The sequence below is a fragment of the Chlamydotis macqueenii genome, chromosome 1, assembly GCF_036417535.1.
Source record: "Chlamydotis macqueenii isolate bChlMac1 chromosome 1, bChlMac1.mat, whole genome shotgun sequence".
Taxonomy (NCBI): Eukaryota; Metazoa; Chordata; class Aves; order Otidiformes; family Otididae; genus Chlamydotis; species Chlamydotis macqueenii.
In genome coordinates, this window is record NC_141556.1 from 32360601 (window position 1) to 32504779 (window position 144179).

Below are 144179 nucleotides of genomic sequence, written 5' to 3' on the forward strand. Positions count from 1 at the left end.
CTGTTATGTCTGTTACCTGTTATAATTACCTTTCTTCAAGTGGTCAGAAAGCCCGTGGCTTTAGCATTTACTGTCTTAATTGGTGGGTGTCACTATTAATTCAAGTAACAAATTTCTGCCCTTTATCTAAACCTTGGAAGATGTTTATTATAAATTAAAATAGCTCCTGCTATATAAGTTCAAGGCTTTATAGTTCAACTACTTTATAGTTTTTTGTGACCTCACCTTCTGGAACCACCCACCATCTCTCTTCCTTTACACGCAGGCAAACCTCAGAAACTAGTTTTGGGAAAGGAGGGGACCAATAATAAAAAAAAATCCACATCCACAGGACTTGCATATTTGTTGTACTGATATATTCCAGGCTTGTGTGGTTTTTACATTTATATAGTTTACATTTTGCTTGACCCATAAATAACACTTGCAAGATTAAGAGGGCCATAGTTTAGAGAGTATTTACATAGCCCCACCATGCATACAGAGCTTTCAATACCTAGTAGACAAAATTAAGCTGTTTCGCACTAAACATTTTTCAATATTTTTCAACTTAAAACCCCTGACTAAAATACAAGCAATATTTCATCCATAATGCTGCTGTTAAACCCCTAACAAATCTAGCTTGATATTGTAACAAACTTCTTCAAATTCAGGGATATAAAAATATTCAGCTTTTAAAATTTTAACTGTACAATATGTACATTAATATTTGCACTGTTAAATTATGAATACATTTAAGCCTATGAAATACTACATTATAAATATCAATGGGTTTTGATTTAAAACTGCAACTAATACATTTTAAAACCTGGATAATGCATTTGAAAAGACACAATTCTGGAGCCTAATCCGTTAAGCCCTTACGAAAGTATTTGTTACGTAAGTGGATTCATTGACTTAAATGGGGTTACATGCCCGAGCAAAGGACGCCAGCAGTTGTACCTCTTTCTTTCACTGCTGGGGGGGTGGGGGTGCCCAGCCTAAAAAACCACCACCACTCATTGAAAACCACCACTGATTGGCAGCAAAGTCTAATTCCAGCAACTGAATTACTGTCTTCCTTTAAACAGGCACAAAAAGACACCCTTACAGAGGGATGGAATTCTTAAAAAAAACGTGAAGGGAAAACCATGGAAGTTAAATGCATAAACCGTTTACCGCTGCTTTAGGATGTATCAAGGCCTCAAGCATTTCTGTTCTGATTTTGGCTACTTAAGAGTGGACTCTTTGGAAAAGGAGCATTTTCCCAAATAAAAAAAAATTCCAGTTTTTGCAGGGAAACTTGAAAGAGGAAGAGTGAGCTTTATCAATGAAGAAAGGGCGCAGTACAGAGCCTTCTTTTTCTTGGCGGCAAGAGGAACAAGTCAAAGGTCACCCTGTGGGGATACAGCGACAGCACAGGACTGAGATTTTATTTATTGATCTTTGCTGAATCTCCCCTCTCAGATAACTCAACGTAGGTGAACAGCGAGCATAAAATATAATGTCAAAAAGTTTTATCAAGAACTGCAGTAACAGTATTTTGACAGCTGAAACATAACATGTAAACCTAGCAATATCTGAGCAGATCATCATTTGGCACGGTGACGTTTCTGAACGTTACTCGTACAACGTAACTCTGGCAGGGTTATCATTTACACTGGCAAAGCATTAGGAACCTCAGCAACTTGCCTAAGTACAATTGTTAATATAAAAAGATGTGGTTCGAACTGTAGCTACAGAGTTGACCAGTCCTCCCAACTGTTAAAACAAATTAAGAAATGATGCAATTTTTTCCTTTGTGTCCCCTCTTCTTCTTTGATTTGGTTGTCCTTTGTCCAAACTGAGAACTAGATAATGCAGTAGTTGGACTAGAAAGGTCATCTGTATAGTACGGGTATCTCAGTGATCGTGGCTGTGGAATTGGCTGTCCCAGAAAATATCCTTCCTCTTCAGAATCGGATGACGAGGATGAAGTTGAACACCAGGAGTCATCTTCCTCACCATACAATCCAAAAAATTTATCAACCATCTGATTCCTCAGTGCATAATCAGACCTGGTATGGGCATATTGTCCATACAGCTCCGCATTTTGAATATATGCCCGAATCTCACGTGAGCTTCTATTCTGAATAAATTTTTCATGATCCTGAGGGGAGTAATATCGAAATCTCTCTCTTGGAGAGCATCTTCTTTCTGTGGCCAAGTTAAGTGCATTATCTGAACGAGACTTCCTACTTCTTCTGCGATGATGAGAAGGCCGATTTCCACGCTCTTCAAAATGGTAAACACGCCTACGAGTCCTTTCACTCATTGGAGGTTGACGTATTTCAACATTCTCATAACTTCCATTATCAATAACATCATCTGAAAACTTCACTTGTTGTGGTCTAGACTGGGATTTAGATCTTCTCAGTACAGGCACATGCACTGGCTTTTCCTCCGGCAAGACCTTTTCCTGACACAACTCTGAGCTCAGGCTCTTCAAGGACTCTGTGCTCCGGTGGAGCATTGAAGAATTCAGAGTTCCCATGTTGCTCATTTTCTCACAGTCCTCTGCCTCCAGTTCTTGGAAAGTTTGCAAAGAGTAGAGAGACGTCCGTGGCTTGCCTTCCCCATCCATTGAAGCCCCTGTGGTGGTAACGGAGAAAGGAGGAAAAGGAAAATGAGAGCACTATCAAAGAAATAGTCTAACAAAATATCAAACATTTCTTTTGCGTAAAGCAGACCTTATTAGTGGTTTCTGGAACTACTACCAAAAGGACTAGCATCATAGAAGAATAAGCTTTGTTTTGACTTAAAATATTTAAATATTAGCTCTGACTGCCAAAGAATTAGCTAGCATTAGGACATCAAGAGCGCAAGAAGTTTAATGAGTTTAAAAATTTAAAACAGCTCTAACACACATACAGCTAAGCCCCTAAGAAAAAAAAAATACTTAAAATTATTCTACAGTAGGTGTTTGCCGTTTTTACGGCTAAAATATTTCATGTTTCCGGTATTGCTAAATTCAATAGTCCAGCTGCTGATACAGAAAAGCCAGGCTTATTGCCTCACAAAGAAGGATCCTTACCCTCCAAAAATCATCAGCAGTGAGCTGGTCTGGTTTAGCCCACGTTTGTGTCCAGTGACACTTCATTCCCACAACAAGAGCGTCATCTGCCCTGGGATGTTCCCAGGTGCAATAAGTCTGGTTTCTCCTCCTCCCGTGCCCCCTGAACCAAGCTCCTTTTCTCAGTTCCTGTGTTACTGCTTGGGTAATGCAGCATGTGGTTGGGCCAGAGCTACAATAATTCAGGTCACAGAAGGACAGGAATGGAGAAGAGGATAGGACAACTTTTAAAATGGGTCTTTCATACTTAACGCTCAGGTTTAGGTTTTTTGTAGGGAAATAGGAAAGGAAGGTTAACACTCACAGACACTTGCCTATCTGACTTCTATCCCTTTGGCTAATTTGAATCACATTTACAAGGAGGTTCACAAAAGTGGATTATCAGTTTCTCTTTAATCAATGGAGAACAATAATCTCATAAACCTCATTTCCTAAGGCTAAGAACTTTACCATCCTTTCAGATTTTCTACGTATTTTAACAAGCAAATCAGGAAATTACCTGAAGTGTTTTGCAGATTATCTTTAATATTATATGAGTCTATAATGCAACTTCTTGTACTTAAGGTATGGGAAGAAAAAAAAAAAAAAAATCTTCATTTGCTTGAAGTACATAGTTCAAGACCATTCTTATTCTGTTTAGCATTATGGATTTTTATTTTTTGTTAGAAGCAAAGGAAAGAGAATTCAAAAGGAAAGGAGAAGAATTTAAATAGAATATAAGTAGCAAAAATGTATCTCATGGAAGAATTGTGTGCTTGATAAGAGCTACTGCCTACTTTGTAGAATCATAGAATAGTTTGGGTTGGAAGGGACCTTTAAAGTTATCTAGACCAACTCCCTTGCAAGGAGCAGGGACATCTCCCAACCACATCAGGTTGCTCAGAGCCCCATCCAACCTGGCCTTGAATGTTCCCAGGGATGGCGCATCCACCATCTCTCTGGGCAACCCGTTCCAGTGTTCCGCCACCCTCGTTGTAAATTTTTTTTTCCTAATGTCTAATCTGAATCTACTTCCCTCTATTTACATGCATCTCTTGCTACTAAAGCTTTTTAGAAATCACAGATATGAAAAATCTTAGTTCAGAGTAGTCTAACATGAATACTTTGGTTGGCCTCTCCATCAAAACCATTCATTTTCTCCCCCATTACCTGTTATGTTAGACAAAGCCAAAGAATCCATTGAGTCTCGAACGCTTTGTTCTTGCTGTTTCAGGTCAGACAAACATTCAAGTGAACCTCCATACCACAGTGCTTGGTCATGTTTGTACCCTGATGCGCCATGTTCCATGTCTAGCTCCTGGATTTTCCTGCTGCTGGCGGGGCCTGGGTGGCTGCCGTATGCAGAGTCACCCAAGCCATCTTGTGACTGGGCCCAGTACATGTCTGATTGATACTTCTTACTCGCTAGGCTTGGATTATTTTTTTTCAAGTCCAACTTGCTCTTGACCATGCTATCAGAAATCCAGTGTTCGCTTGCTCTAATGTCTACTTCAGCGGGCTGCTGGAAGAGGCTTTTATCACCAAACTTCAGAAGAAGTTGAGTCATGTAGTCTTCATGTTCAGCCCATTCTTCAGGGTCTTCAGGCATTTCTTGCTCTGCTCTTCCTTTCCAGAAGTCTTCGTTAACAAAGCTTGCCTCCTCCCTTGAAAGGCTTAAATCATCCAGCTTACGAGAAAGAGTATCATCAGCATTGCCTGAAAGGCCAGGAAATTTGTAATTTAGGGCCGGCGACAGGAGGAGAGACTGGCGGCACTGGTCGGCTGACCGGCTGCTCTTTCCCATGCGGACACTCCTCCTGGAATCTCTGGATCGAGCAGACTGAAACGCAGAATCAGAAGAGTCGGAGGCATGAACGTCCTCTCCCAAGCTGCAGGTTTTTGAACAGTAAATCTGCCCTTGCTTTGGAAGGAAAGGGCAGCCAAGCAAAGAAGTCTTGCACTGAGCGCAAGAAAAGCAAGTCTCTGTGGCATGCCAGTGCTGTCCGTCATAGGTCATCTGAGCATGGTCAACACCTAGAACGGGAGAAAAAGCAATGCTTTGGGTTTCTTTAAAAAATCACTTGCACATTCCACACTTCTGGAATGTGCAACTATGCCATAACTGGGCTTTCCCTTGATTTTAAGTTTAATGCTTAAAAAAGACATACTTACCGATGTGCTCCCCACAGGTCTCACAGTATTCTGCGTAAAGAGATTCAAAACAGTTACAGCAGAATGGTCGCCCATCCTTCATGATGTATCTCTGTCCACCCAGGATCGTTTCACACTCGAGGCAACAAAAGTGCTTCATGTGCCAGTGGCGACCCTCAGCTTCTGTACACTCATCAGCAAAAATGATCTTGTCAGAGATAAAAAGTAAACTTTTAGTTAAAGCAGCCAAAATTTCACCTTGGGACTCAGAGCAAGCAAAACATCCTATTTATGCAGTTCACACACTAATTTTTATTTAGCTGCCTTCTGAAGACAAAGATAGAAACAACGATCTCCCTGTACTCTTTACAGTAAAAAAATTAAATGGGAACATAAGAACTTAACCATTAGAGAAGCCGCTATCAGGATGGTATTTTGGAATATCTGTACTGATCCTTTTTCTAATTCAATCTGTAAGATTCAATTCTAAATAGGGACATGTATGTGCTTTCTAAATACCACCACGTCACTTGTAATACTATCAATATGACAAGAAATGAAACACCTCTCAGCTTTCAAACACATCCATGCACCAGAGTCCTTACTTCTTAAACATCATAAGTTAGTAATTGCCCAAGCAGTGCAGTTTGTTAACCAAACAACAACAGGAGTGTAGATTGGCTGTAAAATGTGAATTATTTACCTCATCACAGGCTGAACATCGAGGTTTGAGAAGTTCAGCGTGGTGTCTGCCGCAGTGAATCTTTCCATCTTGGTAGAAGTAGATAAGATCAACGAGCAGCTCGTTACACGTGAAGCACACAAAACACGAGGGATGCCAGCACACACCAGGCCCAGCTCTTGAGGCAAAAACTGCAACTTCCCCGCCATTTACTTTTGTACCACACTAGAAACAAGCAGAAAGTGAACACATTTCCCATCTCAAACTACCAGCTTCTGGCATTTAAACTGAGTCAAAACACCAACTCAATGTGCAGCTTTTATTCCAAAGTTCTGACAACAAGGGAAAAAATACTCTCAATTTTGGTCTAGACAAACTCTGTGCATCACCAAAACTTTTATGAATGGTTTGTTTTATATATAGTAACATTTTTAAACATATGCCTGTTTTTAATGTCTCGTCACTTTAGTATGAGTCAGTAATGGGTTTTTTTGAGCAGAACATATATCAAAGATTCCGTTCATTCCTAGTATCAGAGGTGGTGTTTTGCTTAAGTAAGCACCACCTTCTTTCTATTTACATGCAGTTCCAATTTTATTTTTTTTTAATGTTCAGACATAGACAGAGATAAGCTTACAGGTAATATTGAGATACTCTAGTTTTACATTATTCAGCCTGCTAGTTGGCTTATGGCACCAGTAGTACTCACCTGCTCACAAACTGCATGCATCACTGCTCTTGAGAGTAGTTTAATAGTGCCTCGGCCGAGTGCCTCCTTTTTGCGCTGAGAACTGAACATCTGCAGTTCCTTCTTTTCTTCTTCACTTAAAGACTGGCAGTATCTCACCTTCCAGTGAAAACACAGAACTTATTTTAGATAACTGAGCTTTTAAAGTAACAGATTAATAAGTGAGTGCATATATGCAAGAAATTCATCAGGCATGCTGGCAACTGCCATTAAACTTTTCCAACTTGTCTTCTCTATCATCTTAATATTTAGCTAATGTGGCAGAATACAAAAGTAGTACAGAGAGAGATTTTTGCGTTACAGGTAAAAAACTCACCATAGTAAACTAAAAAGTTGTCTACGCATGAAATAAGATTTTTAAAAGCTAACCAAAAATAATGGAATGAACCTACATCAGCCATAGCGTTGTCCTTTAGAATTATGGTTAAGTGCCCAGAACGAAGTATTGCAGTATACACAAGATCTTAAGTATTGACACCCCCGCCCCCTTTCCTTACAAAGAGCTTGTTTGTTATTTCCCCTTCTACTCCAAATTACACTGCATATCTGAGATGCAAACCTTTTACTATCACAAAGCATCCTTTTTTTGTGTGCTACAATGCAATTCCAGGAATTCGTAGGTTCCTGGTAATTGGTGGGTGGCTGCAAACACTATAAAACCAAATTGTGTTAAGTTTATTGCAGTGACACCAGCCTCCCTAACAAGCGAAGGCAGTGTCCTCCCAGACAGCTCTTATCTGCACGCAAGGCAACCGGACAGCTAAACAATGGCCTCAGTGTACACACCGTGCTGCTTTATAGGTCAGATGCCACCGCAGGCCACGGTTTAGGCTTGTAATAAATACACAGGTAGGTAATTCTCCACGTAAAAGCTGCCAGGGAGACCTAAGCCCTGACACTGCATCCTAAATTCTGTATTTACCTCATTATCGTGGGGTGGCAGCTGATAGAGAAGCTGCTTAATTCGGTGTTTCTCTCCAGGGCTGTTAACATAAGGGACCTTCTCCTCTGGCAAGCAGGCGAAATACAGCTGGATCTGACCAGGAGAAACACAGAGTTCAGATCGAGCGAAACGCATCACCCAAGCGCCGCAAGCGTCCTTCAGCTAACTGTTTTATCTCCGGTCTCGTTTATGAAGGAAGAACGGTTTTACGCTACGTTAGATCTGTGACAGGGTTTGTGCTGAAAATACGAGACCCTGATGAACCAGCTCAGCAAACCTGAATTGTCTCTGATAAAACTAGCACCCAGCTGCTGAATTGCTTTTCTGGAATGCAATTTGCAGTGACAATTAGAGGGGTATCATAAATTATGCACATTTAATGTTCTCATTATTCCCACCCCCTTCAGGGCTGGTCAACAACCTCGTGGAAATTCCAAGTTTCCCTCTGCAATTTACCACACAAGGCATGAAGCTTTCCAGAAAACAGCCACTATATAAACAAATTTAATTTGCTCTCTGCATTTTACACATTGTTGAGACAAAAGCTGTTTTGTAGTCTCCTGCTGATCAGGTTCACCCAAAGCATCAGCTTTCATTGCTTCCATGTGGGCTTTGGTAAGAAGGTGGAAACATCCTTCCCTTGGGAGGAGGCTGGATCCAGCCACATTTCAATCGGATGCAAATTAACTACGAAATTTTCACAGGCTGCATGTTTTTGATAAAGAAATCAGTATTAGGTGTACACATCTATCAATCTTCACTCTTTTTTTTTTTTCAGAAGAAAATTATGACAGGAAAGCTGTAATGAACACTATGACAAAGCCCAATGGCAAAAAATATTTTTGTGGAACAGCTACAGATTTATTGTTTTTCCTATGCAGTTTCCAGCTTGTCACAAGGCCTGGGGCTGTAAATAAGAGCCGACTATTGGCAAAAATATTACTTGCCATCCAGATTTAAATAATGCTCAGGTCAACAGCTTATTACTGTGCAAGACAGATGAAGAAGAAGCAGTAATCAGTCACTTAACTCAGGAAGCAATCACAATTGTATGGAAGCGGTTGAACAAAACTTGATTTGGTCTTCATTTAACCAAAATTTAAACATGGGAAGTCTACTGTGAGCCCACTTACTACTGACTGTATTTCAAGAAGCTGTAGGAAAAGATAACAACATCCAGTACAAAGTGAAGATTTAAAGATACTTTATGCCCTGTTCTCAAGTTTATTGCACCGTTCTCAAAATAAGTAATTCTCCTCAGAAAAAAAAAATCTTCAGTGAGTTTGAGCGAGCTGGATTATGAGGACATTTTATGACTTTTAATTGTTCCGGCAGAACGTTAGCTTGCTGTCGGCCTTAAGGTCCGATTCATCAGGATTCCTATATATGCTGAAGTGATAAAAAGAGTTTCCCTAAAAATAGCTTATTACTTGCCATTCCTGCTGACTTCTTACTTTTCCCATGATTAAGAAAATCTCCGCACAGCAAAAAGGAGACATCTTCTGCACCTTTCTAACTACGGACTGCATTGCCAGCTGAAGGAGGGTTGCTCTGCCTCCATTAACAAACGTTACAAAGCCACTCCACCCATTTAACACCCAGGGGTATTACTGAGCACACAGCTTCAGCACAGTCACAATAACATCAAGTAAATGAATATTCAGAGAGGTTCATTTTGATCTCAACTTGCTCATCAGTAATTTCACTTTTTTCATTACCGTGATGTTAAAAAAGATAACGAAGAAAGGGGAGAGGGGAAGGAGCAGCCCAACCAACCCCATGAGTGTCAGCTCCAGAGACTGTACAAGAGAAATCCTGGCACGAACAAATGGCAGGCATACAACTATTTAAACACGCGTGAAATACATTACTACCTGTCACTGTGACAGCACACTTTCGTTTATGTGCGGTGTAGTAACATACCTGTTCTGGGTGTCAAATGCCTGATTATTTGAAGAGTTGTACAAGTACAGTGAAGCACTGGCCAAGCAGCACAATGCCAGTATGAGCTTTGTAGAAAACAAAGCCACAATGAGCTTTAATTTAACCTAATAACTTATTTCAAAGAGAAAGCAAATTTCTATGCTGCTTTTAGACTCGACAATATACACCTCTGTGGCACACATTTATTGAAAAATCTTGACTGGGAACTTTTTTTTTTAACATAAAGCTCCGCAGTGGTGAGGATTTTAAGCTCCCTAAACACAGCCTCATTGAAACAGGAAACGAAACAAGAAGTGAAGAGTTTTAGATGAATTTAAGTTTTATATATTATAAGAATTTAATTAGACTTGCAGAGGCAGGGTATCACTCCCTTAGACAGTCCCTACAAGGCTTATTTTAAAAATGCAGAAGCAGAGTTGGTACCTGCTCTGGTCTGAGGCCTGGGGGGACCCAGGCATATTCTTCCAAGGCGCAGCCGGAGTCATCGTCAGACGTTGAGCTTCGCTGACACCCGAAGATGAGGTTGTTAGCTTTGGGCTCCATCTCCAATGGCATAAGTGTGAAGCGTTAAATATTTCAGCTGCAGTTCATCAAGCAATTGATCTGGAAGAAGAGATTAACAGAGCTGTAATAAATCCGAACATGCAACAACTAATTATCACTGTAAATGATCTTACAACAGTTTGGTATTCCTTGTGTTGCCCAGAACAATAAATGATTGAAGCATCATTACAACTTGCCAGAAGCAATTCAAAAGTGCTTAAAAGAGTTATAAAAAATACTCAACAAAAAGAAAACTAGACACACACTAGCACATTTGGCAACAACAGCATTTCAATATTAACACTTGTCATCTTTTACTCTTCTGCCTCTTTCACATCACAGGTTTTATGTAGGTATACCTAGGAAAGACTCATGGAACAGATACGAACAAAAGGAACGACACGAGCTCTTCCTGAAGTCATTACTACCACCAATCTAGTAACACCAAAAACATTACAACCGCTGGTCAAAAACTACAGAAATTGGTGGGCACAGACGGTTGTGCAGGTAGCGTCCTGTTTTTCACGAGGCACAGAGCAGCGAGCATCTGCTGGATCCCTCCGAGAACTCTCTTAGCTATATCGGAGAGGAAGGGCGTTGGTCCAGTTAAATATCTGAAATCCACTTATGCCAGATTAGGCTCTGTAAAATACATCATGATTGTTCTGTTAATTTAAAACCCTACAGGGAGATGCTTCTGTTGATTCATGAAGCCTGCAAAGCTTAGTATCAGTGGGATCATTTTGAGTCACAACTGGCTCTTGCCAACATCCATAGCATTCTTCAGTAAAAAGCTTGTGAAAATAAATATCTTACATTAATTCTAGCAGAACTTAGGAAATTCAGACCAGGAATTTCAGTGAAATATATCCCCTCTGCTTTTGGTAATCTGGATCTGACCACTGGGGTTAGAAACCAGCTTGCTTTTACAGTACACTACACACAAGCTGTGCCCTCCCCGTTTTAAGCAATTCTTTCACCTATTCATCTAAGCACAGATGCAATTTTGTCAGTGCTAGATCTGAGCTGTCAAAAAAATGTTCACCTCCTTGACATATAACCTTGCTGGTGGGTCTAAAGGGGAGAGCAACAGAAACACTTCTGGCAGGTCCCACATGACATTTCCGGTGTCATCACCACCATATTAGAGAAAATAAGTTGCTGCTCGATCCCAGGTGGAAGAAAGATTTAAGACCATGTACTCAAGTATTCGGCTAGTTACTCAACAGGAGTTTCTCCTCCTTCACACGTGAGGCACTGGATAGTGCCAGGCTCTGTTGATTCAGTACGTAAACCCAAACCTCCCTAAAAAGCAGCCAAAGCTACAAACTTGGAGAAATGACGATATTCAGTATTACACAGTCTATCTACCTCTGTTTTCAATACATCTATACATTCCCACACCCAATAAAAAGAGATGGGATTACCTAACTCTTCCACTGGGCTAGTGCTCAAAAAAAATTAACTTGTTTGTTAACTGTACTCAAAAACGTCTGGTTCAAAAACACACATGCTGTTTTTGGTGCACTGCTAAGATGTTGCATATCTGCACTGTAATAGAAGATTCATTTAATATTTGACGGGACAAGCAAACTTGTCAGCCTTTGAGAACAGGCTGTTCCTAACAAAGCTTGTCAGCTGTCAGGCAAGTTTCTGAAATCTTACTCTAGCTGAACAACTGAAGGTTAGCAAAACAGCTTCCAAGCTTAGCATCACCATATTACAATCTCTGTCAAGGAAGGTGAGTAAAACCAAACTCAATCCCAAAAGCTCAATCCTATATATTTAAAATAAAAAGACAGACATCCTGGTACGTACTACATCTCCTGAATCAGTTTCCTTCAGAAACAAATTCTAAGACAAGTGATACAAAAGCATTTCCCCTCTCCACATACTAGTTGGAATTAAGTCCAGCATCAAGTATGTTTTTGTTATTGCTTGTATAAAACTGGGGTGTGAAGAAGGAGGGACAGAGGAATTTCTTAATGTGATGCCATTAAGAAATCACTCTAGCAAAAAAAGACAACAGTGCTCACTGTTGCAAACGGATGGGGATGCTCAGGTTGGCAGCTTGTGTCCTGCAGTATCTATACCCAAATAATTCTTAAGTATAAAATCACTATGAGTATCACTGAGAAGCCCAAGCCCTTCCAAGATGATCTTAGCAGCAGATTAACTGTTTTACGACTTCCCTTCAGAAAGAGGCAGGTATCTGGTTTACAATAACGTGCCACTCGCTGATGCTGGTATTTCCTACCCTTATGGCATTGCATCACGAGAACTTGTGTTGGCTAGATTGTCACTTTTCAAGAACTGCCTCCTGCTCAATAACCCAGGAATAAAAAGGAGTCAGGAGATGAAACATGTTTGCCAACATTTCATTAGGCAGCCCGACCTCAACCGCACCACAACAAGCAGATCTGAAATGTAATTTAGGCAAAGAGACACTGTCGTTTGGCTCTGCCAGACCCTGGGCCGCTCACACAGCACCCAACACTCACAAGCGCGTCAGGTAATTGAGTAATTGCTTCATATTTGATCGCTCAAAAATCTCTCTTCGCAAGATTAACTACTCTGACTTACTTTCTCCTCTTGAAAGACAAGGAAACAAAATAAAATCTGAATGCATGAAGACTTGTTAACTTTTTTGAGGATTTTTGAACGCTAAGGCTACACGCTACTTCTGCGTGGCAAAAAGCAGCGCTGGGTAACGTTGGGATTTCAAGTATAGCAGAGGTACGTAAGTGCAGGAGCGTTGCCTAATTCCAAAGGGAGACAAGGCATTGGTACAAGAGAGACCACACTGCTTTTCCACGGAGACTGATCCTGCCTTGGTCATCTTTGACTCGTCATTTGAGACAGCACGCACTCCAGCTTCAACAAGAGAAAATCCCAGACCCACAGGCCCGTTCTCCCGGTGATACAGGGCAGGTAAAGAATAAAGGAAAAATACACCTCACCTCCAACTGTTAAATGCAACTTAAGAGTCAGGGTCCTCCTCCCCAGATAATGCGATTGGAAATGTTTAAAGTGAGGTTCATAAATCTCAGTGAACCGAGATTACTCAAAGGACAGCATTCCCTTTGAAAGAAAAATGCTACCACAGAGCTAACGTTAAGCCAGCTATAAAACAACTGACAGTGCACCACATATTGATATGGCCATGTCACAAATATTGTGGCATTGCTGAGAGCGAGGTCTCTGAAACAGCCCAGCGTAACAGCAGGCTATCTGCAGAACTATTTTAGCAATTGCTTGTTTAGGAGTTCGCCTTCCTCTCCTGCTCAAGTGTAATTTGGTTTGCATTTTAAAACTACAGGGTTCTTCCTCCCCGCCCCCCAACTGCACCATCCTTCAAAGTGATCTGTTTAAAATGATCACATCCTAAGGAGGATTCAAATGAATATAAACAACAGCTGAGAAAATAAATGCTTTCCAAAGGATGAGTAGAAAGGTGGTCTTTCTACTCCTGCCATGACATCTACAAAACACAGCAAGGATGGTTTTTTTTTGCTTTCTTAAAGTCTGTGGAACATTTTGAGGTTTCGGCTCTGTTCAAATACTACCTCTCAAAAAAGTTTTCATAGCCTACGAGGAGGTATTTCACTGGCAGCTTAACAACTATGAATAACATAATTGAATTGAACAGATAAATTTGATTTAAAAAGAAAAGCAATGAAGACTTTTTTTTTTCCACTGAGGTATTAAAACAACCATATTATGACAAAGTTCTTAGAAGTGAAGACAAACTACACTCTTAATTACAACCCCATTGGTACACAAAATCCTAGGATACCAAATTTAAAGCAAAGCTCTTGCTGAACCCCCATATGAAGGTGATCCCTGTGCTAGGATTTCCAGCTCACTGATTATGTTCACCCCTGACCAGATAGAAGAGGTCATGATTTGTGAGTGCAGTTAGACAAACATCTCCTTGTCCATCCCCTGCTGTTTTACTCTGTCCTGCAGGGCAAATTGTTTAACAACTTTTTTGTTAGAAGGCTTGTTAACAAGGCTATAGGGGATACAAGATGCATATCACATGCATCCATTCACAATGAAGGCTCAACGAGTTAAGATTAGCATGGCCAGCCCATTCACCTGCTTATTTAATCCCCCGTGCATAACTACATTACAAGAGGAAGGGTGTAATACAGCAGCAATGAACCACTGTAAAACAACTATTAAGAATTGAAAGACTACTTCCAATACGTATTAGACAAATGACCGGAGTCCCATTCCCTAGCTACTGTACAAATAACGTATTTACAGGCAGCTCTGTACTTGGGAAGCCTGGGTGTAGAGTTGATAAGCAGAACTGGTATCAGCACCAGCACACAGCGACTGTCTTCAGCCGTGGGGTTCATTGCGTAACCGGACTGTCCAGAGCGCTGGGGGAAGGAATGAAGCCGCTACATTTGTTCATTCAACAGATCTTTAGATGGACCCTACAAATAAGACAATAACTTTTTTGCCTTTTCTTAGCCAGTGTAGAAGAACTGACAGAAGAGTTAACCGCTGTCCTGCTCTACCATCCTAGTGCAAAGTTCCCTTTTCCAACTGGGAGCCGGAGGATCCTTCTCAGGGCATTTTCTTTTGACGAGCCATACTGCAAAGACAGGCTGCCTGCACGAACAAAAGGAGGAAGGACGGTGACAAAGCATCGCCCCACGCCAGCACACCTGGTTTGGATGCCTGGTGCCGTGTAGGGCCGATAGAAACTCAAGCACAGGCTGCAGCGAGGCAAGAGCCGAGCCTCCGGCTGAGGAAGCGGGACTCTCACGGACGCTTCCCCTCTGTCTCTCTCCTTAAGAGGGTGTATAGATTTAGAAAGAATGAAATCTTGCCTTTTACAGTCTCCCATTGATTTTTAAAATTCTATTTTAAACTGCAGCCAGACTTTACTCCAATGTACACATATACTCAGGTTTCACCCCGTCACCTGTTGGCTCCCGAACAACACCCTTCTTTGTTAGGGCTCACAGCCCTCATTTGAGACAAGTTTTCCAGAGAAAACACTTCGAGAAAGTGGTCAATAAGTCACAACGCCGGAGTGGCAAAACCAAAATCCCTCGCCCAGCTCTGACAGAGGAACCAAAATCCCATCGGTCCGACAGAGGACCAGCTCGGATCATGCCCCCCGCAGCGGGCAGAGCTCTCTGCAGCGTCCCCCGTCCTGCCCAGGTTTCCAGGCCGTTTCGGTAGGTCAGGGTCGCCCCCGGGTGTCCCTCCCCACCCCGGCTCGGGGGCCTGCTCCAGTCTCCCACCCAGGGGACGAGCCGGGGAGGGGAGAAACACGGACACAAGCGACGGCAAATCGGCCCCTCCGCAGCAGAACACTGGCAGGGAGCCGGAGGAGACGCGATGCCCGCCGCAGACCCGACCCCGCGCCCCCTCGCTGCGATAAACCCAGCCCCTTTCCCCTCTGCCCCCCGGGGCTGTAAAGCCCAGCAGACGGTGCTCACCTCGGCTCGGCTCGGCCCGGCTCGGCTCCCCTCCCCTGCCCAGGCTGGTCCGGAGCAGCGGCCAGCGCCCGGCACGGCCCCGCCGAGGAACGGGGCGGGCGTGAGGGGAGGGGTGGGGGGGGCGGAGGGTGCTCCTCCTTGCCGGGCTCCCGCCTGCTGGGAGCGCTCCCTGCGCCCTCCCTCCTCCTCCTCCCCCGGGACTGCAACCCCGGAGCAGCCTCCCGAGTGCCCCTCCCCAAACTCATCCCGGACCGGCACCGGCAGCGCCTCCCCTCCGCCGTCCCCCTGGGAGGGGGGTGTCCCCGGCTCCCCCCGCCGTGCGCCCCTCACCGCTCCTCCGTCGCAGGGATTCCTCCCAGCGGCGATTTTCCCTTCAAGGTGCTGCCCACGGCGGGGGAGGGAGGCAGAGAAGGGGCGGGGGGGGATGGAGGTGGGGAAGCCGCTCCTGCCACCCCACAGCCCCGAGGCAGGGAGGGTCGCCTGCCCACCCCGGGGGGCGGGGAGGAACCCAGGCGTTTGCAGCAGCAACAAATTTCAGCGCTCAGGACACGAGGGACATGTGGTTTAGCGACAGCGCTTTTGTTGGTGTTGAAGCCCGAAATATATTGTCCCACCCCACCCTATCACCCCCCCCGCCGCGGTCCGGCCGCCGAGGGGCAGGGAGAAACTGAGGAGCCGGATAAGGATCGGAAAGCATTTGTTCTAGGTAGCTGTGTATAAATAAAAATAACAAAAATCGATCCGAGCTGAGGACCGGAGCCAGCAGATGCCCATCGCCGCCTCCCTTGGCACACACACCTCAAGCCAGAGAGAGGCATCCCAGCTTTTGCACAAAAAAAGTAACACCCGGGTTACTGGGACGTTTCCTACGGACAAACAACTTGCCAGCCCTCTCTTTTACCGCCCCCCTTCCCCCCCAGCGTGGGCCCAAAAAGGCCCGAAAGGCGAGTGGTTTGCCCTCAGAGGCCGGCGGGAGGCTGCCCCCCGGCACCGCGGATGTGACTCCCCCCAACCCGGCGCTCGGATTTCCCCTTTCCTCTCCCCTCCCGCTCCTTGGGAAGTCGTTACCGAAGGGAACTCATTCGCGCTGCATCTCGGGGTCAAAGCGGCAACCCCCCCTTTCCCTTCCCCCTCGAGGGGCAGCGGGTGGCAGCGACCCGGCCCCCCCGGCCACCCCCCCGGACCAGCGAGGTCCCGGGGCCGCCCTTGTCTGCCGGTGCGGGACGGCGACGGGGCACTTGGCAGATACTTATCGCTTTTCCCCGAGGAACCGAATTTGCATGAATTTAAATTCACTTTTCTAAATTCGAGTGACTTTGCCCGCAGGGTGCTAAGGGGAGCCGCCCCTGACGGGCAAAGGCGCTCCGAGAAGCATCCCTGTCCACAATCCCTGTCCCCATCCCCATCACCAGACAGAAAGGCCGGCTGCTGGATCAAGACCAGGGCCGGGCTATCTCATCTCAAGTCGCAAAGCCTCTCCTGGGTTAACGACGTCAAAACCAGCCCATCGACAGCAGCCCATCCCCATCCCAAACCGGCGGGGCCATGAGAGGTGTCCACAGACCTTACAGTAACGCTTGTAATCGTAGGTGGACGAACGAGGTCCTGCACTGATCCAGCGCCATGAAATCAAAGCTGCGCTCTGTGGCTCCTGCAGTGGAAAAAAACCTGCTGAAACTCCAGCAAATTAAGCAGCTCCAATCCCTCCACACCCCATTTCACTTCCATAAGCAGTTTCACTGGTTGTACTACCTTCATTCGAGAGTTGTTAAGTTGTTTGGAGGTCAAAGTTGGGGTATCACTTGGATGAAGTAGAGATTTTGTCAGAGCGTTTGTCAGTGCTGGCTTTCCAAGACCCAGACGGTTTCTGTTCTGTTCGTTGGACTGAGCAGACCCCATCTGGTGGCCAGCTGAACATCTGCCAACTCCATTCATCATTAATCAAAAATGGAAATGTCAGGAATAATGTTTATTCTTCCCCACTACACGATTGAATTAAATACCAACAATTTGCATACATTGTCTACTCCTTTTCCAGGGGTGCCTGACCTTTTCTTAGTAGCTCCCCGCAGCGAGGGCTCACCGCGTCTGCACAGCACATTGCAAAAAGGCGAATCTCATTTGGGGACTTGCGCAACACAACCAACTCGATGGCTGCTGATAAGTTTGCAAAGTTTTCTGACCAAAACCAAAACCTTCCTCACTGAAGGCAAAGAAGAGATGTTCACTCACTTTCCTGGGCAAACTGTCCCTGATCTTGCTAACATTCTCCCTGACACCCAAGTGTTTCAGGGTGTACAGAGGTAGTTGGCTGCACTGCTCTTTTTTTTTTTCCCCGGATTTTTTCTGGCTCAAGCACAGAAACTACTATATTGTTCCGGGCAGTGCACTTAAAGATTATTAGGCCAAAAATAACCATTGCGATCTTCTAGCCCACACTCATGTGGTCATAAGATTTTCCTGAAATTACTGTCTGCATGAACAAAACATACGATTTTGATTTAAAAGTACCAGCAATGAAAACCTCACTACAACTCCTGTTAAATCCACTACAGTCCTTGTTAAATTGTTTCAAGTAGTCAATTATTTTAAACTACGGTTTGGGGGGGTTCTTTAAAATCTCGGATTGCTGTGTTTTGGTGCTCAAACGCTGGATCGTACCATACCCCTGACCGTTAGGCTAAAGGGCCAGCTATCGTAACTCCCCCTCGGCATCTGCAAATTGTGAAAGTCACTCCTTAACGATCTCTTTTGATTCAGGCTGCTTCCACAAGAACAAATGTGTTCTTATGACTTTTTTTTTTTAATTTTTACACAACAAATACGACAGTATGCATACTTGTTATCTGAAGCACAAACTATGCTACACAAGTTGCTTGGGGGAAAAAAAAAAAAAAAGCTAAAAAAAGAGGCACAAACCAACTTGCCCTCTAAGGCATGTTACAAATTCTTGACTGCGGCTGGGTAGAGGTGATCCTTCAAACAACCGGATGCTTCAAGGGACTTGTAATGGATATGGAACCTTTCGCCCTGAGGTATTAGCACAAGTTTAGTCTAGGTAACAACCTTCTTGTGCTACTGACCAGGTCAGGGGTGTCCTCTGGCCTGTAAGAAATTCCCTAAGCCTTATCAGTGTGGTTTCCCAGTTTGCAATTATCCACATCAGGGGACATCCCCGCAGATAACACTGTAATTGCTACCTTTGTTGGCAGTCACAGAGAGAGACCAAGGAGCAGAGAAGGAATTAACCTCTTGTGTTTTAGAGGTGGCTTCTCCGGGTAGGACACCCACCTCTCTAGCCCAATTAGTTCTGTGGATAAACAGGAGTTCACACTCTACATCATCATCCTTTAATGATCACTCCAAGAGTTTTAATTAACCATCATCTCACCTGTTCATTTAAAATAAAAAGTCAAGAGTCAGCTATGAAAGGTGCAAGTATGCAGTAAGGTGAATGGAAGCTAGAAAAACAACAACAACAAAAAAATCTATGAGTCATAATTCTTTCAGAGAAGTCAATGAGAAAACTATTCAAAATAAACCAGGTTTCGTGTTTTGAAACAAAACAAAGCAAGAAAGGTTTTGCACTTTCTGACAGCACAGGAGGAATCCACGGAGCAGGAATTACAACAGCTTCCCAAGGGTTTATGCACAAATCAAAGCCTGCCTATTGCAGGCGGGTATGTCCCTCAGGAATTTTAGGGACGGCGACTTGACCATGTATGGTCCTGCCTGCAGGCTACAGCGCAGGGAGCTCTAGGATGTGTTTATAGCACCAAGGTCCTTTCCACCTTCAGTGGTCTCAGGTCTATCCCCTGAGGGAGCGAAGAGGCCAGAGTAAGGGATGTGGTTTCACCACGTCAGAGCAGATCTACTGGAAAACCCAACCCAGTGAAAAAATGCGGGTTTAGTTCCCTGGACCTGCCAGTCTTAGCACAAGGAAAAAACCAGGACCAACACCTATGAGGTCAGACTGTTGTGGATCTGCAGGCTCAGTTGTCAGCTTTGCTCCCTCTCTCTTCTGGGCAAACTGGGAGTTGTGGGCCTTGCAAATGCAAGGGCAAGAGGGTGTTGCTCAGTCAATGCATAAACGGCCTGACCTCCAAGACCACTTCACATAACGCTCAAATACAAGTGAAATTTAACTATGTTCACCTTGGTGCATTCTGAAACCCCTGTGGACATCCACCTGCATCTCTAGATACTTGAACATCTTGTCAAACCTCCTCTCACATGTTAAGAACATCAGAGTGGAAGTACGCCTTCATAGGTGGGAACACTCTCCACAATTTTACCACTACACGTGATCACCAGGAGACACATCTGACGCCCTAGAAGCAAATCTGAAGCCTTGAAGCACCCTAATGGATACCCAGAGCAAGGCCACCCCTCTTTGTGCCGCTCCGCACCATAGGTGAAACCTTGTGCTCTCCCTGTTCAACACCGCTTCCTCCTGCTCACCCAAATGCAGGAAATTTGGCACCAACTAAATCACCACGGATCACCACGTGCTGCTGGAAGTACAGGCTACAAGAGGCTGATCAGGGCTGTTACTGGTGTAAGCTCTTGACTGTGTTGCTGACTGGTGTCTTCCTGTATTTTCTTCTTTGAGGTTACAAATAAAGGGCATTGGAGGCAGCACCGTGTGAGTCCTGAAGCCTCGTGTCTGAACCTTTTCTAAGTTTCAAACAGCATTTAAAAATACAGAGAAAATCAGCTCTGTAGGAGACAGGGAGGTAAAAGACAAGATATGATATGCAACCAAGAGAGGGAGCCACAAGGATTAAAAGGAAGCATGCATATGAAATGCAAAAAGTAAAAAAATAAGGAAAAGATGACAATGCCCCAAACAACTTTAGAAAGTAAGTGAAAACATTCAATGGAAATACTAACATCAGATAACAAATCAGGAGATAGTAAGTGTCACTTCACAAATAAATAAAATGAAAAAAGACCCTGCTCATTTGTATTTTCACCCACCAAACAATGGCTCAGGGAGCTGCTGAGGCACGCAGCAACTAGACATTAAGGTGGGAAACAGCACCTGAACAGCTTGCTACAGAGAGCTGCACCAGCTACCGCTGGCCCGAGGACTGGCCAGCATCAGCTGCTGCGTGTTGGGAATGCATGTCTAAGAGAGGTTTATTTTATTTCCTCTTCATAATGCTCTCAGAGTTGAAGACCAATACACCTTTTAAAACCACGATCCTACTTTGCTTCAGCAGCGAAGAATTAAAGTTTCATTAAAATGCCCTTCCTTGTTGGATCGGGCTAGGACTTGCTCCTGAACCAACAGGTCTGTTGCCATATCTGGAAACTCTTAACCCCACAGGCTTTTCTGAAGACAGTAATCTCGATTTTATCGTAATTGGCTCCGCGCAGCTCGCAGTCGCGTAGGGCAGGGGTAACCGCCCGGGTGCCCACAATAGCGCTGCAAACACCGGCTGACGGGTGCGAGCGGGGCTCTCCTACCCACACCGGCACCCTCGGTTAATTAGCGCCCCGTTTCCCAGGCTGCACAAGGCGCAACAAAAGCGCCTTGCAACAACATGCGCCTGCAATGCTTTGCCGATAGCAGAGGCTGACGCAGGGTGGAATCGCTGCCTGGGCTTTTAATAACACCCTAGTGCAAACACCATTATGCAACGGGGAAGATGTTGCAGAGCCAGTGCTAATGCGCTGTTTGCTTATCGAGGGACTTTTCAGCCCAGTTTTGTGCCAAAGCCTGTGTGGATGATGAATGATGTCACTCCTGTCTGTGTCAAGCTTTGTTCTCAGGCCTTGCCTCCGAAGAACTCCTCACAATTTATCTAAATTGGTTTGGAAATTGATTTAGATTAAAAAGGAAATGGTGCAAACTTTGTGTGACTCGTCCACTATGACACACAGACACACACAGAGACACACAAAGGGAGAGTCACCCCAGGAGCAGGGCATCCACATAAAGAAACAACTATTTAAACTAATGTTTGAACAAATACTTAAACTAATATATGAACACCGATTTCAAATCCTTCATGGATACAGTTTTGTTGCATGAGTAGCATCTACACTCATTCCGTCCTGTCGCTGGTGATGATTTTCAACAGCCTGAACTTAGGAAAAAAAACAGGTGACTGAGTTTCACTGAAGACAAAGTTTGACATGAAGGACTACAACTACTGTTGCAACATTATATCCAGATAAGACAAAACCCAGTTTTAAGTCAAAGATTAGATTTGCAAAGGTTTGTGGTAACTTCCACTTGCTTAAAATCAGCAGGGGGAGGGAAATCTAGCAGTTACTGGAACAGGTAACCAGCAGATGTTGCCATTTCCTATAAGCCATACCCGCAGCACACTACAAATACAGGGGAGTGAACAATGTTTAGATTAACTATTTTTATTTAACTATTATTTTACCAAATTAATCTCTCAGGCCATCCTCAAGGCAGATAGTGATGCAAGGAGGATGTAAAAAATGTCAGCTGGATAACAAGATGCATTACAACTTTATTAGCTTTCTTTAGGACAGCAGTTGCAAGAGAGAGACTACCAGATTGATGAGCTGTCAAGACTGAAGGCCACGAAACTCTACCAAAAGGCATCGCCAAAAAAAGATAAGTGTTTCAGTGTTTTACATAGAAAGATCAACAGCTAAATAATTATCCCAAGTAAGGCTGGGAACAGTCCTCTCACTTCTTGCTCAGCAAGAACAAAAAACTCCGACTCAAAGCTGCCAGGCTTCTACCCCAACAGAGGTTCATTGCGCTTCCCTATCTGTCCAGTTCATGCCCTCTGCCACTACCGTTACTGGAGCTTTCTTGATTTTTATACAGTTTATTTTTCTTCATGCTTAAGAAGGCTTGTCATGGGCTAGGCAGGATCCAAACAGCATCCTGACTCCAGATAATAAGGCATAGTTTTACAGTGAGTTTCCATGCTTTAAGTTGTTTCTGTCTTAAAACAGAAATGATACTCAAATCTTCTCCTTCCCCTTCTTATTCTCCCCAACCCTGAAGAAAAAAAAAAAAAGAAGAAAAAAAAGAGAGGAATAAGAGAAAGTCCTCCATCCAACTGAAGTTCCTTCTGTGAGAGCCATGAAGTTTCCCCCCTCACTCCCATGTCTTTCTTGAACATATGCCAAATCTTCATAATCTGGTACCTTGCTAAAAAAAATGTCCACTCTCTTGTTGCCCAATGGAAGTGCTGTAATGCAACCCACTACCCCAAAATGGACACCAAACTAGGCTCCATTTACATGCCTGGCCAAGTAAAAATCAATGTGTAGAGGGCTTTGCCCTTAGTACAAACTTCACCTTGCTAATATTAATCTGTGTATGACCAAGTAAGATGCAGGGTAAACACGCAGGGTTTGTGCTTGCTGTCTCTTTGCCTAGGAAGGTTATGATTCAGTTCATTTTCTGGGAGACCCAACCAGGCTTTCCACTTAACAGAATGAGAAATACTGATTTCAGAAGTTATAGCCTTTTTTTTTTTTTTTTTTTTTTTTTCTTCCCTCCAGTATGATTAGTTTTTCTCTGCTGGTTTAGCTCCCAGAACTGGTTTACTGTAGGATGAGCTGAGCACAATTGTCAGCGTTAGGGAGGGGGCAGGAGGAAAGCCCAGAAGGACGGTCCCACTCCTGGTCAGTAGGTAGCTTTGTAACTACACCGATACAGCAAAACCACATCAAAAGGCAGCTAGGGAAGATGGCTTCACCAGCACTTCTCTCGGTTGCCTGCCAAGCCCTTGGAATTATGGACACACATGTATGAATTGAGGAGCAAGGTTAGTCAAGAAGTGCTAGATCAGTAAAAAAGCCCAGACCTAGTAGAGTCACAGTCTAAAGGCATTTGAAAGAGTCAAATTTCTCCTCCAAGTATTCCCTTCACCACAGAGCTAGATGCTTAGGATGAAGTGGCTGAAGACATAAAAGTCCTCCTTTCCTTCTCTTCATCTTCACTGCACTTAAAGTTCAAGGCCAAGTGGACAGCCAGTGACTGTTCAACATGTGAGTTATGCCTGGTTCTCAGTAGGATAATGGTGAGGATCTCAGTTAAACAAATATTAAAATAGAAATCAAGTTAATTATGTTCCTCAGCTAGCAGTAATTACCCTTTCCACATCAGCTGGCAAGATATTTAATTGTAACTGTAAGAAAGAAAAATCAGTTAAAGTCCCCTAAAGATCAAGCTTCACCTCATTACCCATGTGACGTTACTATAGACAAGTCTGGAGCCTCCAGTACATATGTATGTCCTTAACTGTATTTAGGAAATGTTTGCAGACTGTTAAGAACATCTAAGCATATTTTCAGAGTAAAAGATTTTAGATTAGTCATAATAATGCAAATCCTTACGTCTGAAGCACACAGTACAAATTAAGATTGTTTTAGGAACACTCAACTGGTACCCTTGACACAAGTGACCTTTGTACAAGCATCCATCTATGCTTAAGTCCTTACGGTACCGACAGCTGCTGAAACAGCAACTGCCTGACAATACCTGACACCTGATATTCAGCTGGCAGCCTCTGAGCTTTAAGCTGCACCCACCTGGGCTTGCCAGCATGCCCCAGCTTTTCTCACCAGCTTGCTCAGGGGGATGGACTCCTTTGGATGCGTAGCCTTGAAGTAATAATGCCTAGTTTTGAAATGGCACCACGATTTAGTGGAAGTGAACAAGTGCTAATGCAATCTATGGCCATAGACAATGCACGCTTCTAGAATACACAATACCTTCTCCTCTTATTTTTAAGAACATATTTACTCCCAGTCACTATGGAGTGAAACATTTCACCGTTGCTATGAGTTCCAGCATCAGAGGTTGAGGGAATCTGCTCAAGTGTCAGGCCACTTTCACAAAGGTAGTTCAAGATTAGCTTCTGCAATTCTGCAGTTTCTAAGGAAAAAGTTCAATCATTTTCAGGATGAGACAGCAGAAAAACACGCAACCTTTCCACTACATAAACCTTTTAAACAGGTTTTGAAGGCAAATATTTGAGATAGCAATGTGAACCCAAGGCAAAACCCTGAATTTTGACAAATCAGGTTTTGTTAAGTAAAACCTGTGAATATCAGAGCTGCTTGATATGACTTCAGGTATGTCTGAGAGGTGATTTGTCAAGACATGGCATTTTTACAGGTCTGAGAAATGGCAATCGTTACATACAGAGTCCATAAAAAGTCCTGAGAATATTCATGCATGTTTAATGTTAATTTAAGTTTTTGACGATTTAGTACCTTTAAACTCACATATTTTCCTGACTTGCTTTCTTGTCTACAACAATTATTGCTGAGACAAGACTAACTCTCAGACAATTAGTATGCAGAGGAAAGATGAGGATAAATGTTTCGCAACAGTCACATACACATGACTCTCCAGCTTGATGTAATCTTTGGATTTTTGTGATACACACACATCCCTCCCTTCTCAGTCATCATCTACTTTCTCCTCAGTGGTACTCCTTCATGATTTTCCTCCCCTGATACACAGAAGTAATGAGTCAGTGATAATTATATGGTTTTAGTCAATGCAAACTATTGACAGCTGGCTTGGACTTTACTTCCAACATCGTAACAAGAACTCCAGTCTTCTGAAGGTACTCTGAACCTTGCACTGGGCAAGTTTTAAAGCAAGAAACACCTTTTCCAGCAAAGAGCAGGGTGGGGATTTGGGCAAGAATTGCTTTTTAGGTTTGAATAATTGGCTTTCATCAGCAGACATCCCCCACACACCTCCAGACTGGTGGAAGCTCCATTCACAGAAAGAGGACCTTAACAGATTACTAATGGGCACATTAAAAACAACAACAAAAAAAAGGGGGTAAAAGGTTTAAAAAGATAATCCAGTTAAATTAGCTACAGTTTCATTAAGACAACTTTGGTTACAGAATGGAGAATCCTGACCCCATTTTGAGCACTGACACTGCTTTCTCAACCAACTTGGCGCTATTATGCAGTTGGATTAGAAAGTCCTTCCTCAATCAATTTTTGGCGTGCTGATGAGATAATATCTACAATGTGGCAAGACTTAGTTACCATACAAAGGTCCAGAGAGGTGCCTGCTCAGTGGGAGTGAAACTAGCTCTCGCAGAGTTTTATGTAGCTAGTTTGCACCACATTAAACTACAGAAAAAAAGAACACTCATACCAACCGTGTCGAGACCACAGAGCCTCAAGTGTCACTCAGCTTCCTCTTGTAAATTAGATTAGGGCTGGATTTACCTCTTCACTACACATCACGCCAGAAAGACTACTGGTAGAGAAATCTGCACAGGCAAAACCAACTTGTAGTGTAGGATGGGAAGCAGGCACCTGGCACTGTCTGAAGTACCCAAGTAGATGATGACTTGTTAAAACTGCAGCTAGATCAACTCCTGCTTGATACCATCAGACTACGCCACTGTAACTGATTGATTCTTCAAGATGAGAATGATCAAATGGAATCAGCCGTGCCACTGGGATGACACACCTGCGAGAGGGACAGCAGACTTCACAAATGAGGAAGAATACCAGAGGAAACCGAAGAGGGAGGCCAGTACTCTATGGCCTAGATGCTAAAATAAGACCTTCATACGTGATTATGATCTTATTACTCACCTGCCACAACTGCAATGGACAGGTTGCCTCCTCTGGATTTCTCCTATCTACAGCAGACAGAGGAGCTAATGTAAAAAGGTAAAATTGAATCAATACAGTGATCCTCCCAGCAATGGATAATCAATAAGAGATGTGTTAGCACACAGTGGAAATGACTGAGGTGAGTTTACGAGATGCAATTATCCCTAGCTCTTCCCCATTAAGCCTTGTAATTCTCTCAATGAGATTTTAAGAGCATACATACTCAACTTCTGTGTGAAGTTAATGACTTCACGAGAGAAATAGGGGAACAAACCATTCATATTTTGTACTATCAACAAATAAATGCTGGAGAGCAAGTTTTTTGATGCAGCTATTACCTCTAATTACACCTATCTCTATGAATAAATGAAAACTAGTTTGCATTTTTTCCCTGATCATTAGCCTCATTTACATAAGCGTTATGAGGCCAGTTCTTTATCCATTAGCGTGAATTAAGCGATACCCTGCTGGGCACAGGACTGTTCAGACATGCTGACTGCAGAGCAGCTGCTCTCCTCCTTTGGTATTGAATGTTGATTAGCATCATAGCACATGCCACACCGCAGGGCATATCGTGTGTCACGCCACGGTGTACAACACTGAATGAGAACCCAAAGAAAATCCCACCATTCAGGAAGCCAATCTCTGCTCTGAACAGCAAGGCAATAATTAAGCACATGGTCTGTCTTGGGAAAGACTGAATCCCTCAAGCAGCAAGCATTTGGTTTTTGGGACAATGCTGACTACCTGAGGCAGAGCTGTATGTTTTCTTCATTATTCTAAGCAGTAGTGAGTGTACCCACTGCCAAATACTCAAATCTAGTCACATTTTCCAGCAAGACACTCATACATTCCCCTTTGAATTCTGATCTATGAGACAGAACTAAGCTTCTGTATCATCAGATCTATACAGAACATGAGAGACATGGCAGCTGTGAAAATAGAGCACACAATACAAACTCAACTCCTCGAATGTGGATCAAGGTTTTCCTGTGACTACTAACAGATCTCCAGCAGAATCTTTACATTCTTTGTCAGCTTTCCTCATCTGAGGAAACCTTGTCTTGCAAAGATTCATTACTTATTTGAACAATACTTTGACAATACTGTAAACCAGTGCATCACTGTATTATCAACATTTCACTACTTCAACACTATTAAAAAGAGGCAAATCAAAGCTTTTCAAAACAGTGGAGGAATTAATAGCACACTGTTCAAATTTATAAAGAAACTCCAGTTATTTTACAATAAAATGTGTTTTGTGATAAGGGGTAACGAAGCAAGAAAGCTGAAAGCATTGCTGTCTCAACTCATCGACAAAGCAGCATCCACGAAATATTGACAACTAGCTTAGTTTCTTCTGAATGACTGGAACTTGATTTGAAAAGGTTTCAGCATGCACATCTCTTCTCTAGAAGACCAACGCAGCAACAGAATCCACTTTTCCAGCTAAATAACATGTTTTGTTCTGCATGGCGCTCTCTTACTCCTAGGCACTGATGGAAGCAAGACAGGAGAATCCTTCGAGGGAAGAGTGGGCCAAGTGTGGTCACTGGAGTTGATCTAATTACCTTCATAGTTGTACAGCTGTTTCAAAAAGCAGAGCTAAAACCCTCATACGAGAGGCATTAGAAGAAATTAGACATCATTAACCAGAAGAATGATGACGTAGCATATAACAACCAGCTGCTTTTTCTGTGCTGTTCACAATACAGTCGTATGTAGGAGAACATCATAGCTTTAACAACAAAAGGTCAAAAAAATGTAAAACTACAGCTCAGTCCATGGAAACAGCTAAGAAGTGATATATAAGGGATAAGTTACCTCTCTATTTTAAAAGATAAAGGAAAAAAAAAAAATCACAAAACATCTCCAAATGGCATGCTCTTTTCTTTTTCTCCTCCCATAACTCCAGGGCACAAAGACGTTTTTCAGATTTGGTGGAGAGAAACCACTTCAGAGGCTGGGCTTTGTATTAAAAGGGGTCTTGCCTTTTAACCTGAGAGGAGATGTAGGGTATGCCAGAGATCTTTGTAAACTAGATTCCTGGTTTTGATGGCATCAGTTTCCCCTCCCCATGACCCCAGCAGGACTCTTCTAGAATGCTTCAGTAAAAAGTTAGAGGTGATGCTACCTCTGCAACAGTACTGTAAGGGAGCAGTGCCCAACTGTTCTTCTGGACAGACCACTGAACTCAGTTGAGCCTCAAGAAAGGGCTACCCATCATAGCACCTCCTCATCCTGGCTCCTCTTTTTACAGCCTAGATTAGCTTCTCACATAGTTTGTATGCGTAATAATCTGAGTGCATTGTTATCTTGTAGGTGCAGAATGGTGTTCTGGGGACTCCTGACCCACTGTCCCCTTGGAGAGAGGCAGTCACCAGAAAGGAAGCCCCCAGGAGCAGACTGGATGGACAGCTGTAGCGTGCAAGCCACACTGAGAACTTTGTTGAGGACAGTGTTGAGAGCCTTCAACCCCCAACCCAGGGGGCACTGGAAAGCACTCACATTGGGGCATCAGGAACAGCGTGGACAGCAGGAGTAGGGAAGTGATTGTGCCCCTGTACTCAGCGCCGGTGAGGCCGCGCCTCAAATACCTTGTGCAGTTTTGGGCCACTCAGGACAGGAAGGATGGTGAGTTGCTGGAGCGTGTCCAGAGAAGGGCAACAAAGCTGGTGAGGGGTCTAGAGCACAAGTCTTATAAGAAGCAACTGAGGGAACTGGGGTTGTTTAGTCTGGAGAAGCGGAGGCTGAAGGGAGACCTCAATGCTCTCTACACCTACCTGAAAGGAGGTTATATGGAGGGGGGTGTTGGTCTCTTCTCCCAAATAGCTTGTCATAGGATGAGAGGAAATGGCCTCAAGTTGCAGCAGGGGAAGTTAGGCTGGATATTAGGAAACACTTCTTTACTGAGTGGTCAGGCACTGGAAGAGGCTGCCCAGGGAAGTGGTGGAGTCACCATCTCTGGAGGTGTTCAAAGAATGTGTAGATGTGGCACTCCAGGACATGGTTTAGTAGGCATGGTGGTGTTAGTTTGACAGTTGGACTTGCTTATCTTGGAGGTCTCTTCCAACCTTAAGATACTATGATTCTACACATTGGGAGGACCAGCAAGATGCGAGCCATGAGCCTTCGGCACAGCTGCAGCCTGTCAGGGCCAAATACAGCCAGCCACGAGACCCCTGGAGTACCTTAGCCCTCCTTTAATGGGAAGGACACGCCAGCGTTTCTGCACTGGTAAATAAAACAGGGCCAGGGCACAAGCCTGCAGTCACTTACACCATCTGACCAGTGGGACGCTCCATGGTGTGGTTTTGAGTAACTGCACACAACGTGTGGGATACAGGAAAGGCCACAGACTGTTCCTACTAGGTGGGCCAGAAAAGAGTTGGATTTGGGTTTCTCCACAGTCCTTGAGCTCTAGCTCAAAGATGCTTTGAACTGCTCAGCCCACGCTTTCATGTAGTACCTTAATGCATGCCACACACACTCTCAGCTCCCTGATGAGTATTTCAGAGATGCTGAATGGAAAAAAAAAAAAAGGCAATTCACCAAAGAGCAACGCCTCTACGAAGGGTGTCTGTGTAGTGTGGTGCACAGTGCAGTGCAGCTATGGACAAGGGCTGCACGATACGGATTTGGGCAGTCTGGCATCTGGTCTCAGAGTCAGAGGACCAGTTACTGCTAAATGAAGCACTGCCCACACAGACAGGGCAGTGATTGTGTGTTGGGTTTCTGAGAAGCCTTCCATTAACTTTAATAAATGTATTTAAAACGTGGAATAGCAGAATAACTGCTGCCTTCCCTTAATTTTTAGGCCTACATAAGTTTCCTTACAACACAAAATTTTGTAACTATGATTTACTCCAACCTGCATGCTGGAAGTAATTATAAAATTCAATACAAAACATCTATGTTATAAAATACCTTTAAAAACTCTTCCAACATTTGAAAACTTTTTGATAGAATCCAATTTTTAATAAAAATAGCTTTTAGTTATACACATTTGAGAAGCAAGAAAGACCATTGCTACAATACTGAAAAGAAAAAAAAGTAGATTTAAAACTACTTGTTGGAGTTAGGATGATTTTTTTAAATGCGTCTTACACTTATAAATGAATGCTAGTTTAGAGTAAATGCAAAGAAGCAAAGAGACTTTCAATGTCATTCAGACAGACATTAATTTCAGAGGATACTGCTGTTTTCAATCATGTTTAACAGTGTTAATTTTTTCTCATTATCAGCAAAACAAAATAAGTACATGCTGAGGATTAGGAAACAGCTTTGTTTATCTTCAAAATCATGTGCTTACCAGAACTAAAGCATGTATTTACCATATGTCAGCCGCTGTCCCTTTTTAAATTACAAATTCATTAATACAGCACAGCGCTGCTGTATTGTTAGCAAGGAATAAAGCACATTTTAAAGAGCAAAACAACTTGGAGAGAAAGGTCTTCCACTGCAGCAGTGTCTTAGGGAGACCAAAGGGGAAACCTGACACGAAGGAATGCCAGCCTGAACTTGATTAATTTGTACTCAGAGCAACGTGTCCCGTCCCCCCACAACAGCAGCAGCTTCCCACATCGCTTCGCAACACCCTCCCTTACAGCTTCCTTTTGTTCTATGCAGGCTTGTCCCCCAGACGGATCTGTTCAGATTGATATATTTAATAAAGCCCTATCTTTTATTATTGTCTCAAACTTCAAAACTCAGACCATCTGTATTCGATGCGTAGCCTGCCAGAGATGGTTGCTTTGCCAAACAGATTGCATGGGCTGAATCTGCAACGTCCCAGTTCTGAACACGTGAAGCCGACTCAGATGCCCCCATGGACGACAGTGGCCTTTCCACAGGATCCCCTGCGGCTTCCTGGGGTGGTCAAACTGGAGATATCAATAGTTCACTACAGGCTCACAATGAGGCTCAAAATCAGGTCAAGTCTGAATTTGTTTCCTTCTCCTTGCTTTTTTGGTACTGGGATTTGAGACAAGAAGTCTAATGGCTCAGTTTTATGGCTTAGAAAGAAAAGCCTTGGAAAGCTTGATCCCTGCCTTAAATGAAAGCAGATTCTCAGTGGTGCAGAAGAAACCTAGTGCTTAACAATATCTGCAAGCAAAACATTGTTATGTTGTTGAGACAAATGCAATCATTTTAGAGAACTTTATCTATGAGGTTTAATGTATTTATTTCTATAGCAAATTGAAAAAAAGTTCTTTAAATATATTTCTTTAAAAAAAAAAAGTAGTGAAAAAAACTTCATATCTGTCCGATAAAGATGCTAAGATTATCCTCACAACTCCTCTCCTTTCCCTTGGGAGTTAGGGTGCTCAACAAGTTTGTCTCCTAAATCAACATATGTTTGTTATTTAAGTTATATTGTCATTGCTTCCCTTCTGTTCTCCTGAGAGCGCATGGCATGGCTATTCCTTCAAGCCTGGAAGCTGCATCTTTATAGCGTGAATATTACATTACCCACACGCCTACCAGAACTAGAGAGAAAACACTTCTGTTGCATAGAAAGACTGACAACTCTAAACATGCTACAATAAAAAGCAAGACCTGATAAAAATTCCATTACTTGCTTATCTGGAGGGATTCTTCCCAGTTCAAAGGGTCAATTTCCCAGCAGGGCACCAGCTCTTATCAGCTAGCTCTGCTGAGCCTTTCAATTGCAAAGAGAAGTGTTGCCTCGGACTGGCATGACAATGGCACTATTAAACCGGCACTTCAAAGATATAGATGTTGTAAATGCTTTGATTTTGCCAAGTTCCCTATGCCATCACTATCCAACAGACTTTTTCATGCAGAGGTCAGTGTCTTCACCAGGCCGATGAAAAGCAGGTAATAAAATAAGTCGTGTGAAATGCGAATCCATTACAGGCCTTTACTCCCAAAGCAGGTCTCCGCGTTTTCCTACGTAGAGAAAAGCCTGTACCTGACCAAGAGAGAAACGGGGCTACTACAGGATAAGGTTCAACTAATCTGCTGGAACGGGGAGCCAGGGCCAGTAGGACTTGCTTATATTCCACAAACCTGCAACCCTCCTTCCCACAGGAGAAAACACACGGACAGTAGTATTACTGAGGGGAACTTGCAGGAGTGGACGTTTGGAAGAGCAGATCTATTGATCAGCGGCTTGTCTGACACACTGGCCTGGATTCATTCTAAGCTGGCTGCGTAGGCAGGAGAGCCGGTACTCCCTCGGATGATTAAAGAGAGATGGGGTTTGTTCGTTATCTTGATATGTGGAACAGGGGTGAGGAGACTGGGCACAGTCAGCACGGACTGACTGGTCACTCTCCAGTTATCACAGCATCATGTGATACAGATCACACAGGTTAAGGAGCATATGTGCTCATCCAATATCTGCCAGCTTGCATCAGCACTGGATACACGTACCTTTATCTAGATTTTTGACAACCAACCTCAGACCTTTCCCAGCATTTGATCTGCAACCTTTCCTTGCACATAAACCACATGTTTTATGGAAAAATCTCCTGCCCTGAGAGCAAGAAGTTTGCACGTCGTTCATCTTTTAAAATTCCTTTTCACTTAGCTCTCTCGCCACTTTCTTTGGAGCAACATCCCAGAGTTCCAGCCTTTTTTTTTTTTTCGGGCCAACCATCTGCTTGGATGGAGCAGCATCCTTTGGAAACAGCTCTGCAATCTCTTTCGAACTGCAGTGCGGTTCCCTCGACCTGTTAGCTTGTAATCCCTGGGACACGGATAACAAGTTGTGCCAGGAAAGATTGCAACAGCAAGAAGCTTCATTTTCACATGAATGAGGACGTGACAGGAAGCTTTTCAACCCAAAACATTTCCTGTCTGATCAACAGGCCACAGTTTACACATAGGAGTAAACATGTGATCCACAGCAAACCAAGGCCATCTACTCTAAAACATGTCTGTTGAAAGCACAAACAGACTACGATTAAATTAAGTTTTGATTCTAGAAAGCAGTTTAAACTCAGATAGGGGTTAGATTCAATCTTCCCTGAAGGAATTACCCTTTTTCTAGTTACTTTAGTTACTTGCAGAAGGGAAAAGGAAGCTTTCACTTGGACATTTATTGCTAGGTTTATGCAAGCATGGTTAAGAGCAGCATGGGATGCATTGTTATACTATCACACCTCAGCAAGTTACACCACTCCAGCAGAGTCCCACATGCTTTCCACCTGCCCCAGCAGTAAGAGCAGTTTCTGCCAATGCATGGCACCTTGCAGAGGCTGCGGCTCCCCTGGCTTAGCCAACAGGCAGCAACACAAGGATTCCCCAGTGCGTGCCCGTCACACAAGGCATGTTGTAGTTTTAATAAAATTGACCAAGGCAAAATAAACCCCTAATCTCCACTGTTGACAGGCTGATGGGGATATAACACGCAAGTTGTAAACAGTTTTGGCTTAGGGCTTTATTCCATCTCGGCTAAGGTACATTTGTATACCCTCTCCCTTCCATGCCCCCGGCAGCAAAGAAGGAGAGCTTGTGGCTGTGACTTGCACACACAAGTAGTCTTTCTTCCTCTCTTTTGTCCTCTCCCTCCCACCTCCCTTCTACTGCATTATCTTTCAATTAGTCACAGCAGTACAGCAAAACACACAGCTCTCTGATCTCTTAGATGTTCTTTTATCTACAAACATTAGTACCTGCCTTCTCTCTAGGAAGAACAATCTTTCCATGAAAGAACATGCTTTTCAGAGAAGAAGAATAAAGACAACAAAATTGGAGGAATTAGGTAGGAGATGTTTTAAATATTTATGCTGGCAATCCATAATAAAAACTCTGGTCTTGTTTCCACCAAATATATTCAGAAAGGACTTGTGCGTAAGCCTACCAGGTGAGTACTGGTATGTTTACACAGCAAGCATGTACACCAGCAGTCCCTCTTCTAGAGCTGTGCAGTTTCTCTTGCCCTCAGCATCTGAATGTCAGAGGCAGCCTGTAGAGGCAGGCTTTTGTGCCTCCGTAAACATGTTGTTTTCGGTGTACACTCTTTGAAACAGAAAGCATTTCAATACCAAGCCATGTACCTTGGCCCCATCAGCCTCCCACTACAGCAAGCTCTAAACCTGTGCCCAAGGAAGGGTTTATTACTCCAGAGGCTGCCAGGGACGATCCAGCCACCTCCCTCCATTAGCAATTAGATGCAACATATTGATTTCTCCCTTTAGGAGAAATTCTAAACCAGTATTACTGAAAAATACTCTCTTCCAGTTGGAGAGGGTCGAGAGGAAGGCCACAAAGATAACCAGAGGGCTGGAGCACCTCTTCTATGAGGACAGGCTGAGAGAGTTGGGGTTGTTCAGCCTGGAGAAGAGGAGGCTCTGGGGAGACCTTATAGCGGCCTTCCAGGAAAAATGGGGAGAAACTCTTTAGCAGGGCCTGTTGTGATAGGAGAAGGAGAAAGGGTTTTAAACTAGAGGGAGGTAGATTCAGCTAAGACATTAGGGAAATTTTTTTTTATGATGAGGGTAGTGGAACACTGGAACAGGTTGCCCAGAGAGGTGGTGGATGTCCCATCCTTGGAAACATTCAAGGCCAGGCTGGATGGGGCTCTGAGCAACCTGATCTGGCTGGAGATGCCCCTGCCTTGCAGGGGCGTTGGACTAGAAGGCCTTTGAAGGTCCCTTCCAACCCAAACCAATCTATGATTCTATGAAAAATGATCCATGATCCTCAGGTATCTAACAATGGTTAGTAAGCTTTACAGGAAGAAAAAAGGTAGTGTTAAGACTTCAAGTTTATTAAGTACTACATGTGCTCCAGAGCCATGAGTTGCCACCTATATTGTGCATGTCTGTTTAAAACAAGTCATTTACAGGGCATTTAATCACCATGCCATTGTGCACTGGTTTTGGCAAGTTTTATAGTAGAAAACTATGGGACAGTAGGCTAAGATGCATATGTAATTTTTAACTCATGGAGAACAGTTAATTGAATGCCACTCTTCCAACGCACACATAAGCAGGGACCTGACTGACAAAACAGCTCTATCATGAAAAGTTTAGTTAAGATCTCATCAGTTAATATCTAGATGGCTCTCCTTGACAACACTGCTTTAACAGCAGTGCAACCTGTCATTTTGTAATTTCTCTTCAGGAGAAAGAAACAAAACACTGAAATAAGATTTTGCAATGTTCAACTTATCCTGAAACATCTCTTTACTGGATCAAGGTACGTATTGGATCAAGATAAGTATTTATTAAAAATACTACATGCTTAACTTTATAGTGTAATATATAAGCAAGCCAAGATAGCCCTGGGAACTGAACAAAGTAAGATTTGGTATGTAAAGGTTTATCAGAAACTGATGTTTTCAAAAACAGTTTCTACTGATCTAGCAGAGCAGATCTTTTCACTAATCTTAATTACTCCATCATCACCCATTTGGGTTCTCATGTTCCTCATCACCTTCTAAGCACATTTCCCTAAGAAAAGTCTTGCTGGGAAGTTTATTTCATGGTGTCTGTAAGAAAGTTTTACATCCTCCTTTGCAGTTTAAGGTTCACAGTTGCCCACTTCTTTCCTGGGAGAGTGCTTCAAAGTGGAAGACCAGGCTAGTTCATCCAAAAATCTGGAGGGTTCAGAACTTAGATATGACTCCAGAGTCAGTAAAGAGAATAAGGCACTAAGCAACATACCCTTTGCCATATGGCTGCTGGGCCCCGTGCCAGTCAGAGCTCAAGAACCAGTACTTGAAATGGTAAGATACAGAGAGTCACAGCTGTCTCAGACTGGATCTCTGAGCACATGTATCTGCAAAGACGTGTGTGCCTACACCAAGAAACAAATCAGAAACAGAGATTCATGAGGTAGTGGAGACTCAGGCTCATAAATCCACATGATGCAGTGCAGCTGGATATTCAGCTTGCGCCAGCAATGATATAGCTGCATTTACATAGTCTTGTGCTGCTGAACTTGGATGTCTTTATCGCATTTCCCCCACAGCTTCTGCTTCCAAGGGAGCGCAGCCAATCTGGGAACACTGGGAACACACATCTGGGGTCTAGAAATGCTTCAAGTCAAAGCTGACAGGATGAATCACCATCTTCCTGCCAGCTAAAGGATGGAAGAGATTTAACAACCAACCTTCTTCCCCACTCCCATCCCCCATCCTAACAAGCAGCTGTGATACCCAGGAGCAGAAGAGGGCATCCAGGTGAACAGGAGAGCTAACGCAGACAGTCTGGATGTGGAAACAGATGCTCATCGAAGAAAAAAAAAAAAAAAAAAGACACCAAAGAGAAAAGAAAATTTTAGACATGCAAAGCTGTCTAAGGGTAAATTTCAAATAGGACTTCAGTCCCTGACAAAAATCAGAGTAAGCTCAGAAAGGATTGTTGATTTCAGTTAAACCTTTGAGTATTGCAGAGGCTCTGACAGCTTCAGATGCAAACAGCACCAATCTACCAAACAGCTCAGAAATCAAGCTTTATTTTAATGATGTCCAATGGGATAAATAAGCAGCACAGTCAGCACCAGCAGTGCTGGGAAAAAGCCAACACCCAAGGCAGCAGATTGAGCCGGGAGTCAGAAATTGGGAGGTAAGCTTCTCAAGGAGGCCCATAGCCCTAGGCCAAAACACAAGGCACTGCTGCACAGAGCAGGGAAGAGAAGGGAAGGGAAAGACAACAGAAGACAACTTCCATTAAGCCACGTAAATCACTGGAACTACTTACAAGGAGTGAAGAGAGGTCTGCCCATGCACTGGAGGCTGTTTGAGACTGCTTCCCTTTCCCTCTTCTTTCATATTAAAGAGTTAATACTGAAGCAATACAACCACATTTTATTTTACCCACTTGAAGTGTTTTGCTTTTGCACACAGAGGACAGGAGGCAGAGAAACACCACCATGCTGTTCTCCTATTTGTGCTCCCCATGCCCCGCTGTGCTGGTTTGGAGGACTCTGGTTCCTCAGGCTCCAGGAGACCCCAGGGCAGGGCAGCGGCACAGCAAGAGCGGGCTCAATAACAGCATCTGCACGTACAGAAGCTGCCTTTGCAGTGGAGACACGGCTAGGGCAGAGCCACCTTCCCCCAAAAGGCAGAGCTTTCAGAATAGCAAGCTGGAAAGCTGTGGTACATTGTGGTTAGAGAGGATAGGCTGCTCCATGGAGAACATACTCTGCTTTACACGCAGCCTAGCACCTCCTGCTCACTTCTCTGCCCAGGAATTAGGGATGCCCAACACTACCCCAGGGTTTTGCATCAAATTTCTTTCTGCTTAAGACCTAATGGGGTTTCAGCTGTAGACTGTTTTGTGGTGGCAACAGTATCCCTGGAAGCCTGCCTGGCAAAAGGACCTGCCCCATCATCAGGCTTACTATTCAAAGTCACACATACAGGCCTTACGATTTCTCTCCCCAAGGCCATCTCAGTTTTTACAACTTCACTGCAATACTGATCCAGACGCATTCCCTCTCATTTGAAAAGATGTAAAATGAAGTAATCTCAGCACTTTGGTTACTGTTCTCAGGACAGGACTCCGGAGTGCAGGGAGGGAAAGATCCTGAGCCAGGACAACAGGGAAGCAGAGCACACAGACTGTGAGCTACAGTAAAAACCCACTGGGCTGCACGCTCTCGCTATACACATATACAAGATACACACTACATGTGTGTATATGTATGTATACACACACACAGAGACAGTGCTATATGCCAGCAAGATGATCCCAGAGCACTTAAGGACATAACAGTAGACAGGCAGAGACAAGTAAGTAATAATACAATTTAAAAGAGCAAGCTGACAGCTAAAAGATGCAAAGCAGTTTATTCTAAGCAGTACTTCCATCTATTTTATGGTGGAATAATTCATTCTGTATTCAGTAAAATTTGTTTCCAGAGTAATTCATGCAAATGGGCTTCAGATAACTTTCTTAATTATTTGTGTGGGTACAAGATGAGTTTGACCTGAAATAAGTTAACTTGAAATCCCTGCCAAGCTTAATAAGCCTTAAATTGTTGTGTTTTATTTTTTCTTTATTTTATTCTATAGCTAGAGCCGGAATAGCTACACCTATAGCTTCTGTAAAGCCATGGCTGCTTTTCTTAAAGCACAAACCTAGCAGCCAGGTGACACTGGTCTTCCAGCTGCCTGATTTGCTGTACTGTGAAGCTCTGAACCAGACAAGGACTACTGAAGGAGAAGCAAATCCTCTTCCACTTGGACTGAGAACCATCCACAGAACTAACATTTCATAAAGCTTCACCAACAAAGGAAAAAGGTTAACCTCTCATTGCCAGCCCTGAAACAGGCTTATACCGAGTGTGCAGATTCAAGCACACTCTGGCAAGCGGTATGAAGATCTGTTTTGTTTCCACCACAACTCTTCCAGTCATTGGAAAGCCTGAATGCAAGCACGTATCTGTAACCACATTTCGCTTCACCAGGGCAAACAAATCGTGGGTATTTCTTTCCCCAGCAAGAAAGATTTCTGGAGCTCATCTTTGGAGCTTTGTCTGTGCTGCATTGCCAGTGCATAGCATTAAGCACATACGAATTAAATTGTCGAGCAAGACTACCTCCCCAACCTCTCCCAAAAACCCCTCAAGAAATTCTGCATCTCAAACCACATCCTTATTAAAAAAATTAATAAGTAAATAGTCAGAAGGGTGTGTGCAAGCCACTAAACCAAAATTCCTAAACTCTAATCCTTTCCAACAATAAAACTTTGTTTCTGCCAAACCACTTGGTCCATCTGTTTCACTTTCTTTACTGTAAAAAGGAGAACATGGCTTCCTCCACAAAAGCAATCTGTAGACTCGACATTTACAGTATCCTTTTCTGAGTGAGCTTTTCTTATTTTCAAATAATTTTAAACACTAAAGCTTCAGGTCTTGTCTAACGAGAAGCTCAGGTGATTGTACAAGCATTAGTTCTTGTGCCATTGTCATAAACACAGGATTATCTGCTTTTTGTTGTTGAGAAAACAGCTGGAAAAAAAATTAGGTTTTGACCTGGATTTTCTTGAGGGTTGAGGGATGGAGAAGAGACCATCTTCCCACATAAAATGCCACTGCTCTCTTAAAAACTCTTAATTCTGAAGAGCCAGAAAAGCAGTTCAGCCAAGCTGCTTCCACTCTGCAGCATTTCATTTGAAAGTTCAGCCTCTTTCCTGAGGATCCAGAACTTGGAGGAGTATAAGTATGCACGTACTTTAATGTTCGCTCATCATGAAGAAAAACTTAATGTATTAAAAGGAGAATTTACTTTTAGTCACTAAAGAACTAATTAATACCTTTTAATACTTTAGTGATATAAATTTTGAAGAAATTCCATTTCTCGTCCTGTACCTTGGTAAACCTTCAAAAACACATGCAGTGGAGAACGTGACCACCAGTCCGAGATCTAGGTAACTAATCCAACACCCTTTGTACCTAGGACAAGAAACAATTATTTAAAAGAATATAAACCACTTAAATGTAACCATTTTTAGGGCTCCTACTTTGAGGCAAGAAGCAAAAGTGGCTTGAGAGCAACTTCAAAAATGTCTTCTGCAGGCTACCTTTAGAGGAAATGTTCCTGTGGGTAGATATATGTAAATAAGAGGTTCCTGCTCCTCAGGGTTTCATATGGAAACATTTACCAAGTTACACCAGCATAAATGGCTGTAAAATCTCAGAACAAACCTTCTCCTTCAACATTAGATACTTCACCTCAGATTTTATTTGTAATTAAAAAGTTCCACAGGAAATAATAACCATAGCCTTAATTAGGTAATTAAACCTGTTCTCAAAGACTTATGTAATGTGAAAGAACAATCATGCAGATGGAAAAGTTTAAACCTGCTAATTATATGCATGCACAAGTTACAAGAAAAAGTTTCTTTCTTAAATTTCTTATTTTAACTCTGTCAAAATTACATGTTCAATAACCAGCTCTTGTGCATCTCAAGTGAAGAGTGTACTAATGCAAACCTTCTATGTCACACTAAAAGCCACACATTAATTCTCAAAGAGTTAGAAGACTCAGTAGTAAATCAGAGACTCACAAAAAGCTTAAGTCTCCTTTCTAGATCATCTTGTGCTCAGATTTGCCAGGAGTTCAGAATAACATATTCACATTACTGTAGATGTTTCTTCCCCACGTGTCTCTCCCATCCTTCTCTGAGTGGTAATAAGGATGTGTCAGTTGCTCATGAGGCAGCTGTTAAACTGTCCTACTGTAGAGCTATAAGAAGTACAAGGATTAAAGAGGGTGGGGAAAAAGTACAGTTATTTTACTTAGGGGCTAAGTGTTTGTACAGTTGCAAATGAGCTCTGAAAATTTAAGACAAGGATTTGCCCTGTACTGAGCAGCCTTACAGGTATTAAGGGGATTTTAAAATGGGTGCTTTTTATTCTCTTTCGCAACTTGTTGCTCAAAATACATACAGCCCAAGTTGGGATCTGCATCTCAGAACTCACTTTCCTATGATCAGAGTATGGTTTCACAAACATCTGAAAAAAGATAATTGCAGTTATATCTATTTGGATAAGAATGCACTTCCCTAAAGCACTTAGATTAGTTTACACCAGTGCCTCAAGTAAACAGCTAGCGGTATTTTGCAGCAAGTCAGCCAGTTCTCAAAAGCTTTTTAGTCTTGACTTGCCTCACAGAACTTGGACCACTAAAGGAAGAAAACATTGGTTTTCCACACAGCTACATCTACTATTAGATCTTCATACGTTGTCATATTGCAAAACATTTATAGAAGATGGTTCAGCCGTAGTGATTTTAAAAGAGGTCAGAAATACTTGAGTGTTATTATACAAATATTTAGGTATCAAGCCACAAAGCGGGGGGAGTGGGCAGGAAAGCATCCAAACAAGTCAGTCTTGTGCACCCAAAAGGTACTCAGCTCCATGAAACCCCTGGGTAAAAAACAAACAAAAAGAACCCCCCTAAATTCACACATCTCCCAAACAAAACAAAACTAACCATACTGAAAACTTCATGAAGTCCAGCTTTTCAGAAGCTGGGACAATAATAATGCCCAACTTATTCATATTTACTAGCCAGCATTTCCCAGAAGTGTTGACTAATTTGAGGCATTTACCTCAAGATCACATAGGCATCTTCGTATCAAGAAAAATGCAAATCATCTTGACTATAAAGAAAGCAGGAAATAAAGAGAAACAAAAAAAATCAAGCAAATTCCAGAAGTCCTAAATTGAGTTATAACCCCAGAGAACAGATGCTACCCCTCACACTGCCATATTTATTGCAACTTTTAAATGCTTATATTTTGCTTTTCTCTTTTCAGTAGAAATTTTCCTGAGTTTAAACATATAGGTTTTAATTTATGAATTGAAGGCTGATCCCTCAGCATTAAACACTGATGAAAAGTTCACCAAATACTAAGAACTAAGAGGGAAAAAAAAAGTATCAGCCATTTTAAGACAATCTTACAGCAATACTTTTAAATACATCACATGGCATTTTTGTGCCTGGAACTTAAGAATCCTGACACAGACTTTACTTGGAAGTCTTAGGGGCTAGAAATTGCAGTTTCCTCCTTTTTTTCAGTAATGCTTGTTTATATAAAGTCTTCGCAAGATTTGTTATCAGTAAAGAGTACAACTAGACAGAAATTTTCTATTTAAAGAGACCCATATTTGGTGAATATATAGATTTATCAATGTGGGTCTAAATTAAGCAAGTCATCTGCAATGCAACAGAGAAGCCAACATAAGAACAGTAAGAAGTTTTATACTAGCCAATTACCTGGTTTTAATTTGATTTTAGAAAAAAGTAACAGTTAAAAACCTACTGCCCATCAGAAAAACACTATGCTTTTCTTTGACCGGAAAAGCTAAGACTGTAGACAAGATACTCAGTAGTTACTTCACCTGACTGAATCAGCAAGGTTTCACTTGTGCACGTTTAGATGACACAAGAGTATGGTAGCGTAAGAATTGTGATAATCAGCATATGTATTAATACTTCAAATTACAATTCATGGTCAGCTTGTATTTGTTCTTTCAGCTGAGTTCTTTAACTAGAAAAATCTACATATGCCTAACGTGAGTCCTTCATGTCATAGTGCATTCTGTGCAGTATGTAAGACTCCTGCCATGTGCCCTTCTCACTTTTTGAAGCATGGTAGACAGTGGTCAACAGCTGCTCTTTGAAGACAGGTCTTCCCAAATATTTGTCTTGCCTCATTAATTTAGTAAAATAGTCTGTGTTTATTCCTGCCTCTTGGGTTCCCCAGTCTAGTACTGGACCACTAAGCACCACAGGAGTGGATCAGAAGCTTTCCTTTCTCTCTTCTTGTGAGCAGCATGGACTGAAATATTGGTGGCTTAACAGTGCGAGGCCACTGAGCACGTACCTTTGTTCTTTTATTTTAAGGTCAGTGGAAGCAGCTACTCGGTTTAACAACACTTGTAGAGAAATAAGAGAACCATGTCTCATAGCAGCTTATGCTTCAACCTGAAAGCTGTGTTTCCAGCGGCAAGATGACCCCACAAGTGCTTACCTGGCTTGTAGCCAGGTTCCAGTTACCATAAGGCCTTCATCTTGGCCTTCCATAAACACATCTCCAGTTGGAGGCAAGCATGTCCATATGCATCCATTTTCCACTCTGGGTCTGTGCAAAATTCCTTCCATTCAAGCTTTTCCCTACAAGTATCCCGAAATTCACGAAACAGATGCATGAAAATACCAGTTTTAAACACACTTCTCCCAGGGAACACCAATTATCTCTGATTCCTGAAGTGTTGATATCCTTTGGACATGGCTAGACAGAGCCATCTTCTGGCTAGTGAATAAAAAGAACTTTTGTAAATACACACCTTAATGTCTGTGAACAAGGTATTCATCCATTGCAAGAGAAATCCTTTGTGCAGATTCAAGGGTTAGTTTCAAAGGAGAGTCTTTGTATCTGCATGCTACAGCTCTTCAAAACAATCAGTTAGTAACTACAGAAATGCTGGACAACAACCCATCCTGTTTGCTACTAGCTTTTTGGAGAGTATGGACATTAAATTAACAGCATTAAATTAACAGGGTTGGGGAAAAAAAACCCAAACCCTAAACCTTTCCTGCTGGCTTTAGAAACACCAACACAGCAGTAGGACTTTGTCCATTTGTCCTTAACAGAAGTCCCAGAAGAACATCCAGGATCCAAGAGACAAACTGCATGCAAATCTTATCAGTAGTATGAGGCATCTCACTCCCCAACCCTGTCTGATTTCCTTAGGCAAAACACAGGGGTAATTAAACTCAGTTATCTCAACTTTTCATGATCAATCTATAAAAACAAGTAACAGCTATGTTTTGGAGATCTTGTTCAGTCTTTATGACTAAGTTAACACGGTGAGTTTAACGCTATTTAAGTTTCTAAATATCTAATCTTGTGCATTTGCTTTAAGAATAATAATAGAAACAACAGTATCCCTAGACAGCCTTCAATATTATATTCACTAGGCTTCAAAACTGTAACTATAGCTTCTTAGACAGAAGTCAATGTTAGAACACTTCTAAAAACACTTCTCTGCACAAGGCACCTACAACTCATATGCAAGAGTCATTTTCCTATTTCTACCAACCCAGAAGATGTGAGTGCACCAAACAAGCCGCCTTCTTTGAACTGAGCATATCTTTAGATTCCTTGTTAAACCAATGATCAGGACAGCTAACAGATGTGAGAGGTTACAAATAAATAAGTGGATTTTGTTCCATTAACAGTTTATGTTAGTTTCCCTTCCTCCTAAAAAAAAAAAATCTGTCGTAGTTCAGCCCTGATCAGGACCAGACTATGCAGTCTCTCTCTCACTCCCCCGACCCTCTGAGAGAATATGGGGAGATAATATAAGAAAAAAATGGCTCGAGGTTTGAGATAAGGACGGGGAGAAATCCTTAAAGTTACCGTTAAGGGCAAAACAGACTCGACTTGAGGAAAAATATTCATTTATTACTAAAACTAGCAGGAGAATGAGACAGAGAATGAGATAACCTCTCCCCACCCCTCCTTCTTCCCAAGCTTAACATTATCTCTACTACCTTCCCCACCCTGAGTGGCACGGGGGGGGAAGAGGGAATGGGGGTTGCAGTCGGTTCATCACAGGTTGTTTTACGCCGCTGCTTCATGGCTGGGGGAAGAACTCCTCACATTCCTCCCCTGCTCCATCGTGGGGTCCCTCCCACGGGCCACAGTCCTTCGTGAAACTGCTCCGGCGTGGGTCATCTCTTCCACAGGGTGCAGTCCCTCCAGAACAGCTGCCCCAGCGGGCCCTCCACAGGCCACAGCCGCCTTCAGGCCTCCACCTCCTCCAGTGTGGGGTCCTTCATGGGCTCCAGGTGGATCTCTGGCTCCTCTGTGGACCTCCATGGGCTGCAGGGGGACAACCTGCTCCACCATGGTCATCACCACAGGCTGCAGGGGAATCTTGGCCAGGAGCCGCATTACTCCTTCCCCTCCTTCTTCACTGACCTTGGCATCTGCAGCTTTCCTCTCACAAGAAAAGTTCTTCACAATAGGCCGGCAGACACCTCTCAGAATCTCTTCACATCATCCAGCTCATCTCCTCTCCATTTCTTGCAGCCAGGACGGGCCGAGTGGGGCCCAGTCGGCTGCCCGGCGAGAGGTCAGAGGGTGAGGCCTGCAACGCCCACAAGGCTCGCGCCTCCCCCTCTCTGCCCCCCACTCAGCTTCTTCACATCTTCTCTCTCTCTTTTTTTTTTCTTCTTCTTCTTGTTTTCCCCTTCTTAAATGTGTTATCGCAGAGGCGTTATCACAGAACATTCTGCTACCAATTGGCTCAGCCTTGGCCAGCAGCGGGTCCACCCTAGGCCTGGCCAAGTCCACTGAACAAAGGGGAGCGACTTGTAGCAGTTTCCTACAGAAGCTACCACCTTAGGCCCCCCCTCACTAACAAAACCACAACAGCATCACTTCTGAATGGTTGCAAACATTGACTCACTTGTAAACATAAACATTACAAACACTACACACACATTAGGGCTGGCAGGGAAAGATGCCACAATCACTAGGCTGAAGCCTAGTGGTATCATGAAATATAGTGGAATAAAGAACTTGACATGGCAGTGAGCAATCTGTCATCAGTATCTTCTCCAGATTGTGAGCACAAGCAGTAACCAACCACAGCCCTTTGAATCAGACTGTATTTTATATTGCACTATGTAAGTCCTCACCTCAGAGAGACCAGAGGCTTTAAGATCCTAATTTTAACTACAGCTGAGCAACTCTCCTTCTGTTCCCTTCTTAGAGGCAGATGTGGCTCAGAAATCTCTTACAACACACTCTTCAGCCACCACCATGGTGATACACTGTCCATATTATCACTGTCAAAATATTTGTGGTTTTGACCCTTGAATTGAAAATTCAGCTTTCCGTGTGAAATCTTCATGGGTTGACCCTGATACATAAGCTCTTTCAACAAAGGAAACTGTCACCTTGTATCTGAAGAAGTGTCAAAACATAAGGTTTCAAAAATCTTGGTTTTCCTGTGTACCACCATTTGTACGATGGCAGGAGTAGGCACAACTGTTAGCAACCGGAGTGGCTTGTGACCCTGCACCAGCCTGCGTGCCATTTCAAAGTGGATCACGTACACCAGGATTTGGGGATCTCAGGCTAAAGCAGTGCATGACCGAGGCTGACAACGTGAAACAGAGTGCTTTGGTCCTGTGCTAAAGCTGCCGTCCCCTCCTACGTGGGTGTATGAACAACAGCTAGATCATTGGAAGCATTTCATGTAGGCAGTCTGGCAAGTCACAGATGTCACTTTTAAGTAACACAGACATTATTCATAGCCAGTCACTGCATGCTATCTACAGATAACTGACTGCATTCAGACCACATTGGAAACAAGGTTGGCTAAAAAAAAAGTAAAGAGCTAGACAATCTGTTCTCTCAGACCTCCAGCCATTCCTGCACACAGAAAGCGGGAAAGACTTCAACAGCCGGGACCCACACTTTAGCACAATAGCTGCTCAAAGCCAAGAATACAGCAAGATAATGCATTACTAGTCAAGCGCTGCAGAAACCTCAGCAACTGGAGTTTGAGTCTGCTTTTTACTGCAGCTGAAGAATCTGACAACTTTATTTTCCACTCCTTGCCTGTTCTGTATTTGTGTAATCATTTTTTTAAACATCCAGACTTTCTACATACAGAAGAAGAGATCATGTAACAGTTCAAGTGTCCATGTGAAGATGCATGGCTCATTTTGCATTTTTTAATTGCATGAATAAATCCAGTGCTTTTCTTTTTTTTTCCCTTATATTTACAAGAGTACACATGAAAATTTAAACCCAGTAAGAACAGCACAGATCACTGGCAGGGTTTCTACATCAGCCCATCACCACTTACCTAGAAGTATCACTTCAAGTGAACTGATTTCTACACATATTATATTCTTGGTTTCTTTGCTAAAGCATGTTGTGGCCTACTTATTATACAGATGTAATCAGGATCTTCCTTCCCTAAGAGCAGGATATAATGAAGGAACAATTTTTGGCAAGTACTTCATAGCCACAACTTGCCTAGATCAAGTTTTATCTCTGTTTAGTTCAAAAATTTAAGAAATTTGCTCTCACTAGTTTTTGAGACTCACAATAATGCACTGCAGTCTGCTCTCTGAAGTACCAGAGTAATATTTTATAAATGTAGTTGTGTTCACAGCATTTAAAAAAAAACGTTGAACTTATTCTACACATTTTTGATAACTTAGCTATTAGATCACAAAGCTGAACTACTAACAAGAAGTTTTATGCAGGTATCTATAAAAATATAAATTCGTGTCAGAGTACCATCTTTTAAATAACAATCAATTAACTTTCATACCGTGTAATGCTTCCCTTCCTCGAGGAACCCAACTCTGTCCATAGTAAAACCCAGTACTGAGTAAACCTGAATGAGGAAGCAACACACAATTTGGCACTGCACTTCTCTGCAAGTCCTCAGATGTGGGACCTCTGAAATCCCCATTAAGAGCATAGTAGTGGACACATAGTATGAATGCATTATTTTTTTTTTGTTTAAGCCTTCTCATTTTCTACTTTTGTACACCTGACGTATATGAGCAGCTGTTTATAAGCACCAGACCTGAGTTTGCATTTGTGGGTACAATACAGATCAAGCAAGCAAACTGAGGGCAGAACACACAGCAAATATCAGGAGATGTTTACAAAAGCATATGGCACAATCACACTGAAGAGAAATTAATTTTAGCATTCAAAATCTAGCAAGTTTCAGCAATTTTTAGAGGTTGATTATTACTGTAAAGCATTCCTAAATCTCTTGCCGCTGTCTTTTTCAATCCTTATGTGTATTAAGAACAACTGAGACACACAAAGCCAAACTCTCTTCCTTTGGAAAATGTAAACTCAAACAAACTTTCCAAGCACTTAAAAAAACCCAAACCAAACAAACAAAAAAACCCAATCAAAAACCCACAAACCAAAATAAGTTATAGTGCCTTAGACAAAGACTCAGAAGACTGGATGGCAAACTAAGAACCAAACACACCACTGACTACATACAAAAAATTTTTTTTTTAAATTGGAACCAATTCCATCCCACTGTCTATCACATGTTAAAGAGAGGCATTAGAGACAAAAGTTCTCAGATTTTATCTACAGGAAAAACATTTTTTAAAAAAGGCTGTCATGTAGGAGACTTCAGCTTTAGTAATTACTTCCCTCATCCTAGACCCAAAACATCTGAGGACACGCCTTTTTTTTTTTCCCAGGGCATGTACTCTTTACTTACCATTTGGGTCTAGACCCACCTTTATCCACGGTTTAGACTGAAATCTCCCCTGAAGTGGCTGGGACCTACCAAAGCTACACTCCCCCTCCTCTGCTGGGGATGGACAGTAAGTTTTGGCAGAGACCAGAGGTGATGGCTGTGCTAATGCAGACAAGGCAGGCAAAGGGCTCCAACCCCTAATAATCTTTGCACTTTATCAAGAGCAATAACCACAGGTGGCTGTGTCCCCAACTATTTCAGCACATGTCAACATCTCTAAGGACCATTTCACTATTCAGAAAGGGTTATGAGAGTGTGCAAAGTAAAAAGAGCAGAAAGAGAAGTGGGGTGTGTACCCTTGAAGAAGACAAAGTAAGATGCACAAGAACTGGATAACTGCAGACTTTTAAGACATAACTTAAACCCACTTATGTTTGGGATGCTGCAGGGACTCTGTGCTGACCACACAGCCTCCTTATGCCAGCACTGGCACTCAGCTGACTGCATGGTAGGACTGTTCAGGAAAGTAACTGGCAGAAAGCTAACTCTGCCAAAAGAGAAAAAAAGAGTGAAATTTCCTGTTGATTTGATTCTTTAAACTAGTTCACCATGAGGTCAGACAAGCAGTAATGCCACTGCAATGGGAAAGACAGGCCACAGCAGCATTTATCTAAATACTGCTCTAAGCCAGTGGAACCAGGCCCTCTACAAGCACTTTTCTCTCTGCTGTTACTCAAGAGCCACTTAGACAATTATGCAGCCAGCTACTCCAGCAACCAGGCATCCAAGAAAGAAGGAAGCCATACAAACAGGTCAACGTACTCTTTGTAACTGAGCATGATGCAGTACTGCATCCTCAAGGAGTAACTATACCCACAGGGGAAGTAAAGTTGGATTCTTCTATTATTCCCATTCTTCCAGTGGGAACACATGATTCACCAAAGACATTGTAGTTTATGAAGATACAATCTGTAGAGACACTGGCTTATTTACTCAGAGATCTACAGCTGCACACTGTAGAAGTCCAAATGTTGCATTGATGCAGAGTGCTCTGAAGGGTAGATGAAATGACCTCCTGAGATTGTTTCCAACCAGAATGATCCTACAAAAGCGCCTGTACTTTCTCCTGTGGGAGAGCTTTCACACAGGATTTCTATTGGGTGTGATCCGAAACAAATAAGTGTGAATGATAAAATAAGTTTAAGGGCCCAAAAATCAGTTTTTCAATGATCCACAGGTATGAAGAGAGATGTTTTATAATTGTGATCAAATTCCCCCATGCAGCATGGCAGCTGCTTCAGTCTGGTGAGAACATGAAGTGCTACAGAACTGTTGTCCCCTTTTAAAATTAATTTTTAACATTTTGAGCATGAAGTCCATTGTATTTGCTTTTTAAAGGAAACTATAAGTGGTACAGATGTACAAGCACTGCTCATACTTCAGTGAGTTACAGAAGCTTTGTTTCCTGATTAGTACAATGCCCTTATGAAGTTATCCTTTGAAGTGTACAACTCCCACTCAGGTCACAGCTATACTGCCATTTCATTTCCAACTGTACTGGGTCACTATAAGCTTATTTCCATTCAAATGAAAGGAGGAACTGTTTGAAAAGTAGATAAGGTAATTGCTTTCCCTTCTCTGTCTCTCCAGATTCTCAATTAGTTGATCTTTACCTCTTGCATCTTTACGGATGTATGTTAAACCACTGTGTTCCCATGAGTACTATTTTCCTTCCGTAATCGCCACTGCACTCAAGTCTGAGTGAGAGAAAAGTAAACCCAAGTCTAGATCAAGTTAACCAACAGTAGGAAAGAACATATGCAATACTTCAGATGGAAATTAGACTAGTTATGTAATAAGTTTAATTTTCTAAATGTCTTCCTGACAGGCTCTACTGATTAAAAGAAAAAAAGAAAAAAAAAAAAAGAACTAGGGGGAAAAAAAAAAGGCACACTCACGCTTGAAATTCTTCAAGTATTTAATAGATGCTTTTTTTTTTAAAGTACAGATGGAAAGATGTACTTTTAATGGAATAAATGCAGTCTTATTTAAATCTGTCAAAATAATCAATACTTGTCAGATGTCACTATTTCAATAATTTAGAGCATTCCACAGCAACAGCACAGTAACATTTTATGGAACAAGCCAAAAGCAAGCAAGATGAACAGATGCAGCTTAAATATAATCTACAAATTGAAACAAAGCCACCCTGTCCTTGTCTTTCAATGCATTTTGTCTTGTTTCAAGAAACATCTTTGACATTTAGTACAAGCTTCAAAGGGGAAGAGCTGTCTACCCTTTAAATAGACTTTTAAAGATTGAAGCAGCACAGAAATGAGAATAATTGTATTTACATCACCAGGCTTTCCTTGAGTTAACAATCATGCCAAACCTTAGCTTGCTCTGGTCGCAGCAGAAGCATTGAACTATGGAATATCAACTGCAGACTCTTGCCAGTATTGTCAATTTTTCGTATCCCTGTACTACTCTTTACACATGGCTGTACAGACATTGTCCACTCAGAGGTGGAAGAAGTGTTACCTAATCAATATAAGCTTCCTAAAATTTAGACAAGACAACTTAAGAACAGAAATCCCACAAGACCGCAGTCTCTCGTCCCCTGAATGCGCGTCACGCGGCCAGACATGATTAGAATGTGATAAGAAAAGAATTTTAAAAACACTAAAGATCACGTACAGGAAGCAGCTTCAGGGTTATGCTTTATCAATCCAATCTACTTTTAGCATTGTAATTAATAAGAAATGGTCAGTCAGACAAAACATCCAGCTAGTACTTACACTGAGACTTATGTATTCTAAGTTCCAATAAAGATATCTGGACTTTTAAAGGCAAAGTGTATTTGTTAAGGAACCTTAGTCTCCCATTAACATTATAATAAAAACTGTTCAAAATGGAAGGGTCATTTTCATTCCTCCGTTGTTGTGAAGGTCTCAGCCTATTTGTTAGTCATCCTCATACCAGGAATATGATTTCTAGCAATTTGCTATTCACTCTCTTCTAGTGTCAAATATTTGCAGCTTTGATTCTTGAAGCAATTTTCTTGAGCAGGTTGCTTAAGACCAAGAAGATGACCACAGGCATTACACCCTTTATCATTACCTACTAAATCCTGAAGCGCCCCAACTGCTGCCTATGTTCAAAGGACCAGCACCTCAGATGCTACAATGTTGTTTTTATTACTTACGCACATTTTTAAAAGTTGGTTTGTTTTTTTTTTTTAAGTTATCATTCAGGCATATTTGAAGCTGTGCATCATCTGATGAAAATCAAATCCTAACGGAATAATATTGAAAAATGTTGGGCTTATTTTCCTGTTTAAAAGAGAACTTCTCTATGGCAATTTTGATGCCCCATGATAGCGCAATAAAACTAGCACCAGGGCTGAGCAATGCTTCATTCAAAGAAAGCTGTCACTTCAGAGACCTCCCATTTTCTAGAAGCACATACAAGTTGACTGTTTTTACTTTTTGGTTGCAGAGGGGTGGGTGGTTGGTTTGTTTTTACTGAGTTACTTTTGCTCTTGGCTAGTAAGTACTTCCCAGACTGAACTAATTTGTGTTTATGTATCACAGTAGTAAGTCCTGCAATTCGGAACTGTACTTTTGAGAGTTTCTCATTACACGTTGAGTTTCAATCCATTTTAACACCTTATAAGATCCTCAGAATCACAGGCCTGACTCCCTGTCACCCAATGGCCAAGTTAAGTACTAGGCAACGTGCATTTCATAGTAGCTCTTGCTTCCATTTCCCTATGTTGTGCTTTTGCCCACTCAAGAGACAACTAGCAACATGAAATCCAGAACAGGAAGACAACAGCAGTAAAAGAAACCTTAAAGGCGTCCTAGGAATCACTTCATTTTTTTTGCCAGTATAAGAGTGGAACAGCATGTTCCCATCACCAGCTTTCTACCGTAACAAATCAACATGCAGGTGTGAACAACTGATTATATGAGGACTGTAGAGACCTACAATTAAAATGTGACATTTTTGTGCAATTATAGCTTCTTCTCAGGACACAGGAGACAGTAACATCACAGAGAAAGTGTCATATTTAGATCCTGAATATAAATTGCATACATGAGCAAACAACTGGGAGGAAAAGACAGAAGAAAAAGGCAGGAGGACAGGAAGATTCCTCGAGGAGGTTAAACTGCTGCCACACACGAATACCCTGTTAAACACTGACCAAGGATTTGTATGCCATGTGGGAGAATGTTAATTGTTTACAGGTACTCAGGGCTGGAGGACTTGGATGAATACCAGGAAGCAGTGCTGAGAAAGTCCATTGTACAATTAATAAGAGAGGAATCGCTGAAGGAGGCACTTTCATTTAAGCCCATCCTGCTAGTTCCTAACCTAATTATTTACCACTGAGAGTTTCCTTTCCCAAGATTGAATTCAAGGAACAAAAAAACACCCCTAAAATAATGTTTTATTTTTCTTGTGGGAAGAAGCATACAAAAGGAGACAGGTCTTGTTTGGTGTAGCACTAATCAGTACTTGTAGAAGATTAAAAAAAAAAAAGCCTTCTGGTCTGTTTGAGACTGGCTTCAATGCCTGCCATGCAGGTGATTCATTATTAGCACCTCTGTCTCACAGCCCCATCAAAAAGTCTATAAGCTAGTAACAGTTTTCACGTTAACAAAATAATGCTCACAAGGACTTAAAAACTCTCAAACTATAAGCCTAAAACTCTGAGAAAATCACTATTTTATTTTTAAACAATATTTTAGTTAAGTTGGCCAGATGTTTGAGTTCTGTAGTGCCAGCAATCCCTCTCCATTTATTTTATGCAGAAGATTTTCTGAATCTATTTTGCACAAGTGTAATTCTGCTGCAGTTGGACTAGTTTAATCCAGGTGGAGGAGTTCACCCTGCACGCAGCTCAGGGTTCAGCACTCAACAGCTTTGATCCACAAATCTTCTGGCCACAGGCTGTATAAGACTGTCATCCTTTCTCTTGTTGGCCAGGTGAGTTGCATCTCTCCCATATTTGATGGTGATCCTGCATCCGTGGAAAGAGATGGACACTGCCACTGGAAGGCACAACCCACCTGAAGTCTCAGGGACCTCCTGAGGTGTCCCTTCTCTTCCCAAGGCCATTAGAGGCAATCTGTGGCAGCTGCAGCCTGCATCCCAAGTAGGATTACTCTGCAAGCCTGAATTTAGCACCTGCCCATCCTTCCTTCAACAGGAGGACCAACAGTTACTGACCCCAAACAGCCTCCTCATGATTACCTAATGTTAACAGTATGTGCACAGAGACACATGAATTCTTAAGTCAATAAAGTGTCCTTCTCCTGTGGTCTCAGGCAGGCCTATCTTACTCCCATACCTGCAGGACAGGCTCACTTCAGTGCAAAAGCTTCCCAGGAATGAGTACGATAAGGAAGCGTTTTTTTGGCTATTCAGCAGAGCCCATTTCTTCCTCCCTCTGCTGTCTCCCAAGCCTGGTTAAACTAGTTTGGGCAGCTTACCAAGGGCCTAGAGAGAGACATCAAAGTGCTTGCTTTCCTTCTGTTGTCTCCTGTGTTTGTGGAGCAGCTGTTGTCAGGCTCCTGTCTCCATCCGAGCACTCTGACAGCCAGCAAACCCCTTAAAACCTCACAGAGCCACCACCACCCCAACAGCCAGCACATGTCCTCATCCGGCCAGAGGGTCTTCTGGGGAATGAACTCCTGGTGAGGAAAAGCTCGGAGTGCCACAGCCTGCCAGGCTCCTGACATACCCCTCTGGTCAGCTGGGGCAACCTGAGGCCGAGGGCTCTGCCTCACTTCACATTCTCTGTTCTCTACCCACAAAGTCATGTCCACCTTCTCCCAACAGGATAAATGGAGCCTGATGTCACCTCAAAAGATGTATATCTATATATATATCTTTAGGTTTATGGGCAGAGACCTTCAAGCTTGTTCCCTTTTCCTTTGGGTTTCAGTATAATTTTGGACAGTGGCAAATTAGCAGAGTCAGCAAGCAGAGGAAGGGAAAAAAATAGTCTGTTCTCTGCATTGGCAGGTTGCTGTCTGTCCTTCAAATCCATTTATTTCACTCATTTCAAGCAGAATTACAATAATTTGAGGGAAATTAAAAAGCAGACCTTATATTTTGCTCTCAGTGCCACAGCAAACCAGCCTTTTAAACAAGTCCTAAACTTCAGGCTTACAATACAGTCAGGTCAGAGCGCCTGGAGCACCGCAAAGCGCGCCTAAACAGGCACAGGAGAGCTCGTTTCCTCGCAGCCAGCAATCGCTTCCAACACCTCCTCCTGCGAGACCGCAGGGGCGGCTTTCCACAGCGCCCGCCGACACCGGGCCGATCCGCGGCCCTGCGGCCTCCGGGCAGGGCCCCGCCGGCGGCGGCAGCCGGGCTCACCGCCAGCGTACGGGCGCCATCTAGCGGGGCCTTCGCGCGCCGCTCCCGCCGGTTTCTCCCTCCGGTGCCCCGGAGCGGTACCGTGGGCCGCCCCTCCCCGCCCGGCCCCAGGCTGAGGGCACGGGGGAAGGGAGCTCCCGTTTCATCGCCCTTCCCTTCAGCCGCCATCACGAGTCACGCCTCTCCCAGGCGAGGAGAGCGGAGCACCGGGCGGTTTTCCACCAGCACTGTCGGGCCTCTGCTGGAAACCCATAGCTGCCATGAGCTTTATGCGCCCCACCAGTCAACTGCCGTCTTGGAGTCTGTACGTGGCATTCACCCAGCCTGACAGGGCTGCTAAACCCCTGTTGCAATGTTTCAGTATTTAAATGAAAATATCATAAAATAGTTTGGAAGAGACCTTTAAAGGTCATGTAGTCTAACCCCAATGCAAGGAGCAGGGACATCTCTGACCAGATCAGGTTGCTCGGAGCCCCGTTCAACCTGGCCTGGAATGTTTCCAGGGATGGAGCATCCACCACGTCTCCGGGCAACATGATTCAGTGTTCCACCACCCTCGGCGTAAAAAAAATTCCTTATATCAAGTCGAATCTACCTCCTTCTATTTTAAAACCATTACTCCTCATCCTATCACAACAGACCCTGGTAAAGAGCTGCTCCTCATCTTCCCTATAGGCTCCCTTTAAAGTACTGAAGACTGCTATAAGGTCTCCCTAGATTGTTATTAATTTTCCACATTTGTCAGCTATACAGTTTCAAGGTGACTATTCCCAAGCATTCTGCAGACAGCCAGCACAACCCTAATATCTGAAATCCACCCACACCTTCCCAGGTACGGTCTGCCCTCCATGCTGGTAACGCATCTTCCAGTGCTGGCCCAACAGCTACAGAAGCACTTCTGTTCTGGAGATGCAGATCTCAGGCTTTCTTACAGAAGTGTGCTTGGTGTGCACCCATTGTGTTACAGCTGCAGCACACACGTAGAAGTCTGTGTGTCTTCTGAGATGTCTCTCAAGGGTCAAATTCATACCTGTACCAAGCTGTGTGCATATTCTAGAAATATAGAAATCATTATTTTGCAGTATGCTCTTCTGATATTTGTTTTATTCCATGAAGTCTTGCACAACAAACTAATTTGTAGATGAGAGTTGGAAATGTTTCAAGGGAAAGAAAATTGAGGCTTCCAGAATGCTGTTAGACATAAATGTTACAAAATTGTCTTTAAATAGCAATTTTTGAAAGATATGAGTAAATATATCTTTTCTATATACCCTTCCACACAGTGTTCCAACTTTTAATCATTTTTACCTTCCTTAAACAGAACAAAGTCAGATAAAAAAACTTAGAGCCTGTTGGCATTATTTAAAAAGTTCCTTTACTTCCCCCCCCCCCACACATGTGAGTGACTTTTGTCCTGAATACATGCATATTCTTAACGAGTTTTAAACACTTTGTACACCATCACATGGACCTGTAACTGAGAAGAAGGTTTACTCAACAGGTGCCATACACTCCTGATCCCATACATTTTTGCTTACTGCCACAGAAGACACAAGCACTATGCATTTATCAGAGGCCTCGTCAGAAAGCATCTGTGTGAGAAAGCTAGCTTTTAAAGATGCCTCAAATAGGCACATAGTGACTTATTCAGTAGTCATAGTTTTTGGAGTACCTACATATAAATCAAGACACAAGCAAATGGGTCTGGAACTATTTACTAGAAGGACTGCTTCCTAAAATTTACTTTGGGTTTGTTGCTACTTCCAAAACAGATCCATGTCTTGCAGAAGTGTTGCACCATCAGCTCTGTATTTTGTGGTGACAACTCCTCAACACTACCTATAAACAAGTTTAAGGCCTGGATCTCTACATACATCTCCATTTCCTGAGGTCAAGTCTTATGTCACCAGTTTCCCAACAGGCAGAAAATTACTTAAGTCTCCTCATACTCATCAACCTTATTACAAGATACTGTCTTTGACTAGTTGTTGAACACTACAACTAATGAAGAGCCAGAAGGATGCTCCTCTACTCCCATATCTTTTGCAACGGAAGCTGCTTTGTCCATGAAACTCATAGGGTGCTTTATATTGCTTGGCAAAGATTTCAGTCTGTCTTCAAGCTTGCTGTAGATATCAATTTGCATTAAAGACTGATTTTCCCAGAGAGTCTCATACTCTAGCCACAGCACCCTTTTGTTTCTCTTGTACCCAAAGATGACTTTTGCACATTGGACTTTATGCTTAGAAAGTACTCCAAAAGTAGTTTCTCTTCTAGCCATGCATTGCAGCCTCCACAAGAACAGCTCTCAGAAGAGCTTAAGAGTATTCCAAAACTAGTATGATTTGAGATTTGAGTCTCAAAAGCCATCGGATCAAAAATGAATAAAACCTGCCACCGGGAAGATTGCCTGTACATCTCTGCATTCAGAAGGCTCTCAGTTCCCTACTCCACAACAAGAATTGCTCTACCAGAACAAAACTGAGAGGCATCCAGATCTTACGTAAAAGTATATTTGATTGACATGTATATATATCCCTAACACCCACCCTTCTCTGCCCCCACCGCTCCTCACATCAGCTATGGGCAAGCACTACCGCACATGATCACAGCAGTTCACAGCAGCAGTGAACATCACACCTCAGCTTAGTCTCCATCATCGTGCTACCTTACTGTCTGACAACTATACAAAAAAAACCCCCCACAGTTAAAGCTACAATCAATTAACAATAAATCAAATATCTAAATCGCTTTGATTTTTCCCTGTGCTAAGTAACTGGAAATTTAGCAGGGACCAGGGAGAACTTGCTATTGGAACTACTGTAATCAAGAGGTCAGAAGCTGCTTGTGCATCACCTCGGAGGCTGGGAAGCCTCCTGAAGATGGAGGTCTGCAACACTACAACCCTGTGCAGCACAGCAAGCTTCTGCTGCATCTTCTGTCCCTGAAACTTCACTGATACATACAGCCACCACACTTTTGCCTCAGTCTTCATGAGCAAGTGCTCTAACCACATCAATCAAGCCATAGAAGGTGAAAGCAGGGACTGGGAGAATGAAAAACTGCCCACTGTAGCAGAAGAGCAGGTTTGAGACCATCTAAGGAACCTGAAGGTGCAAAAGTCCATGGGGCCTGCAGAGATGCATCTGCAGGTGCGGAGGGAAGTGGTAGATTAACTTTCTAAGCCACTATCCATCATATTTGAGAAGTCATGGCAGTCCAGTGAAGTTCCCACTGACTGGAAAAAAGAGAAACATAACCTTCAGTTTTAATAAGGAAAATAAGGAAGACCCAGGGAACTACAGGCTGGTCTTACCTCTGAGCCTGGCAAGATCATGGAGCAGATCCTTCTGGAAACTATGCTAAGGCACACAGAAAATAAGGAAGTAATTGATGACACCCAATGTGGCTTCACTAAGGGCAAATCATGCCTGACCAATCTGGTGGCCTTCTACAATGGCATTACAGCATCGGTAGATAAGAGCAACTGACATCATCTACCTGGACTTGTACAAAGCATTTGACACTGTCCCACAAGACATCCTTCTCTCTAAACTGGAGAGGCATGGACTTGACAGATGGACTACTGAGTGTATAAGGAATTGGCTGGATGTCCATACCCAGAGAGTTGTGGTCAATGGCTCAATGTCCAAGTAGAGACCAGTAATGAGTGGCGTTCCTCAGGGGTTGGTATTGAGCCCGGCCCTGTTCAACACCTTTATCGATGACACGGACAGCAGGATAGAGCGCACCCTCAGCAAGTTAGCCGACAACACCAAGTTATGTGGTGTGGCTGACATGCTGGAGGGGAGGGACGCCATCCAGAGGGAGCTTGACAGGCTGGAGAGGTGGGCCTGTGCCAACCTCCTGAAATTCAACCAGGCCAAGTGCAAGGTTCTGCACATGGGTCGGGGCAATCCCAAGCCCAAATACAGGCTGGGTGGAAAATGGATTGAGACCAGCCCTGGGGAGAAGGACTTGGGAGTGCTGATGAGAAGCTCAACATAAGCTAGCAATGTGCACTTGCAGCCCAAAAAGCCAACCACATCCTGGGCTGCATCAAAAGAAGTGTGGCCAGCAAGTCCAGGGAGGTGATTCTCCCCCTCTGCTCTACCCTGGTGAGACCCCACCTGGAGTTCTGCATCCAGCACTGGAGCCCCCAACATAAAAAGGACATGGACCAGTTGGAGAGGGTCCAGAGGAGGGCCACGAAGATAAGAGGGCTGAAGCACCTCTCCTATGAGGACAGGCTGAGAGAGTTGGGGCTGTTCAGCCTGGAGAAGGCTCTGGGGAGACCTTATTGCAGCCTTCCAGTACCTAAAAGGGCCTACAAGAGAGCTGGAGAGGGACTTTTGACAAGGGTACGTAGTGTTAAGACAAGGAGTAATGGCTTAAAAATGAAAGTAGATTTAGATTTAAGGAAGAAATTCTCTACTGCAAGGGTGATGAGGCACTGGAACGGGTTTCCCAGAAGAGTTGTGGATGTCCCATCCCTGGAAGTGTTCAAGGCAAGATTGGATGAGGCTTTGAGCAACCTGGTCTTAGTGGAAGGTGTCCCTGCCCGTGGCAAGGGAGTTGGAACTAGATGAGCTTTAAGGTCCCTTCCAACCCAAACCATTCTGTGATTCTATACTAATGAAGCAATCTCCTGACTTTTTGGGAGGTGGGGGATTAAAGTTGAAGGGGAAAGCTCAAGAGGCTAAACACCACAGCATTTTCACTCTCACCATAATCAAGTTGGAGATAAAATTTAACTGATAAACTACATCTACCACATTCTTAAAGTTTAAAGAGATTCTCTTACGGACACCTGCGATTTGCTACTCAAGCAGAAAACAAAAATTCAAATAAGCCAACAGACCTACTTAAAGTTAGAATATATTGCAAGAGTCAACCATTTCATGTTATTTTTTAAACTCTAAAAAGAGGCAGTCAAAGCAATGTTTCAGTTAGGTAGAGAATGCCGCATTAATTTAAAAAACTAAATAGTGGTGAAGTTGGAGTCTGTTGCACTGGTTAATGAATGAGGTGACTGTTTTCAAAGATATCCACACATGCACAGATCATAGCTAGCATGAACCGTTTTTACAGCACTGCTGTATAATCTCATTCAGTTATTTGACTACTGATGGTAATTAAGGACCATAATCCATTGCAAAAAAAATAAACAAATGTGAGCAATCACCAAAACTTAGGCAATGGCAGAAATTGTGTGCGGATGGTCCAGGTTTATTGCGAAGTACTTAACGGTTCAGACAAAATTTGAAGTTAAAGTTCTTGAGTATGTACAAAACATAAGAATGGAGTCAAACACTTTATAAACACAGGGAAAACAACAATAACCGAGAAAGTTTTAAGTAGAATTAGTACCTTGAACCTGGACAACAAGGAAGAAGATTCACAGATGAGAACTAGTAAAGCAATAGAAAACCACCAAGAAAGTGTAAGTTGTATGGATAGAGCCCATCCAGCCTTCTTTCTGTCGGGACTTGCACAGGAATACAGCTACACCCCAGACTTTTTGCAGGATCTGACTCTAGTCAGGTAAGTACTTTACCATGCACATTGCTTATTAACTACTAAAATGAATGTAGTAGTACCAAGGTATTAAATCACAGAAATGTGCATCTTGATTAGGGGTACAGGCTGTAACATATTATATATGAAAATGAAACATTATGTACGAAAAGAAACAAGCACAGCAACTGGTATCTAGAAACCAAAGTCACAGTGGCACATTGAACAATTTTAGGTTAACCAGGCTCACTTAAAAATAGAAACCAGAGGCTGGGCTCTTCTCTCACCCCATTTTACATGTCTTTACTTCCATTGATTTCAAGTGGAGTTCTTCACAATTTATGCCATTGTGAGAGGTGAATCAAGCCTTGTGTGTTTGAAAGGAAACTGCAGACATGTTTCCCACCAGAGTGCAGGGGGAGATTTTAAAAAAACACAAGTATATGAACTGTGAAACCGATAGAGTACACAGGCAAAGGCAGGCAAAGAGGCTCTAGCTGGGGGTGGTGGTGGGGAACTTGCAGCTTATCCAGGGTGGCATGGCTTGTTTTTTATTTTTATTTATTTATTTTTAAGACTTGATATTGGCATTAAGAAGTTATGTGTCCAGCCATTAAACTGTCTTTAAAAGAAAATTTTAGAAATAAATATTGCATTTTCTTTCTGACCAACATTTATCTTTTCCTACAGTAATTCTACAAAAAGGAGCAGGCCATTTTCTTTGCCTAGGACACAGACATTCCATTCCCAGAAACTAGGACGTGGGGAGAGGTCTGAACTATTTCCATCACTAGAAACAGTGCCTAACCATCACTCATACCCAAACTCAAACAGATGATCTTCCAAAACCCTTCAGGATCATCTTGACAACTAATATTACAGTAGTTAGAAAGAGTGACACTTGCGACTGGAACTCAAGTCAGACAAAGTATTAGATGATTTATAGCTGACAAAAGCACTTCATGGTTTGGACCTATGGCACAACAGAAGCTACAGCCTTGTGATCTTTTTTTTTTTGTTTAGCAGCACGTGGAGTAGGAAGCTCCTCTTTCACCACCCCAGTGAGCAACTTTGTGCACTAACACAATCCTTGTACCAGTCTGTACTGATTTGGGAAGCTCACTTAAAACAAAAAAGCAAGAAAACCCCCAAATGTTTTCAGACCATCTCTACATCCCTCTCAAGCTGTGTCAGCACAACGAAGCAACAGTGCAAGGGAAATAGCTTGAGTATTTTATAGAGGGAATACAGACTTATTTCAGTGTTTTATCAGGCTTCTGCACCATTGTAATGCACGATTGAAGTCATTCATACTCATTCAGAGTCCAACACTGACAGAATATTACCGTAACTGCCTGTTTGGAAGTGCTTCTCTCCCACCTTCACTTGTGTTCACAACCAGTGTCACAGCTCACATACTGGTTTTTAACTCTCCCCCTGCACTCCAGCAGGAAGATGTGTTGGCAGCTTTCTTTCAAGAACAAGTCTAGATTCTCCTCTCACAATTGCCTTAGATATTAGCTGGTTTAATACTCAGAGCAGGAAGAAGGTAAATGCACAGAATTGCACGAAGGAGGATGACTTCTACCTATGGAAAAAGTGTTGCATAATTCAAGATATACCTGCTGATTTTCAGGAGACCTGTTCTTTCAGAGCATTAGTCTCCTTCCAGAGGCCATGAGAAAGTGGAAAGACACCCAAGAACAAACACATATGCCCTTGAATATCCACCTTAGAGTGTTGCAGAGTTAGTATTTAGATGTTAAACACTGACTTACACATCAAAGAAAAAAAGCCTTGAATGAACAGGAGTCTAGTATTACCTCAGTTCCTAAAATAAGGCTACCAAGTATACCTTTGTGCTACTATACCACAGTCAAAGAGTCCTCACCATATCAGTACTTCTCTATAACATTAGCCCCAAGCTAATAAGACATCAATTAATAGGTCAAAAAGGTTTATAAACAGCTACAGTACAATATGAGACACATAGGGAAACATTAGAACTTGACCTACCAAAATTACAACCTAAAAGGTGGCAGATTCAGAACTGGACAATAGAGCTGAGTGTCATGGGAGATTTTCCAAAGAAATCTGAAAAACAATAAACCTGCAGCAATGAAACATATGCCTGCTTGTCACTGTAGTCACTTCAGTTCAATCAAATAGCTGCATTGCTCAGGTTCAATATATTGAGGGCTACTCTGAAACCATAAGAGCTGTTCTTGCATGAAATCAAGAGTTTTATGTAACTGGAAAATCACACACTGAGAAGGAAACGGGCTATTAACCTGCACCACTGAACTATAGCTTCACACCACCTGAAATACCCTGCAAAGATTGTCTGCATGAAAGGTCAGGGAGTAAAGCCTGATGTTCACTGAATTCACAAATAGCCAAATCAACCATTCAGCTCACTAACCTACTCGTCAGCATCCTCCCCGGCAAGATCTTCCATTGCTATTTGGAAGCTCATACTTGAGCACAACAGCACCGCATAGGGCTCCCTCTTTCCATGTGGATACTCTCTCCAACCTCACCCAAGTACATGGCTCCCTTCCCCAGGGCCTACTAAGGGGAGTACAGTGCCGTGCAGAAGTGGACCTGTGCTCTGGGAAAGAGCTGCTGTAACATAACCGCTTGCTTTTTTTAGGTAGCTCACATTCCTCCTGAGTAGTAGTGGTACCTCCTTAGTAGATACCTGCTGAAATCTAAACCCATGGTGAGCTGCTGAGAGGACAGAACAAAGCTGCCTCCTGGGTAACAACATCCTTACCAGGCTGGAAGTTACGTACTGTTCCGGTTCCTTGGCACATATGAGAGCCTGGTCCGCTTTCTATGTGTTTGGCAGTACTCTAAGACATTTGTTGGCTATTGGCCTGCCAAGCTGTTTAGGCTTTTGAGTTCCTTTGCACTCGCTTTATATTATTAATTTTGTTAAATGTAAACATATCTGCTGTGTATCTTATTCCAATATTCCATATGCACAGAACAAACTCATTCCAGTCCTAGGATGAATGGGAACTCAATATTTATCACACAAATCCACCGTGCTTTGCAAACAAGACAAAAAAAAAAAAAAAAACAAACAACAGAGTCTCACAACGAAGTTATCCATATGATCTTTCTGATGAGCAAAGCATGAGAAAACAGTTCAAAGCCCTCTGCAAGCCATATGTATACTTTCACAAAAGACATCTGCAATTCACCAGTGAGGTTCTAGACCTAGCATAATTCATTTAGCAGTCTGTACACAGACATGCAAATACACTAGGTTCAGACATTTCTTCAATGCCTTCAGAGAATTCATTTTAAAGTATATAAATATCCACACTTTGAATAGTCATGTCAGCATGTGAAGCTTTTATTTTTTCTACAAAAATATTTCAGCCTCCTTGCAGGAATCAGTAAATATATATATTAGTCCTAAAGTATACACACCAACACATGCAATTTCTTTCCATAAACACTTTTGAACTTCTGAGTAATTAACTGCAACACTTGATTACAAAAAGAGATCTTTAAAAAAATATCTTCACTAATCACGCACTAATTTTGAACATACTTGAAAACAAGTCAGCTTTTACTGCAGTTAGACAAGCCAATCCACGCTTGAAAGCGCAAGGCGGCTTTCAATTTGCGCCATGGTTATTGCGCGTTTGTGTTGCTACAGAAACAGGCCGTGGGTGAGGGCAGTGTCCCACCAGCCCATGCGCTCGACGGGTTGAACAGGAGTGCTGGGCGCCTCGGTGGAGCTTCTTGCTGAGCTAGCACCATCTCCATCACAGGAGCACTGCGTTAATGAAGAGATTAGGGGAGGGCAAAATGGGTAAAACTGAGCAATCACAGCGCTTGTATCGGAGGTGGTTTACATCGCTCCAGTGAGCAGCATGGGAATGCAGAAGAGATGTGTGCTTTTAGGAGCGGTATAGCAGTATCTGCCTAGGTACATTTAAAGATTCAATTGCACAATTCTTAACATGCAAGTTTTTCATTTCAGTCTTTTTAAGACTGGTGAGACAAGATGCAGCTTTCCTACAGAACAACAGGATGCACGAGTCCTACCACGCAGTGTCAAGCTTAGGTTGCTATATTCGTAACTGCATCTATGTTCTTATTTTCTTTTTAAAACACTCAAACATCTTCAGAAATGAAGATGTTTGGACAATGAAGACTCCCTTTAAGAAAATTTAAGAGACTAACATCAGCCTGCTTAAAAAAAAATCTGCAGGTTTTATTATAAGCGTCATGACATTGACATGCAGCTTTTTAATCCTGCTGGTTGCAATTTTATAAATCAGTGATCAAATCCACCGAGAAGTCAGTTTTTGTACACACCACATTAACACAAGCATTAGACATGGATTTGGCACATTGCCGTCAGAGAAACCTGGAATCGTGTAATATTAAGATTGGGGCTACTTGATGCAAGATTAGAAGGCAACAAGCTCAGAAAGGTGGTTATAAAAACATCACAGAAAACAAAATTTATTTTAAATAAAAGGAAAGAAATCATATTTCAATATTTGGATGGCAGTTGGAAATCCTTTTTTGGCGTGCAGCTGCTCCACGAAGCCAATATTGTGTGTAACTGGAAACATTTCAAAAAAACAGAATTGTTACTAAAGTCAAAGACTGTAATTGCAAGCTGTGGGATCTACGCTTAAATAAAAGAGGGGCAACTGAATAAAACTGTTATAGATATAAACCTACAAGCACACTCCATAACACTTTTATCACTTTACTGCCAACTTGTTAGAACTAGTGAGCAAGGGAGTAAGGGGCGGCATGGAAGAGAAGGAAAATGAAGGGGAGAAGCACATAAGGCAGAACAGCAAGAGCTATTGAGTGCTATAAATCAATGTTTCTAACACAAACTGTAGACAGGAGTACATGACTTTGGTACAGAACAACTGAAATAACACAGTTCCAGCTTTTGTTGATGTGTAATCCACTGGAAATGAAAGGCTTGCCTGAAAGACTGTCTACCCCAGGTTTACTGGCTAGCAAAACACTCTGAGCTTGATAGGTTCAAAATGATCTTGAAGAGCAACTCACCAATCCTATGGTTATATTTAAGAACTTTTACGGAGTTAGCCTTCCAGGCAGAACTCCAAGAAAAGGTAAACTAGCAAAAAAATCTGTCATTTACAGATATTTTACAAAACACTAAAAGTGTTTGTATTGGCTCATACCTCTTGTATCTGAGCACTTCACTCATTTCGTACATTTAAGAAACTTCCTTGCACAAGAACATGCTTGAGAAGTATGGTCAGCTTGTGCTGAGAAGTCATTTGCTCATTTATTTTTGCCAAAAACCCCCATATAATCTATTTAGTGCACAATATAAACAAGGAAAATACAAAGAGGAGGAGTTTTAGCAGACCACTTGTGAAGTTTTCTTCAATAACTGGAAATAACCTTCAACAATGAACCAGCAGGCAAAGAGCTGTAAAAAGTGTGTAATTTTGGCAAATTGTAAAAAGTGTGTAATTTTGGCAAATTGTGATCTGATAGTCTATCTGGGAATTTCTGCCAGAAATGCCACGACTTCAGTGTGCTAGTACATGGAAAACATGTTTCTTCCCATCATTCTTCAGCCATAAGATGGGAGGGGGAAAGATGAGCGATAGCTGTGCTGTATCCTTCCAAGCTGGTTCTTCCCATTATACAACTCCTAATCCAAACAATTTAAGCACACAAGTAAAAGCTACTCATTTTTTGTAAACATTTCCAGGAGCAAGACCTAAGCATGCATGACTTACACCAAGCATACACTAATGACTAGAGCTAACCTCAAGTTTACCTCTGTTTAAACAGCATAAGCAGAAAACAGTGCTGGTCAAACTGAAGCTTAAGGGAGTAAGCTGAATATTGATATAAGCCACTTGGTCATTATGCACCCATCTCATAATCAAGTATTTTTAATGCAATATTGTATCATACAACAATTTTCCCAGAAACACAAATGATGCCCTGCAATTATTAAAAAAAAGTTATATTTCAGAGCATGTTTTTGTACCCCAACAGCAGGGATCTCTTTACTTTAGGATAAGGTAGTGGTAGGAAACAGAAACAAAATCCCGCTTGTTTGTTTGTTTTAAATGGACTTCACCACTGCACATACAATTAACTCTGGAATGCACACGACATCGCATCCAAGCAAACAGAAGCTTTAAATGTAAGAGCAGCTCTCAGTCTGCTCTGTTAGGAGCTGCATACAGCAGCCATTGACAATATATTACGCAAGATCCATATTACAAAGGGAAAGGAATTTTAGGCAAGGATACAAAGCATTAGAAAGGGTCAAAGCAATCTGCAAAGACATCATATGAACCAAATCCATTTAAATTACTCCGTAAAATGCAGACGTTCATTAGCATAGAAAAGTTTCACAGGAAAACAATGACAAAGTAAAAGCCATCTGATTTTCATATGCTACTTAATTGAATATGCCAAATGCATTTAATCTCTTATTATAACCATAGGGGGAGACAGACCAAACTCTTGAAGTTTGAAAAGCCAAGTCATTAGTGTGCCAAGTCATTCTTCAGATCTCCTCCTTATAAACAAACTTACATTCCCAACTTATTATACATGTAAGTAAAACCTGGCTCCCCCTCCCACCCCCTCCATTTCTCCTTCTTTGGAAGACACTTGCTATCTCCTATTCCTGTATTCGAAACATCTTCTTAAATGTTACAAATAACTCGTTTGCTAGGATGAAAAAAAAAAAAAGCAGAGAAACCGTTTTGCCAAAAGCCCGAGTTAAACGTCCTGGTGACCCTAAGATGTAGAATAAGCTAGTTGAAAATGAGATTAATAACATTCTTGCACATATGCATGAAAATCCACACATAATTTGTAGTCTTTCACTTTTAAGTTCAGATGACATTTCTAGCCATTTCTTGCCTTTCCAAACAAGAAAAGGATTCTGATGTTTACGTAAGGTTCTTCTTGCTTCATAAATCTTAAATTGAAACAGATTTTTTTTTTTAAACAACTACCTTCTTCAGAGTTATCATACTACAGGATATTAGGAAAAACCAGACTCTCCTGTTGCTTTTACCCACATCTGACTCCAATCTTAATCGTTTAGCTATTAACCCCGTAAGGTCCCCACACACACACCCTGCCCAGTCGATGTTAAAATTTTTTTATATGACTGATCTGGGCTTACTCATTACAAAGCCTTTTGTTATACAGAAAGAGAGCGGCTCCACGGACCTTGATTTACTGGACACAATTAACTGTGTTGTTGGCAGAACTGCACCAGCGCAGCTCATCCGGGGCTCCGCGCTGAGAAATGAAAGAATCTGTCACTGCAGTCACAGTAAGCACTCTCCTCTCCTCTCCGTTCCCTCTCCAAGCCCACTCTGACCTGCTGACATTTTGGGATGAAAACGTGGCCACTGGGAGATACCTGTGCTGTAGGGGAGTAATATAAATAACAATAATTTCTCTTAGGATTAGTAATAACTAGATCTGAAGGAGGGAAAGCGTATCCTGCTAGGGAATCTCAGTAGTCACTCAGTTTGCCACGCAAAACATGCGGTTTAAAGACCTCAGTTACCAGCTAAACGACAAAACCAGTGCACTTCGCCGGCGGTAACGCTAGCCGTTTATTTTTGCCACCTTTTTAGGTTTTAGCATGTAGGGAATACGCATTGTTAACCTTTAAATCCTCTGTATAAACATTTCTCAGGGAGCTTGTAAAACATCCCCTGCTGCGTCTCCCTTCTCCCCAGCTGACGGCGGGTGCTGTATTTTGCTTTCCCCCGCCACCCCGCCGGGGCACGGTGACAGATTCCCCTCCGAGGCCGCCCCGGGGCCGGGACCACAGCGAAGGCGCCCTGAACTGGGCCCAGCCGGATGAGAAATGGTGACTGCCGGGGTCTGAAATCCACCCCCCTCCATCCCCCTGGGTGGGAGTAAATATTCCGGGAGAAGGGGCGCAGGGAGTGTCCGTCGCCCTGCCAGAGCTCTCCTTCGTTTGAGGAAAGGAAGGGGAGAAGGCGGGGGCTGCCTGGAAGGGGCCACTTGTCACCTTGCTGACAGGCAACAGCCGAGCGTCCGCATCCGGACCCTCGCTCGGACCGGTGGCCCCAGCCCGCCGAGCCTCCCGCACCACTCCCCTCACTCCGGGTCCCGACAGCCGCCGCCGGGCTCCGCGGGACCCCCTCCCCGTTCTCCCGAGCCCGTCCAACAACTCCGCGCACTCCAGCGACGCAGACGAACGCCGGCTCTGGGTTCGGGCGGCTCCTTACGGGCACCCCCCTCCCCGCCCCGGCGATGCAGAGCGGGGCGCCGCGGGAAGGGCTCCGCCGCCAACGGCGCGGTCCCGACGGCGGACGGCGCCCCACCAAACCCTCCGGGCGTCTTGCCGCGGGCTGCCACCCGCACCCACCGGCCTTTCCCCCGCGGGGGCAGCCGCCACTTACCCTCCCCGCAGCGCGGCAGAACCACGGCGACGTATTCCCGGGAGGGGGCAGGCGGGCACCCGGCTCTGCCCCGTGCAGTCAGCGCCGGCGGGAGACGCGCATTCCCGGTCCGCGGAGGGAGGGGAGGGAGCGACTGCCCGCCCGGAGCCTCCTCTACCGCCGGCAGCCTCCGCCGCCCCGCCGCGAGTGGCCGAGCCCCGCGCCCGCTCCCCGCCCTAATGGGGCTCCACCGCCCCGCGCCCGGGACGGCGACATGCGCGTTCCGCCGCGCCCATTGGCTGCTGCCTGCCGCGTCCGCCAATCGCCGTCGGGCCGGGCCGGCCGGCGGCTCGGAAAACTCGGCGGGGCGGGGCGGAGGCGACGGGGCGGGGCGTGAGGGGCGGGGCCCGGGAAGCCCCCGCCCATCTGTCTGCACGGCCCCGCCCATTCGTCTGCCCGCTGGCGGTGACGGGGCGGGAGGAGTGCTGCCCTTTGAAGCTCACAGGGGCAACACTTGTGGAAACTCCTTTTCCCCCCCCAATTTCAGAAGGCCGGGGAGCAGGCAGGGAGCGAGCAGGCTCCCCCTCTCCGTTTCCCCAGGTCGAACTGAGCCCTGAGGCCAATTGCTGCCCTCCTCGCTCCTGCCGCTGAGAGGGAAAGTTAATTAAAAAATTTTCCCGCTACTCTGTGCAGAGATGGGTGACGGAGCCCACTCCGGCAGTATTTGCAGCCCACGGTGTCATCGGTGGGCTCCGCGTACCACCGATTGCTCCCGGGCACTGCTGGAGGGAGCGGTGCCATCGCCCTCCTTGGCCATCAGCCGTCGGCCCAGGACCTCAGCCCTCGCCCTCGGCCTCCTGCGTGTGTGGAGCTGGCAGCCGCCAGATTTAGAAAAGCTCCCTGGGAGGCTTGGCAGGGGTGAGCACTCCCTAAAGCAAAGCAGCCCTGGTGTTACCCTCACCAAGATGGCGAAACGGGTGCGGCAGGCAGTAAAGGGACACTGAGTAGCCCAGAGTACGTTTAAATCCCTTCCCTTATGTTGCTGTTGGCACCTTCGGCATCTGTTTAAGTCACTGGAGTTCGCAGCCCTTGCCTGGGTTGCTCGCACCTCACATCCTTTAGGCAACGTGAATTGAGCTCCTGGTTGTTTAGTGGTCTCATGGTGTTTAAATCCTCCAAAAATCGAGGAGAAGGATGAGTAAAAATGAAGATGTTTATCTTAATGTTGTATTTTTTCGTATAGTTGCAAACTGCAGGGTGAGTTAATTTTTCCACAGTGGCTTCTAAGTGATCGCAACCTCTCCCTGCTTGGTGAAACAGATGTGTTTGGAACTGTGAAAGCTTAATAGAAAACTGAAGTTTGGTCTGTTGTCTGGCAGCATCTCTCTTGATTCTCTAAAGAAGGAATTGAGGTTAGGAAATGGCAATTTTCCCTTCATTATTTGAAGCACATTTGGTTTTCCTGTGTTAGCAGAGTAAGTTTGTTATCTGGAATTCAATCTGATCAAAATGATGTTTCTGTATTGAAAAAAAAAGAAGTTACTGGGGCTAAACCACGACAGTAACACTCACAGGGAGCAACTTCAGACTACAACCCTAGGCTACAACTTTATTACAGGCAAGAGTGTTAAAGCTGCTTATCACCTTGAAAGTTTCAGCTGCAATCCTAACCCTGGGTGCTCAGCTCTCTGTTTCCTTGCAGCCTGGATGTAGTATCACCATCATATTGCTGAACATTTCCTCTTAAATCTTAACCAGGTCTGAAAATAAACATTTTCAGATTGCATCTGCATGGAAGCTTTCGTAGAGAAAGCAAAGACACTTGTAGAGACAGGTGAAACCTGTCTCCATCAAAAAAAAGTCTCCATCACTTTTTCCATCAGAATTAATTTGGATGTCTCCTATAATTTAAGAAAAAAAACGAGGAAGGATGAAGTAGAGACCTGAAAAAATGAATACATTCTAAAGGGAATACAAAGAAAAGAGTCGCAAAGATGGCAAAAAGTCTGCTTGTAGAGATCTGCTGCTAAAGAGCTGTTTGTCCCTTGTCCTGTGTTCTTCCCTGCCACCTAGTCAAGCATTTCTGTAGCACTTATCACTAAGATCTAAATACATTTAGACGGTGCTGGCAGCACTGCATGATTTCCCTCATTTACTTCTTCCCACTTGAGGTTCCAAAGGCATAGGAAATAAGATTGCTTGGCTTTTAAATAACCTTGTCAAAGGTGTTTACAGTCATATATTAGCAGATCTGAATCTGGAATGAAAGAATTTATGGCCAATGCACTCTTTTAAGTTGTATATCTGTTTATCTGATCCTCACTTTACAAATGTCTCTAATTAAGCTATAAACTTGGTTTCTACTTAACCATATGGGTAAGCCTGGGAAGTTTTCTATAGTAATGTAATTTACCCGTTCTACAGCCATGTCTGCAATGCAAATCCAGCATAACTGCTTTAATAACGTTACGGCCTGCTCTGTTTTTCACAACATGGACAGAAATCAAGCATGTCCAAGTTACCAACTGTAGTCTTGATGAAGGAGTGCAGAGTTTTGTGTTTGGACCTATGGGACTTTGTGTCAGGGAGAAAATGCGCCCATAACCCTGCAAACAGTAGGAAACAAGATTAAAAAAATGCAAGTACTAGGGAAGGGGCTATAATATTCTCCATATTTGTTTTCACATTTGGCTCCCTTGTGATTTTGTTGCATTCTACCCTCAGGTACTGTTTGCAATTTTTATTTGGATGCACTTTTCATTTTGTAGTCTGGATACTTTGAAGATGGTGTCAACTCTGCCACTGGAGTGGGTTGAGAGAGGGTATAAGAAAAACTTGCACATAAGAGTTGCCCAAAGTTACAATATCTATTTGTATATCTTAAACTTTTATTAACTATTTCATAAATATTTATGCAAGAAAAAGATGTCTAGGCTACTTATAAGCAACTTTAAAAGGGGCTTGAGTCTCAGCTTTGTTACCTTGACTTGGTAAAAACCCTAATTTGTGTGGGACTTACCTGTTGTATGAAAAATGTATTCTAAAATATATTTGATATTTAGGATTTTTCTTGAGGAAGTAGTGCTGACAGATATCATGAATCTCATGTGAAAAATGGATCTTTTGGCCAATGTTGCAGGAGCTTTTTTAAAAATCTAATATATGAAAGGTTTTCATGTGATTTTGAAGTAGGGGGAAAAGCATCTGTATAGGTTCACCCAGGTACCCTGGAAGGAAATGCCTAGAGCAATCCACCAGACCTTCTTTTCCAACCCTACCTCTTCCAGTGAACACTTAGAATATTTCTTGTTTTCAGTGTCTCATGTTTTCATCTTGAAAGGACTAACACTTGATAGGCGAGAGGTTGCACAAAACTGGTTTTGTGTAAACCTTATGTACAGAGTTGCGACTGCAACTGCAGGTAGGCAAACAGAAATAGCTTCTTAACTAGGTAGCCAAAATATAATCCAGCACTGATGTAGTTTTGAGGCTACCCAAGCTGGGAAGAGATGGCTGGACCAGATGGCCTCCAGAGGTCCCTTCCAACCCTGAAAATTCTGTGATCCTATGATCTAGAGTGTTGGATTCGGCCAGTACAGAAGATACAGGTCAGGCTGTGCTGTGTAATTACTAAAGCGGTTTAAGTACTGGGAAACAGGAAAAGGCCGTGCCTGGAGATGGAAAGTTTGAGTGAAGCACAGCAGTCTATATGCTGACATTAGGCCACCCCACAGGTGTCTACCTGGTGTTTTTACTGTGTATTTAGAACAACATTTACCTTAGATTAGGGGCGAGGTTTTAATTTTTTGCAAGGTCAGATTGGACAGTTTTTCTTTGGTTTAGTTTTTCGCTGTTGTGTGAAGCACAGGCAAACTTTTGGGATCATTTGGGGACTTTTGAGGAGGAACTGTGCTTTGACTGCTGCTGCTCACTTTCTACAACACTATGCATTGGATTTATACTTTCTCTTTTTATTTCTTAGTCTTTCTTTACGAAGGGAGCCCACAATGGGTGCAATGCCCATTTGCCCCCAAATTCTTTTCCTTTTCCTTCTAAGTAGCAGTAGGAATGCCTCAGTTTCCCTCTTTGCATGCAGAGAATAAAACTGTCTTACACCACATGGGTCTTGTAAAGCTTAGTTAATGTTTGTGCAGCTCTTGAGCTTTTCAGACAAAAGCTGTATAGAAGCACATCAATATCAATATCAAGAAGAGCACCTTGTTCTAGTTCTGTGTTGGGTGCTTCTGGGCCACTTCAACTGGAATCAAGTCATCTTTACTGCCAGAAGTGATTAGGCATAAATTTTCAAATGCTCATTCTTTAAACCCAACTCTTCCTTTGGCAGGTAACCAGCAATATGTTCCATACCAGTTGTATAGTTTTGGCTTAAAAAAAAGGTGTTAAGAGCAAGTTTTCAAAATGCCATGGGTTTCTTTCCCCACTGCCTTAGCAAATGTACTGCTTTCCTCCTCTATATCCTCAGGACCCTCAACAATCTACATCAAACCTCCTCCGAGTGCTGGGTGGTCTTTGCAGGGTAGCTGGAAAGCTGGTCACCAGTCGTTTGAATCAGGGATAGGCTGAGGAGTACTATCACCCCATCTCAGCATCCAGATTTGATTTCTTTTCCCATAACAACCTGCATGTAGCATGCATGGAGGGAGGGAATTGCATCCTGATACAGAGTCAGGACAAAGCTGGAATGCATGCTTGCATTTGGAAGAAAGGATAGCTTCTCAGGTTTTCCAGTTCAAGTATTGTTCCAGGCTACAGGAACAATACTTGTTTTTGCAATAGTCCTTAATTTTTGTTTCACAGCTCTCCTGCTGATTTTTGCCTTTTTTTTTTTGTTTGTTGTTGTTTGTTCTGACCTTATCCCTTGGCTCTAAAACTTTTTCAACTTTTTCATTCCTTCCTAATATCTTTTTAAAGGTCAGCTGAATCCTTGCACGGCCTGCTAAAAAGCCCCTTATGGGTTTCATTCCCAGGCATCATCAACATTTAGTAACTCTCTGTATTCTCTCTACTTGGCCTAAAATGTCATCCTTATAGGAAGGTTTCACGCCCTACCTTTGATCACAGACTTCTCCATTGGTTCTTCTAGCCTGATAATCTCCTATGGACTAGGATAAAAGGGCAACTTGACTGAGATGAAAAGAACAACGTTTGGTTTACAATACACATATGTAATCCCAGTCCTGTTTCTGAGATTCGCTGTTGTGCCTTGTGCTCCCTCCTGCCAGAGCTGGAGTCAGTCCTGCTAGCTGCAGTGACGTTTGGAGCAGCTCTTGGAAAACATCCCGATGTCTCTGTAGCTTTCCCAACCGTGGATGATTGTACTCTGCCTTCTGAGTGGTCTCAGATGAATCTACTTGTATTCAAGAAATAATGGCAAAACTCCCTGCATTTCTCTAGTTCCAGATGAATACTCAGAAACCCAGTGATCCTTTGCATATCTGTTTCCCAGTCCCACCAGGCGTTAGACTCTTCTCTGTATGTCTATGAGGCTACCTTGGATTTTTCACAGTGTTTTCCCCGAGTGTGGCCATTCCATTGCCTGGAGGTTTTTCTGTTTGAAGAGGAGACACTGAGATTGAACAACCTTCTGTTGTCCCTGCTTTGAGAGATGAAACAGCTTCGAGAGCATATGTCTGATCCCACATCCACTGAGACACTTGATGATTAGCCATTTCGTAAGATCAACCCAGATTTATGAGTACTTCACAGAAAAAAAAAACTAGATAGAAGCCAATAAATATTATTTTGGATAAATATCTATGGTGATTTTAAGAATCTTTTGTTCTTATTAAATTCAATTTACTTAAAATTTACACTTTGAGAAGCCAAAGTGTTAGAAGTTAAGGATAATATGCCATACCATTTGTCCTTTTCCTATACTGGCACAAGTATAAATCACAACCTTAACTTGATTAGCTTTTGTTTCACTGTGTTATGGTTTTAACATTATTTAAACAGAGTTCCGTATTTAACTGTGTAGAAGATCTTAATCTTTTACTTAAGTGTACATTGCAAAGCACAATCGCTAAACAAATTGATTGAATGCCATTGATTATTCATCAAATAATTGTGGCAAATCATGTAATCAATTATTCATCATCCTCAGAGAAGAATAGATTACATGAAGAATAAGCTGTAATTAAGATAAAACACTTTTGGATTCTGTACTGATAATTTCTTTTGAAATTACAATTCTTGCAATTAAATCAAATTGAAATTAAAATGTGAGTAGCCTGATTGAGGCACTGAGTAATGATTGTACAGAAGTGTAATCTGCTAGAGCCTATTCATGTATGGGGACACAGATGACATTTGCTGCCTGAAATATTTTCTATTTTCCCCCATGCATTACTTCTGTCTAATGCAAGGATGCTGTTATGATTATAGATTTTAGTCTCCTCCATTATTAAGTAATGGATGCACCACTGTTACAAAAAGTAAAACACGTTCGTAAAAATAAGTTAAACATTTAATTCCCATGCTAGAATTTATCTTTAGCCTAATTTGTGTTTTCTTTTCTTACTAAGTGCCACCTAGAATCTAGATTCAAAATGAACATGGATAAATTTACATTGTTGTAAGAATTTGGTTTTGCAAGTCTTACCAAGTTTTGACTTTATTAATTGATTTATTATTTACATGAATACAGGACCTGACCTCTGGACACTTAAATCAGTAGAAAATCTCCTTTTGTCTTCAGTCACGTAACATACCTAGAAAAAGTATCTCTAGGAAAAAATAAAAACATCAGCATTAGTCTTCGTCAAAACCATTGTTAATCAAATAATTTTTCAGTCAATTGGACTCAGGTAAAAGTGAAGTCTGTTCTTGACAGCAGTCCCCAACATGTATAAATGCTGTCTTGAAATATTCAGGATTTTTTGACTATCATGCTAAAAATGGAAGGAGTGAAATGGCCTTCCACCTGAAGAAGTAAACTGGAAGGTCACTAATGTAGCAAATTGTGTTTCTTTTTCAAATTAAAAAAAAAATTCATAAGGATTGATATAGTTAGGGGATATTTCAACACCAGGGATGAAGTGTTCTCTAGAAGTAATCATTATTCAAGCTATGTAACTGAATGCAGCTATTAGTCGCAAATAATAACCTCACATGACATTGTTTTGATGCTGATGGGAGAGAGAGCACAAATATTTAGGTAGATTTGAAATTAATGTACTGGGAATATGCTTTCAGTTATGATTAGGACTATGATTTAAATATGAGTTGTCTCACAGTTTTTTAGGTCTTTTTGCTTCAGTGACGTGCATTGTAACAATCCATTCAGAAGCCATAAAGGCAAAGTTTGCAGGTAACATACACACACAGGGAAAAATGTATTCCATTGCCTAAATAGCCATTGTTTTGAAAAATGAAAAGGAGAAACAAAATTCAATCAGATTTAAATAGCATTTTAGCTAGACCTCTAAAGTGAGGCAGAAATGGTAATGTCATCAGAAGTATTTCCTTTCTCTCTCTCTGCTAGACAAAATACATTTTATTTGGTCTTTATATTAAATATCAACAAATGAATAATTTTCGACATTTGTTGAAAGTAATTTTGGAAAATAAATGTTAAAAAAACAGATCCAAAACAAAGTAAAAAAAAATTACTCACATTTGTATTATTGAAAGCATGCAATAAATTTGTTTTCCGTGTTTTAAATATATATCATGTTTTCAGTATTTGATATTAATTATTAAAATTATTTGTGTTCCCATGTATTAGGCTGGATGATGTTGTTTCTGTATTCTTATTGGGTAAAGGCATTGGGCTGCTAGTGTGTGTATAGAGAAATTTAAGATTCTGCTTCCTTTAGCAGTTTGAAATGACTTTGAAATGCATTTTCAGAAAACATTTGAGTTGTAAAACTTGGTAACATGGGAGTTCACAGAAACATAAAAGCCGAGAGTAAATAAATCAATGGATGTTTTTTTTGGAAATGGTGAAGAGACAGAAATCCAGTGGAAGGAAAAGAGGATAACAAGTGGGCAATATTTCTGGAAATCAGAAATCTTTACAGAATTTAAGTGCTTGTTCTTTCTTCGCCCAGTATTTGCCAGATTCAGATATCAAGTATCTTCACTGAAGATGCAACCCAAACAGTTGATAATTAAGCACTGATCTATTTTTCAAGTTTCTTCTTTTCCATGGAGTGTCACAACACCATTTGCTATAGCCCTGTCAGCTCCCTGTAGCACTAAGTTTCTCTCTAGATCTTGTTAGAGGAGAGTGTTGCCAAATTTTTGTACTTTTTCATTCTCCATCCTGTAAGGTTGATTGTACACTAATTGCCTCTGTGAAGTGTCAACAATTAAGTAAGCTGAGGTACTGGATGTAAAAAGGCATCCCTGTTCCTTTGGAGGTGTAATTTTCTCAGGCTCTGCCTATCTATCTGCCAAGGTTAACGTGTGAAAATATGTCAAGCCGCCTGATTTGTCAGCTAAATATGCCTTATATTTCTTTGCTTGCATTTTATGTAGTTAACCTGATATAATGGAAACTCCAGAAAGTCAAAACACTGGAGTCAGCGAAGCAGGATTTGGCAAACTCACATGGAATTATTTGCCCGGTTTAAGCTAATGGGGATGAAAGTTTCTCAGGAGTCACTATGCTCTTCAGATTGTTTTGTGATTCCCTATAATACGATATAATTTTGTTCTGTACACCGTTTAATCCCATTGAAGGAAAGCACCTGAGCCAATGTGCTTAAAAGTGGGTACAAAAATAACAGAATCACAACCTTTTGTAAAATTTTTCAGCACATTTCTTTCATACTTAAAAACCAGCATTTTCTTCTATGTGTGTTAATTGGGATAATTTTCATTCTCCTCATTGTACTCATCTGAGAATTTGCTCACACACAAAGATAACTTACAAAGTCCCTATTCTTTCATCCAGTGGCAAAACTGTATCTTGAAATGTAATCAGTGGGAAGTTTGTCAGGATTAGTCAGTATTTGTCAAATCTATGTCAAACCACTGCAATATCTCACTGACCCCTAGCTCATGATTTATCAAATGTAGCTAAAACACACAGATAAAATGAAAACAGATTTTAAAAGCGGGGAAAGAGGGAAGAAATGGCATTCATTAAGTGAAAGCATTTTCTTTTCTAAACTCTGTGGTCTTGAAGTTAAGACTTGGTCAAAGACACTGCAGACGATACCAAGACAGTGAGGAGAACACTTTCTTTAGAAAGTTTGTATCTGTGTTGGTACTTCCTAAAAGGCAGTTTTGGCTTGGAAAATCAAGGGGGTGCATGCTGATTGGAAGAAGTTCAGGCCCAGGTCCAGATAGCTGACAGTGGAGCATGATTGTCATCTTTTGTACATCAAGCTGGTCACCAAAACACTAACCTGAGGTTTGACTGCCTTGTTTCTCTCCCAACCACAGCTTAAGGGCTAATATTCATATCTCCTAGCTTGCAGAGGAATGACGTGAATACTGTGCTGGAGAAAGAGGGCACAGAGTGCTAGGCAGGAAAGTAACAATTCATCTGACCAGGTTGGGTGTAAGAAGGGGCGGGATCGAGGAGTAAGGAGATACAGGTATAAGAAAACACAACTGGAGATCTGGGATTATCTGCCTTCCCGGCACTGTTTCTTATTTTACTAGTGACTGTTTAATTCCTGCCGTATGAGCATCCTGAAGTGGGAGATGTGGATCAAAGCTCGACCCTTGGCTGGGAGCTGCCTGTACCCCTGGGCAGCACAGCCACGCTGCAGCTTTGTTCGCTCTCCCCAGCCTCACGAGACTCACCCTCCTTCCTAGACGGTGATGCAGCTTTGAGAGCAGCGGTGAAGAGTTTTGCTCTCCATTATTCCCTTGTTGTTACTTTCTCAGGGAAATTACTTCATCCTATGCCTGTCACTTAGCCAAGTGCCTTAAACAAGAAGCCATTAAGTAAATCATAGATAATCACTGCAGGACATCTTTGAAATAATGAGAAGTGAGCCACTGAGAGCCAAAGGGATAGCTTAAGTGTCTAAACCCAGATAAGGTTTCAGGTTGTCGTTCATTAAATCGCTTAGGCGTGTATCTGGGAGCTGATTAGAAGAGAGGTGGAATCTCATTTTTACCTTGTTCTATGACATTTGCTAGTAGGTTCCTTCCCCTGCCATACCGTCCCTGTACCGCCTGCTCGCTCAGTGCTGCTGCGTGGGCCGCTGACAGGACATGCCTGCTGGCACCGGGGCACTTGTTTAACAGATTCATTCCAGGAAGGGAGCATGCAAAAATGAGGGATGCAGCGCTGTGTCCAGAATTATTTTTATCAATCTGACTCCTATGAGCAAAAATTGTGATCTTCCTCAAGTCTGATTTACTGTTCACAGAAATGGAATGGAAGAGAAACATGCTCCTTTTTTTTTTTTTTTTTTGTTTCACAAACAGAAGTGAAATACGAGGTGCAAGGTAATGGAATGTGAGTGTGTACAAAATGTATATGAAGTAGTGGGTATGTTTCGTGCATTAGTTTGGACCTGGCAATCCTGGAACAACCAGTCTCTCTCTCCTTGATCCACAAAAAATCCAAGGGGACAAACTCTGCCCTCAGAGACTCACCCATGACTCATGCTGAAGTCAGTGCGAATCGCTTGTGTTACTCTGGAAGCAGAATTTTGCCTGGAAAACAGAATCTAGTAGAAGCTATACTACTCTCTTCGCTGCTAGAAATTTGCTGGCCTTGCTTTCTTTCCCTGCCCCCCTCCCAATGCAAATGGAAAAAGCTGACCTTCTGCACAGGTACCTTTGAGATGCTGAGTTACTGTCAGTGTGCAAAATGACCCTTCTTTGATGCTGCAGGCTTGCAGAAGGTGTGGTGGAGGGCGAGAAGACAGTGTGCCAGCAGAGACATTCAAGGAAGGGGAGATGAAACAGTTGAGATAAATCTTGAAACAATCCTCAAAATCAATCCCACTGTGTGATATTGAAAGTATTGCATTTCACATGACTCCTCTGACAGATTCCTGGTTATATGTCACCATGACAGAGACCTCTGCTCTCCATGACTGCCCCTGAATCTCTGAGATGTGTGTGAGCCTTCATGACCTGCATGCAAGATCCTAGTTACAGAGAAGTCCTTTAATAGGACTTCTAGAGATGAAAAGATGTGAATAACTTAAGTAAAATTTATCTGACAAGTACAATAATGATGAAAGATGTAAGGCTGGTAATCCAGTCCCCAGGACCAAACAGTTGAAGAAAATATATAAAGAATAACATCCAAGATAGAAAGCATAACCAGAGACTACTGGATTTCTCATCATCATCCTATCTTGTCCTATTGCTGTTCCACTAAGCAGTGGCAAACTTCTTAACTGTTTCTCCTGTTTCATAGACAACCAGTTTCTCAATTTTATCTCCCTGCCATTTTTTCAGGCAACTCTTTCTAGGTTGCTAAGTTTCCTAGCTCTCCTCAGTGTTTCATCCTGATTTCATGTAGGACTTCCATATTCTTTGCTCTGAATCTAATGGGGACCTCCGCTGCCTGGATCTTCTTCATAATTTCCCAGATATTAAAGTACAGGACAGACCACTGCAATTTGGGTTGCTAGCTTCCCCAGCTATTCCTTCTTCAGCCATACTCAATAGACTGGACATAGTTTTAAAGATACCATCTTGTGGAAGTATTCATTGTGCTTCATAGCATTGACTAGGTGGAACTTATACTCATAAACAGGTGATCAGTCTTCCTCTTTCTTACCTATGCAATGCTGTAGTAGCAGAAAGCCAACAGATTACCACAAAATGGACACAGAGGAGCTGGGTACATTGGAAAATGTGAAAAATCTGTCCCATGTTAAGTTCAAACTCAAAGCACACATTCATCTCAAAACTGAATTTCCACAAGGTAAATGATCTCTCATATGAACCTCTGGGTTTCTGCTAACTCATAACACCCATGCCATACTGTACAGTTTTCATTCAAGGAATTTGATCCATGCTCTATGCCTAAATGCATTATTTTAATTTAGATTTCCTCCTTTTCTCACTGGTGCTGTGGTAACTCCAGTAGCTGGTTTTAACTGAATAGTATAACTACAATTTATGCTAAGAGCTACAATAATCTGTCTCAGAAATCAAGGCCAAACTTCAAGCTTGCCTCTCATGTGAATGACTGATTAGCCAATTTTACTACTTGAGTATTGAACTGTGAGTGTAACAGATAGCTGCATGTTTAAGTACAGTGTGGTCACTAAAAGTAACAAGAAACAGTGAAAAAGTGGATATTTTATGAAAAGGAATGCCAGGGAATTTCTAGTTGAAGAGATAAAAGAAGTCATTGGAAAGCAGCTCTAGACACAACATCTCTCTGCTAGTGTGATTGAATACCACTGGCCTCCCTGGGGCTGCCCAGGACAGGTGGGAAAAAATAGTGTCACTCCATTTTAAGGCTTCCTGGTAGTAAGAGCACATTCAACAGATACTAAGGTCCCTGTGGGATAAGAGGTTGCAGTCCTTGCAATGTTTGTAGTCCTGGCGAGCTGCCTCTGCCATGTCCCCAGAAGCCATGGGGAATCCAGTGGGGCTGCTGGGGGCAGCCCACAGGACTCCTTTCCTTTTGTGCATGAGCTGGTGATGTTTTCTGTGGCAATGTGTAAGAGGGAGAACCCTGTATTAACCCCACAGGAAGGAAGAGCAAGAGGGGATTGGGAAAAGACCCGGCAGTTCAGAAGGACTGTGGGCCTTGCTGCCCCATCCCTGCTCTTCTCATCCTGCTGTCTCAGAAGAGGGGATCTGCCAGAGCCTTCATCCCTTTTCAGGATAAGAAGGAGGGGAGGGGGCTGAACCCTCCCTGGACTGACCCCATCAGACGTGGAGCCTGCAACCCTGCAGAAGGAGCAGGGGTGATGCCAGGTCAAGAAACAGATGTGAGGCAGGGGACTGAGTCGATCTATAGCTGGAGAGCCTGTGCTCGCTTTTGCTCTTTGGGCAGAGCTGCTTGCAGAGTTAAGTTGGAGAGGTATGGATGGATGTCCCTGAATTGATGTGAAACCGAGGGAGATGTAACGCCCACACAAAGCCACTGTGAGCTGACCACAGTTGGGGCTTCTAAGTGGAGATCTTGTAAAGAACTTCCAAAAGTATTTCTCAGTGTTCTCAATATTTTGGATCTGGCAGCACTGTAAATACTATATAGATATCTGGCAAGGGAAGGTATGATCTAAAAATATGATCTAAACTTTCTAATGAAAAATGAAAGAGCCTGAAAAAAGAATCTAAGGATTTGGAAGGTCATCACGTACTGGCCTGGGGTAAGAGTCATGACTTTTAAGTGCTTGAGGTTGACAAGAGTAGGCAAATATTGATTCAAAGCTCCAGGGTGTAATGTGACAGGCAAAAGCTCCTTTGAGATCACTAATATATGTCCTGGGGAAAGGAGCACATGCTATAGCTTTTGGAAAGTAAGTGAGAACATCCACTAATTGTGCTTTCCTTCAGGTTCCTGTAGGAATAGCTTTTTTTCTTTTTCCTTTTTTCTTTTTTTTTTTTTCCCCCATTTTGTTTCTATAGGCAGGCCAGGCATTTTAAATTCTCTGTACAATCATAATGCAGCTGCAGTTCTGGGAGATATCACTGAACACACTTTTTTTCCTGGTATTTAAGTTAGACTGGAAACACTATTTTTTTTTGCATTGCAAAAATAAAAATAAAAAAATTAAAATCTTTACATATAAGATGTACCATACACAGTCTTTGATATCACACAGTTTGGGAGAGGAAGTTTAGTTGGAAGACATTCAGCTGAGATGAGAAATAACGTCTGCAATAAATTTTATTCTCAATTTTTCTCAATTTCTCCCTCTTTTCCAACACACTGCTTTGATAAGAAAAGATAGGACATATAATTACCCATTTTCTCTCCCTCTTCTTACATTTATACTTATAAAAGCACTACATTTTGGAAAGCCTGAGATGTGGGAAAATAATAAAACATTACGTTTGTGAAGCCAGAAAAAGACGATATTAAAAATCCCTGAATGCTCAGATGAATTCTCGGCCTGATCTAAAACAGAACAGAGGGAAAAAAATCACCCGAGTTCCATAAATTCTAGGTACAGCTTTGACAGCAAATGTAGTGTGGGGGCCAGATCATGTGCTCTGCATCACAGAGGCAGCAGTTTCTGGCCACAGTGTGGGCATATCTGTTCCTAGAGAGAAAGGGGTGTGCCTGGGATACTCTTCTGGGGAGTTGATCCCCTGCCTGCTGTTCTTCTAAACCTGGAAGAACATTTTCACAATTAAAAATTATGCTCTTTAAAAAAAAAAAAAAGAGTATTTGCCTTCTGGTTTTTAACCAGCTCTGGCTGTTGCTAGCTGATGTAAGGCTAAGCCAGCTGGGTGTGTGGTCTGCAAAAGCAGCCAAGGATCTGGCCTGGCGTGTCTGACTCTGGTCCCAGTTACACCAGCGTACGCAGAGTGGGACCGAATCCACTAGCAGAGCTGTGGTAAAGCCAGATCACGCTGCTCTGTGCCAGAGCTTTAAATAGCAGGAGGTTAGGGCAACGCCAGAGAAATAGCTGCCTCCGAGTGCTTGGCCCCACCTGTGATGTGACCAAGAGTAGATGTAGCTCCCTGAGCGGAGTTGCCCTCAGCTCCTGCTCCTGCAGCGTGGGACACAGCTGTCTTTGTCGGTGGGTCACGGTGCTGCAGTTACAAGAGCATCCTCTGTTAAAAGGAGTAATTTCCTCTCTGTTTTGGCTCCTGGGGCTCTTAAGAGTTAATGTCCTGGAATTAGATCAGTTCAAGAAGAACTTGATTGATGAGGGACTTGCACCTTTATGACCCAAAACCAAGCCAGGATTTGGTCTGTGGTCAAATGCTACATTTATTATGGAAGATTTTTAGTTCTCAGATTCGATCTAACTCCATGCTCCTCAGCTAATATATGACAGTTCTAAAGCACAGTAGTGTATGAGCAAATTTATGGTCCCAAGCAACCTGAAAATAAAAGCTGCATGTTGCAGTAAGATATGGGCATGAAATGTTCTTTTTTTAATACAGGCCCCAGGTCTTTTGTGTTTAATGTCTAAGTAAGACATATGATACTAGTAGATGCAAAGTATAAAGTCTAACAGATTCGTATTAGCTAGAAAGTAGGCAAAAAAGGCAGTACAGAATGTCCATTGAGTACAATGGAAAATCCTCATGATAAATCAATTTCCAGATTTCTTCCTTACTGCTCTTAAGAACAAGTGGTTTAAAAGACCCAAATCCCCAAAACCCAGTTGGGAAAAAGCCTATTAAACTAGGGTGGGGAAAACTGAAATCAATCTCCTCAATTAATCCTCTGTTTGGACTCCTTTTAGAGCTTTAGCACATGTTATTTTTCTTTAAAGGGGGATTTAGTACTTGGGAAAATGTTCCCACGTATCAGCAAATGTAAAGTCACTTCTTTACTTTTTCCATAGCCTTTCCTGATTAATGAGGAAAAATATTTTTATTTTGAATAAAAGTCTATTACTTCCTGATAATTTTCATGCTTGAACCTGATCTCTGGTAAACTAATATAAATCAGGAGCAACTTGGTTGAAACCAGTGAAGTAAGATTAGCATGGGAGCAGAGCTGTACCCGTAATAGTCTTGCAATAGATCTCTCTCCTCTCAAAAATTTCTGCAAAAGTATGCAAGCCAACAGCATGAATCAAGTATAATTAAGAGCAGAATTTAGCCCAAAAGGTTGCATGTAAGATGACACGCACTGCTGTGGCAGCAGACTGATGTCACACACACAGAAGTTTTTACTTTCTTCCTGCATCACAACTCAAGATCCTTAAGTTGTGAAAAATAAAGCAATTGCTCAGGAGTAAGCATTGAAATAAGTGATAAGACAGTGTGGAGAATTCACAATATTACTGAGCAAATAAATCACCATTTATATTACTGGTGCTTTTTGAACCTTTGCTCCAACATGAAACTTTCTTCAAGAAAAGTATCATGAAAGACAAAGCTGCAGCAAAGAAAATACATTGACTTTTGCAATGGTTTCATGTGTTTTCTTGCTATTTAAATTTAATGTTTATCTAATAAATAGTATTTCAGTGTTAAACAGTAACTCTCTGTCCCATTTCGAAAGTCAGAGCGTCCTTCAGGAGCTGCCACGATGCCTTTGAAAGCAGTTTTTCTCTAATGAAAAGACATACTATACGCTGGAACGGGGTCCCGAGGAAGGCTGCCCACCACTTTCTGCCTCTGGGTAATCTGGCCTCAAACACAACCCTGTGTCAGTCTTGCTCGCTTTCTTCCTGCTCTGGAATAAACTAAGCAGTACCTCGGAAAAAAAGTTTATCAAGACAATGCCACAGTCCAAAGTCAAGCCATTAGTCACTGCATGAATAGGTTTTAAAGAAATAAGTGGTTTTTCTTTTTCTGTGGGGGAAAAAAAGAGATGGATGATTTTTCAGACTTTCAGATCTTGCTTACTGAAGTATAGTGCAACATTCATTTCTTTACTTCATTGTGGCCACTTCCTTGCTTAAAACGATGTGGGTGCTTAAGCATGTTTTTGAATTAATGCCGTAGGTGGTACCAACCCCCCCACTCCACAGAAAACAACCCTAAAGTAAAATGAAATTACTATTCTGCAACTGTGAAGTTTAAAAAACAAGCTTCTCTTCTAATTCTTAAACAGAGGAAATTAAATTCATACTTTTCCAGCACAGTTAATCCTGAGCTGTTTGACATATTTGAACATTAGCCATTTGCACTGGGGTCTCAACTGAGTGTGGCTTTCAGAAATGCACTATTCCTGTAGACTGTTGATCCAAATTGGCTGTCAAAAGTTATCTGAAGAATTTCAGCAGCTGACCTGTTTTATCATGGCCACCAGCTGCTAAAAGCTGTAGATGGTAGTGAGCGCTTAGGTGAGAGAGAAGAATATGGAGAGAAGTTAATAGATGGGAAGGCAGAGAAGCTCTGTGGGCTCTGCAGGTCCTTGCCCTCCTTTCTTACGCATTAAAGAGGAGTTGTGGCTAGGCCGTACCTACTGAGTTGGGCCCTTAGGGTGGAGCCGTTCAGAGAGAAGACGGAAATTATAGACTATGATATTTATTTCAAGCAAATAAAATAAGGGGTTATGCACTTCATGCCTTGTGTTAAGCTGTTCATAATCCAGAAACGATAAGGATAAAACTGATTAAACTGTGGTGGCTCAGATTGGGATTTGTCTTGTAGAACTTCAGTGGAGATAACCATGTTTAAGGTAGCCAACCTACAAAACCAGTGGAGAGAAAGAAATGTAAGAGTAAGATTTACCCGGCCTTCATTAGCCGCGATGCCTATTTTTTTCTGTTAACTGTAAAGGAAACTCTGATAACTAACTCAGATACAGTCAGGTATGCTTCATTAGGTGTGCCCTGTTCTCTTTTTTTCTAACCGTGAATTAGGCAAGAGGAGAATAAAGGAGTTAACTTCTCTAGATTCCCCAGCAGATTCTGATTTGAAGTTCTCACGTCCCTGTAGTTTGCAAGACTTGTGTAAAAGGTCACCTTTACTGCTCACAACATGATTTTTATTGCCAGAAAAAGATAATCACTTAGGGAAACAAAAGAGTATATAAAAAAAATGCAACTATTCCCTTCTTCCACTACCTCACTCTTTTCCCAAGCTACATTTTTGATTGTTTTGAACAGGACAAAAAAGAGCATGAGAATTAATTAAGACAATGAACAAACATTTTGCTGAGCAAGTCAGAGATACGGCTGAATATTAACTTGTATTTTCTGTCACCACTGTTTCTCTTTCTCTCTGTCCTCTCCAAGCAAGGGGAATGCAATAGTCATATCATGGTAATCCTGAAATAAGTCTCCTGATTTATATGGTTGCGGCACTGCTCTTTGGCGTCATAAAATTCCGGTAGAAATGTGGACAAAGTGAGTAAATACTTACTGGCAGCAGCGATGGCATACTTGTGTCTATAATATAAAATCAAAAAGTCCTAGAGATAATGGTGACCGAAGCTTTATTTTTATTTTTGCATTGCACAGAGGAGGGGATGGAGCATGGGAACAGGACGGAGGAATTCCTGAGATCTGAACTCCGTTTGGATGCTGAGTCTGTGGCCTCAGGCTAGTCTGGCCTTTCAGTACTTCAGTGACTGACACCCTATAAATACACAAATAATAGATAGGAACAACTTAGGTCTGGATTTCATCCTGGCCTCAGAAGGCATGAGCCGAGGAGCTGCAGAGAGTAGTCTCCTGACAATCTGCCTTATGGTCTGTGAGCCACAGTACTGAGTGTTGCAGTCACTTTCCATCTTATTCCTAAAATACCTGTGAAGGAAGGCTTAGAAGTGGTACATCATCCCTCCATTCATCTTCCCTCATCAATAAAATGGGGCTAATAAAAGTATTTTTTTTTACCTGCGCTTATTTACAAGGCTTTCAAGATTGAAATCAATGACAGAATAAGCAATAAGCCACTATATTTTCAAAAGTTCTCTGAAATCAGAAGTGCCAGTGTGCCAGTGACCAAGAAAACATCACATGCCAGATCATGAACACCTTCCACTGGTGAACAGATGCTCACGCAAGGGCTTATACTGAAGTCAGCAGAAGTACACACAACTTTTGTTTATTGTGAATAAGGGGGCCATAGTCTCATCCTATATTACTACTGATGTTAGAGCAATGTTAGTTATGAAAGATGTCTAATCAGTACCAAAGAACTGTGAGATTTTAAAGAAACAAAAGAGCTATTTAAGGACAAGTAAAATTGTGAAAGAAATGAAGGAGTGATATAGGAAAAAAGTGCTTACTTAAGATATCTAGCAAGCCACTGCAAGAGATTTTGCTACAATTATACGGCAGGTTTAATAATACATGAACTCTGAGGTTCTGTTGGAATTAATTGATGTAAAGCATCGGTGTGGATTTCTCCCTCCCTCTCTTGTTGGTATTTGTAGTTCAGAAGAATGAAAGGAGCCTGATTGCTAATCGGGAAGAGTTCAATAGGTTACATTTTCTGAGAGAGTTGTGCTTCCACAAACACTTTGTGGCCAGACCCTCTCATCCTAGCTCAGACAAATTTCCCAGCAAAACTCCACATTAACGTGCTTCAGGATTAAGTCTTGTCTTTGTTACCTGCCTCTGCTTTTGAGGTCACTTCAGGTTGCCTGTAGCCCCAAGTGAATGAATTACGTTTAAATAAGAAGTGTGTTTCTTTGAAGCTGCAATGCGAAAGAGGATATATAGCGGATTACAATACACTACACATAGCATAAAATCACCCAGCACATACTAAAAGAGCTGCCTGTAAGCTGCAAAGCTCAGCCTGAGACTCAAAGTTCACCCAATCTGGGTAATGTCAGTGCTGAGAGGACTGTTTCTGTGTTGTGTTGCCTATAGAGCATTATGCAGGATGCTCAGCCTGGGGGAAAATTGGGAACAGCTAACCTCATCTCCTCCCTCCATGAGCACATCCACTGGTAAGGCCCACAGGATGGCAACTCTGGCTTTCCATGTGCAGGTCCCCGGAGCAGCACAGGGCAGTGGCACGCAGCTGCCCCAGGCACGGGGCTGCCTACTCCAGCTGGATCTCTCCCTGTTCCATGGGAGCCAATGTCTTCTGGTCATCCACACTGCTCTCATCCTGATAAATCCCCACATTCTCTTGCTCCACAGGAAAAAAACAAGCCACAAATGATAAAATTGTTCTCCCTGAACTCCTCTCAAGTGTATGCCAGTATCTATGTTACGTATGGATTAGGGAGCAAGCCCTGCTGGTGTTTGCAGATCCATGTCCATAGTGCTTATTGCTGGCACAAATCTGCCCTTAATCTGAGAGTTGCAGTAGAAGGTCACTGCGACTTCTGTATCTCATGTGACAACACAAAGCAATCAAAGTGTGGACTTAGGTCCACCCCAGGTTGCTTTTAAGGACCACATCTAGTCAAACACATCTCTGGGGCTTATAGATGTAGGCAGTTTTCTTCTGTAAGAAGCAGCATCCAGAGGCCGAGAAGCTCTGATCCTTTCGGAAGCAAAGGTAGGACGTTTATTTGCGGAAAGGAGAGCTGCTGGTTCCCTGTGTTTGATTTGCAGTCTCCTGCCGAGGCAATAAATGTTCAGAACTGCTGGCACCATTGTGTGCTGCTGCTTGAAGTCTTCACTGTATCAGTAGCCATGCAATGCATCTGAAAAGGTTAGCAAAAAAGAGTTTTGCTCCCAGCCAGGAACAGGATAAATGGTAGAAAGAATTGAAATCTGCTAACCTGCTTTCAAGTTTTCCAGAAACTGATGAGATAAAGTGGCAAAATATATGCCAGCTACTAGCTCTGGATGTGAGCGGGAACTGAATCTGAGCACAGACCATGGTGTTGCTCTGCAGCGTGTAGCGGTGGTCCTACCCCATCTGCATCTAGGCAGAAGGGCTTGCTTGCGGTCATGAATCCCTGACTCAAGCAGCTGCTTCTTCAGGCATTAGGGGAAGCTTCTGAGCCTCTCTGCAGGACAGTGACTGTTATCAAGTGAATTTTGACCTGCACCATTCAAGAAATGTATGGTTAGTCATCACCTAAATATTGCCTCATAGGTGCGGAAGGAGAGGTTGGCATCTGTAAGATATGCTGCTCTAAGCTTTCCACGTCACATCAGCAATGTCTTTACCCTGCAGTTGTGGCTTCATGTAGTTCAGGGGGAAAAGGGCTGGTCGTACAAATTGGCTTTATAGGAAAAAAAGGAGGATACATCATTGTTCCAAGCACGCACATCTGAGTAATCCGTATTGTTCATGATTCATCTTCAGGTATGAACGCTGCCAGCTAGAGAGCAAACTTTGGATTTATACATACTCTTTATGGATGTGGTTCTACTCTGTGTGGGAATGATAAAGGCTATCGAAGAAAAAGTTCATGTCGTACTTGCTGGAGTGTCTTGAGACATAGAATCACAGAATAGTTAGGGTTGGAAGGGACCTTTAAAGGTAATCTAGTCCAACCCCCCAGCAAGGAGCAGGGACATCTCCAACTAGATCAGGTTGCTCAGAGCCCTGTCCAAGTGAACCTGGAGTTTGCTATGGTCTTTGTGTAATACCCCAAGCCACTGTAACAGAAACAGATTTGGCTATAGATTCACACTGCATGGCTGAGGTCCTCTTCAGACTTCTCAAGGTTGCTAGAAGGAATAATATGCCAGATAATCTGCACATCACTTGCGTCTGGCATTGAAGTACTGTTTCCCCTTTGTGTTATGTGTAGAGGAACTGCTAAGCTTGGCATAAGGAGAGAAATGCAGTTACAGCACACATGACTAACATTAGAATATTATTCTTGAGGCTTTCGCTCACTGAAAATTAAAAAAAAAAAACCTTGGGCCCTTGAGACAAACACTTTGATGTAGCTTGAAAAATAACAGGAAAGCTGCTCTGAGTGCTGGGCAACCCACCAAGAGTTCATAAGTTAATAAGACTCAAGAAAGCATTACTGTAAGCAGCATTTCAGTTTGGGCCTTAAATTAAGCATACATTTTCCATAGTGAAGAGAAATGCATGCCTGGGATTTAAAGATAATGTGAAGAAGGTTATGGGAATAGGGCATAGTAGGAAAAACTTCCACGTTATGCCTTGTGCTGCTCTGCATACCAACAACACCAAAAACATCAGCAATAAAAACCAAGATGCTGAATTTGTGTTTCAGCAGCTATGGCAGGCGTTTGATCTGGGGTTGCAACTTAGGTTATTCCTGTGAATAAAATGGACCATGACCTCCAAGTGCATTGAGCAGTGGCCCTTGGGAAAACTACATGGCACAGCTCAAGCTGTAGTGTTTTTCTCCTCAAAACAGGGTGATTCCCCTTGTGTTGCCAACTAGGAACAATCCTTTGTAAGGACTCTCACCCAGGTGACAAGAGCGTGAGCTGTGATGGGCAGAGATCACAGGGAGCTTGCTAACAGCTAAAGAGAATGGTCCTGTTGAAGTTACTAGCATAAACCAGTAAAACTGAGTCCATATGATGGACCTCCTACAGTCACATTTGGGAGATTTACTGGAGCATCCCTTGGAAAGTCTTTGCATGATATCCTCGAAAGTATTTCGTGAGAAAGAATGGAGTTTACTGACTCAATTTTTTGTTTATTTTAGGAGTTGGATTGCTCTGTTATTGTACGACTGAAGTCACTCACGCTGTTTAGTGCAGACAGCCTTATAACGTCCTGTGTCATATAAACAAGGAGTCAGATGCAGAGCAGAAATTTGTAGTTAGCTTGTCGGAGAAGAATACCTGGAACATCCTTCATTGAAATTGGATCACTTTTCCTCTGCGTTGGTTCTAAAGATCTGTTGAGCATACCTCAGGATGTCCCTGGTGATTTAATCTCTGGCTCAGCCAGAAAAGCTTGGGCTCTATTTTCAACTCCTTTAACAAGACAACCATGTTTGAGATAAATATTTTTAATTAAATTTCCACTAAATCAATAAATATTTCAGAAGAATAACTTCTGAGCATTCTTCTCGACAAGTCAGTAGATAATCATATCAAGGTGGGGAGATAAAAGGAATGGCACTGGCACAAACTGGGGACCAAGCAGTGCGAGCACAGGGTAACATTGGAATTTAAAGTGGGTTTCGGTGCGGCCTCAAAATAGCATAATATATTCTAGAAATCCAGTTGCTCTTTCAAAATCAAGAGTTTTGAGCAAATTGGTCTGTCTGAGAAAATGCTTGTGAGCACGTATGTTGCTGCGTGGTGTTTAAAAAACTGTGTCTTACCCCTGAAAGGTGGCAGTGAATGATCCCTGTTTGTGTAAATCATTTCTAGATCTACAAAGTCAGCTTAGGGATAAAACACTGCTACATTCTTGCAAACTATTTTATTACTTTTAAATTAATTTATCTTTTCAGCTTCTTAATCAAATGTTATTTCCAGCCGTGAAACAGGATAAGGGCTGGTGGAGGTTCATGTTTATTTGACAGATCTAGCTTTTGTGGCTTTCTAGATGACAAATTACTCTGACTTTTGCAGTGCTCTGGTGACTGTAGTGATCCGAATATAGTTTCCTGAATTCAGAGCACCTTGTTTTCCTTAATGCTCTTCTTTGTTTGAATCTTTGAGGACATCTGTACATAATCTTTTCTACAGGTGTTCAGTTGTGGTCTCATCTGTAGAGAGACCAAAGGAGGATTTGTGTTGAGCTGGTCTCCATCTTATCCATTCACAATATGCTAGAGAACATCTTTAAGAAGTTAACTGACTGATATCTACATCTACTATTTGGACTAGTGTAAATGAGATTTCAAAGGCATAAGCAATACTTTAAGATTCCAGCACTCAGGATGTTATGCTGACTTTTTATATCATCAGGAACATCACTAACAAGAAATTTAAAAATTATTCATGTTATACAGCCATTCAAAAGGAGTGGCGTGATAAACAAGGGTGTGATACACATTCACTTTTGTTTGATATTGGCCAATGTTCTGCCTTCCATCCCAGGCTCCTGACACATGCAGCTATTCATAGACTATGGCAGAACTGTCTCCTTCATTAAATAAATTCTGATGTTTGTATCTGACAAAGCTGAAAATCTTTTCCAAATTATATTGCATCATGTATCTTTGAGATTTTTTTCTTCACTGTGTTTCAACATTATTTGTGTAGTTTAATACCTGGATTGTAGAAGCAAGTAGGAGCTTGATCTCCACGTGTGTCTTACTGTTTGCTGTCTGCAATCCCAAAATGTGAGTTATTGAAAGAAGGTTCTATAGGGATTTTGTGATGGAGTTTATGATTAATTTTATATTTTTTATGTGATTAAGTAATGGTCATCAAAGAGATTAAGCACAATTTTAATACTTTAAGAATCCTACTTTTGTTTGTTGTTATCTTGGTTTAAATTCTTCAGAGATGAAACATGTCTGACTGTTACTACAAATACTATGAGCTTTTTTAGGTAAAGGTTTTATTATCAAATATTTTCCAGTATTTGATTCCAGTAAAGGAATTGTTTGTAAAGGAACCAAGATTTTAAAGCTCATCTGAAAATCTATGTGAGTGTGCTCACTAGAAAAAGAAATCCCCCTGAAAGTACTGATATGTGAAATCTGTTGTTTAGATGTATTTATGTTGATTCAAGATTTGCTCGGAATGGAAATAAAATCTTTAAAAAAATGGTAACTAAATCAAAAGCTACCAACATTTTGTCAGAAGCATGCATTTCTGCTGATCACACAATAACAATAATGCATTTAAAGTGTTTTCCTCAATGGACTTACCCCTTGGGACCGAAGAAACATTTGGCTTGTGGTCTATTGTGTACTGAGGACAAACAGACTGAAATGGTTGTCTTGGTCTGATTAAGCGTGTTTCAGAATAAGAGGGCGAAATCTATAACTTAGCTACTGGTTCTTTGGACAAAAGAGTAGAGTAAAAATACTTAAACCAAAGCCCTCAGCTGTTGTTATGGTGACACATTGAACCATCCCCTCATTCTAGTTTGGATCCAGAAGCAATTAAAGATGTAAGGAAGGTGTGCTCCCATTTTGGAGCGCTTCAAATAAAACTTTCTGTGAGCTGTGGCTGAGAAATATCTTTACAATGAGGATGGGAATTCTCATGATAAAATAAAATAAAAAATCTACACTGAAGTCACTCATAAGCTAGGAAAGGCCAAAATTAAGGTGCTTGTGCAGCCTTATCTCACTTCCTCTGCTGTGCCCGTTATATGGTTTTCTTTACATGGTCACACATCTCATTTAGCAGATATGCAGCAATCACCAAAAGAGCAATTAAAGTGCTCCAAGGAAAGATCATTCTTCCAGGACAGTAAGAACAGTGCAGGGTGGTACCAAACTGTGCCCAGACAGTATAGACAGAGTGATCTCCCCCATCCTTTTTTGGGGCAGTTTCTCTATCGCAGAGCTGCTGACTACATAGAGGCACCCATGGCGTATCTGTGACCCTAAGACACGTGTTTGTGTGTGCGCATGTGTGTGTACGTAAACATGTGCTTTTGCCTATGGTTTTTCAGTGTAAATTGCCTGAAATGTAAAGTCAATGTTGCAGATTGGTGTTTTTAGAAGATGTCACTGAGGGTATCAGTTGTATGCCTACGTGTGAGCATGTACTATGTGGCTTGCTGGGAACCAAACCTCTTCCAGTAAGTTCCTGCTCCCAACATTTGCCTTAGGGAGCACCAGTTTTTTTTCACTTGAAAAGTGAACCAGCATGGATAATTGTGGGTCTAAGTGATTTGAGGAATCCTCTGCAATCCCATGAGACCAATGCTTATTTCTCATTTCTGATAGTCAGTCTGAATGACTGCTGCTGGTGAGTTGGGCTTACCTCATTTGACTGAAAAACTTACTTTTACACAACTATACACTACACTGCCTCTATAAATGTGGTTGTCAAGGAAAATGGTAAAATAACTGACGAATATTCACACCAGAAGCTGTAAGCTGCTCAAGAGCAGCAGGAATCCTATAAGCCGCTCTGCATTCGTGCAGTGCCATGAGCCTTGGGACCACATTACTGACTGATCCCGAGGTGTTACTTTATTAAGCATCATCACTATGAAATTGTCATAGCAGTAAGATGGTAGTGACTCTGGAGGGAGTGACAGTGGAGTGGCTGCCACCATTATTTGTGCTGTAACCCCTGTGTGGATGAGCAGAGGATTTAAACACTTTCATATGGCATGCTGATGGTAAAAGCATTTCCCTTCTGCAGCACATACATGAGTTAAAACATTTTAAAATATGAAGTGGAATGCAAAAGGAATCCTTGTAGCTCCCAAGTACAGCACAGTCTACATGGGGACGAAATGTGTTAGGACTCCAGATCCTAGTGAAGTCATTTCTGGTAATGCAAACTACGTACGGCTTTGGTCTTGCAGTTCTGGGAGCAGATATAGTTTAGATCCTAGAAAATACTGGGAGTAATTTTTGTCTAAAATAGAATATTGGGGGACAAGAAGCGGTTGGTTGCATGGTATGTCTGAAAGTTGGACAGCAATTGAAGAAAGGAGGAGATGGAAGGAGCAGACACTCCTGCTAGTCTTTCGTACTGTTATCCTAAAGAAGCCCCATCCTTGGCTTTGATGGATCCAGGGAAGGCTCAAAATTTGCATTGTGATCTGATAACATCCCAGCACAAACATGTGTAATTTCCTCATCTAGCCTCATCAAATCCTCTCTTTCAGGGTCATACTGAAGCTCCTAACAACGTGCGCACGTGATTTGGCTAAGCAGAGGCCAGCACACTCCTCTGCACGTACGGGGCAGGAGAGGAAGAGGAGGAACAAATGAAGAACCTGCCTGTGGGTGCCTGGTGCAGCTCTCTGAGACTGAAGGGAAGGGACAGGACACAGAAAAGGTTGTGGTCAGGCAAAGGACTCAGCCTAAGATCCAACATCTGGCAGAAAGCCTGAATTTCAGATTTGTGAGAAACTGTCTGGGGGAGAGAAACATCTTTACACTAGATGTGAAACAGGAGGGCCTGAGGGAGGGTTGGAGAGGAGCCCAAGAATGAGCACAGCCTGCTGCAGTCATCAGCTCCGGTCGGGGCCTCTCTTCTTCCACTCACGTGAAACTATTTGTATTGTCATTAAGCCTCAAAAAGCTGTTGTGTATCTGGATGTGCACGTGCGTGTGTGTGTGCATGTGTTTGCAAAAGTGACATGTTTAACTTCAGATCTGACGACGTGCCTTTGGCAGATTCAATGTAAAAATTAACTTGCTCTGCACCTTTTTTTTTTTAAGAATAAAACAAAACCAGATTGAGCTTTTACACTTAAAGCCCTAAGAAAATCATAAAAGTGAATTATGGGGTGAGAATTACTCTTTAAAGGAAAGCTTTACACTGGAGTAAACTTGGAACATTTATGCATAAAATATTACATATAACATTTATGTGTATAAAATCTGCTGAACCGGCCAATTTCTGACTATTATATAAACTTTATGCATTTGAGAAAGCAGACTTTCTTTCACAAAAAATAATTTGTTCTAGCTTATATCATAAAATAATAATCCCTCAGTATCAACACTTGATGCTATTGTCACAAGCTGTCTCCTCTGTGAGCCGTTTGGTTGAATAATTTGCCCTTTGTACATTGAGCATAAAGTGCATTGGTCTAGGAAGCTAAAAGCACGATGCCAACAAGGAGAATTAAAAGGATAAGGCTGGGAAGGGAGCACGAACTCCAGACAAAAGACACACAATTTTGGGGTGCAGAACTCATATCTAAACCACTTCACGTTCAAAGTCAGCTTGGAGAGGGAGCTCAGGTCTGGCTGCACATGTAGTTCCGAAATTTAATCTACTTGATATAACGCAGAGCCCAGGTTTTATAGCTGCCCTTTGATATACCTCAAAGAAGGGACTGGGAGAGGGTCCCCGGGGGAGGCAGCAAGCAGCAGCATAGAGCCAGTGACCAGAGAAGCGCTGGGAAACCTCTGCCAGGAGAGACCTCCTGGGGCTGCTGCTTGTGCTCCTACTCTTCCTTGCACCATACTTCTCCAGCACCTCCTGGGCCAGCAGACAAGTACCAACCACTTCCTGGAACAGTGGGACCTCCTTGGAGACAGTGGATGGACTTTCCAGAGTAACAAGACTCATACCAGTGCTGGACACAGGCTAAGTGAAGGGACCTGGAAGGATAAAAGTCCTCCACTGTCCTTATGATGAAGGAATGACACAGAATGAAAGAAAATGCAGCAGATATTAATGCTGTCACTTAGTTCAGGATATGCTCAGACACCATAAAGAAAAGGTCTTATAAAAGTCAGTGTGATGCAGAATAGCATGCAAAAGCATTTATAGAATCATAGAATGGTTTAGGTTGGAAGGGACCTTTAAAGGTCATCTAGTCCAAGCCCCCTGCAGTAAGCAGGGACATCTCCAGCCAGATCAGGTTGCTCAGAGCCCCATCCAGCCTGGCCTTGAATGTTTCCAAGGATGGGGCATCCACCACCTTTCTGGGCAACATGATCCAGTGTTCCACCACCCTCATTGTAAAAGATCAGTGGAATAAGTAGGCATTTCTTAGCCTGTTTGTAGAAATATTGGCTATTTTTGCAGGTGGTCTAGTGTTGGGCTACTCCACAGCACTTCATGTGAGATCTCTTTCCACTGTTTGAAAAATCCACTGTTTGAAAGCTACAGCTTATTCTTGCAGGAGTTATTACAAAATTATATAAAAAGTAGATGAAAAACTGAGGCTGTTCACAGAATTGTAAGCTGCAAAACTGTTAATTTTTTTTTCTTACTCAAAACTGGAACAGAAACTAAGCATTTCAGTGCCCTCAGAGAAATCCAGCATATATGATCTTCTCTAATTGCCTGCCAGGGAAAAGCTGTGATTATGAAGCAATCACTGATCTGATCCCATAGTAGCTTTTCCTAAGTAAAAATACTCTGTTTTCTTTTCACTTCTCAAGTATTGCGCTGTTTTAAAGAATTACAGAATGTCCTTTTCACAGTGGAACAAACATCAACACTGGACTAACAGAATCAAGGTTTATATCCTGGAAAGATAGGAAGAAAATAGATGAAACATTTAATTGAATTGCAGATGTTATGTCTAGAACAGCAAAATACTCTGAGAATAATTGAGTAGGTTGCCATCTACACTAAGCAGAGGTTTTTAAAACAGAATACATATGGAGAATGTAAACGTGTAGAACGCAAACATCTGTGTTGAATGTTGGTTTCCAGTGGTATCAAGGAATACACATGTTTTTCTTAGATTTTAGAACTTAGTGGTATCAGTGGAAATAAAATTAAAAGTCTGATTACATTGCTGAAGTCAGCAGAGGAAGAATGCAGAAGAATCTTATTCTGAAAGACATCTATAATAAATCATTAGTGGATTATTAAAAAGTGGATTGTAGCTATGGGACTAAGTGTTTTCCTATTCACCAAAGGAATAAAAAAGAAGGGTACTGAATTATGAACAGTATCAATCAGCTTTTGTGCTTATTAGGTGAAACATGAAAACATCAAACTGATCTGTATGATGTTGTTCAGTCTTTTAAGCTGCACAGTATTTTAAACAACATTTGGTGGATAGAAAAAAAAGAAGAGAATTTTTTAGGGAATATCTGTAGTGCAGAAACTATAAATCATGTTTTCAAGTTTTCTAAAACAAGCAGTTATTCTGAACACTGAGAAGTGATGATTATATAGAGTTAGAAATACATTATCAAGTTTTAGCTTCTCAGGTAAGAAGAAATATAGAATTGTCTTTTCTATTGCAGATGTTATATTAAACCATTCATCTTATCATTTATTTACATTTTAGCTTGCAGCACAGAAGTCTGCATAAATAAGAAGATTTTAATTAAATCAAAGGACAAAGCATGACAATTTAATGACCTGATATGAAACCTCATATGTTTCCATTGGCCCCAGGAGTCTCCTTGAGAAGGAAACAGTAAGAATCAAATTTTCTGATCTATGTGGGCTTGGACAGCCTGTTCCCAAGAGAAATTACTAGGAATCCGGCTTTGTTTCTTATTGGTGCTTGAACCCCACCCAAATTGCATCCATTCTGGATCAAATAGATACTGCAATTATATTAATTAGACAAACAGCCCAAATTAATTACAAAGGTTATCTTCTTTGATTGACTGCAGTACAGCTTTGTTAAGGCCCAGCCACATTTTTTGTTTATAGATTCTGAGATAAAATCAATGCGGCAAGTCTTGGTCTTTTCTGATTTTGAAAACAAAACTAATGATTATTTGTGCCCTGCTTTCTGTTCACAGTGAAAGCTGAGCATGTTGCTTTCATTGTCGCACTTCTGCTCTGCCTCTCTGTGGTTTAATTCCAGTTTGGGCTGATAACACACCAATCTTCTTGACACGCTAAGAAGGAAATGGCGTTTGGATGACTGCTATGGCTTGGCAGGAGCTATTGATGTGATGCCTGCGCTTTGTCAGATGGCTCGGGAAATTCCACAGCTGATACTCAAAGCTCTAGTTCAGGCAGGGATTTCCAGTCCCTGATAAGTGTGAAGTTCACAAGAAGTTAGCCACCCTACATTTTCTGCATTTGGTGGTTGTGCAAAGGTTTGCATGACATACAGTGATGGCCAGAGCTCCACTTAATACCAGAAAGCATTACGAGAGTCAGAGGCAGTGAACTGGTGGACAATTTGACTACCTTCCTCTTATTGAAATGGAGATTGAGGCCCCTTACTAAAGGTGGTGTAGCAGCTGAACCTGATGGAGAAAATGAAACCCATATACTAGAGTATATGGTTATGCAAGTACTGAAATGACTAATCAGGAAATATGAATATGATTCAGAAACTGTTTCATAAAATTAAATCATTTGCTCTTCTTTTAAAAAATACAGCTTTTGAAAACACAGGTAATTGGGAAGCATTTCAAGAAATGTTTTATTTAGTTAAGAAAAAGGAATAACAAGTGGGAACCTTGAAAAGTTTCACTGTATGTGAAGTGTACCTGGAACTGGTACAATTGAGGACAATGATAACTTGTTCTCTTGTTCTGGTTTTGTTAGTGAGGGGGGGCCTAAGGTGGTAGCTTCTGTAGGAAACTGCTAGAAGTCGCTCCCCTTTGTTCAGTGGACTTGGCCGGGCCTAGGGCGGACCCGCTGCTGGCCAAGGCCAAGCCAATTGGTAGCAGAATGTCCTGTGATAACGCCTCTGCGATAACGTATTTAAGTAGGGGAAAACAGGAAAAAAAAAAGGAGAAGATGTGAAGCAGCTGAGCAGGGGCAGAGAGGGGGAGGCGCGAGCCTCATGGGCCTTGCAGGCCTCACCCTCTGGCCTCCCGCCGGGCAGCCGACTGGGCCGGACTCGGCCCGGCCTGGCTGCAAGAAGTGGAGAGGAGATGAGATGTGAATAAGATGTAAAAAGGATCCTGAGAGACGTCTGCCAGCCTGTTGTGAGGAACAGCTGCAGACGCCAAGGTCAGTGAAGAAGGAGGGGGAGGAGTAATGCGGCTCCTGGCCAAGATTCCTCTGCAACTCGTGGTGAAGACCATGGTGGAGCGGGTTGTCCCCCTGCAGCCCATGGAGGTCCACCGAGGAGCAGAGATCCACTTGGAGCCCAGGGAGGACCTCACGCTGGAGCAGGTGGAGGCCTGAAGGAGGCTGTGGCCCGTGGAGGGCCCGCTGGGACAGCTGTTCTAGAGGGACTGCACCCCGTGGAAGAGATGACCCACGCCGGAGCAGTTTCACGAAGGACTGTGGCCCGTGGGAGGGACCCCATGCTGGAGCAGAGGAGGAATGCGAGGAGTTCTTCCCCTGACGATGATACAGCAGCGTAAAACAACGTGTGATGAACTGACCGCGACCCCCATTCCCTTTTCCCACCCCGTGCCGCTCGGGAGGGGAAGGTAGTAGAGATAATGTTAAGCCCGGGAAGAGGGAGGGGTGGGGGAAGGTTATCTTGTTCCCTGTCTCATTCTCCTGCTAATTTTAGAAATAAATGAATAGTTTTCCCCAAGTCGAGTCTGTTTTGCCCTTAACGGTAACTTTAAGGATTTCTCCCCGTCCTTATCTCAAACCTTGAGCTGTTTTTCTTATGTCATCTTCTCCTATTCTCTCGGAGGGTGGGGGGAGCGAGAGACAGACTGCGTAGTCTGGTCCTGATCGGGGCTGAACTATGACATCTCTAAAAAAAAAGTTGGACTTAAACTAATTAGCTGAGGTTTCATCAAGAGAATGTAGGTTAGGTAGTAAGGAAACATTTTCAATGATCAGCATATCCTGATAGTACAGGAACGACTATTGGGGGAAGTTTTAGACTTTATTCTCCTCCAAACCTTTAAAAACATGTTACACAAAATTTTCTTGGGTGTGTTCTATGTAGATTAGGTCTTCAAAGTGGGAGAAATTTGGATTCTGACCTTTCTTTCCTATGACTTTAGGATTTTGAAGGACATGACCAATATTATCCAGGAGGTTATATTGGATGGACATAAACCTCCTTCCTACTACTTTAATTTGTTTATATTTTATGAATTTATCCTATACATAAAGACAAAAGTCCAGATCCAATGCTGTTGATTTTAAGAACATTGCATTAATCTATTATTTTATTGGTTTATTCAGACTCTCACAATGAATCATTTTCTTAGCTTAAGTAAGTTAATCACATCTGGAGTTGGTCAGAATATTTTCAGTGAAATGAAATATGTCACTTCATCAAAGCCAAAATGGTATATCAACATATCAGTTTTGACAAACATTTCTTGAGAAAGTTTTTGCCCGGGGTTCCCTTGTCACTTATGGCCAGAGGAGAAAGAACCTGAGCTGAAAAGATCAAGTTTTCTATCCAGAAACAGACATTTCATAACAATTTCCATTTGCAAAAATGTTTGAGGGGTTTATTTTCATTCCTCTGAATAGTGAAAACAAATTTTGAAACCTCTAAATTTACAGCAAAAGGGAATCCTTGTCCTCTGTACAGCTTTAATCACATCTGAGCATACAAAATGCTGATTCAGTAGCTCGTATTTAGAGGATTTACGTGTACCAGAAAGCAGAAAATGGGGAAACCATAAGAAATGTAGCTGTAGCTTGGTATTTGGCTTCTTTTTGCTTGAAATAGTATTCATTTACCAAACAGCATGTAAACATCATTGAATTTGACTCTTGCCATAAAGATATCTCTACAAAACATACATGACAGCATATTCTATATCTTTCACACAAAGAATTAGCGAAGTCCATAGCAAAGTCCTTCCTAAATGATGTAGAACACAGATTGGGCCCTAGGTGATTAGAGGAACGGTAGGAATATGTTTTCTTTAGCTTATTAAAATTTGTGGGCACTTCAGTTATTCAGTCATAGTTAAAACATTTTGACTGCTCCAAGGGAAAAAAAAAACCCAAACCACTTGTATCAGCTGGAACAGGAGGCTCCAGTGTGCCAAAGCAGCTCATTAGCTGCTCAATTGCATCCTGGAAGAAATGTGCACTGTGCAAGACTGTGCAGGAATGAGGAAGGTACAGCTATGGTAGACACTACCCTTACCTTCCCTGGCTGGCATTTTATAGCCATATTTCTGTAACTTATTTGTAGCAATTAGAAAATGATCTTGCAGAACATGTATTTTAAGTAGTTACTATTAAACAGGACAACACCTGTGGCTGGAAGATATAGTGATATTTTCACAGTGAAGGAGATGAAATGTTGGGACAAAAAGACATGCTGAAGTTCTACTGTATGAAACTAAGCTTGTAAAAAAAAGTGGGCTAAAAAAGTGTTTCTGAACACTTTCTGCACTGAATCTTGAGAAAGATCCTCTCCTTCAAATGTGAAGGAGCCACGTGTCAGTGGAGGTGGCTGAAGTTTGTTTTCCAGTTCTCTCAGGAAATGTTCATAGCGGTATTCACGGACACATGCATACAGCAGTGTATGTGTGCTCCCCACATGTATGGATCGGTGTTATCTGTGGTAGAAGCACCCTCAGAGAGGCAATGCTGGGGCCTAGACCCACCCTGGTGAGCAGGAGCCTTACCAGAACATCACAACCACTGCACCTGCACTGTCTTCTTCTCCACGGCTGGATTACACCAGAAACTGCCGAGGGGCAGCAGAACCATCATGTGAGAATAGGCTGTGAAGGAAAAAATTATTCAGGAGATATTGATTTCAGGAAAGGGAGTGCTAATGCTACACAAAGCCAGATGTGTGACCACATACACACATGTGAGATTGTTAGTTATTCTCAAAAACTGGAGTAACACTGCGTACCAGTAGAGCTCATATTGCAATGCAGGCAGTAATTTTTCTGCAGGGAGTTGGTTTAATCAGTTTACAGAAATATTAAAGCATAAAGTGTGGTTTTTCAGTAACTGTCTTATCATGAAAAATATTACCGGATGAATTCTCTGCGAAGAAGGAAAAAATCCACAGCTCTGATTTTTGTCCCCTTGTAGTTCACCTTTAACTCAAAAGGTCCGGAATATTTTTCTTAAGCTGTTTTTATTGCAGAAGTTCAGATTTTAAGAAGTCTGGAAGACTCCATGTTATCTGTAGAGTTAATGGCACTGTGCTGTGATAAGACTTGAAAGTGAAAGCTGAGCAACAGAAAGAAGGCGAGATTAAGGATTTTATTTCAGTTGGTACAGGGATTAGTTTCAATGGATTTATGGCTGTTGTTTGCAATTACACAGCCAACTACTCTGATGCCTGGGTCTCTGATTTAGTGGTACCTATTGCCAAACCACATCACTGAGAGCTCTGGTAAGGCTTCAGAAGCCTTGATCGAGAGTGAGCACGCTGTCGGCAGCCTCAGCCTAAAAGCCAGAGATAAACTGAGAACAGAAACCAATGTAGAGCTTCACCTTCTGGCTCTCCAGAAACTGACAACTTTATCCTGTGTTTTTGGCCTATCTTCTTAATACACAGAAATAAAATCACAGCTGTTATTTCTTCTGAGACTTGTAGATCTACTGCTGAGCGAGAGGATAATTTTTATTTCTTACACATGCCACTGTGTTTGGTCTGATTGCTTCTTTTTAAACTAAATTGTTAAAAATAGATTTATTTTCTGATTTGGTTGCAACAGTGAACAATGTTCATGAAACACTTCTAAAGAGGAAACAAGATAAAATCTCGATGCAGCTGGCAGGATATACAAGATAAAGTGTTTTTTTAAAGGAATAATTAGGGAAAAGGTCCTATTTGGTAGAATAATTAAATAAAAACCTTTAATACAGCTAATAGCCAACAACTCAGTGAAAAAGGAAACTTGAATTTTAAATATTAAGTATAACATCTATCTTTGCCTAGATCTGGACATTATTGGTGCTCTCCATAAATCATCCTCTTTTTAATTTAATATAAGCATCTGTAAGGTCCAGAGATAAATTAATTGCTGCCAGATTTAAATAATACGCTTGGTTTAAGGCATTTCCTGGGGATTAATGACAGGTTAGGGGGAGCCGAGGGCCTAAAGTTCAGCCAGAAACCATTAACCTCAGGTTATCATTAACCTCAGGAAACACCCTATGTCTCAGCCATGTCTGTTCCTACAGAATGGAAACAAAAAGCATAACGCCACGTATTTCTTTTAGGGGTTGATGCCATTCCAGTTGGTACATATGGAGAATTTTAACGGCCCTTGTTCTACCCAGTTAGATGTTGTGAATCAAACGTGGCCATCCACTTGGCTTATCATGACTCCTCCAAAAGGAAGAGTTTAATGCAAATACTATATTGTATCAATGCCTTTTGTTTGAGAGCCAAGTGATAAAACTGTAGAAGCCCACGGAAACCCAGGTGAGGTCAATGTTTGGCTTGCAAATGCACCTTGCTTGGGCATGCAGAGCACATCTTCTGGTCTCTTCATTGCTGTTCTCTGTTGTTGGGCAGCGGCGTTTGAGTGCAGGGAAGCGTGCCTCATTTTTCTTCATTTAAGCAGTACAAAATTGTGTCTGGAGGAAAATTTCAGAGTTCCCAATTCAACTTGTTAAGAGCTGAATTTTGACCTACTTTAAAATTGTGGAGGCCTCTGAAGACATAGTATCTGGATATGGAAAATAAGAACAATATTTATAGGAAAGTTTTTATACATTTTTCAGCCTGAAGGTTTCCAAGCATTTTACAAGCGTTTATTAATTAAAGGCCACAACATTCCTGTGAGATATATGTTAGCCCCGCTCTGTGCTAGTAATGACATCAGAGTTGACACCAGAGGAAATTTGGGAAGGGAAGAAAAAGATGGCACCGCACAGGGACAGGGCTCTGAGAAATCCCACTTCTCCCTGCTCTCTGCTGTGGATGTGGGACATACTCTGGGCTCTGTCCACGTGGACAGGGAGAATTGTGAATTGAGGCTGCTGCTGTGTATAAGGGATTGGAAAAGTATTACTGTGAGTTACCATTCTTATGAAAAAGAAGGGAGCAAATTAATTTAAGCTAATTTCAAAGCACAGCCGATGTCTGCTGGAGAGGGAGAACAAGTCGCTGGTGAGCCTATGGCAGTTTTCAAGTGCTGGTCCGAGTACTTGGGCTATGGACAGATTCTGGTGGGCTGTAGCAGCTACTCTTGTGTGCAGTGGGGTTTGGATGTGCTTTTCTAAGCACCAAATTCCTTTACTTAATGTTAACCATGTATAAATTTTTGTCTAGACTGAACTAGACATTTAGGCTTTCTCTGCTGTTAACATAGACTCTTGCAAAGTTTTAGAATAAGTGTCTAAAATACTTCCTTTCTTTAGACGTGCCCGATTTTTCCCACCAATTTACTCTAAAAGACCATTTTTTAATGGCTGAAGTTAGCTGGGGTGAATACTAGAGCAGGAGAAAGTCTGGATATTCCCAATGAAGGGACAGCAAAATGTCCTGCTGGCTACTAGCTGTGCAAGGACCGTTGGCTTGGGAACTGGGCAAATAATCTCTATTTACACACCAGCACACATACACAAGTTTGCCTCAGGCAGCAAAAAGGCCGCAAGCTCATGTTGGCTTCATGGAGGGAGATGATGGATGAGTGCAGAGAGATACATTGGGAACAACACTTGCAACACAGATTAATCTTACTGAAACTTTGTATGCTGACAGGGCTGCCCTTTGTTTTCTGGTCTGTTCAACTGGGTTTAGTTCAATGTTCATTTTTTATGATAATCCTTACATGCACAAATCTATAGTATTGTATGTAGCCAGATGGTTTTGTATCTGACTTTCATTATAAGGCAACTTCTCTGTACAATACTAAAATGTGTTTTAAAATATAAATCTTATCTAGTTTATGTTTTTGTAGCCTATGTGTTCTTTTTCTTTTTAATCTTTAAGTTCAGATCTTCTTATTACTGTATTTCAAATACTTCTGCTGGCAGGCTTCTTTAATTCTGCCAATGGCACAACCCACTCTTTTAAACCTGTGACAATTCTGCAGATAACTGTAGAGAACTTTTTCACAGATTTCAATTGTTAAAAAGAAATGGCACAGCTGTCTTTTAAAGTACATTAGGTCAAAACTGTGGCCAAACTGCAGCAGTATGACTGGGAAAAAGGGCTCCCTGGAAGCTGGTAACAGAAGAATGTTCTAAAGAAAGAAAACTCCAAATATAGAGCACATAGCATCTTTCCAGAAGCTGGCAGAAAACAAAGGATTAAAATTAACTAAATCTCTCTCCTGCTCTTCATCCACAGTTGGCTGCGAAGGAACAGCATTAGGCCAGCTGTACGATGCAACCTAATTCCACTCAAAATGTAATAGTAGTGGGCTACGGAGAGCTGGAGTCGACTTTCATGTGGGCCGGTGGGATAAGCTATCTCTGGTTTGCTAAAGCTTGTAATTCATAGGCCCTATACTTTTGATTTCAGTAAATCTTGCTGTATCGGAGCTTTACTGAATTAAGGACAAAATATTCATGCTGCTTTCTGCTTGCACACAAGGAAGGAATGTGAAATCTCCTAATTATATCCAATAACCTGTCCTTGACCTAGCCTTTAGTGCTATTGGAATTGCTCATTTTTGCAGTTCATCCTGTTTTTCACAATCCTCATGCAAGTCTTGCAGAGGCAGGCGTTACTAATCCAAGATGAATGTCTTCTCCTGCAGTTCCCAGACTGAGTAATGCCATGCTGGTCTCTGTGAGGGTGGTGAGGCTTCTCCCCAGGTTTTGGGGTCCAGACAAAAACTCTGCTGTGTAAGCAAGATGGGGAGAGTAAGCAAAGAGGCACAAGAGCCCCTGAGGACAGGGATGGTTAACTGTTTAATGCTCTTTGGTCACTTTTTTTTCCCAGTCTCACATTTGGAGGTAAAGCAGTAGCTGTGCAGTGATACCATCCCTCAGGTGGAGTTGCCAACCTGGTCTGGTCCTACGCTTCTCCCTCTTAATTCCTCCTCATACAGAGGAGTGCTCTGATCTGCCTGGCCTTCCAAAAAGCCATGCTCTCATGGACCAGGTCAAATAGCCTTTTGGGCTGGCAGAGGATTGTGCCTGTCTGACGGTGTGCTGTGGAACGGGTTGGAGTATTCCCAGAGCTACTAGGAAATAAATCCCTTTTTGAGCAAATGGAGGGCAGAGCTACATCTCAAGTGATACTTTCTATAGAAAATAGAAACTTGTACATCGAAGAGAGATGCTTCCAAACCCAGCATCACCTTTCTAAATAAGAAAGTGGTAAAAATATTTTTTGGAGATGATGCTTTAGGACTAATTTTATAATTTCTTTCATTTTTTAATTCCTTTTGCCTAAGATGTACAATTTATATCTATATTGTACACATGCATATATGTTAGATATATGCAGTATACATTCATTCTGAAATGGCACTCTCCAAATAATTCTCAATTCCTATGATAGCAATGCCATACAGACATACAGCTAATTCAGTGTATTAGAGAATTTCAAAGATATTGATTCTCAAAAAGGGAAGATACATTGTCACTCATTCCTGCTCAGGTCAAATAACTTACATAAAACACCGAATATGGTTTACAAAATGAACCAGATGTAAGTAGTCTAATATTCCAGGTTCATACATCCTTATTTCAATTGTCTAGAACTAAAAGCAAAAGGATACTCTATATCATTAAAAATAAATCGAGGTTATAATTGCCTAAAAGATTATAGCATAAAATTTACATGACTGATGTGCTGCAAAATACAAGAGGGATTTGCTACACGGAATTTAATGTTGCTTTGCTTCTAGATGCAGCTTGCATTCAGGCATATCAAGAAATAAGATCATTTAATGGTTTATTCATTCTATTTAACAGAATATAGCCGTGGCCCATCATCTACATATTCACCTGCTGTCAGCTGCTATTGAGCTCTATAATGAACAGCTGTGGAAAGGGCAAAAAAGGTACAACAACCTCTGGCTATTTGCATTTAAGATATTTAGTTCTGTGTAAGAAGAATGACATGTAATCAGCTAGGCACATGGGTAAAAATAGCAGACTCCAATTCTGCCTACGATTTTCCCCTTCCCTTAGAGATGTTTACAAAATTCATGAATTATTTGCATTTTGACTTTCGGAACAACATGCAATTTTTATAGGGTGAAGGGTTAGGTTCTGTCAGTCTTGTTTCCGAGGGGTAACTGGAGAAGGAAAGCACCTCTTGGTGTGCACCACGGGAACAGAGTCTGACCTGTACTGTCGGTAGATGAAGTCTCATTAACAGGTCAGTGATAGAGAGAGATGCTTGCACAGCAGGGGTGACACCTTGATAGAGAAGTAGATTTAAATATCAGCGTAGTAACCATTGGAGTTTTACTGTGTTGGTAATGGTGTCTCTTGAAGGAGGTGGGACACCTATTAACATCCGCAGGAGGTGTTGTGCAGTGACTCTCAGGGCATCTCTGCTTGAAATGGGGTTGCAGGTCTCTCATCTCTGTGGTGTATTCAAGTTGCCAGAGCAATCCTTGAAAATAATGGACTCAGTCCCATGAAGGCCCTGAGTGACTTCTCAGAGGCTGAGAGTGTCCCAGCTCCCCTGGATTTCAGCAGGAGCTGGGAGCCAAACCAGGCCCCTCCGGAAAGCAGGAAAACAGGAGACAGTGAGCGGCAGGATCCCGCCTGTGAGTTGTGCTGTTGGAAGCTGAACAATAAGTAGGTCTGTTCTCAGATAAAATTCTCATAGAAGTTGCCAGGCATCCGTCAATTGGGAAAATATGACGGCTCATTTGATACCAATAGAACTGTTATCTGCTATTATCTTCTATGGGTTAGAAAATTGTATTTTAAAGGTTATTTACTAGAAACAACAGGGACATTTAGCTCTCCAGTCATAGTCAGTAAAATCTGGCCAAAGGAAATACATCCAAGCTTTTCCAAATAATAAACAAAGATTCTTTAGTTGTGTGCCTTTAAAGTTTCCTCTCAGCTTGAGGGTAGTAGATGGAAATAATAATAAAGATACTGAGAAAGTGGTGTTCCACAAGCCAATTTGCAGGAAGCCATGTGACTTTGATGGCTGGAAAAATAATAAGATTACAGTGGAAGCTTGTAAATATTAGGTGTAGCTTCTAAAATCCCTTTTAACCAGTCAAAAAGATGATTAAATTGTTCAGAGAGTCTGGAAAAATATATCAGATATTATAAAGCATTTATGACTTTACTAAGTAGGAGAAGAACCAATCTGATCTGAGAGTTAAAAGCACTGTGAAAAAGGTGGAATAGCCATCTTTCTACAGTCACTTACACCAAAATGGCTTCCTTTTTAAAAATGAAATTTTTAGACAAATTTGCAGTATACAGTGAAAATCAAATACATTATCCATTGGGAAAACAGTGTCTCTTTTCCTCTGTGGCATGATGCTGAGTAGAACTGAGTCATACCGAGGATCACTCAGTACAGTGACGCTGAGGAAACAGTGTCAAGAGGGAAGGGGACTGAAAGACAACATCTTACTCAAGATGTTATTTCCTTCCCTTGGAAGCTCCATGCACAGCATGGGAGTCCTACATTTGGCCCCTGCCTCCCCTTCCCATGTACTGAGGATGGTATCCTGCTCATTTCTGAAGCACGGTTCCAACCTGCAGTCTTTCTTCTGCCTGGTGACCTCCTGGGCCAGACACAGCAGTTGCCAAGCCATGGGCAGAACTCCTGTCCTCTGCCTTATTGCCACATGCCCAAAGCACATGGTCCCAAACTAAAGTCTTAGCGCCTAGGCGTTCTCCTCCTGGCATGTAAGCTGATGGATCAGACATGTCCTTCCCCATGGGAGAGGACAAGGCACTGCCTGTAGAAAAACAGACCTACAGAAGATGTGTAACAGGGAGGGATAATCAGGAGGAAGAACTGAGGAACAGTTGCTTGATTCTTCTGCAATTTACAGAGCCTGCAAATAGCTCAGCTCATCTGGATAAGAGAAGAAAGACACAGGCTAGGAATTAACCATCTTATATGCTGGAAATAACCACAATGAAATAAAAAGATCATTTTTAATGTGAGTAAGGTAACATGAGAGGACCTGGATACAGAAGTGACTTACTCAGAAGCCCCATCAGACCAAACAATTTAAACTTCAGCTATATCCTGAGATTAGTCTCCACATATTTCTGGCTAAGAAGATGGAAAAGCAAAAGAGAAATGGCAAAAAAACTTCTATAAACAGTTTGATATCCAAGTTAACAAAAAGTGCCTGCTAGCTTTACTCCCAAACACCACTGAAACCCAGATCAGAGCTGGGATTTAGGGGGTTTTGCACTGCTCTTCTGTCCCCAGCACATCCCTCGGTACCCAGGTCTGTATTCACAGTCCTAGACTCAGAGGTGGAAGGAGGTAGAGCCTGAACAGTGTTCAGTGACTTGAGAGTCTTTTTCCTTTTGCAAACTAAACCAAAACCAACCTGTCTCAGGCTGAGAAACCCACAAAAGCAAAGAAAGCAACTCACATAGAAACTGGGACCATATTGCAGCCCTGGTAGCTCCTTTGGATGCTTTTCCTTTTATGAGCACAAAGGTCAGGAAATCAGCCTGGATTCCAACTGCTGCTCAAAATGTCCACGCTCCTGTGGCTTCAGCTCAGACAATTAATGCTGCTTAAATGCCCCTGTCTGAGGGTGGAATTGGTTTCTTGTCTGGGTTAGAAATCAGACATGAACTATATCCCTCAACTCCAAAGCCATTCTTCTCTCCATTGCCCTTATGTGCAGTGCCTATGGAATTATCAATCAACTGCTAATGGAAGAATAGTCATGCAGGCTGGCCTGCTCCATGCATGGTCCTCCCCTTGCACACCCTGTCACACCCGCCTTTTGTTTAAACATTTGTAGACCGAAACATCCTGTCGAGCCCTGTTCTGTGGGAGAACATATTTGTGAGACAAAGCAATGCTGTGGTCTACCAGGAGGTCTATGACTCTCTCAGTGAATTATTCACTACTTTGCTGTGGTCTACATGCCAGGTCACCCGTGTTCACAGCGGAGAAGGAAGCATTATTCATTATCAAATCTTTGGTTTTCTCTTCTAGGAGGTTCTACCCCCCCCCCCAACTCCCGTTGCCCTTTCAGGTTTTAACAAGACACTGCATTCTTTCAGGCTTCCCCTGGGCAGCAGTTTTTTTGCCCTTGCAGAGGTACGACAATAATAGGTAGAGAGCCAGAGCAGTTGTAAATTGTAGCAGTTAATGTCAAACTGATGGGGCAGTGATCAAATGGAGTTCATAACCACAGAACGCAACCTGGGGGTGGAATGCTGTTTCCAGGATGGCTAATGACAGGGTTATAAAATCATAAACTAGGAGGTTTTTTCCACTGTGAAAGTTTGAAAGAATTTATTTGGCTGACCGAAGGTATTAGCAGTGTTAGGGTTAGACTTTTATAAGACGTTTAGAGCAATTGCTAATCAATGAGGCGACTGACCAGTCCATTTGGAAAAGGCACTGAAGGAACAACACCTGCATTGTGTTTCTGTTCTTGGACACCCTGAGTGCACCTTTAATGATCTTCAAGTCCTCTGGTATGGTGCTGTTTAATTAGAAACCACTGATACAAAAGGAGAGCAACGCTTGACTAAAAAGAGCAGGTTTGGGGATTTCACATCTGCCTTTTAACCACCAGCATTCAAGAAACCAAAGCAGTGGGCAGTGTCACAACATTAGCACAAGGGAAAACGTTTATAGCTCATCAAATCTGGACAGTACACAGCTGTATCCCAGCTGGGCTCTCCAGCCAGAGTGCTAGAAAAGTCTCAGAGAGGAAAAAAGAGGCTAGATCCATGAAAATGTCATAAGATAAATGGGGATGGGAAATATTTAAGACATCCCACTGCAATTTATGTATGGAAGTAAGGAATGAACAGTGCAACTGAGGCTTACGCTTTTATAAATGGATTCTTCTGTATTTTCAGATTTATTTATTTGTTTGTTTATTTTTGTGGCTTCTGCTTCAGTTATTGAGAGTACTCCGTCATGTGATTTATCCCGCTCTCCTTACTCGTTTGTGCTTATCTTAGTCAAGAAAGAGCAAATCCAGGAAAAACTGCTTAGCTTGGAACTGGCTTTTTTCCCCCTCATGGCAGAACATGGAAAAGAGGAGAAATCCAGTTGTAAAAGCTACAGCATGACCAGGTTTTGCTGCTAACATCTTCAGATTGACACAAAGCCTCTAAGCGAGGCAAATCTTGGCTTCCCTACCACAGATGCCAGCCTTGGCCGTTCAGATACATCACCTGAGTCCCTGTAAGTCCACACCTCACAGAAACATGGCTGTTTCTTTGCGCAGTCACTGTGTTTGGAAAAGATGCAGGCTCAAAGCAATTTCTGGCATTGTTCATTACCATCAGCTGTCCAATTTCTGACGTGATGGAGGACTATGCCAAACAGTAATTTTTCTTTCACTTTCAGTCTTCCTGCTCCTATTTCCCTACTCAGAGGTTTTTTGCAGCAGGGTTTCTGAAGTTGGAAGACGACTAGGAGCTGGTTAGGTGCTGTTTCACCCTGCAGCTCTGTGATCACTTCCTTCCCTGCTCCCAAAGGCTTCTAATGTCATCTTTTGCAGTTTGTGGCCATTTGAATTGGATGACAATCATGTCTTAAAATATAGCCTTCAGAAATGTACCTTCTAGTGCTGAGACTCAGGTCTTTAAAGGTTTTAAGGTCTTTAAAGCCATTTAGGCAACTTTAGATGCTGCAGACATACCCTGCGCCATCACTTTGAACAGTATAATTGGTGCTAAATTAGTCATTGGTCAGCTGGTCAATCTGGTATCACTTAATTTTGTACTGCGGATGCCCTGTGGAAATGGTTTTGGGAGAACCAGTAGGTTGAGAGACACAGAGATATGTAACTTGGTTGTCATTTTTGGGAATAGGAAGCAGTGCAAAACCTGGAGAATATTTTCCTTCTGGTAAGTAATTTATACTTTAGCAGAGAATGCTTGAGATCCACAGCATCAGTGACAACAGCAAGCTGCCTGTTGCATCTTTCCATAGTTTCTGCTACTGCATCCATCAGCTGGTGATGTTTTTACGAAAGTGACCTGTGAAACAGATTAAAATATTGATGTGTGAAGTAGCATTATGCTTGCAATTAATATTACATTGTTAATATTGCATTGAGATGAATAAGAGCAGGTCACGTATCTCAAAACTGTTGTTTTCACACCGTTTGCAACATCAGAGAACTTATATTGGCTACCTGACATTTTCTTTTACTGTTAATTATGCTAATGGTTTTAACATGCTCAAAATGAAAGCTTAGATTTCTAGAGCAGGAACATGTGGCTGATTTAGAAAGAACAGTTATGTTGAAACATGAAGTGACAGTGTGGCATTACAAGTGACCCTGCTAGAAATCCTAAGTGGCAAAACAATTTCAAACAGAACATGCAGCCCCTGTTTTATTGCTTAGATATTGGATATAGGATCTTCAATTTTCGTATGTTAGCTTTTCAAGCAAGGTTGTCATGTTACAGTGTCTGGAGGTGACCTGTTGTTTCTTAAATTCTGGGCTTTGTGAGTAGTTTGGTAATAATTTTATCAAGCCATCCATCTCAAACTTTGTGCACAAAGAAATCTGGAGTCTTGCAATCTATGAGTGGAAATAATTTCCTAGAAAGCATCCTACTTATTCCTGGTTGCCTGTCAGGCACCACTGAAAGGAGCCAGGCTCTTTTCAGTGGTGCCCAGTGACAAGACCAGAGGCACTGAGCACAAACTGAGCACAAACTTAGCAGGTGTCCTCTGAACATCAGGAAACACTTATTCACTGTGAGGGTGACTGAGCACTGGCACAGGTTGCCCAGGGAGGCTGTGGAGTCTCCATCCCTGGAGATATTCAAAAGTCATCTGGACTCGGTGCTGGGCAACCAGGTCTAGGCAGCCCTGCCGGAGCAGGGGGTTGGACCAGATGACCTCCAGAGCTGCCTTCAAACCTCAACCACCCTGTGATTCTGTGATTATATCTTTTCCTTCAGGTCAGTTTTCAAGACCCTTTACTACCACAACATCCATGCCATACTATCAGCTGATAGAAGGAACCCACGGATATTATTAGGGTCTCTTGCTTCTCTTCTTAAAAGAGCGTATGTCTGAGTCACACTAAGCCAAGCTCTCCTGACATATGACCTTCTTTTTCCCTGCTTCTCCCTTTCAAGCCCTCTTTGTTTGCTTGCACCAACCTGTCACATTTTATTCTAAGATCCTAAAATATTCTGGGAAGGACCTATTTCTCAGATAGTGTTTGAACAGCAGGTAGAACTGGGCACCCCTTGTCTGACAAGCTACTGCCAGAAGAGACGGCACTGTTGCTAAATGCCACCCTGCTGGGTGTATTATTGAAATCAAACATCTTCTCTAATTAAATGTACATCTTCAACATTTTCTCTTTTCCCTTTAAAAAATAAAAAATTATTGAAAAATAATGAACCCAGTCTTTTCGTAAAGGTTTGTGACTCAGCTGCACTAAATTAGGGTCAGGCTTGTGCCTCCCTGCCTCTTAGCTGTGTTACACCAGGAGTCACAGGGACAAACACTGGGTTTTTTTCAGGGCTTAGAGGCTATAGGAGCAGTCATGGAGTTTAGAATGAGTAATGAAAGCAAAGCTGTGTTAAAAAGTTCCCTCATGTTATTACTTGGCAGTTCATTAAGATATACCTTGTTTACCTGCTGCAGCCTGCACACCAGATTTAGCTCTCTGCAGGAATCTGAAGCCATTTAACGTGCAGAAGCTGTGAAATGCAATGGAAAACAAAACACTTCTGCTTCATGCTTTTATGAAAGGCAAGGTACTTAAACAGTGACTGAGAGCCTGCTCATCCCTCCCAGATTTTTCCCCGTGGCAGATACAAGTGTGGAACAGAAAAGTAGAAAACCAGATCTGATGATATTTTCTTACTGGCAGGCTGGGAAACACAGTACGTTTCCTGTTCAGCTCTTTGGGCTTTCTGTGAGACGTTATAATCTCCTTTGGCTTGTTAATCACTACTGAAGCAGGCTAAAATTCATTTGCATTCTTGTACTGCTCAGTGACCCTCCAGTGATGTCAGGTAAGAACAGTGATTTTTAATTAAAATCTCAGTTTTCAAGTACATTTCACAGTTAATATATGGCAAGAAATTCTGACCAGCTACATTATTTTGCTAAGCAGTTACGGCTTCAGCTGTCTTCTTAATCACCTTTGAAGCAAAAAGTCACAGCTTCACTCCTTCACTCCTGAAAAATGAACAGAACAATGAATACGTGAACTGCTGATCTGCCGTACACCCCAGGAGTTCCCCATTTGGAGGAAACATCAAGTGTGTGAGAACAGGAAAACATCCTGTGCTTAAAGGTTTTAAAAGCCCATGATGGCAGTGTGCTATAGTATACAACAAATTGCTAGGTAGTGTACAATAAACTGCTGCTTAAGGTGTTCCCATGTTATTTGCTTTACTCATTCTGGTTTTTTAGGTCTTTATGAGCCCATCACAATAGGCACCCTTAGTTCAAGGTCCTATTCCTAGATCAAGGAATCCCATGAGGTGTCACGGTCCAGAACTCCAGCTGGTCTAGCCAGTCTGCAGCAGCAAAGAAACTTCTCACAGAGCTACAAGAATTTGCATCTGCGTGTCCAGGGAGTAAACAACTTACCTGAGGTTGCACAGAAACACTGTGGCCCAGCTGGGAACCGAATTCCCATCTCTGAATTGCCAGCTCAAGTCCAGCCTCCTAACCTGTCTGCAGTGCTATAAATACTATTAAATATTTATTTTGTCCATTCACAAGCCGTAACACACTCCATAAGGGTGACTGGCTGCACACATCAGCTCCAGCTGGCCCTTCAGGAGCAGGCACAGTGAATGAGGACGTTTCCTGCTCAGCCACCATTCTTCCTTTTTTTTTTTTTTTACTGTGTTGTGGTTGACTGCTCCTCAGGCTGAGGCTTTTCAACATTTTCAATGAATCAAGAAAAAGCAGTTCTGGACTGCTTGCAACATTTAATTCACCCTGAATCATTTGATTTCACTTTGGGACATTGTAAATAAAATCCCAAGGGCCAGATTCACAAGAGGAATGAGGTAATCATGAGAAGCTGGTATGAAAGCTGTTCCTCCCTCCTATGCCCTAGATCCCAGTCCTGGACATTTACACTGTATGTGGGAAACCTTGGGTCCAATTCCCCCTTTCTTTGGTCCACAGCAGGAATTTTAACCCCAGGCTACCCCACTCAGAAAATACTGCAAGTGTTAAGCTGCAGTGTGTGCTGAGGCAGGGGTCTCCTGGCTCTTCTCTTATGGCTGGACCGCTTAACAACGAAAACTGAAATATTTATTGGGTAAAAAATAATACACATCTCACTAAGATGGTGATTAGGTCAGTTGACAAGGGTAACTTCAGATTTTTAGTTGCTGCTTCAGTGAATGTTTATTTATGAATATGAGTGGAAGAATGTCAAGAAGAGAGAATAAATGAGCTCCATTACCCACTGCCCAGGCGCCAGGGCCAAGGAGCTCTCATGGGAAGCAGTGCACTTTGTTATGTTTCTGACCTGATGTTTGTCCTACCTACTGGGCAATGCAGCCTTGGAGTGAGAGTGGGGAAAGGGACCATTAGCTCCTCTCTGAAATGTATACTCTAGGAGTTCAAATGAGAATTTGCAAATAATTTTGTTGCATCCAAATCTACAGTTTTGGGGCAGACTAAATACTCAGCAACAGAAGTCATCATCCACCTCTAATTATACCATTGCTTTTAAGGCAGAAGGCTGATGGAAAGCAGTGATGTCCACTAGAATGTAACACTGAGCTATCTCTGGCCCAGTGTTCAGTTAGGCAAAAAAAAAAATCATGAAAACATCACCCAGACTTGCGAGATATGGATGACTGCAAAGGTAATTGTCAAATATTGAAGGCTACATTTTCCATTTCTTCCCCCTCACCTGCCCTTCCCTGCCGGGGGACTCAGAAAAATGAGGTTTCTAGATCGTAATCTGCAGAGAATTCCTTATAAACCCCTTGGATAGGTTTCAGTTTTTAACATTGTACTGAACCAACTGTTATTCTTCTGAACAAAGAAGCAAAAAAAAAAAATCAAAAGCTTTCAACTAGGTCATGCTAGTATTATCATGAGTGAGTGTGAGTGGTATCATTTCACACATACTGCATCTCTCAATTAAGGAAAATGCCAGACTTCTGTTAGCAAGACAGCTGGTGGTACTCAGTGACTAAATATAGTACTGTCATCACCTAGGAGCACAGCCAGGACATTTTAATGGTTGGGACAACTGATATTTTGGTTTAGCCATAACAATTTTTAGTCATATGCTATTATTTTAAATAACCAGTGTAAGAAATCAGTGAATGAATGAAGTTCAAATATATTTTACTGATTTTATTTATTACAAAAATTTTAATCTAATATGCAACTGATTTTTAAAGAAATTACACATATTGTTTACATTTGAGATGATAGAAATAACAGCTAAGTAAATACAGCTGGCATTCAGATGATTCTCTGATTGTCTGTGCATTAGATAGACTAAACTCCTTTAGTCTTTTTATTGTGTGTATAGCCCGTTGATCGGTGGGGCTTGGGTCCTCCAGGGAGTGATGATTAGGGATGACTCCATTGCTCAGGAGAGGCAAAGCCACAAGGAAATATATGTAGCGCATCTTAAGCAAAGGCTGATCCAGTTCACCCCGTACTCAATGAAAATGCTTTAATCTGCAATTGCAGCTGGATTAAGTCCTAAATTCTGGTGGTTTCCAGAGAATTTACCTTCCTGAAAAAGTCTTCCAGGCAGAGGGAAAAAGACTTCTGGGTTCTCACCTCTTCATCAATGTCCCAGGCATTTCACATTTTTGTGTTAGCACTCTTTGTATCTACTGTGGACCAAGCCAAAAAAAAAAAAAAAAAAAAAAAAAAGAGACACAATTAGATATCCCTAAGGATGAACAGAAACAGCTTTCTGCACATAATGCTATTGTAACTTTAAGGTCCACGTGCCTGAGCCTGCCAGGTTTACAAACAAGGGCTGTGCTCGTGAGTAGCTGAGGCGCAGAAATGAAGTGTCTGTTTCTTCCCTCTTTCCAAAAAAGATTGGGTTTAGGTCTGGTTTAGCTATGACTGAGTAGGTATTTCAAAATGTTTATTAACGGTTTTATTGCTTTACTTCTGCTGCCAGTTCTAAACAATAGGGGCCCAGAACACCAGCTTTGTTTGCACTTACGTTAATCCATGGTTGTCTGCAGACGGACACGCAGAGGTATCCTGTGCGGATTAGAGGACGAGTCGTTGGTCCTGCTGCGTGGTGAATGTGAGCTGAAAAATGATAATACTAGAGAGCGTTCTCAAAATGAGCTACCAGTGTGAAAACCTAACTGTTTAACTCTGTGCTAACATTAGCAACAGGATTTTTCAGCATCTGTCCTCTTTCATTACCTTCCTTAGCTAGAGCAATAAAGAGCATTTTAATGTTAAGAATGAGTCTAAACCTTTTATTTTGTGATTAGAAAAATGGGATACAAGCTAAAGAGAGAGAGAAAAGGCTTTAATACACTGTGGAGTACTTGTAAGGGCAAGATTTTTATCCATGCAGTCAAGACGATGCGGGCAGCAGCAGTGCAAATTTCCCTCGTGGGCTCTTGGCCAACTTTTCCTCCAGCCTCCTGGCAGCCTTGGCCCTTGCAGGACTGTTTTGCCTCGGACCCGCACCTGGGTGAAGGCTAACTCCGGCAGGGCCACCGGCAGGCCTGCCAGAGCTGATGGCTTGTTTCAGTCATCCCTTACTTCAAATGTTAACGAAGAGCTAGTGCGTACCTCACTGCAGACCACCGTAAACAGAGAGGTGTGCCTATGCTTTGTTCTGTTGCTGCCGCTCACTGTGTTTTTTGCGTCTAGCTGAGAGGGCTCAGCTGATCAGGGAATAAGCTCATATTTTCCTGAAGGTGATGAGAGAACTTTGCGTTGTGCTTCTGTTGGTAGCTATCTGCATGGCTTCCCTTCTTTAGGCCCTGGGGGAAACCAAAACTCTATCAAGCTTTGTAAGGGAAACAAAGTTCTTCTCTTCATTGTCACAGATTTTTCTCTGATCTGCCTCGTTACTGGAAAAACAATAATCTGGAGGAAATTATGTTTTCTGTTGCCCCACTTTTGTTGGGCTGGCTTGAGCTCCTGACACCTGGGAATGACACTGCCTGCTCGCTGGAGAGAATAAAAGACCTCGGCTTCTTCTGCTCATTCCCTCTCTTACCGTTGCAGAAGATCCTGGAAGATATAATATCAATGGCAGACAAGTTTTGCTTCTGGATTATTCTCTTGCTTGAATAGTTTTCAGAAACACATCTATAGCAAGGACAATGAACACGTCCTTCTATAAAAAAGCATTATTTTTTCCCACTCATTTATTCTTTGTTCACTGGATAGTTTTTGAGTTATTATTGCTTTAATAGCTCCACGTTTGTCATAAAAACACAGTACTGTTTGTAAGTGATGTAATAATTACAATCATAACCAATAAATCTATCCTTTGAGTGGTGCTACTAGCCTTATCACTCTGTTTTTAACCCTACTGGAACTGATAATTTAAAAGATTTAGTCAGTTAATTATGATAGCTTTTCTCTTTTAATAGAATTTTTTTCATTACTTGCCTGCTAAATTTGTTATTTTAAATAGCTTTTTTTTTTAACACAACAGAAAGATGTAAGTGGGAAGCATTAATTTGTGCATGAAAGGTGTATTTAAATTTTTTTTTCTTTAAAATGAACACACACTGTGACCTAGTTTTATAAATAGAGAAAGCAATAAATGCCAGATCTGAAAAAGTGGGTTTAGCTAGGTAGTATTCTACCTTTTTAATTATTTTTTAAATGTAAGAGATTATTTCACTTATTTACATATTGCTGGAGGCTAAGGGGAAAAAAACATTCATCTTGAGTTCAGAGAGTCTGCTTTGCCAAAAGTAAAGCCAAACACATTAATATACAGGCCTTCTCAAAGTCTTGGCAGCATCAGGAATATGTTTGAAAGAAGAGGAGCTGGTCTGGTTTGTCCATCTGGCAGGTACCAGTGGAAAAGTCCATCTTCTACCAAAAAGCACGTACCCCCACAGTCAGTCCAACATCCATGAAGGGTCTGCAGAGCATTTCCACTGTGGGGGCTGAGCCCCTGTTAGTGCCTGAGCCCATGTTGGCTCTGCTAGGGAGAAAGGCAGGCATAGGAATGCAGAGGTGAAATATACTGCAAAGATGAATTTTCTCTATAATATTAAATTTGCTCAGCATAAAATTTTACAAGCATATCCTGGACCACCCAAAAGCTGTAGTGATTAATCCAGAGATCTCCCTTGTCCTTTACGCGATTACTTTTAAATGTTCATTTATTGCTATATACTTTATATTGTTAAACATAGCCACATGAAGAGTGTTTGTAAAATACATATGTAGTCTAAAGTATAAGTGCAACGTAAAGGCTTTCTTCTCTTGTTACACCAAACATAAACCCATTTTTTTCAGGAATTCTACTGTTAGATGAAGAAACCTCTCCAAAGCTGAAAACAAAGAATGATAAATTAAAAAACCTGAGACTTAAATGCAGACTTGTTTCTAATTTACTAGACTGAAAATCACCTAGCTTAGTGGGTACACAGACAGGCATATCTTTACAGCTGATTTTTTTTTGCAGATAATTGGTTAACTCTTGTAGCAATGGCCTTTTCAAATACCAGAGAAAGCACCCCATCAAATATACTTAATTTATTTTCCAGGGAGGGGGAAGAGCTTTGGTGCATTTTCCAAGAAAAAAATTCTGAGGCTTAAGTGAATGTGTACGCCTAGCCGTCACACCGACGTGAATCGATATATAAACCCTCACGTGTACGACAGCTACGAGTAGTAAAAGTAACAACTCTGAGCTATTAAGATGTCTAAGCGTGTCTTTACATAAAAGCCTTAAAGAGCTGCACAGGGAGTCATTACAGTGTATTATGTCAGGACCTGACTTACTCAACATGTTGAAGTCGACACTGACACCGTCAGCTGTGATGTAAAGCGCTTGGAGGCTACTTTCACAGGGCAGGCATTTCCAAAGAGTTCAGCGCCCACCAGTTCCCACGTAGGCAGCTAAATGAAGTGATGAAACTTTAAATGCTCTCAGCTTTCATGGGAGCCAGTAGATGTTGGGTAGATTTAAAACAAAAAATGGCCTTGCTTGTAGGTGCTGAAGTCTTTTGAAAAATCCAGTTTGCCTCGCGTGGGGCAGCCGCGCTGTCTGCTTTGAGATCCTGGAGGGGTGATGAGGGGGACTGGGCCAGGATTACCTGCTCTGGAAATGTCCTCCCTCAGATCATAAGATAACATGATATTTACTGTGTGAACACAGTATCTGCCACAGCAGGCTCTTATTCTTCAAACATCCTATTGCGGTACAGATGAAAGCCAGCATAATTCACAGAATGCCTTTTATACCCTAGTAATTTTATTTTAAAAAGATGCAAACAAAACAATGTGTTATATTACATTCTGGAACTGTTGTTCAGATGTTTTATGCTATTGCTTCAGCAATAAAAGGAACATTGAACTCCTGAGGCCAGACTGAGTCTAGCTATTTTCAACACCTCTGGCAGGCTGGAGTGGAGCCGAGGCACCTGGCTGCTGGGGAGCCCTTCAGAAAGCCTGTCCCCCATCACTGCTGGCTGGCCCTTCACTCTGGACCTGGAGGTCCCTGCAGGGTCACAAATATCCCTGTCACCGTGGGAGACTGGCTTTGTTCAAGATGTTAGAGGGGGAATCCGCAGAAGGAAAAGCCATCAAGGGCTGTCAGACACAAAGACATCAGCAATTACACTGCAAGGTAGGGCAGGTACCAGGGAAGCATGGCTATATGGCTTGCTCTCTTGTCCAAATCCTCCTCAGGCATCAGCTGATGGCTACTGCCTGACTGCTGGAGGCAGGACAGCGGGTTGGACAGAAACAACTGTCTGGTTTCTCACACCATGATCCAGACAGGTGACTGGAGAGATCTCTAAATGTCACCAAACTCCCCGGAAAGGCCAGTTTCCCAGGCCTGCCCAAAGCACCTGGGCCCTTCAGTGCTTCTCACTTCTTGTCTTTTTGGTGGCATGGTACTTCCATGCTCAGCAGTGCAGTGGGCTTTCCAAAGATGAGGGTATGACTTTGCTCCTCCACCCCCAACCTCTCAGTGTTCAGCAGAGTCTCCTAGTCAGCATTCAGTTCAAATGCTGTTTCAGAGTTAATTAAGCTCATATTTCCTCCTGGTCAAATACTTCACCTGTTCAGTTGTTTTTACATCACAAGTCTTGGTGACAAAGCTTCCTGCCCTGCTGTGCACAGGTAGGTACCTACTGTCTAGAGTCAACTCCACATTTTCGATCTCAAGTGGACAAGAATATCTATGTGCATAGGAAACATCACTATGCCTGGCATATCCTTTGGCTGTATCTAGGTAGTTCTGCGCATAGCATGGGAACATTAAATTGCTCTTTGGCCGCGATGTATAATGAAGCCCCAGCGACATTGCACTTAATACATCCTTAATTGTGGGACTTTCTAGCATCTGTGTGCTGTACTTCGCAACTTCAGTGGTCTTTTTCTGCAATTTCAGGGGCGTATGTAACAGAATGATACTGTATCTGACTTATTTGAGTAATAGATATGTGATCTGATGCATCTTTCTCCTGTCTAATAGGAGATAAAGTTGAGATAATTTTTCGGTATGGTACATTAGGATATTATTTCATGACAGTCCATCACAGAGATTATTCTACATTCCTTGCAAAAAGCCATGGAAAGGTTTGACCCCCTGCAAATTAACTGTAAGTTACAAGGAGAGAAGTGGATCTTCTGTAGGTAAAATAAAAAGAAACATAGGAATGATGACTTGGAAGAAGAATAATTAAAGAAGATAAGGTATTTTATTCCTTCTCAGGTTCTTTCATCTTGAATAACATTCTAAGAAATGAGCAATCTGAAATCTATGATTTATTACCTTAAAGTTTTAGGACTTGCCTTTTTTTTTCTTAAGCTTTGTCAGATTTTAAACTTCCATGAGATTCTTCCTTAAGTCCTTTGAGAATTAATAAGTGAAAGGTTCCAGTTGCAGACAGAGACACATTTTTCACTCTCTCCCAGCAACTTCTTTTCCATGTTCAGCCTCCTCCGAATGAAAGGGGGAAAAATTGCAGCCAGCAATGTCAGTTTATGTTATTATTCTAGATATAGAAATGCCTTAGCCAGCATTTAAACAAAGTTTGGTAGAATGTAATAAAAAAAAGACTGAATCTCTTATGACTTCCTTATTTTGCTTGGTTCTTTTCCCAAGTTCAGACAAAAGGGTGAGATTCATCTGACTTATGTTGAACTACATAAAACTTAAGTTTCTGACTAAGATATTTGCCTAAGTTGTTCCCGCAGTCCCATCTCCCCATAGATGGAGATAAGTATCTCCAGATGGTGATCTGTCCTCTTCTGGGACTGCTGGCGTGACTTGCACCATGGAAGGGCCATCTCTGCACTGGGTGCAAAGGACCATCCAGCTGACCAGCCTAACTGGTGCCTACATTTTGGATGGCTAAAGTTTGGTCTGATTTGTTCTACTCTAAGTTCAGCCTTTCATTTAGGAAAGCTCAGGGGGTGGAGCACCTGAGAAGACTGCAGCCTTGGTCACAGAAGCATCCCCTCCTTTACCAGATTTCCAAGGATTTGGCCACCATGGTGTTTCCTGCTCCACACCATGTTTTTTTCCTGGCTATGGTGGCCACCATAGTAGTTCCTATTTTTATATATATATATATATATATGTAAGTGTGAATATATATTTTAGATCCAGTCAAATACAGAAAACAATCAGGCAAAAAAATCCAGGAAGAAATGATGGATGAAAAAATTTGTGAAAGAATTGAGCTGATCACTGGTCTGTGATTCACTAAGTCAACCTCTATACAAATGAGTTGAAATTAATTTCCTGGTATGAATAAACCCCCAAAGTCTCATGAATTTTAGTATGAGTGATTCTGAATGCCTTAAAATTCAGATGGGAAGTGAATTAATCATTCTTCCTTATTTTCTTGTTGACAAAGTCTTCCTTCTCATCCAATCAAGGCAAGGACTACACAGTGGGTTACTAGCTGTGCTCAGTGAATGTTGAGTAGCACCCATCAGCTGAAAGTTTGTCACAGAAAATATTTGGTGGATCCTTGAGTATGTGGAATGCATTAGAATGAAATCAGAATTTATTTGCAAGTTATTCACTGACTGCAGAAATGTCTGCATTTGTAATGAGTAGTTTAACAGTCTCCACACACATCCATGGTTCATACGGGGCACATCTGTCATTTAATTTAAAAAAGGAAATATGAATTAAGTATAAAGATTTGATCAAGCCATGTGTATTTTATTGATACATGTACAGATGATGGCCCTCTGTACATTGTTCTGGTATATAACTTACCTGAGGAATGCGGACAAATGCTGACGTTATTACTACTTCTAATTTGACCAGATTCTGCAGTCCTCACAAATGCACAGTGTATATTAAAGATCAAGAAAACTTCATTTATGTTTTTTGTTGGTATGAGAAAGGGTAAGAACAGACCCATACGTGTGTTTTTGTAGTCATGTGTGTTAATGAATATATATGCGTATTTATTGTATTATATATTATATCCCAGTCCCGTATACTATGTGTATTATTTTACGGTAATACATCTCTGACTGCACAGCACTTTTCTTCTCTGCTTGAGACTGCATTGAATGGCACACATTTGCTTGAAGGGAAATCCGGAGTTTGCATAGTCTGAATGCATCTTGAAGAGATTTTGTCCTACCTACGCGGTAACCTAAAATGAAATGTGGACAAATGTGTTTCCCAAAGAAAGCTAGGTAGGGAAGAGTGCAAAAAATGGCTTCATTCTCTCACACTTATAATATTTACTCAGCATCTAGAAGTTGTGAAGTGTTGTGACTACACATTTTTTTTACATGATACCTTCAGTTCAGTTCTTTTTCTACAGTTACTGTAATGATCCTGATGTTATGGACACATTTCTATAAACCAAGGCAAGTCTTGCTCTGATAATGTAGAACTCTGACCTGGTGGTCCAATTCCTGCTGACCACCCTTTGTCTATGCACCTACCTATGAATGCCAGCGTGTGCTTCTGTACCAGGGCTGGCATTTATAGGTCAGGGACAACCTTTGGATAGTCTGTGAAGGCTCCTGGGAAGGCTCCTCGTGTCTGACAGCACAATCAAGACACAGAGCACAACTCAGCTGCTGTGAGATGAGCATTAGCTCTGTGGTTAGTCTGTAATTACATGGCTGGTTTGTGATGGAAATTACTGGTTACACTGAAGGGTTCTGAAGCCACTTGGGACTGCATTCATGGGGTTAACGTACAGTTCAGGTTCTTTATTTCTGTGTATTAACCACCCTCCCAAAGTTGCTTTGCTGGGGTGGATTATTCGAAGGACATTACATGTCCACAGCATGTGCATGTTCCGTGTAATCAAACAATGAACATCCCTGGAGGGGGCTGTATGGAGGACCAAAATCCCCATTGGCATGGCTCCACGGAGTCATTAGTGTTACACCAGCAGGGGAGCTGACCCCAGCCCTTGCTCAGCGATTTGGCAGGCCACCTCGCCATGGGGACATTCCAGTGCTTCCAGGGACATGAATTTGGAACAAAGAGTTATTTCAGTGGGATGAGGTTGACAATTGTTTTGTTTTTATAGAGTTACCACATAATGTTAAAATAGTATCTTGCCTTAATGCAAAATCTTGGTGCAGTGGTATCTTATGATCTATTAATCTGGGAAAAAATGTAAACCAAAAGATAATAAATGTAAACAGTGTTTAAACCGCAAGCATTCCTTGGAGTAAATGACAATATAATTAAATTTGAACTCCACAATGCAGATTCTTTCAGTGCATAATTTAAATTGTGTAAGATGCTTTGGCAGTATGTTTAACATTAACTTAAAGCAAGTAATTTTAGGCACTAGGGTCTGATCTTTCTCTTATTGACATCAGTTGTGCAGCTCCCTCAGGCTATGTCTATACTATGGCTTCTTTATGATGTGGCCCATGGACCCACTCTGGTAGAGTTCCCCTCTGTGTCCTGGCTCCGTGCTGGAAAGAGACGGGACTGCACACCATGCCTCTCCAGAGCTGGTCCCTTCAAATGAAACCTGAGTGTGTGGGTGGCATGGGGAGCTGCAGGGTGACCTGCTGGGAAAGCCAGGGAGAAGGAATGCTGGGGGGGAATGGTGTGCCCAGCACCCCTTCCCACAGCTAACATGACCTCCTGGGGACATTTGAGTGGCCATACCGTGTTCAACTGCAGGTCCCTCTATCCCTCTTGTCTGTATCTGATATCAACTGAAAATGTATGCTTGGAAAGAGTATAAAAAAAGGGTAAGCATGTAGTAATGCTTCCCCAGAATATCCTTCTATGTGTCTTCATGTTTGGGACTTTGGATCTTCTACTTTCAATTGATAAACCAGTATTCCTTCCTGCTGGTCAGCATGCCTGCCTGGGAACCAGGACTCTGGCCGTTTTTCTAGAAAGCTTGAGGTCTTCAGCTACTGAACAGAAACTCCCAAATTTAAAGAAACTGGATGACAGTTCAAAGCTTCCTTCACCCTGCTCAGTGCAGACAGCTTTGTAGACAGCTTGGCCAAGGGAGTAACTTTTAAAGCCCGCATTTCATACGCTCACATTGCCAGCTCAAGGGCACCAGCATTGCAGGCGCTGCAGTCCCATGCCATTCTCAGGGTAGTGGAGATCAGGCAGGAGGCCCATCCCATGGGCACTGCCGCATACCTGAGATCCACTTAGGAAGATGTCTCTGGTTGATTCATCTGCCTTGCCCCAGGTGGTGCCCTGAGCCCCTAAGAGGTACATGGGAAGATCTTAGGACAAGCGAGGGCACTCCTGGCAAACTTGTACCTACTGTGACTACACTGCAGGCAGGCGTGTGCTTGGCTGCATAGTTAAGAGCAAAATAGAATGGGATAGAACAGAACAGAATAGAATAGAATAAACATTGGTGATAAGTGAGGAAAGACAGGGAAAAAAGAAGACAGGCCCTCATTGAAGAACTCTAGGGACTGACTACCTTGACCTCAGCAGCTACGAACTGTCAACAACCACAGCCAGCACTGCTAACTTATCAGATCAGTTCCTTAGAATTGCAAGATTATATAAACATAAATAATGAATAAATAAACAAATAAATAATAATTTAAAAATTGCTCATAGCTCCTTGCTGTGCTCTGGAACGAGGCTTGCTGGGAAAGCTGTGAATGTGGGGTTTTGTGGGGGTTACAGGGTTGCCAGGCTGTGGTTCCCAGAGCATTTGACAATAGCCTCTGGAGATCTAGCTGGTCACGTGCTAACGACTCCTCTTTACTGTTTCTAGCCACTAAATTACAGCCACAAGAACACAGAGTTACATTAAGTGCGTTCTTAGCATAGTGGTTCCTCAACTCTTCCCATAGTGAGGAGAGACAATTTCTACAAGGACTTTGTGACTGAAAGTAGCATCCAGGAGATCTCAGCCCATGAGGCAAGCTTGGCATAAAGTTGTGGACCAAGCTATGAAAAATTCTGGAAACTTGCTTAATGCTGATAGTAGTTAACGTGACCGACACGCACTCCCTTTGGCAATAGTGGTTTCCCAGAAGTAGAAACTGGTGGATTTGTGAAGATGGTTCTTTCTGAAATCATCGAAAAAATAATTTTTCTGAGATAAACAAAGGATGTGCAAACAGTTTAATGGAGATTCTCCTCCTTTCTATGCAAACCTGATTTAAACTACTGCTAGACTCATTATAACAGAGGCACAGGAACAGATCACAGGTTAAAATAAACAAGCAAGTAAAAGTGAATGTATATGCTTCTTCCTACCAACTCTCTCCTCAAGGATGATTTTATGCCTGTTCAAATTCACACAGTTGGGCTTTGGGAGGACATTCAAGCTGGAGTTCAAAATCCTGGATTTATCCACAAATGGTGGAAACCTTTTGATAGTTGATACTCAATGCTAATGTGACCAGTTGGCATGCATAGCAAACAGCCGGCAGCGAGTGCCAGCTAGCTGAACTTGTTTAACTTCCTTAATGTTGTCACTGGCTTGAGAAATACCTTATTTTTTTGAGATTATCTTACTTTTAAAAGGAAGAACAATTAACAGAGTCAGCCAGAGGACAAAAATAAACCAACTTTTTCTGTTAATTTTCCAAAATTGAAGTGAACGCTCTCTTTAAAATGTATCTGATTCAGTTTAAAAAAACCTCAGAATATGTACCTTCATGAAACAGATTTAAATCAAGTTACCAATGCCACCGATCACAGAGGTACAGTTTTGGAGTTCTAATGAAACCCAAGGTAAAAAACTTGTAAAAATTCCTTAAACAATTCACACACTCCTGATTTTCAGCCACAGATAGCTAGTGATGCCTGTGCCTTCGATCCCACACGATGTGGTCCAGCACTCAAACAGGTTACAATTACACTGCTACAATATAGAGGGATGAGCTGTGAATTCTCAGCAAAACTTTTTTTTTTTTTTGGAAAATACTTGTTTTTCAGATGCCTTTCTCAATGAAAGCAGATGCTTCTTGCTGGAGTCTTCTGTGTGAACTCAGAATTGCTCTCAGTGCCCTCAGAGCCTGGAAATGTCTGTTTCAGAGGCTTGGCCCGGGGTCCCACACTCTGCAGGGGTTTGCCTTTTCCTCTCTTCTGGAGAGGAAACTGGATTCCTGCTTTCTGCTAGCCTGCTTAGCTGATTTCTGGCTAACGTATGAGTATGAAGGCCAGGATCCTGTTGAGAAAATGGATCTTGAGGAAACTTTAAAGAGACACCTTTTCTTGAAGAGATGCTGCAGTAGCACAGCGGGCGCCTCGGACACGGCGGGCAGCCAAAGAGCTGCTGCTCGTGCAATTACGCTGCCCTTAGCACTGCAAAATGGCTCGTTCTATATTTAGCTTAGAAAGGAGACAAGAGGGAATGTGGTTGCTGCGTATGAAATACTGACTGCACCAAGCAAGGTAATTAGGGCCCTTCACGAGGAGGCAGCAAGAAGTTTAAAGCTGAGAAGAGGCCGCGCTTTTTCACACGAGAGGGAATGAATTTGTGGACACAGCTGCATCACACTGTTGACGCTCAGATGCTAAAAGGATGGAAATGGGACTAGAAGAATTTAATAGCAGGGAAATTTGTAGAGAGACTTAAAATGCCAGTCTTTCACAGAAAATAGGTCTTGGTAAAACAGAAAATGCTCTTGTACTTTTCTCCCTCAATTGCTTGTTATGTGCCCCCTTCAGAGACTCGATTCCGGATTAGCAGGGTTGCCAGTCAGTGCCAGGGTGGGCATGTCTTATTTTCCCATAGTGATATCTGCTAAAATTCAAAGTAAGTTTATGCCATTTAACCAAAATAAATACATGGGGAAAAAAAAGGTGAAAAATCGTGCAGCAGTTTGATTGAATATTTAGATACTATGAGACTGAAAAAACACTTACCAACCACATTGCTCTAGCCACAGTTTCAGCTGTGAACAGTTTTATCTTTCCATTTATAGGAAAGGTCAAGAAAAGTTTGAGTCACCTTTTCATATGCCTAGGAGACAGCTTTTCTTCTCATACTTCCCAGCCACAACATTTGTCTGGATGCCCCAGCAAAGAGGCTGCTGAAGGGAAGCTCTCCCTGGCATCCATCACGTCCGGACTGTGCTTTGCCCTGGAGCCCACATTTGTAACCCGGGCACACTGCAAAGCTTTTCCCCAAGCTTTGGTGGTTTGGAGAAGGAGCAGGATGCAGGAGGATAGGGTGCTTGTAATCCAGGTTTGGGGACAGACTGATTTCCCTACGTGGGCACTGATGATGGATGGAAGTGGGTTGTACACGATACATTTTTATTTTGGGGAGTTTGTAAAGAATTCTTCAGAGCTTGGGATAAGCTCCTCTGTTAACTGTTTTCAAAACGCGTCTAGATGAATAAAACAGTATTTCTATCTTGCAAGGTCAGTACCAGAATATTGCAAAGCAACCATCATTTCACACTCCCGATGGACATTTCTGGGCTTTGTAAGCACATTTGCTCTGTTTGGAGCTGTGTCTCTCTGTGCTGCTGCTTTACAAAAGAAACATAAAGATGGGAAACGCCCCACCCCAATGAAGTCATTGCAATGGGGGAAAACTCTGGTAGCGACAGTTCAAAAGAAAAGGACTAAACAGTTCAGCTGATCTCTTCCATTTGTATTAGCTTTAGGTACCAGTTGCTATGGATGTAGAGAAAACTATTTCAAATTGTGTCCTTTTTAATTCTGCAGAATTCTTTTGTATTTCAGCAACACAGAGTGTGTTTATAGTTAGTGCCAGGCATGTATTTGACATATTTTATTTTGTAGCTGAGCAGTGTCCAGCTTAAGGTTTGTTTTAGATTGGCTGAAGATTTCACTGGATATTTAATTTCTAAATTACTTCTGCCTTTGAAAAGGCCAAATTTTAAAATATAAGAATAAATTATTTTTTTTAAAAAAAACAGGAAACACTTTAACCATTTCCATTTTTACTCCTTCAAAATATCAGTGGAGTAAGTTCTGACTTCATAAAAGCTGCCAAAAATCTGGTGTTTTTCAGTGTCTGTTTTAGCTACTATAATAATTGAAGAAATTAATTCAGCCATCTGCATTTTTAAAAACAGTTTACTTCTTCAGTCCTTGCTTAAATGCTGTTCCCACAAAGTTCATTCTAAGTTGTTGCAAAGATATTCTCACCTTTGGGGATTTGCAGGAATCAGTCCAATATGTACGTTTTAAATGTTTATTTTTTTATTATTAATGTTTTATAGTCATTTACCCTTTGCTGCCTCCCACTTCACATAATGGTTATTAGGCTCTCACTAAGCAATGGTCTCTTAGAAATGACATACAGAAAATAAGGAAGGAGGGCCAACAACAGAGTGCTTAAAGATAACAGTGATGAGGATGCTGAAAAAGAAGTCAGCAAGATAGGAAACAAGGGGATTTGGAGGTCACTGGAGTGGGAATGAGCAGGAAATGGTGGGAGGAACTGAGTGTCAGAAGCAGCTGATAGATTCATTGACTTGTATGTTCTTAGGGTAACGCTTCCTCCATTGATATCAACGGCCGAGGCTGTGTCGCCTTGCATCTTAAACCTTCAGGCTGTGTTCCTGCTTGGCGACTCTGCACTTATATCCCTTCTGCACAGCTTAAACAGGTGAAAATCCTAGCTATTCTACAACAGTGATGTAAAAACATTCAGGGACTGAAAGAAGAGAAACATTTGCTTCACTAAGTGACATCTAGAAAACTAAAGTATTTGCTGAAACCGGACCTGTTTATAACAAGAACTGGTCAGCTGAAGTTTAATTTTCCTTCTCTTGTATGTCATTATTTCGTAAAGAATATGAATCTTTCTGGCAAAATGGAAATGGTGAAGGTATATCCATGGGCTACTTCACTGCAAATCTGAAAGATTTTTCATATTTTAGAGAAATTAGGTTTATTTTAAAACTAGACTTGCAAGACTATTTTATTAGAAAATTAACAATGAAGAAAGGATTGAATAAATAAAGCAAAGGAATGTTTTAGAACATATTAAGCCACTAATTTGCTAAAACTAGTCATCTGGTAGTAAGTAGAAAATGAGTAAGTTTTCAATTTTGCACTACAAACACAGTTTATGCACATTTCATGCGCATAGACAGTGCATGAAATAGCTGCTAATCAACATTTATTTGGGAATGTAACTGTTAAATTATTTTTTTTAGAAACTACTTGGACTGGATCTCATTAAATAGTCTTCCTCTCTGTTCACTGTGGGATACACAAAACATAGCATGTTCTCACAGCTGGTAAAAAGGAGAATTTATAGGTTTACATAGTATTTGTTAACCATGTGCAAAGATCAGCTGTAAAAAAATGTATGTTGAACTAAATTAGTAAAAGAGCATAATCCTTATCAAACTACTTTATCATATGTTCATCACTCAATGCACATACAGAATCCATAAAAAAAAAGGAGCAACAAATAAACTTCAGAGGAACTGGTACCATATTTGCAAATATAGTCTTCGTATTGGTTTCCCTCAGTACTTTTCACAAAGCCGTATTTGAGAGCGTACCCAGCCTGAGACAGGTGCACTAGGACCTGGTACTGTACTAGATGGGCTTTTCTTCTGCCTCCAACTCTGATACTCTGATAGTGGCATTTTGCTTAATTAATTATCTTTAAATGGCCTTTGTAGGTGCAAAACCTCCACGTCCCTCTGGTTCTGCTAGGACAGGGTTTGAGGAGTCCTTTGTTGCTTTGCATGCCGTGTCTGGTCCCCACTCCTCTCGTGTCTTCTCCCATGCCCACCCTCATCCCTTGGGGCAGACGTCCTGGTGCTGTCTCTGCCTCCAGCTTTGACATTAAGCAATGTATAAATGTATAAAGAATGACCCAAACCTGTAATCCTGTGACAAGGATATCAAGTTAGTATGGCAAAATGTATTTACCATAAATGCGTTTTGAAAGGCATTTCTTTTATTACTTTTTAAATTTTGTTATTAACAGAAACCAACAGTAGCTGTTTCACTGCCTTTCAAAGCAGATTGCTGGGAGTGCGATTGCTCAGGATGTCTGCTTACCCTTTTAATGTATTGTCACAAAATTAGCTTTCTTTTAATCCTCTGCAGTTACTAGGTGTTCCAAAACTTAGGAGAAATGATGACAAATATTCAAGAGATCCTTGTCTGGCTCTTTTAAAATTCATATGTGAGAATTATCTGATTTATTAAATCCTTACTTGGAATCTGCTGCTTAGCATCCTCTTTAGAAATGGTTATAATTGGTATGCAAAATATTTTATCATACATATAAATCTAGTTTTTTCCTAACCACAAGGCCAGAAATATTTATTAAGTACCTCTGCCCTCTTGTACTAAAAGAATTGTTAGGATGTCTTTTATTTTAGTTATACTTAAATTTTATTTTGTCCTTAATCTTTTTTTTTGCTATAGATTTTATCTTCTGTCTTGTTTCCTGCCTTATTCACTTCCCACTGTACTGTGATATTTGATGCTGTTAAACCTTCTTGCTTTTCCATTTGTTTTAATAATTTTGTGACTGTCTTTATTACATTTTCATTCTAAGTTATTATTATGTTTTTAAAACAAAGCAGAACATTGTCTCTGTCTCTCTGAACTGTGGATTTTTGGCACCCGAGAGAGTGTTCTTTAATTCCCAATTAGCATGAGTATTTTTTATCTCTAAAAGAAACTGCGGGCTTGATGACAGAAGTACTTTTTTAAGATTCTTGTGATCAGACTAGAAAACCAGCAAGGCGCTCTCTGGCTTTGTAAGCAGCAGGAAAATTCAGGAGTACCGCACTTGGATCTTGAATATAGAGATGCGTATTTGTTTCCTAGGCTTGCATTGATAACATTCCTCCGCAGCTGTTCTAGTAAAGGAGGCTGAGCCCTGTTTAGAAACTTGCATGCCTGCACTGCTTTGAAGTGTAGCTTGTCAGTGAAAGTTCTCTGTTAAGTGTTTCAGACATAAAACCTCTTCTGTAGGCCTCTGCACAATGTGTGAGTGCATTTTGTCCTTTGTTCTATTAATTTCTCTTTTGCAAATAGGTGTTTATAATATTCTTACACTGAAAAGAGCATTTTTTACCTTTCAAAAAGGAACACCATTGATCTTGGGAGGCTGGACGACTACTGTGTAGTTTTTCTCAGCAATGCCCCAGTAATAACACAGCTGAAGAGAAAGTCATTATGTTAGAGGAAACTGGCAGTTGCCAAGTGCAGAAGAAACGGAAGGACTTACTCCTTGGTATCCTGCAAGCTTAATTCATAGGTCTTCATGTCACAAAATGCTGTGGACAATCGCATTATAGTCCTGTTCAAGAAAGGATTTGATGGATTCATGGAATAAAAGTCCATTGAGGGATATTAGATGGAAAGACACCATCTCTCATTCAGAGAGATGCTGAGCACTGAGGATATCCTGAGAAAGCACCACTTTCTACTCGCCCCATGCGTATAGTGTTCCCTGGGCACCCACTGCTGGGGAGTTTTGGAGACTTGTGCTGGGGTGGACGGACTTTTGGTCTGACCCGCATGACTGCCCTCTGCAATTAATCCTGTTTGAGTCAACGGAAATAGAGGAACAATTTGGACCGGCAGCAAGGCTTGACCTGCATGGGTTTTTGTTGAAATATTTATACTGCTGATAAACCAAGACTGAAATTAAAGAATGAAGGAAACACAATAACTCTTCCCCTGATTCTTCTTATTGTGGTTTCATTCCTTTGTTTCTTGATGTGGATTCCAGAAAATTAATTGAGCATTAAGACCTAAAGAGCAGTACTTTGGGGGCTGATGATTGCATGCCTCAGCTGCTGTAATAAGGTATGAGTTAATGACTTTAACCACCTGAAAAGTGCAACAATTTCCCTGTAAATTCAGTGCCTGGAGTTACTTATTGCCTGATCACCTAGTCTGTAGCTCAGGAAAAAGGAGGAACTGAAAAAGCAGAAACTCACTGGTATTGCACTTAAGACATGTTAAATAAAAATAAGTTTAAAAATAAATCCAGACTCTTGCTCTTTCTGGCCATTATTGTCCTGTGCATGACATACCTGGCAGTGAGTCAGCACATTGCGCTCGCATCTCCAGTCTGGAAGCTGTTTCATAACTAAAGAGAAACCTGTGACCAATCTGTAAAGGCAGCCAGGACTGAATCTGGCAGCACCACACGTTGTAATATTGGCGCGAGATCAGGCTTGGCTGGTATAGGGGTTGCTATTGAGTTGAATTTTGAGCACGGCCCCTGCTTAGCTGTGTGCGTGTGCTTCTCGCAGGTCAGTCAGTGCTATCAGTGACTTTCCCTCTCAGCTCCGCTCGCAGGAAATGAGCAAAAATCCTGTCTGCTTTGACTGCTTTTCAATACAACACAGAAAAAAGGGTAAGCTGAAATTCAGTGCCCCTTGCATTCCTGGCACCCTGCCTCCCCTGCACAGGAGGACTACGCGGTTTTCTCATATAGACAGCTGCATTTCTAAAATGTTGAGTGATTGATCAGTGAAAATTTCAAGGTTGGACAGGATTGTCCCAGTGACACGAGGGACTGAAAGGCTTATTTTTGGATTTCAACCTCTTCAAGACAAAAGCCATCCTTTTATCTGTATTTTTACAATGCTTGAAGCAATGGTCTCTGCTCCTCACTGGAAACTGTTCCTGCTGTAATACTGTCTGTGTTTATTAATAGAAATAACAACAAAAGGCGGAAGCTAATGGAGACAAAGGATGGTGAGTTGCAGTAATTCATATGCTTTTCCCAGCTTTGTCACACACTTGCTATGTGACCTTGAAGAAGTTATTTAATCTCTTTCTGTTTTAAAGTTCCTCTGGAGAAATAGGATAACAGTGATTAGCAAGGGTGTTGGGAGGCTTAATTCCGAAGTGCTTGTGAAGCCCACCGGTCTCTGCAGAGGGGACGTGTTCTGTACACAGCACGGATGATTATCCTGACGGCAAAGGATCTGCAGAGAATGTGAGCAGGTCATCAAAACAAGAAGTCTCGTGTTGAAAAATGTCAGACCGACCTTTTCTGCCACCTCTGTATAGTTTGGAGACAGATAAGGCAAAATGAAGGAATTCCTGTCTGAAGCAACACCACGACAGGAAACATTCCCTTTAACTAAGCAAAGGGAAAACAGCCACAAAACTTGCAGCAGAGTGCAAGAAAGAGCCTGCACTGAGCACAGAGGCTACTGTAACCACCAAGAACCAAAATCTCCTCTCCTTTACACCTGAGGGGTCTCTGCCATCAGCGCAGCTCTCTCAGCCTTCAGTGAAGGCTGAAATGAGTGCTGCAGTTGGCCTTGACTCAGGCATCCCCAGCCACGCCTGGCCCTTCCCCGGCTAATCGCCACTAACGCAGCTATTTCAGCGGCAGCGGGGCCGGCCGGGCGGCTGGCGAGCTCCCGGAAGCCGGCGCGGCTGCCAGGCCCTCTTATCTCCCAAGGCACGCATGTGGAGGGAGCTGCCTGGGGATGTGATTTACAGCGTGAGGCTGAATCCCATCCCTTGTTCTGCGAGCAGCGTAGCGGTAGTGAGAAATACCACCTCCTCCAGGAAGGGATGGCTGGAGCCGGGGTCCTGACAGTGAGGGATTAATCCATGAACGGACTTGGATGTGATACAATCAAAACCTCCTTCTTCCCGTAACAAATCTGCAGCTCCGAGGATCTTATTTTAAAGCACCTCTGGGAGATACCGCCCTTCCTTTCTCCTGGCTTATCCTCGCTGCAAAGCTCCGCCGTGCCGTGCCACGCAGACCTGGCCTGCACTTCCTGGCACGCAGAGCTACGCCCTTCCCCGTGAACTCCTAAATCATGTCACCACTGTAAATTTTCTTCTATTGCTTTTTAAAAATTTTATTGCAGAAGCCTGATCCTTTCAGTCAGAGGCTCTTGCTTGAAGATCCTGTGCTGCAAACCCTCAGGGAATCACAGTTCCTCCTCTGAAGAGCACAGACTCTGAAGGCCATGTTTCATTTATGGCCACCCCCTTCTGAGTATATTGGGGGAAGAGCTGCCAGAAATGCACATACAAATGTGTACCCAGATAAATGAAAAAAGTGTCACTTGACCAAGGGAGCAGATTTTGTGAATGCATTTTACACCATTCAAGTGGTTCATTTGGATCAAGGTGGTTCAAACTGGATCGAGAGCAGCCCTGAGGAGAGGGACTTGGGAGTGATGGTAGATGAGAAGCTCGACATGAGCAGGCAATGCTCCCTTGCAGCCCAGAAGGCCAGCCGCATCCTGGGCTGCATCAAGAGGAGTGTGGCCAGCAGGTCGAGGGAGGTGATTCTCCCCCTCTACTCTGCTCTGGTGAGACCCCACCTGGAGTACTGTGTCCAGTTCTGGAGCCCCCAACATTAGAAGGACATGGACCAGTTGGAGAGGGTCCAGAGGAGGGCCACGAAGATGATCAGAGGGCTGGAGCGCCTCTCCTATGAGGACAGGCTGAGAGAGTTGGGGCTGTTCAGCCTGGAGAAGAGGAGGCTCCAGTGAGACCTTATAGTGGTCTTCCAGTACCTAAAGGGGGCCTACAGGAGAGATGAGGAGAGACTGTTCAGTAGGGCCTGTTGTGACAAGACTAGGGGTAATGGTTTTAAAATAGAAGGAGGTAGATTTAGATCAGATATTAGGAAAAAAATTCTTACACTGAGGGTTGTAGAACACTGGAACAGGTTGCCCAGAAAGGTGGTGGATGCCCCATCCCTGGAAACATTCAAGACCAGGTTGGACAGGGCTCTGAGCAACCTGATCTAGTTGAAGATGTCCCTGCTCCTTGCAGGGGGGTTGGACTAGATGACCTTTGAAGGTCCATTCCAACCCTAACCATTCTATGATTCTATGATTTGTTTTCTCAGATTAGTATTAATGAGGAGCTGTTTCAACAGACGCCATTGAACCCTCTTTTCAACCAACTCGTGACTAAACACAAGCTCTAACACTTGGGTGCATTTTATGGTTTTGTGACCTTCCTTGTAAAAGTTCAGCTTTGCAGATCAGTATCTGGATGACACCTATTTAGAGATTCAGGGCACCACTAATATATTTAGGATGTGAAATAAGTCAGGAAAGATACAAAAGAAACACAAGTGGCAATAGTTATCCACTTACATACAGTAAAAAACTTTCTGCATTTTTTTTTTTTAGCTTTTTCATAGTGTCCTGTGTCAAAGCCACTGCTGAATAGGAATGGCGTGGCTTCATGTGACAAAACAGTTTCAGCGTTTTATAACATTTGGCGTGACTTTCAGAGAAGTAAAATGCATGCCACAGAAGGCGTTTTCAGCTGGGGCATATCACTGCTGGATGCTCTGGCATTTCATTTCACTGACATGCATGCTATGTGCTGTTGAAATGCTACAAATTTCACTGGGTTTTTTTTTTTTTTGGAACCTAATCCCTTGGTGACAGTAAACACAGTGCATGAAAGAATCCAGCTCAGAAGTTATTTGTGCATCACTTTACGTCACCCCAAACTTGCTGGATAAGCTTTGCAAACTGCAGGAAGAGAAAAATTCACTATTTTAAAAGTCTGCTTCTGGTTGCTGCATTTTTCAGTAATGACAAACAAAAATGATATTTCAGTTTCATGATTCTGGGCAATGAATGTATTTAATCACTATAGTTGCAGGAATAAATACCAGACTAAGAATGTGATTGACCAGACAAGAGAATGAAGAGAAATGCAGTGATTTATTGTCTGCTGGAGTAACATTTCAACTATTTAGGAAAAGATGGTCCAAATGAACAGAGAAATCCTGCAGCTTTTATGTGAACAAGATGGCTCTTTCAACAAACCCATGCGCTATCCTGGATCAGCTCTGTTGTATTTTTTTGCTTTAACATTCATCACATTTCTCTCAAAATTTATTTAATAAAGTTGCATTAACAGGTTCTGGTTATCATTAGTAAAAGGTAAATAAAATAAATTAGAAGTACAAGAGAGAATGAAAGCTGTGTGTGCACTGAAAGATGTTTAAGTGACTGGATCACATAGCTAGAAGTTTTTCCTGCGAAAGACTCCTTGTCCCGAAACTGAATAAAGCAAGTAGTTTTCCTATCTATTTGGAAAAGAATGAAGGTTTTTGTCTTCCATTGCTTTTTTCCAGCCTATTTCAAGGTTTGAAATGTCTTAAAACTCCTGACAGCTTTGTTGAATCTAAGTACGTTCTCCTGGATCTTCTTTTAGCAGGTTTAATTGTTACCTGCCTGAGTTCCAGGATTAAGTGTATGTGGTTATAGAAATCATCTGACACCTTGAACCTGGGGAGTTTCATTATCTGACGATCACTGTGGTAGAAAACAGTGCACAACTTCTAAAATTTAATTTCATGCTCCATTTGTTTTTGTGTCACTGCGTGTTCTGTGACACCCAGATCTGCAGGTCTGTCCTCCCTTCCCTTCCCACAAATGTGTGGAAAAACAGTGACTTCTGGATAGACATTTTAATCCCAACTTTCTAGCATCTGCTGAAAAACTCAGAATTAATTGTAGCATGCGAGTGCTTGCCTATCTTACTTATCAAGCAATAAACAGGTAGCAAAGGATGGTAGAGCACTCTCCCAGGGAGTGAAAGATGTCCAACTGAACAATAAGAAAGCTTTCCCACCCACATCCATAGCATGGCAACAAATGTAGCCATGGTTATACTAATCAATACACATTTAGTTATTGAACCTTCCAGCCTGATGTTGACCAAGCAGATTAAAGAACTTTTAAAAAAAATTCTTGTAAAAAACTAGATGGATAAGTTCCCATCTGGATGGATGGATTGTCCCTAAAACAAGTAGTAATTCAGACAAAGGGACATACATCATTTTTAATTGACGAAGGCTGGTCCCTGAACAGGAGTAATCGAAACTTAGTGCCAACTAATGAATCTGCAGTGAACACCATTGTGGCACTTTGGCTTGAAGTTAGTGCTTCTAAACTACCACTTAATTGTTTTAGTTAATATAATTTGGATTTATGAATAAACATGTATTTTCCTTGGGGCTTTTCTAACCTTTTCTTGCTGCAGCAAACAAAGTAAAACATCTTTTAAATGTGGGTACTCTGCAGTGTTTTGCTTGAGGCACTGTTGGTTTTCTAAATTCTAATAAGGATTTCTCAGGATTTCATCACTGTCACCACAAGGGCTCTGTCTGCTGATATCTGTGATTAAAAGTGCAAATGGAAAATATGATTCAATGTGTTGTTTTTCTTAAACTCCCTGCTGCTTCTACAAGTTCATAATTTAAATCCTGCTAGCTTTATTTGAAAACATTTCTGTCCAGAAATACAGTATACAACAGCATACAACATTATTTGCTAGTGAAATATCTTTATCACAATATTAAATTAACTTCAAGTAATTAACACTAGTATTTTGAAGGGAAATTCAAGTTACCCAATAGCTGTCTGTTTATACTTTTGTCACTTTTCTAGGACTTTTTTCTAGCCCTTTTTGCAAATTCAGTATCTGAAAAATAAATTATAAATCCAAAATGGTAAGAATAATTTTAAAGATAAAAGCTGTCATGGACTGAGTGTGCAAATATCCTCACTTTGCCCTAAATTGCACATAGACAGGAGAAGGTACACACTAAGCAGCTAAGCTTGCAAGTCTCAACTTGTGTGTTTTAGTTTTTTTTCTAGATTCTGTGGATTTTGCTATAAAAAGTAAATGAAGCATTAATTTTGAAAATCTTGTTGTATAGGCAAAAGCTGGTGATGATTTGGATCATGCTGCTTCCAAGGATACCCAAATCATGCAGTGATGTTTTATAAATGTCAACGGAGCCATCTGCAACCTTTGGTCCAGCTTGAGAACTCCAAAGCCAAATGGAATCACCTCACAAGCAGCAGGTGAGAAACTGAGCTTTGATGAACTGAGCTTTTAAGTCAATCCGTTCACATCATGAATAGAGTCTAGGAAAAAAATAAAAAAAAAAGGTGTGCAAATTTTTTGTACACATACCACTTAAGTGATGTTTGGCACATCTCACCTTAGTTTGAAGGCTAAAACTTGGCTGGTGTATTAGAAAAGCACAAAAAATATGGGTGAGCTCATCAATTCATTTTTCGTATGACAGATGTATGTATTAATCATATTCCTTTACTGAAATGGTATGGATTTGGAATAAAAATATTTGGCAATAAGTAGAGGCATATGAATCAAAAACCTATGTGTTCTTTGAGATACTTTTGAGCAAGAATGTGGATTTGAAACCAGTACTTTTTGCTGGGAAGATACAATAAAAAGGGAAGTACAAGCACAGGAATAGGTGATTTTACATAGACTTGAGGACCATTTTGAGGGTCATTAAAGCAGATGCTCAGGCAGATGCTGACAGGGTAGGATATCCTAAAAGTAAAATGACTGGTTTCAATTACAAATGCTTACTGTGATTCAGTTAAAATTAGACCACGAGAAATTGCAGCTGCTCGAAGTAGGATAGCCAACTGTGCTCCAGCCCATTTGCCAACTTCCACTGTTTTCTTTTGGGCTAAAACAAAATATACATGAGATAAGAGAAGTTATTCAAGATAAGGAATGACACAGTTCCTTTCCTAATCAGTCATGGCCAACACCACTTCGCCGTGGCTGTCACGGTGTGTAATATATCCCTCTTTCCACCATGTTCCCAAGTCAGAGGTGTGGAGCCTTTCTTGCCTGAAGAGACACGGTTGGCCCCATGGGGACCAGCACTGCAAGGTATTTATTTGCTGAATGCAGCTGGTGAGATGGCTGCAGCTGTTGTATAATTGTGTTATCTAATATAGGCAAAAAAGACTTGCCCATCCCAAGAGGATTTTTTTTTTCAGTTTATCTTGTTTGGGGTTTTCTTTGGGCTTTTTTTGATTGCTTGTTTTTAATTTTGTTTGGTTTGTTGTTTTTTGTTTTGTTTGGGATTCTTTTTGAGTGTGTGGAAGACATCCTAGTCACTTTATTTATAATAAGTATTTTCTCAATTGTTTTTTCCTACAAAGACTATTTAGTCTTACTCTGAGGCATGGATGACTATATGTTTGAGGAACTACAGTGAAAAAATAGGTGCTGTATGTTAAAGGAAAACTGTTTTTGTGTTTAACATTGCAAGGATAGTGTTTGCAGAGGAGACATTAGTGTGATTTACCAAGGGTGTGCAAACCCTGCACTCACAGAGAGTATATTGCCTAGTCTCTTTAGGAGTTGAACTGAATCAGCCCTTGCTTCTTTGCTTCTTTAAGCAGATATTGCTTATGGGTATACAACTGCAGAAAAGGTCACTATCTTTGCAATGCATATTCGGTTTTCAAGCTCAGAGTGAGGGGAAAGGCGGTTCTTCTACAGCTTGGGATGGGCCCACCTCAACCAGCTTCAGAGATTTTCATAATTGTTACCGAGGAAGCTCAGAGAGTCCTCAGGCTTCCTAATGACCATGTTAAAAAGAAAACCCAAACCAAACCCCAAACCTACCCACAAAACAAAGTCCTCTGAAGGAGTTTGGTAATAGGAGGAATTGTGTTACAGCTGGATACCAGAGAACAGTGCTGAAAGGGAAATAGAAAACAGGAGCGACATCAGCATGGGAAGGGCTCAAATTAAAAAGCAGAGAAAAGACTGTAAGAAATGTGTATATATATATGCATAGCTTAAAAGTGAGAAAGTGGAGGAGTCAGTAACACATGGAAAATTGTATTTTCCATAAATTAATGTGTCTTGGTGATACTTATTCCAAGAATGTTATTAAACATTATGCATTAAAGTACACTTTCATGTGTACACAGGTATGAGTATAGAATGTACAAAAGAACACAGCAGAGTGTTGCTAGAAATGTCATTTGAACATTTGGAGAAGCTGCTGTTCTGCATCTGTGTTCCCCAGTTAGGCTTGTGCAAGAGTCCTAGGTGATCCTGCAAGTTTTCTGACGTCCCTGTAACTATACCAATGGCGATGGTAGCGTAGCAGGCAGCTGCGTGCTGCCCATCGGGCAAGTGTATCTGCAGGAGTGTGCAGCTAGCATCCTTCCACACCCCCCAATGGAGACAGGGTGCTAGCACTCACAGCTCATCAGCAGAAAGCACCAGACCCCCAAAACGCTGGAGAACAAACCTCAAGCAGCTGTACAAACAAGGAGCTGACAACCAGTTTCTATAATGGGTGCTGAACTTGGTCGACCTGACCACACAAGCAGGACTACTGAGTTCGACTCTGACAGTAGGAGTAGAAGGAGCTATTACTGTCACCCTGGTAAATCTGGCTGAAAATGTCAACTAGTTTTATAGATTTATAGATACAACTCATCTGTGCTTTTTAGACTCTTTCTTGGTTAACCCCAAATGTAAGGAGTCCAAGAAATATTTTCAATTACCCTTTTAAGGGTGATTTGACATGAAAGATCAAAGGCATGCCCTTTTGGAGAAAAGTGAAGATGTTTTCAAATACAGTTTTGTCTAGGGTAGATAGACCCCTTCACTACATTAGAAACCAATATTAAAACAGTTGGTTTTCAATAGGTCAGTGAGGAACCAGCTGCAAAGCTGGTGTAGGCAAAAGGTTCTGCACTGCCGGAGGACCTCAGGATGCAGCCTCCAGTCTTGATTCAGACGGATGCCTGATTAACAGGCAATACCATTTACTGTAAACAGTCATGCGGTTGTCTGCAGGAGCCGCTGTCTGCAAAACTGTCTGCAAGACCTAACGTATTCTTTATATGTTTTGTCTCCAGGTTGTGCAACACATTTTGTGAAACTCATAAAGATCTCCGGACCATACCTGGTTTATCATAAAGGTAGCCACCACGGGATGGGGAATGACAGCTAGGCTGCGGCTGCGGGAGCAAGTTTGAGCACTCTGCATGCCTGGCAAGATTTCAAAGGGAAAACAACAAGGCAGGCTTTTCAAACTTCTGCCAGCTCCAGCTTTGTCAGGTCACTCTATTTATTTTTCCTTTATAATATCTTCAGTAACTTTAATAAAGCTCTTCTTATGACTAACAGCTTGAAGGGATCAGGATGTTAGAGGAAATACAAAGGAAAAGACAACACTAAGTAGGCCTCTCCCTTGTTTCAGTGCTGTGTCTCAAATAAATGTATGCAATCTGTGATCTTTTAAATAATTACCTGGTGTTCCATTACCTACTCCCTTTTGCAAACCTGTTTTTGTGCTCCTGCAAACCTAGATCCCACCCAAATGCTGCCAGGTTCATTCCAGGGTGTAACAATAGCTGAAATGCTGAAACGGTTGATGTTAAACTTACATTGATTACTGTAAGGTGATTTATTAAAAATTATTGATACCAATGCCAGTGAGAATTAGGGACAGAAGAGGACAGAGAGAGAAGGAGGGGAAGGTGAATTTGTGGCTGTATGCATCCATCTGCAAAGAGTGGGGTGGTAAGTTAATCTATTCATTTCAAAGCAATGAGTATTGGTGCTTGTGCTTCTTTGCTGTTTTAAATGAAGATGTCATAAACTAACACTAGAATAGCTTTTTGTGCTGTATCTCCATGGATACTAATGTTACACAGGAGGTATAGATTTTTCTAGTTAAAGAAAAATACTTTTTTTTTTTTTCTAGCTATGTTTAATCGTAAATGTGCAAATGCAAGAGATCCAGTTCATCAAAGGTACCTTTGTGGTCATGGCATGTAAAGCTCCTCAAAGCTCCTCTGCTCAGGGCTCCTGCTGTACTGTGAAAGCACAGTTCCCAAAACCAAATATTCCTGTGTTGCAAATGTGTGTGCTTGGAATGTGGATGGGAATTTAGGAACAGCCACAGATACCTGCAGAAATCAGAGCCAGTGAAATCTCTGTGCAGAACCCCGTAATTGTTTACTCCAGGCTTTACCTTTAGCTTGGCACAATGTGCAGGGCAGCATTAACAGGGAATAATTGGTAATAAACAACCTCTCTCTTCCAGTGTACATTTTAGTGTTATTTTCACCCAAGAGCTGTGTTTGCAGCCTAAACAAGGCACATCTCACTGGCTGATGACCAAAATGAACCCATCCTCCCACTCCTGACCACACACAGTCCAACTCCCAGCGCTATATCACATTGCTCAAGTTAGTTTGGAGACAAAAAATCAGCTTCAACCATCTATATATTTGTCTGGAAATGGGTCGTATGGCTGCCATAGGGCTCCCCAGGGCTCTGTTTCCAGCCTCCGGATGGAGGGACAGAGGCCCCACATCGCCTGCAGCCTGATAGCCGTGGTGATGCCAGGCATGATGTCCTCTCTGGTCTCCAGATGCGCAACCTAGGTGTCCCAGAGAACAGAAAAGAGAACTGGGGAAGGGCTTCATAAGGCACAAAGTTGGTGCTCTGGGGAAACATTGGTTGGGACCAGGTGAGTTTTGCCCACGAGGACGAGCCCTGATGTCCTACCCCATGTTCCTTCCCCAAAGGGTGGGTGTGTGGGGCCTGCTCTGCATGGTCTCCTCTGTCCTGCTTGGCTGGAGGTCAGCAGGAGACACGGCCTCTCAGTGGGGCGGGGTGACACCAATCAGCTGGTGGGAATTTGGGTTGGCAGCACCCATGTGAGGGTGGTGGCACATGAGGCAGGAGTGAGCTGGTCTTGGCAGCCCTGGCTGAGG

The 144179-nt window shown here is 42.1% G+C and overlaps 1 protein-coding gene across 4 annotated transcripts; it reads right to left on the minus strand.

Moving 5' to 3' along the window:
* Window positions 1–334: 334 nt before the first annotated feature.
* On the minus strand, window positions 335–68341 carry PRICKLE1 (prickle planar cell polarity protein 1). 4 transcript variants are annotated; one of them, XM_086748237.1, is made up of 9 exons: window positions 68190–68341; window positions 17108–17194; window positions 9959–10138; window positions 7571–7684; window positions 6610–6747; window positions 5922–6125; window positions 5240–5426; window positions 4238–5101; window positions 335–2607 (listed from the first exon to the last, which is right to left on the minus strand). In XM_086748237.1, the coding sequence occupies exons 3-9, from the start codon at window positions 10088–10090 to the stop codon at window positions 1751–1753; spliced, it is 2496 nt and encodes an 831-aa protein (XP_086604363.1). In that variant the 5' UTR covers window positions 10091–10138; window positions 17108–17194; window positions 68190–68341; the 3' UTR covers window positions 335–1750. The 4 variants fall into 4 exon arrangements, with proteins under 4 accessions (XP_086604363.1, XP_086604371.1, XP_086604355.1 ...); XM_086748245.1 differs by lacking the exon at window positions 68190–68341 and adding an exon at window positions 17296–17380; XM_086748229.1 differs by lacking the exon at window positions 17108–17194.
* Between the last annotated feature and the right edge of the window lie 75838 nt (window positions 68342–144179).

Coding starts and splice junctions, on each gene's coding strand:
- PRICKLE1 (XM_086748229.1), bottom strand. CDS start 10,090: ATGCCATTGGAGATGGAGCCCAAAGCTAACAACCTCATCTTCGGGTGT. Junction 6,748..7,570: donor TGCCACCCCACGATAATGAG/GTAAATACAGAA, acceptor TTTCACTGGAAG/GTGAGATACTGCCAGTCTTT. Junction 5,102..5,239: donor GACCTGTGGGGAGCACATCG/GTAAGTATGTCT, acceptor CTCCCGTTCTAG/GTGTTGACCATGCTCAGATG.